General features: G+C 45.2%; 2 protein-coding genes across 5 annotated transcripts; one reads left to right on the top strand and one right to left on the bottom strand.

Annotated features, from left to right (window-relative positions):
* Positions 1-40555: 40555 nt before the first annotated feature.
* LOC308596840 (TGF-beta-activated kinase 1 and MAP3K7-binding protein 1) lies at positions 40556-90328 on the bottom strand. 4 transcript variants are annotated; one of them, XM_081212146.1, is made up of 13 exons: positions 89845-90322; positions 71747-71984; positions 66037-66182; positions 51151-51287; positions 50702-50855; positions 50409-50495; positions 46952-47090; positions 46507-46620; positions 44391-44502; positions 44134-44278; positions 42684-42906; positions 42122-42278; positions 40556-41195 (listed from the first exon to the last, which is right to left on the bottom strand). In XM_081212146.1, exons 1-13 carry the CDS (start codon positions 89941-89943, stop codon positions 40988-40990), a joined length of 1959 nt encoding a protein of 652 aa, XP_081068272.1. In that variant the 5' UTR covers positions 89944-90322; the 3' UTR covers positions 40556-40987. The 4 variants fall into 4 exon arrangements, with proteins under 4 accessions (XP_081068272.1, XP_081068273.1, XP_081068274.1 ...); XM_081212147.1 differs by lacking the exons at positions 66037-66182; positions 71747-71984; positions 89845-90322 and adding an exon at positions 54185-54318; XM_081212148.1 differs by lacking the exons at positions 40556-41195; positions 42122-42278; positions 42684-42906; ... (5 more) ...; positions 50702-50855; positions 51151-51287 and adding an exon at positions 56963-63764 and having other exon boundaries at positions 89845-90328.
* Positions 90329-97018: 6690 nt separating this feature from the next.
* Positions 97019-104786, top strand: RPL3 (ribosomal protein L3). The gene is made up of 10 exons (XM_081210840.1): positions 97019-97164; positions 98213-98405; positions 99160-99328; positions 100174-100309; positions 101066-101252; positions 101651-101811; positions 102788-102889; positions 103258-103353; positions 103964-104083; positions 104688-104786. Exons 1-10 carry the CDS (start codon positions 97162-97164, stop codon positions 104730-104732), a joined length of 1212 nt encoding a protein of 403 aa, XP_081066966.1. The 5' UTR covers positions 97019-97161; the 3' UTR covers positions 104733-104786.
* The last annotated feature ends 29232 nt before the right edge of the window (positions 104787-134018 follow it).

Genomic DNA, 134018 nt, shown 5'->3' with positions numbered 1-134018 from the left:
ACGCTAGTAGGACTACAAGAGGTTTTGTAAGGAGAACTATATGAACTAGGAACAGCTTGTTCAGAAAGTTCCCTATAGTTGACATAACACGTCTTCCCACTTCTTCAGTCCAGGGTTTCTGCTGTGCTTATTACAGGCCATTGCTCAAGTGACAAGGAGACAAAGAATTTATAGTGAAGAAAGAGGGAAATGGATGAACCAAACATGTCTGCTGTGTGGCTGTGCATGAGAAGCAGCCCTGCAAGGGCTGACCAACAGCATCCTTTGTTAATTCTGTGGGTCAATCTTCTTAAGAAAAATATGGGCCAGACCAAAGGGCTATCTGGTCCAACATGCTGTTTCCCACAGTGACCAATCAGATCCCTCTGGGAAGTCTTCAAGCAGGGCAAGACTGAAGGCAAGACTAGCCCAAGGCATTTTGCTGCCTGAAGTGAAAGGGAAAATGCTACCTCCACCCCATTCCATGTATAGAAACCCACTGGACTGGCAGTTGAGTCTTATTTCAATATAAATGAGGTGATAGCATCTCTATAGCATAGCAGGCTAGTCTAGACGTTTAGGCAGAACAGGCAGTGTAACATGCACAGCTCTGTTCTCCAACAGGGGGAATGGTTGGGTGGCTTAGGAGAACCAGCCCCTCCAGCATCAGCCGCCTGAGGCAATTGCTTCACTTTGTCTAATGGTAGGGATCTCTGTCTGGAGCAGCAGCATAAAGCTATCATGCTTGGCCTGATGTTGCACCTCTTAGGCTTTTAAGGCTTGCATCTGAACTTGTTCAAAGAACAGCAGGATCAAAGCATAATAAATCAATAGGAAGGATCTGGGTGAGAAATACCGTGTGTTTGTAAGTGGGTGGGTGCACATAAGTTCCCAAGGGCAGCCATATGACACAAACAACACAGAGATTTCGTGGCACTGCATTGTGGCCTAAGTTTTCTCACTGTTACAGTTTATTTGCGAGTCTTTAAGGTGCCACAAGGCTCGGCTGCTTTCATATACATGTGAGCGCATGTATGTGGGGTGGTTAATGGAATTGTGGTGAGAGAGGAGGTTGCATTTCTAGAGATCCCCTCACCTCACCCCGACTCCTATCACTCAGTTCTCTAACCTCTTTCTCCAGCTCACCTCCTGTTGCTTAAAGATAAGGGCAGTGGGCATGCCAGCACCAACAGCTTGAATCTTTGTGCAAACAGCAACTTGCACAACGGGCTGCATGTTTTGTAGTTCAGTTTGGAGAAGGAAGAAGCCGAAGGAGTGGCAAAGGGCAAGCAGCCAAAGAACTCCCCACCCTCAAAGGGAAGAACCTACTTGCACTGCTTCTGGCACACAATTGTGCACATTCACTCCCATGCAAACTGCATGCCATAAATGGCACCACATTTGCAGGCGGAGGGGGAAATGCAGCTGAAGAATGCTTTGAGGGATCACATGGGAAGGCTTGCTGATAAAGATGAGAGAGCATGCTTTAGGTTAAAATGTTTAGGAAGCTGTAAAATAAGAAGAAAAGCATAAAATCCTTTCACCGTAGCACATCCCATGGGTTTGAAATAAGCTCACACAGTTTGCTTTCCCACTGAACTGAATGGGAGTGAAAAGTACGGTAGTTAACTTTCACTGGCTCATGCTTAATAGTAATAGTAATCTTGTAATGGGATGGGACAGGTGATAATGTCCAGGCCTACCATTACGAGTGAATTGTCTGTGCGGAAGTAGGATTGGGTCCCATTGATAGCCATGGAAGCTTCCAAGCACATTTTAGTCTTCATAGGATAGCCCTGCAAGCCTCAGTCCAGTGCCAGTTAGCACTGTATTTTATTTAACAAATTTATAAGCTGCTTCATAGCATGAAGCCACAGAAGTATCATATAAGATGAAAATAGAACAAAGCACAAAAAATGAAAGCTCTAAGAACAAAACCATATTAGTAAATCTGTCCCCCTTCACCCTTAATTGGGTTGTAGACCTGGTTGTTGTTGTTTTTAATAGGCTGGACACTTTCTGCTGAGTGGCAAACTCTACTGAGCCACCTTCAGAAGCATGTGAGAATAAGGGTTGTAGGAGAGCAGGCTTTCCCTTGTCCCCACTGGCTCCAGCCCTGACTTTCTCAAGTTGACAAAGTCTGGAAAGAACTTCTTTGCATATTCAGCTGAACAGGCTTAGAATCCTTTCTGTGACTGGGAACTTAATCCCACACAATTGCTTCCTCATCTGGGTGCGTTGCCAGTGTTGGTGTCGCCAATGTGGAAACACAATCAAAATGTGTTTTGATTGATTCATGGGCTTATATAATGTCAGAAGACACACACCCTGCCACTACAATAAAAGGGTTGCCTCTGACTACCTTTCATCTTCATTTTTTGTTCTTCAGTCTTGCACACTTGTTGGACTTCAGCAGCAGCATAGAGAGTCTCACTTTTACTTTCTGTCTGGGTGAAGGAAAGTCTCCTTGAACAATTAATAACTTCCTTTATCCTGGAAATGCAGCTGTCCATGTTCTTTTCTACAGCCTTTAACCCCTAAGCTAGAGCAATGTGCTAGATATTATGTTTTTGTGGTTGTGTTCTGATATGCCAGTATTTCAATCCTTTTCTGTTTTTCCGAAATAGCTGTGTGAAAACTCGGGGTTTGTCTTTATTCATAACCTGTAGATGAAAATTGTTGTTCTAGCACAAGAACAAAGCACTTAGAGAAGGGGTGGTGGATTCCTACCCTCCATCCCAAGGGCCGCATAACCTCATGGGCAACTTCCCAAGGTCCTCATGCCACTGGTGGGAGTGGCCAGAGGCAAAAGTGGGTGGAGCAACAGGTATGGCTTCTACCTTTGTTGGGCTGCCTGTGTTCCAGCTATGCAAAAGCCCACGGTTTCTACATAAACCTGTCTCTCTGCATCCAGGCAAGCAAGAGGCCTGTTTACATATCCCAACCAGGCAAAAGCACTTGCAAAGAGCACAGAGTAAGGCTGGAGAGAGGTGTGGCCTAGGAAGGGCCAGAAAAAGAGACCAGCCCCCGCCTGAGGTTCCCAACCCTTGATTTAGAGCATAACTTTTGGAAAGCACATTATGTTCAAGCGTTGTGTTGCCTAAGTGCTCTTATTGCCCATTGCAATAAGACTGTGCTGACCCAGACATTGTTTGCATGCCCCAACTGGGAAGGGCTTGTACTTCCCAGTCTTAAAAAAAACAATGGGATGGATTGCCTGCAGTATCAGGGCTGGGTTGGGGGAGGATGACTGGGAAATGACTTTAGCAGAATTCTGGACACTAGAGACAAGGTGGCCATCTGCCCTACTTTATAGAGAGTGTTCTCTGTTTAAAGGTGTCCTTTGTTTGTCTGGTTCATGTCTCCGTTAATGAGAAAGAGCCAGAAGTAAAGAGAGTGCAGATCTACAGTTTGCACCTGAGCAGGTACATAGGCTGCCTTGTCTCAGTCTTCCCCGTTATGTGGAGGTCTACAGTGGTACCTCGGGTTACAGACGCTTCAGGTTACATACGCTTGAGGTTACAGACTCCGCTAACCCAGAAATAGTACCTCGGGTTAAGAACTTTGCTTCAGGATGAGAACAGAAATCGTGCTACGGCGGCAGTGGGAGGCCCCATTAGCTAAAGTGGTGCTTCAGGTTAAGAACAGTTTCAGGTTAAGAACGGACCTCCGGAACGAATTAAGTGCTTAACCCGAGGTACCACTGTATTTATTTCTCTTTAAATTATAGTGGGAGGGGGTATAATTTTTGTTTTAAATATTTTAACTTTTAACCCTAGCTAATATTTTTTACATTTGTATCTATTATTATTATTATTATTATTATTATTATTATTATTATTATTATTATTTTGTCACTTGCTACATTTCATTGTTTCAAAATGGTTTCCATTTTTTAAAAAAGAAAAGCCCACAATACCAAATGAAACTAAAATCTTTGTTAGCTAAAAAGGACACATCCCACATACCTCACCCAGCTAAAAGAGGGACACCCAGTAGGAGGAAGATCCCTGGGTAAGTGAGAATCAGGTGTATACTCATGGGGGTGGCAGGTGGTAGATGGAGAACACAGGGTGAGAGACAGGGAAATGTCGGTCTTCCAGGGTGAGAGACTGGGAGGAGAAAGGAAAGATCCCAGGTGAGAGCTGGGAGGAGCTACTATCTTCTGTGGGTGCTATGGGCCAAGAATTAATTTTAAGAGGGGACTCCATATTCTACTTTTTCTATTTGTACTTTTTGAAGCAGCTGTTTTATTGTATTATGAAAAACTTTAACAAAAAACTCATAATAGGTAAATAAGAATCAGGTCTGGCCCAATACATTTTGCCGCCTGAGGCAAACCACAAAATGGAGCCTCCTGATCCCCACCAGGGAAGAAGGGCGGAGTGAACATCTTCATCAGGAACAAGGCAGGAAATAAAAATCTACTGTCTCTGTGGATCCTGCCACCTAAGGCAGTTGCCTCACCTTGTCTCATGGGTGAGCCAGCCCTGATAAGAATATTTTCACCTGGTGCCTAAAGATTGATAGTGATGGTACTAGGCCCATCTCTCTGGGAAAAGCATTTTAACTGTACATTTAAATTAGGACATGCAATTTTTCTGCAAATCAGTACTTTCTTTCATCCTCTTTTTTTGGTGATGCATAAATGATCGCTGTGATGCAGCACACAAAATGAGAAGAACAACAGGGAAGACATTTGCATCTTTAATGTTAAGGGGAAAGAAAGATAAATTTTTGCAGGTTGGTATGTGGTTAAAGCTTGGGTATTTGCATGGGAAGTGCTGTAGATCAGCCTAGTGCCTTCCAACTGTTTTGGACTCCAACTTCTCATACAACCACCTCATTGAAATTTAAGATGGACCACCACTTACTGAATGGGACTTTCTTCTGAGTGGACATGCATGTGATTGCATTGTTAATCAGCTAAAAATGTGCCTCTGTTAACTGAGCAGCAAATTTGAATGTATATTACTTTTAAAAGAGAAAGCTAGTGCCATATTCAAAGAGATGTTCTCCTTTCTCTCTCACACACAGGAGAATTCCCTCTTCCAAGGGTAGGGAACATGTGGCCTTTCATATGCTGTTGGACCCTTCCAAGCACTGTTCAAGGATGATGGGACTTGTAGTCCAACAATATTTGGAGTGCCAACATTCCCCCATCCCACTTCTTTATACTCATCAAGGCCAATAGCCGTTGGGAGCAGAGCTCAATGTAGGACAACCTTTCACATCATGGTGCCCTCCAGCTATTTTGGACTGCAACTGGGGCTGGTGGGATTTGCAGTCCACGACAGCTGTTGTCAACCGTGAGGCTGGCCATGGTGCTGAAGGTTCATCCCCTCCTTCTCTTCTTTGACTGCTGGAGGGACCAAGGGCATTTTCTTTTCTTTTTTCCTTTTCTTTTCTTCCCTCCCCCACCCATGCTAAAAGCAATGCTTGTAAGCAGCTGTCTCTTCCAAGATGCTATTAAATGTTTGCTTGTGCACTTCACAGAGAGCTTCCCACTGGAGTTTATGTATGGATGTCACTTGTGCCTTCTGTGTTCTGTTATTGTTGGCGCTGTGTGAATCTGGGTACACAGCCTGAAAGCGATAATTGACCAATCAATACAAATAAGCACTTAATGGATTCACTGCACATTCCAAACATAGCTTTAACCAGAATCTACAAAGTGGGATCTCTCAATAGAACACATATGAAATGCAGTTGGTTCAGGAATGAAACGGGAATAGTACTAGTACTGTACTACTACTACTACTACTAGTAGTAGTAGTAACAGCTGCAACCCAATGAAATGAAATTTAGTCTATTCCTATGAGTTATAGTCAATCTGTTGGTCACATTTGCATACGGGTGAAACAATTTTTCTGAAACAAGAAGCATACTTTGCTTTTTAAATGGTGCACACCTGTGTCATAGCACACGTCATTTTAGATGACAGGTAGGGAAACCTGTGGCTGTCTAGATGTTCCTGGTTTACCATCCTCATCATCCATGGTTCCTGGAACTGATGGAAGTTGGGAGTCCAACAACATTCGGAAGGTCACAGGTTCCCTTGTCACAGAACAAAGATTCCTCCTGTGTGTGAGAGAAGAGAGAATGCCTCTTTGGTATGCAACAACAGCAGCAAGAATACTCATGGCGAAGTACTGGAAGACACAAGATTTACCCACCCGGGAAGAATGGCAGATGAAGTTGATGGACTATATGGAAATGGCGGAAATGACTGGCAGAATCCGAGACCAGGGAGAAGAATCGGTGGAAGAAGACTGGAAAAAGTTCAAAGACTATTTACAGAAATACTGTAAAATTAATGAATGTTAGAAAAATGTTGGAATGAAGTTATATGGCTTTAGTAGACATGTTATAAGGAATTATGTATAAATAGATTAATAGAGTATTAAAGGGAAAAATAAGGTTAGAATGTGTTAAGATAATTATAGGATAGAAAACAGAGGAAGATGGAAAGGAATTGCTGAAACAATTAACAGAAGTGGAATACAAAAAGGGAGGTGTGAGGAGGTCGAGGAAATAAGTGAATGAAAGATAAGATATTGAAATTGTTTGATGTGTTTTAAATGGTTTTTGTTTTGTTTTGTTAGTTTTATGTGTTAGTGTTCTGTAGTGTTTTTGTATTATATTGTATTTTTCCCCCTTTTTTGTTTTTTTTTTGTAGTGTTGTGTTTAAATTGTTGGAAAATTAATAAATATTATTTATTAAAAAAAGAGAATGCCTCTTTGAAGATGGTGCTTGTGAGCATTTTTCTGAAGCATTTTTTATTTTTTTTAAATACAGACATTCAAATTTGCTGCCCACTTAACAGGAACACTGATTTAGCTGATTAAGAATGCAATCACATAAATGCCTACTAAGAAAAAAGTTCCATTCAGTTCAATGGAGCTTCCTCTTAGGACACTTGGGCCTTAGTGACAAAGAGGTGTAATAATATGAATATTAAAATAAAAATGCAGCAAAATATTATCCCTATAACTTTGAAGGAAAGTTTCTTCAAACATAGATAGATAGCTAGATAGATAGATGATAGACAGATAGTATATTGCATCAAACCATTTAATGAAAATGTATAATTCACAAGGAGACAACTATTGAAAACAGAGAAACTGTTGTAAGATTATATTCTTTTTGGCAAGAGTTGATGAGGATTATAACTGAAATTCTTGGTAGCAGCATAATCTGAACACCAAAATATACCTTACTGGGATTTCTGAAAGGCATAGTAAAAGAGGAAAATATGGAACTCGCAACAGCTATTATCATTGCAGTCAGAATAGTCACAGCATGAAATTGGAAATCAGATAAACTGGTTGACATGCAATGGCATAAAAATGTATGGGATATAGCACTGTTGGCAAAACCTGTATATTATAAAAGAGACATTGAAGGAAGTGCACCAAATAAATTAATGAAAAATAGAGTTTGTTGGTTAAAGAATGTAAAATTCCAAGGCAATGCCTTATATATCATTTTCATGCATATAATTTTATGTTCTCCTTAAAATACAGCAGTAGCCAAGGGCACCTAATAAGTGCTTATAATGCTCTTTAAACCGTAATTGACTTTTTGTACATGAAAAAATTATAATATAAAATAATATGTATGTTTTGTGTTCATGTATCTCATTAACATACTTGACTTTTTTGTAGTGATTTGAATTATATATATTTTGCAATATAACTGAAAACATAGAAAAAAATGGAACGAAAGTTACCACCCATCTTCCTACATTAGCAAATCATTTCTTATTCCTGCCCTATTATAGAAGAGAAGTTGAGGCCACAGATGAACAGCTGCAAGACAAAAGTACAAAACTGAACCACAAGAAAATCCAGGCCTTAAATACAAACAGATTCCTTCAGTTTTGAGTTTCATATTAATATGGGATAAGCCTCTGCATAAAGGAACAGAAAATGGGAAGGATGAGATCTTGCGAGTTGCAAGAGCATCATCAAACAGAGGTTCAGCAAGGCACAGAAGAGGTCATGGGAGAAAGGCAGCATCAGTTCCTTCCTTTATGGTTTTCTATTACTGTCGATACGCTGGAAACTTCAGAGGCCAGGAAGGGAGAATGTGCCAGCTGATGATACAATGTCAGTGATCTTCTATTATCCTGTAAGGTGTTGGATTTGCACAGCTCTGTGGCTGGAAGCTGAAGAGAGGAATAGGCTCAGGCAAACAATCTTGCATGTAAAGATCTCTTTATGAAAGGCAACATCTCTAATGGTACATATGGAGCTGCCTGAAATGAATGGCTCATCTTGGCCTCTCTTGTCTGTAGCACAGAATTGCCTTGGTTAAATGCCAGACATAAGGTCTAAAACAGTGAGACTTTTTGTTAATGCTTGTCTGTGCATAATATAATGGAAAATAGAGTACAAAGTGGGCCATTCTTTCAATGAAAACCAGAGTCCTTGAGGGTTGTAGCCGAAAGGGCCAATAAGATTATAAATTTCTCCTTGGGACAGGCTTCAACTTTTTCTCTGTGGACACTCAACAAACAAACTCAACATCTTCCCCTCAAAATCTGGCCACCCTACTTCACTAACTCATTCTGCATTCTTGCAGATGTATACTTAGCATTGCCTGCCCCAGTTTCCAATTTTTAAATATTTCATCCCCTGCCTCGGCACAAAACCGTAAAAGGTCTATCATGTTACCTGTTGTGCTGGTCTTACCATGAACAGCAAGGTCATGTGAAACCTGCAAGCAGGACCCGGGCACAAGACCATTCTCCTCTTCTGTGGTTTCCAACTACTGGTATTCAGAAGCCTTGCAGCCTCCATCAATAACCCTCTCCATGAATTTGTCTAATCCTCTTTTAAAGCCATCAATAGCCCTCTCATCTCTAGGAAGGCTCTGTTCCAGAAAAATCAGACAGTCTGAGTCTGGCAACCACTCCCCCCCCCCCCATTTATTTATTTATACATACAACAAGAAAAACACACACACAAAAAACACAAATACCAAATTACACACAAATTACAAAAATAACCATAGACACATAATTTTCTTGGCAAACAATAAAACATCTATTGGTCTTAACACTAAAGACCCAACTTCCCGTCTATTCCATATTTCAAATTCATATTACATATTGCCAATACACATTCTTTTTCTCATAATTAAACTTATTCTCAATAAATCTAATTTCTTCTATCTACCTAGCAACTATCACTGAAGTTCCTCAAATGCTGCAACAGAATTTAAACTACTATATTTATTTTTCAGATATTCTTTGAAAACCTCCCATTTAGAAACAAATTCCTGTTTTGATTTATTCTTTATTTTTTCTGATAAACCATCTAATTCGGCATATTCTGTCAGCTTTTAGATCCAATCTTGTATAGAGGGGATTTCATTACTCTTCCATTTTGCTGCGATCAAAACTCTTGCTACCGCCGTCGTATATAAAAAGATACCCTCCCTCTTTTGTGGAATATCCAGATCTGTTATTCCCAGGAGGTAGACCTCTGTTTTTTTATTGAAAGAGATCTTTAGCATTTTTTGCAGTTCTGCATGTATACTCTCCCAGAATACCTGTATTTTCCTACATATCCACCACATATGGTAGAATGTTCCTGAGTCTCCACATCTCCAACAATTACTTGACACATTTTTATACATTTTTGAAAGTTTCCATGGTGTTAGATACCATCGATGTTGCATTTTTTGAAAGTTCTCTCTAATTGTGTAACAGTTTGTGAATTTCCAATTGATCTTCCATAAATTTTCCCATTGGGCCATGGTTATTGGATGGCCAAAATCCTGGGACCACCTCACCATTGCCACTGTTACCTCCTCCTCCTTGACTGTCTCCTTCTATGTCTCAACCATTTTATCTTCCATTCTATCTCTTCATTTATTATCATGGAGAATTGCGTCTGTAAAATTTTTATACTTTGCTTAATTAGTTCATCGTCTGGTTTTTGGAAAAGGATCCTTTCCTTTTTTCTAATTTCCTTCCAGATCTCCATTTTCTTCTTCTCCTTTATTTTCCTTTGGAATGCATTTTGTTGTATAAAGAAGCCTCTTATGACGGCTTTACCCGCGTCCCAAACCGTCTCTAGATCTACTCCTTGATTTAAATTAAACTTAAAATATTCTTTTAAGATTTGCTTGGCCTTCTGTACAATTTTTTCATCATTTAGCATACTCTCATTAAGTTGCCACCTTGAACCTTTTCTGAGTCTGGCAACCACTCTCATTGGGAGTGGTCTCAGAGATCAACCCAAATCTCTTGTTGACTAGTTGCATGCGTGTGCTTCTTTGTACATCAAAATAATGAAATACATTTAGGATTTTGGGGAGGAGGGGTTGTTCCCTCACCCCCAATACCCATAAACCAGGCATGTCCAAAATCCGGCCCAGCAGCCACTTGCGGCCACTTGCGGCCCCTGGGCTGGTTTCAAATGGCCCTCTGGGCAATTTTGAAAAAGCAATGTCTTACGCCCCCCAAGCACCTGCCCACCAAAGCCATTTCCTTTTTGCAGGCTCGTCATGAGCTCTCCCCTCTGCATGGGGGCGTGGCTAGCCCCTGCGCCATTAGGGAGTCCCTGGCTATGTCATTCCTTGGGTCGACCAATCTGGTCGGCCGGGGGGGGGGGATGTGACTAAATAAATAAATACTACAGTACACGTTCAGAACATTGATGCTGCAGTGATGGCGGTGGCAGAAGGGTGGCTGCTGTCTTGACCCGGTGCCGAATTTATGTACAGTGGTACCTTGGGTTAAGTACTTAATTCATTCCGGAGGTCCGTACTTAACCTGAAACTGTTCTTAACCTGAAGCACCACTTTAGCTAATGGGGCCTCCTGCTGCTGCTGCTGCTGCCGCCGGAGCACAATTTCTGTTATTAACCTGACACAAACCAGCATGAAATAATTTCAGTTATTAACCTGAAGCAATATTTCTGGGTTAACGGAGTCTGTAACCTGAAGCGTATGTAAGCTGAAGCGTATGTAACCCGAGGTACCACTGTATAGGCTAAGTAGGCTGAAGCCTAGGGCCTCTAAATCTAGGGGGCCTTGCCAGCCAGCTCGCTCCCCAGTGGGCAGTCTCCCCTCTCCCAAAATTGCAAACCCAAGACTTCATGCAAGGGCAGGGCAAGTCAGGCCCAGCAACTATGAGACTCAGGGCTAGCCAGTGGGGCCCAATTTGAAACAGTGGGGTGCAACTTGAATTATTTTTTTGGTGGGGTAGGGCCCCAGTTCACAGTCAAAGTCTGCAAAATCTTAAAGATATAAATAAAATCCATCTAGATTACCCTGGTGCAGGGGCCCCCTTGTGAGCAGCACACGGGGCCCAATTTGGCCCAATTGCTCCAATTGCCTTAAGGTCAGCCCTGATGAGATTGTGCAGGGGTTGGACTGACAAGCCCTGCACCTTCTAGGTCCCTAGTGTCACTATTCAGAATAGAGACTCAAGGACTTGTTATGGAAATAAAGGGGGGGCACTTATTGGAAATCAGTTTTGTCACCTCTTCCCCCCGCAAACCACGAGACAATGAGCCCAGCCACCTATTATTCACAGTCGCATAAGACTACACTACAGCATGGCCATAAACCTGTACGTTCATCCGCTGAAATATACACCCAATATGTAGCAATGCCTCCCTTCCCATTGGAGCAGCCCCAATCCTATTCCTACTTGCGTGTAAGCAGGAGGGGGCGGGGATCCCTCAGCTGGGAAGGGAGGCTTTGCACTGCCTATGGAGCAACTCCGATCCCAACTCTTCCTTGCGTGCAAGCAGGAGGGGGTGGGGATCCCTCAGCTGCAGTCCAGAAGATCTCAGTTTCACCCTTCGTATTAGTGTAGGCATGTTTTGGTTTTTTTCAATTGAGATGAATACATTGTAAAATCTCAGTTAATGTCAGTTGGTCTAAATCAGGTATAAATATATTTGGACACAAGAAGTATACCTGGTGTTATGTTCCTATTCATATGTTCCTATTCATATGTTGTAAAAGTTGACAGACAACCTTTATTACTGTGTAATGTACTTTACAATGTTCCTGACATATATTTCAGCTTTCTGGATTTATTTTTCATCTGGCATTCAGATATGAAAGGCAGAGTGATTTAACACCTGCATAGGTTTGTCATCCATGTGACGTCATGAAAAGTACGCCATTTGCAATAAAATTTGCATAAAATCGTTGCATAAAATTTGCATTTAATTTTAATGATTCTAAGAATGTCAGGCAAAATGGTCAGGCCTTGCGCATGTTCCCTTCATCAAATCATGCCTCAGCTCTCATGCTATCTGTTGCTGTTGCTGCTGCATGTTGTTGTCTCCATCATCTGGGGCAAGAGGTTGACAAAGGCTGCTGTAGAGTCTCAGGAGTTAAAGCAGCCCAGGAAAGGAGATGCCAATAATAATGGAGAGCTTGTTGTTTGACCACAGTCACTGTTCTCTTCTGTCTCCTTAACACCTAAGTGTAAATTAAACCCAACAATTTCTGTGGGTCAATTCTAAACAAAGCTCAACAACTCGGGGGCAAAATCCTAAAAAAAAACAACCCTCAATAACTTCAATCCTAAAAAAACTCAACAATTTTGGCCGCCCTCACGCATGTTTACTTCATCAAATCTGGCCCTCTTTGAAAAAGGTTTGGACACCACTGCCATAGACCTAATGTCTGATTCAGTATTCCTAGTTAATGTTATACAGAATGTTTATGCCTTTAAAAATGCACTCATCTTTGAGCTAATGTTCTTCGTTTTACATACTGAACGTAAGAGCAAATTACCATAAGATCAAATTAAGCAGTTCACACTTCGGATGCACTGACATTTTAAAAATAGGTTATATTTTGTAGAGAGCTAAACAATGTTTAGATTTTTATTTTCTGCTGCTGGTTATGTTTGTATTATTAAGCATGTAATAAAAAAACCTTAAACAACAATTGAGCACACAGCCTTCAAAGGATAAAGGAAAGCAAAACCAAAACATCAAAGAAAAGAAATCTCCACATTTCATGCTCATTCTGGGAAAATAATAGTTTGTTTTCAGATTTAGAATAGTTTCCTACATGGCTAGACACAAATGGTGTGGAGATGGGAGCGGGGAACCAACCCTATTCAGGGGAACCCCCTACCTCAAAAGGTATGGTTGTCTCCCTCCTTGTTTGTATTCAGCCATTCCTTTCTAACCAAGCTTTGACCCTGTTGCTGCATCAGGTATTGTCCATGGCTGAAACTCTTTCCATTCTTGTGTTTTTGCTGCTCTTTCCAGTGGAACAATTTGTGTCTTCACAATTGCATCACCGTAGGCTTTATATTTGTAAACCACTTGGAACAACTGTTTTGGAGGAAAGTGATGCACAGAGGCTTGGAGCCAGTGTTAGTCCTGCTCAGAGTAAGCCCATTGACATTAGGCTGTACTCTGAGTAGAGCAATTGAACTGACATCAATATAAGAAAACAGAACCATACTAACTAGAGGTAGGAGGATCTGGAGCTACTTCCTAGCAGATACTGTGGGGTTTACCATAGATCAGCAATGAAGTCTTTACTCCAGCAATAGCAGCAACAACAATCTGTGTGAGTGATCCCACTTTCAATATTGTTTCAGGGTGATCACACTGCTTCATCTCCAACCAGTGCATGCCCCGTAACTTCCTCCTGCAATCCTGCAACTTGTTATACTGCACATTTTGGTATATTTTTCTCTTGCTCTTGTTGTGCTAGGGCCCCTCCAGATAGCAGTAATGTGGTAGCACTGGAGCATCATTACAGAACAACTAATAAAGTGGGATAAATCCACCATTAATGGATTCTGTTGCAGAATACACCTGCAACAAAACACCATTCTGGAAGGGAACCTGAGTTATGAAAATAGCTGTTTCTCCTGAGCTGCTGCTGTGATTGCCAGAACTCAACCCAGCAAATGATTCTGACCCTTTAACATTTTTTTCTACTCATTAAATGGGAGATGGAGCTGTACCGGTTCTCCAGTCCTGCTATGTGACAAACCTGGAGGCCCGCTTGATTTAAAATTGATGAGTGTTTCAGATAGGGGAGATTTTTCAGCTGTGGCCCTGGTGCTCTGGAACTTATCCTTCATAGAAGAGGACTTTTCCTCCCTCCTTCACCTGTCAACTGACAGCAGCCATTCCATCAGAAGTGGTGGGAGAGGAAGGTAAGCAGGACCACTCCATCAATGCCATTGGGAGACCAGCAACTTCTGGCTAATGCCTGAGTTTGCTTTTCTCCTACCTACCTTCCTTCCTTCCAAACTCTCTTCCTTTTGTGGTGTGTCTTTGAGATTTGAAGCCTTGTTATTGATCTTCATAAGCCACTCTGAGAACCCTTCTTGGAATGGAGGCAAGTGAGATAAAAATGCTTTGAATTAAATAAGTAATTAGAAAACTGAAGCTCAGTCCGCCCCTGCAGAATGTTAGAAAGAGATACAGTACAAAACTTTTTAATAAAAACCAGAAGAAACACACCTAAGTTATTTGTTAGGCATATGATTCTAGTTTCACTGAACTTCCCCCCATTTCTATAGTGATTTGGGTTTTGTTTTCTTGAAGCACTTTCTAATATATTGCTTTTTTTTGCTCTGTGTATTTGCATGTCTGTGTAGAGTTCCTTTTGACAGATTGGCAGGAAATGTGTTGCCAGGTTGTGGTGACCTGCCACTTCTAGCTGTGTGACTCAACCCATGATGGGTAGGTGCACAGCCTACATGAATCTGTCCAAAGATGTAGGGCTCCAGTTATTAGCTCATGCCCTCCAACATATCACAGACGAAACTAAAGGGATGTTGATTCCCATTCCAAGGATCACATCGAGAGCCCCTCCCTCCCTTGGTTGTTGGTCACACACATTCCTGACAGCCCTCCTTCACTTGCTGAGTGCTAAATTCACTAGCTCTGCAAAAGCCTTTCCTTCACAGATTTAAAAGCCAAAAATGCCAATTGCAATTTTGGTAAATATTAGAGCAGAGCTGAAATCAAGTATTTGACTGCCCAGAGCTAGCTTGCAGGAATTATTTGGGCCACATGACTTGAGTGAACATAAAGCAAGTCCCTCTGGGAGTGGCAGGACTTGATGATTTTCCGTCACTCCAAGGGGGAATTGTATGGAGGAAATGTGGCTGCCCCAGTGAATTCCCTCCAGGAGCAATGGATTGGTCTTAGGGGGCTTGCTGTATGTTCATGCAGGGTATGTGCTCATTCAAGAAAGCCTGTGATCTAGCTGTTCAGGCTGTGGGCTGCTGGATACATGGTTTTAGAAGGTTTAAAGGGGAAACCACTGGGTGAGACTGGAAACAGGGGCATTGCAGAACCCTTGGACCAGCTTGTAATCAAATCCACTGGATGGCAGATTCTGAAGTAGACCATTGATACAATCTGGCCTAGGTCAAGATTTCTCCTGAATGGATCAAGTTAAGTCCACTTTAGAATTCAAGAAGGGCAATTTCCTCCCTAGATACCTCACCCTTGAAAACCTGTTAGAAAATTTCTCTTCCCCCTGGAGAAATTAAAGTGAAAAATTGTACTTACCCACCTATTTCTGTGCCCATTTCCCTGGAGAATATGTTTCAAGAGACCATGTAGGCACAGCTCAAGTAGATGCATGCCAGTAGAATATCAAACTCACCTACAATAAGTTATCAGCTGTTCCAAATATACCAGCTTCAAAGTGTGAAAGGGCAAGCTGTGCACTGCACATGGTGCTTTAGCATTCATGTTAATGGTTTTACCTACATGTACACTACAGTCAAGGTGCACTCAGAGATTTAACCTCTAAAGCACACATGGGAACATGTGGCTCTTTAGATACCATTGGACTCCAATTCTCATCAGTCCCTGCCAGTGTGGACAATGGAAAGGGATGATGGGTGCTGAAGTCCAATGCCATCTGGAAGACCACAGGTTCCCAGCCCTTGATCTAAAGACCCTGAATTAGGAGCTGAACCCTGAGGGATGATAATGCTAGCAACTCATCTTCACAAAACTTAAAGCAGTGTAGTGGGTTGAGTGTTGGACTAGAATTGGCTTCAAATTCCTCTTTAGGCATGAAATTACTTGGTGACCCTCAGCCAGTCACTATGTCCTGGTCTACCCTTCCTCATGTGATGTGCAAACTACATATGTACCCTGAGCTTCTTGAAAAAGGATGGAACAAAAATAATAATCAAACTGATCTTCAAAAGACAAAAAAATTGGACTGTGATTTACCAGGGATGACCAGATCCCACAAGCTGGAAAAAGCTACAGAGTCTTGTGATAGTTTAAAGACTGGGGCTGCCCTAGCCCTCCTTACCTGGGAGTAAGCATCATTGAGTTCAGTGGGATTCAGAGCAGTCACATTAGCGCGGTACCTCAGGTTACATACGCTTCAGGTTACAGACTCTGCTAACCCAGAAATAGTACCTCAGGTTAAGAACTTTGCTTCAGGATGAGAACAGAAATCATGCTCCAGCGGCACAGCGGCAGCGGGAGGCCCCATTAGCTAAAGTGGTGCTTCAGGTTAAGAACAGTTTTAGGTTAGGAACGGACCTCCGGAATGAATTAAGTACTTAACGCAAGGTACCACTGTACATTAATTACAGCATAAGCTTTTGCGGACTACAGCCTACTGTATCTGTTGCAGGAAGTGTAGCCCCAGATTGACTGGCACCTATGTACTTGGTTGTGCAGGGGGGTGGGGAAGTAGGGGAAAGTGGTCAGAGTAGGGTTGTTGCCACCCATCCCTAGAAAGGACATGATCGTCCGTTTTTGGATGGGGGAGTCCTGTTTGGACTTCAAATGGCATGTGGGCAGAGGGTGGGACCTGGAGGAGGAGTTTGAGAGAGTGTGTTTGAGAGAGTGGGATGGGGGCAGAGGTGGGTCGCGGAGAGCAAGAGTGGATTTGCACTTTGCACAGACCTGGCCCATCTAGTCCAGTGGAGAGTCTGCATGGGCAGAGAGAAGGAAGGGTGGCCAGCCGAAGAGCAAGATCAGAAGATAAAGAAATCACTGAGCAGAGTGTAGCAGTTAAAAGGTGAGGGCACTTGCCCACCCCCCAAAACTTGCAAAGGTGGTGGTGAGTTGGCTCAAATTCTTGCTTTCCAGTTGGGGTGAACACCATGCAACTGTGATGTTTCGTGCTGGTTTGTGTCAAACGAATTGGCATTACAAAGGCCAGCTATGCATGTAATATGCAATATTCTTCTTACAGTTGTAAATAATAGCGCTTTTGTTTCTTTCATTGAATGAAGCACCGTAAACCAGGTGTGTCATTGTAATGGATTGTTTTGAAGTCATTTCTGCATCAGGTAAAGTAATTTTTAGGGTGGAGGGGCCGACCTCTCCTGTATTCTGCCCAACCTGTTCTTTATTTTGCCCAACCAAAGGTGGAAGCCCGAGAGAGAGAGAGAGAGAGAGAGAGAGAGAGAGAGAGAGAGAGAGAGAGATGAAATGCAAAAGGAACAGACAGTGATGACTACTTAAAAGCAAAACAGTTGAAGGGACCAATTCATTGCTAGGCCCAAACTAACACAATTTTTCATAAAATCTGCAGGTGTAATTTATATGCATAGATACCTCTGGGCAAGCTAAGGTGGTGGGCGGACAAGAGATCTCTGGCGCAAAGTACCCTGGGGCTCAGGACCACTCAGCTATCCTTTAATAATGCCCATTGGACAGACACCAGAAAATAGAAATGGCCCCAGGATAAAGGAAGGGTGTGTTAGGACCTCACGGCCTGCATATTCCCTGCATAGCCCAACAAAGGGTGAACTCTTCAGGCTTGGTTCAGTGGGGATCACCCACAGAAAAACAAAGGGGCAACTTTAGTCATCGTGGTCTTTCTTTCCTGTTTCATCCTTGAGTGCTCTTCTGAGACTGCTGGCAAGTGGGATCAATTAGGCCTAATTGTGTTGGTAGTTTGTGTTATGCAAACATGAATCCCATTAGGCAATGAGCAAAGTCCACTAATTCATTTCACACAGGCCAGTGAACAGCTATCAGATGACAAGAGCCATGAATAGCTGGTGGACCGTCGGAAAAAAACAAAACACAAGGTCACTGACAGGTAGTGCTGCCACCTTTATTGTTGATAGAGGCTCTTGGGCTGCACATAATGGGCATGAATCAAGTGAAGCTTCTCCTGGCTGAGAGATGCACGGATGGGCAAAAGCTTTGCTGGTTGGGTCTCTACAAGTGTTGCAACCTCAGTCGCCCTGGAGACCTTTCTATCCCATTAGGCAATGAGCAAAGTCCACTAATTCATTTCACACAGGCCAGTGAACAGCTATCAGATGACAAGAGCCATGAATAGCTGGTGGACCGTCGGAAAAAAACAAAACACAAGGTCACTGACAGGTAGTGCTGCCACCTTTATTGTTGATAGAGGCTCTTGGGCTGCACATAATGGGCATGAATCAAGTGAAGCTTCTCCTGGCTGAGAGATGCACGGATGGGCAAAAGCTTTGCTGGTTGGGTCTCTACAAGTGTTGCAACCTCAGTCGCCCTGGAGACCTTTCTATCTGGCCAGTCCGCTCCCAGGCACACCCTTCACTTGTTGTGCTCTCTGTACTTCTCTAGTGATTTTCTCTGGCTGGAATATGTCATTGAATGTTGATAAATGCCACTAGCTTGCTTGCTTGGATGAAAGGCGAAGAGTGGTGTGTGTCTGGCCAGACCTACTTTGCCCACAACCCCTAGAAGGTTTCCCACAATGCATTGTGGCCCCTGGGTTCTCCACCACCATGTTAAAGGCATAAAAGGGACGTTAGCTGAAGCATCAGGTGTTTGTAGTAAGTGTGAGCTCATTTACATCAGATAAGTGAAGCCATCGAAACTTCGCTATTGGCACAGTTGACTGTCTGGACAATACAATCATGGCCAGAGACATCTATACTCTTGCAAGATGTGGTCCTCTTGAGCTACTATACAAGGGGCAGGTTTACAGATCAATCTGAGAGATCAACTTGCAGGTGTCGCCCTGGGTATCACTCCTCAAAGGGAAATGGGCCATTGCAGTGAACCCATACGATAGAAACTTTAAAATTAAATATCTAGTACTTTGCACAGCGGGGGGACATCGTTAGCAGGATGGAAACAGGAAAGTAATGAGCAGGATGGGAGGAGCAATAGAGAAAAGGGAAGAACATGGCTGGAAACTGACGTATGTCTTGGTCTATGCATCCATGGACTTCTCCTAAAAAGCCTAGACCTCTTAGACTTTCCACAGTCTGAAAATCTCTCTTTTGATCCAGTGTGTCTTCAGTATACATCTGGGAGCTGGGACACAGTCATGTCCTACGTGATGCTATGAAGTGATGGGTTTAGGACAGAGCTTATGACATTGAGTATAACCTTGGGAACAGTTGACCTGACAGCAGTCAAGTCCAGTTCAAAGACTCGTATCGCGCAAACCTTTTGAGAATATTTATTTTGAAATATATTCATGCCACCCATCATCAAAATTGTTTCCAGGGTGGTTTGCAAGAACATAAAAGATGAGCCCACAGATAAAACAGCAGTCAAGAATATTTAAAATGCTTTTAGCATTCCTTTTTTAAAAGACTGAGCAAAGAAAAACATTTTTGTCTGGTACATAGAAAAAGAAACACTGGTATCAGGCAAGCCTCCCAGGGGAGAGCATTCCACTGTCTCTACACAGAGTTAGTGGCAGTTCAGTATTTTAATGGCCCCTACAGACTAGTGTCTCTTTCTGGCGTATTCTGCAACATATGATTGATGTTTTCAAAAGTGGCTTAAGTCTCATCTCTATAAACACAAATCAAGAGGGCTAGACAATCTTAATTGCCAAGGTTTTCCTACCAGGCCCCCTCCAGACTGGTTTGTGGTGGTTGTGGTGCTTTTCTGCAAGTGATTCTGCAACATGTCATGAACACAAGAATAGTGCATTAGCGGTGGATTGAAGCTTGACGATCTACACGTCATTCTGCCTTATTAGTTGTGCTGTGATGCTTTCCTGCTCCTAAAACATTACTGCCATCTGGAGGGTCACTCTTCCATTATAGTGCAACAAAAGGAGGCCACAAAAAATAAACTGAAACATTGGTAGGATTTCAGTAGGAGGTTATAGGACATACACTGGAAGTGAAGCAGTATGTCTGCACTGAAACCTTTGCAGGTGCAGTTTTGAAAGTGGGATTGTGTATAACCACACTGATATTATTATGAGCACAAATCATCCTGAATGCCCTACTTTTGGAGCACTACAGAATCCTGCAAAACCTAATTTCCAGAGGTGATAGTAGGGTGAGCAGTCATACTTTTATGGAAATATCAAGTGTCTTGTCTCCAGCCAAAGAAAACATGTATGAATCACAACATAAAATCTCCTAGAGTACAAAAGATGCCAGGAAAGTTATTTCAGAAATTAGACTGGGCAGACTTGAAGTCACAGGTGAACTCACATTGCGGACACAGATTAAAATTGTCTGCCACCTGTTGGCATTTTTCATGGTGAGGCTATTGTTTTTTTCAAATCACTTGGTTCTCAAGTTAAAAGAAAAGCTCGGTTGTAGAACATGAGACTCTTAATCTCAGGCTTGTGGGTTTGAGCCTCACGTTGGGCAAAAGATTTCTGCATTGCAGAGGGTTGGACTAGATGACCCTTCCTTCCAACTCTACAATTCTTTGGTTTTTTCCTTCAATATCTGCCACAACCTGATAATGTGCAGGGTGTGATGTGAGACATACTTGGGAGTAAGTTTGTGCACATGCATGTGTGTTAAGGCCAGGTATTTCTGGATCACTGTGACTGTTCCTGCTACTGCGTTGGCAAGTTTTGAACGTCTTGTAAAATGTCCATTATCAACAGTGCAAGTCTCCTGTGGCCTAACTTTGCAATTATCCTATCAGTACTGTATATTTCTCTCCCTTTGTAAGTAGCTCATTATCAGCAAGGCACATATTTTTCAACCACCTGAAATACTGATCCCTTTCAATTTTACTCAAATGGAGAGTTCTGTGAAACTTGAAAACTTGCACATAATTTTTCTATACAGCATTCTAAACTGGTCCACAAAAATATGTCATTTAACTTACTTTGATTTCCCCTTTTTTTGGGGGGGGGGGACCAGTACATCAATTATTCTTTACTGATTAGCTGAGAACTGCCCATTGATAATCAACGCATCATGGCTTGAGTTATGATATGAAAAAGATGGGGAGGGGGAGGCTACATTTCACCTCTATTATAGTCTAGCGACTTGATAAACATTAATGACACTCACTCAAAAATGCTGGTACCTTTACAGAATTATTTTTGTACAGGTTCTTGGCAATGTGTATAGCAGGGAAAGGAAGAAAGTAGATTTGAATCTACTGGCAGATGACTGGATACTCTGCAGTAGACAGAGGCTCTTGACTCTCAGCAATTTAACTATCAATACCAATAACACCATAGGGACGTGGGTGGCACTGTGGGTTAAACCACAGAGCCTAGGACTTACCGATCAGAAGGTTGGCGGTTCGAATCCCCGCGACGGGGTGAGCTCCCATTGCTCGGTCCCTGCTCCTGCCAACCTAACAGTTCGAAAGCACCTCAAAGTGCAATTAGATAAATAGGTACCGCTCTGGCGGGAAGGTCAACGGCGTTTCCGTGTGCTGCTCTGGTTCGCCAGAAGCGGCTTAGTCATGCTGGCCACATGACCCAGAAGCTGTACGCCGGCTCCCTCGGCCATTAATGGTCAGGGGTCCCTTTACCCTTTACCTTTACCTTTACCAATAACACCATAGGCTTCTTCCCTCCCAGCCTTAAATTTCCCTGCTCTTTACACTTGGGTTAGGTTAGATTCAGTTAGGGAGGTTAGGTTTGTTAAATTTATACACCCCCAAAAATGTGATTTACAACCAGAATAAAAACATAATAATAAAAGGCATAAGCATGTTAAAAGCAAGCATGCCAGAATACAAATATCCAATCACTGGTGATACCCAGGAAAATGAAATCACATTTTCCTGCTACCAAAATTATGACAATGTTGGCAACAGAGGAGAGCATTCCATGGATGGGGATCTTCTAGAGAAAAGGCCTGTCCTCTTGTCATTTCCTTTTGGACCTCCCTCAGATGTGGCATGCAGAGAAGGAGCTCAGATGGTCCAGGCAGGTTCATATGGGGGTGGAATGTGTACCTTTAGGTACAGTAACTCAGATGTAAATTTAGCCTAGTAGGTGCAGGTCATCCAATTGATGTATTCTGCTTGGGGTGGAAAAGCAAATTGGCTGTACCCCCGAGCCATCATTTTATATCTGGCTCCAGTTTGTGGGACTTGACTGTTCTAGGGGAAAACAATGGAGTTTCCAGTAACCTGAAATCTGCCCACCCCTGATGTATAACATGCCAGTCATGTTTTCAGCCTTCTTATTCTGCTACCCGAATACAGCCATCTGGCCACTGATTTATATTCCTCCTACATGAATATATTTGGGTGCTGCTATCTGTTCTACCAGCTAAAATATGTCAGTGTAGCAAGTTTAGGTGGGTTGGCCCTGCCATTAGCCGGAATGAGGCAGCCTCCTCAGGCAGCTCGTTTTAGGTGACATGAAAGGGTAGCATAATTGTTAGCTATTTAATTTATGGTTATTATATTTGTTACTGCCAGAGTGGGTGGGTGTGCTTGTGGGATTTTCTGCCTTGGGGTGCCAAAAATAACATGGCTAGCCTTGGGTGCTGGGTTTCATCCCCTGACACCGTCCCCACCCCTAGTCTTGGTGCAGTTTACTGTCCAGCTCCAAGCAGCAAAATGTTGAATCGTGTGAACAAATCTCCATCTCTCCCCATTGACTATGCGAACAGCCAGGGCAACAGGGAAGTGGATTCTCTCTGTGTATGTAGACAGTAGTGGCTGGATGTAGACATCTAGCAGTTTTTATTTCTTTAACGAAATGTATATTCTGCTTGCTGAAACAGAAAAAGACCTCTAAGCGGTTTACAAAAGCCAATTTGAAATAGGCATTAAAATTCATTCTGAAATCCAGATGCTCAAAAGGGAGCGATCGCCAAGTACATAGGCTGAAATACACCCTCCTTTTTGGAGCCAGGGTTTTGCTCTAGTCTAGGGGGAAAGGGATGGAAAAGGGAGAGAGTGTCTGCAACTTCAGCCTAAAGTTATTCCATTGTACAGATTTAAACATTTGCCGATCTCCTCCTACAACAACAGAACCTTGTGGCATCCCTAACAAATTTATTATGGAATAAACTATAGTTTTCATCATTAGGACCATCTTCATCCTCAACTGCAGGGGAGGCAGAGGACTCCATGGGGCTAGATCAAGGATGGGGATTTCAACAGTTGTGGGGAAGAAATACACTGACAAGGTAATGTTAGAATTGGTTTTGACTAACACAATTCGTTTCTGCTTTACCGCAAAATTAAAATCTGGAAAATGTGACGGATTCTTAAACATCCTTGAGGTCTTGATACTCTTCCCCAAGCTTAACTTTTGACCACTAACCTGTTTCTACAATTTCACTAAAAAGAATTTATCTCATGGGATTTCAGACATTCAAGAATCCTTTTGAGCTAGAATCTTTGAAACAAGCCTTCTTTTGAGTTCCTGTCTAGAAATATGATATACTAATTCAGTAGAAACGGCTGGTGACATGGGGGGGGGGACCAAATAGAGTAGAATTATTGTCTGCCCTCCCTGTGTCGTCGTCTTCTTCTTTTTAAAAATCACTTGGTTGACTTCTTTAAAACTGATGTTTGTTTGGCAACATGCTATTAGAATCTGATTTAGAAGAAGAGTTTGGATTTTATATCCCGCTTTATCACTACCCGAAGGAGTCTCAAAGTGGCTAACATTCTCCTTTCCCTTCCTCCCCCACAACAAACACTCTGTGAGGTGAGTGAGGCTGAGAGACTTCAGAGAAGTGTGACTAGCCCAAGGTCACCCAGCAGCTGCATGTGGAGGAGCGGGGAAGCGAACCCGGTTCACCAGATTATGAGTCCACCACTCTTAACCACTACACCATGCTTAGTCATTTTAAAACCACAACAATGGTAAATAAGCAAATAGCTTGTCCCTCTGAGAAAGACAGGAACATAGCCATCATGGGTAGTAGCTAGTCATGCATAGCCTCCATGAATTTGTATACAGTGGTGCCTCGGGTTAAGTACTTAATTCGTTCCGGAGGTCCGTTCTTAACCTGAAACTGTTCTTAACCTGAAGCACCACTTTAGCTAATGGGGCCTCCTGCTGCCGCCGCGCCACCGGACCACGATTTCTGTTCTCATCAAGGAGGAAGCAAAGTTCTTAACCAGAGGTACTATTTCTGGGTTAGCGGAGTCTGTAACCTGAAGCGTATGTAACCTGAGGTACCACTGTAATCCTCTTTTAAAGTCATCCAAGTTGGTGCCCATCCCTACCTCTTGTGACCACTGCTGCCTTCCTCCAAATCTAGACACCTGGTCCAAAACCTCTCAGGAGCCAATGCACACTTCAGTCATCTACCTCTGCAACCCTTGCATTCTTGTAACGTGCAACAGTGACTTCTTGTATCGGTCCGTCTCATCCTGTGGTGACACAAAGGAGTGACAGCAGGCACAGAAAGTTTTCAGATCAGCATCTGAGCAGATGTGGCAGTCAGTATCTCTTCCGGATGCAGCCCAGAGTAACTTTACCTCAGGGCCATTCTGGCTTGTCTTTGTTTTCTGCATGTTGTGAATAGAAAATTAGCTGGTGCTCAATAGGCTCTAAACCGGTCCCCAAACTGTCTGATTCAAGCTGGGATTTGTTCCATATCTTGTCTTTCATGTGTTCCCTTCCACATTTTAATAGAAGAGTTTGCTTTCAGCAATGGTAACACTTCTATATATATTTTTTGAAGCTTCTTAACACTCCTAAGACAGAAAATCCTGTCTGCTGTGTGTTGATGAGAAGGGGAGCACGACCTAGAGCATTTCCATAGACGGAGGCTGTAGGTAGTAGACGCTTCAAAATCTTCCCGAAAAGGTAATGGGAACCAGAGTGTTTCTGCAGCAACTTTTGGATGCCAACAGGTAGACCTTAGGGCTGGATGAATCTGTCAGTGTCAGATTCTCTCCATTAATTACTTTTTCCAATCTTAAATTCAGTCCCCCACATTTCTGCAGCATGCTATAGTGGCTGGAGTGTTGAACAAAGACCTGAGAGACTAGGGTTCAAATCAATTATTAAACAAATAAACAAACATATAAAATAGCTGACAAGAGGCCATACACTGACATTTGTTTTTATTTGTTATTATTTTACGAAAACACAATCCACTGAGTAAAAAAGGCTAGTTCTGGCTGCTCGCTGGAAAGCTAACTTTTTGGGGAAGCCACTCCATGTATTTAAATCATGTGACTTCCCCCAGAGAATCCTGGGAACTACAGTTCACCATTAACAGGGGCAGACTTGGGGTTCTCAAATTTCAGCAGACCCTGTGTGACATTAAAATTCAGCACACCCACCCACCCTTGCCTCTTGCACTCCATTCTACATCATTGTTGCAGCTCCCAGTGTGGCCGAACTGGTTATGCTACCCTAAAACTGCCTCTGCCATCAACAAGCTGAAGTTCACACAACTCTTTGGGGGAAGCAATGTGCTTTAAATGCGTGGCATGGATGTGATGCTGCAGCAGCTGAAAAGACCCTTCCTTGGGTCCTCACCTGTCTTGAACTGGCAGGACAACAAGGAGGCAGAGGCAGAGGATCCTGGCAAGGGGTGTAGCTGGGAGTGGGACACACTGGAGCAAGCTGGGGATGCAGAAGGAGAGGTTGGTGTAGGAAGTACTCACGGGGTGATGGAGGATGATGAGGAAATGGAGGTCACTGCACAGGAACCAGAGCAGCAGGACCCATCACCAGAGTCAGAGAGGCCCTTCTTTTCATGAACACAGAGGGCTCTGAGGCATAGGGAGCAGTGGGAGGGGCGCTCCAAGGGGCCGAGACACGCAAGGACCCACAGCCCAGCTCCTGAGCTGACCAGGTGGGTCTTGCTAGCTCTGGGAAGAGGTGTGTGATTCCTCAGCTGGAGGAGGCTTGGAGCAGGTGAGGGTCACCTGCCTCGTCAGCAGGCAAAGTACAAAAGGGCAGCAGAACTGAAGGGCTGTGTTTGCTGAACTCCTCATGCTGGTGGACCTTGACTTGGATGCTCTTGGACCTCTGTGAGATGGTACTTTGTTTTGGACTTTGGACAAGTGGATTGACCCCCGACTGGCTACTTGACATACTGACTTGCTGCCAGGTAGGCCTGGGGTTCAGGACACTATCTGCCATATATTAGGTGATGGTGGGAAATCAACAGGGCTTCATTTGTTGAACAAAGTATATGAGCAAGTCTGTATGAATGATGAGGTTTCCTAAGGAATTCTAGTCCAAGACCTTAAAGGTTATGGTTAGGATTTTTAATTGAGCCTGAAAAATCATTGTCAGCCCATGCAGCTGAAATAGCATTGGAAAATGTGATCAGAATGTTTATACCAAATGGTAGGTTGATCGCTTTATTATTATTGGTAATAGTAGTTGTTTTGTTTTAAAATAAATGGCTGCTATGTACATAAAAACAATCAAATAATATGTAATTAATAATCAAAATGCTACATGTTTCTGAATAGTAAGGAAATAAGGAAAATAAGAAAAAAATTAGTAAAATACCTACTATTGATTCATTTTAAATTAAATTGAACAAAACATACTGTTGAATGTTACCTTGAAATCTAAGATTCCAATAATTTTAAAAATGGACTCTTATCTGCCAATAATTTTGTTACCAGCTCAATCTTCTTTACGCTTTGAATATCTTGTTAACCTTGTAAAAAGAAAAGCTATATTCCAGACTTTTGTGTACCACTGTGTTATATCTGGTGTCTCTGGAGCTAGCAGCCTGGCTGTTGCACACTATTCTGAGCCACTTAGGAGTTCAGCTTTTATCGTTGATGTTCTCAACTGCCTTAGCAGCCCACAGTACAAATCAATGGTTCATAGTACAAATCGATTCACAGCCACCCCAATCCCATCTCTCTTGTTGAAACACTTTCTCTCTACAAGCTTTCCCACCCTTTCTCTTTTAAATTGGTGTGGGAGGGCTCCACCAGATGTAATTTTTATTGAACGTTCCTGATGGTTTGTGTTTATGGTGGTATTGGAGCTGTTATGGCACAATCCCATTTTAATAATGTTCCTCGATTTGGTCCCTATTCAGTGGGAGAAAAATGCTATGTCTTTCTGATGCTCTGTTGGGAAAGGACATTAAACCCAACTATTTCAACTTGGGAGGTCCCAACAGTGGTGGCTGGTGATTGTTGAGGCTGGCGGGGCAGAAAGCAGGGAGACGAACAACAGGCAAAGTCCAAGCCAATGATAGGCAGAGGCACCACCTGACTGTGAGAAGGCAGGCAGGTGGGGGCAGGCTGGGCTTGGTGGGGCAATGTCCCATTTGCCCTAATGGTTTAGATTCCAATGCAAAGCAAGCTACATTTGCCTTCTGTGCTGTAGGCAGGGACGAAACTAGGCTCATTTTAACCCTGATCCTAATCCTCACTGGAGACTTGAGAGGGTTACAGCGGTCAAGGCAGGCATTCAAAGACTGTGCGTTGGTGTTGGAGCTGAAGACATTTAGAGATAGGAAATAGCATGGTTCTGTCCCAGTGCCCCTCCTTGCTCAAGAAGGCATTCACCTGGGTGTGGAGCAACATCATGTAGGGCTTGTTTTCTCCCATGGAAGTAACTAGTCCGAACTGGTTTTGCAAAGCAGCTTGATACATGGGGCCACTGCTTTGCCACCAGATGTTTTGAAGTCTTAAGTTTCACTCCCCATGAAAGATCAGATTCAGATTTTGGGGGCGCAATTTTGCCCAGCACTTCATTTTGTGGCAGAGGTTGCTCCGGTGTCTAGGTGCATCTTTCTCCATCTTTAAATACTACACTACCATTGGGTGGCAGGTGGAGGGAATCCTGGCTCAGACATAATCTACTCAAATGGAAGATCTCTGCATGTATTTGTTGGTGCACACTTAGAGCCTCTTCTCTGGCACACTGAAAGTGTCAGATGATAGTGAATGGTTGCTTGGTGTGGCAGGTTTTTAAGGCTACCCCAGCAGCAGTCCCCATATATACACTCCTTGGGGAATCTTGCAATATATAGGCTCCCCAACAAGCTGCCTGTCAAAATGATGGACGGGCATTTCACTAGTGAAGATGTATGGAAGAAAAAAGACATTATTCCACAAAACTAAATGTTTAAGCACTTACAAGTCTTAAAGCATGGTCTTCTCTCTATGGATGCATTGGAAATGTCTCTGAGGGTTGTTAATTTATTTATTTTGAAGTGGGAGATTGTAAATTGGCATTTTCTCATGTGGGGCTGCCTCTGTTGCCCCATGCACGATTTCAACCCCATCAGAAGCTTTGGGCCGATTGACAGCTGTTGGCAGACAACCTGAGTAACATTCCTGTTCTGTGTTTAAATAAATAACTGACTCCGACTGCTTGGCTGCTGACAATGGCTTTTGATTCGAGCATTCAGGCATCAAATACCTCTGAGATTCTTTGGATCCTAGTCTGTGCCAGTAATTTCTTTTCCCTTTCAGCTTTTCTCTCTCTCTCTCTCTCTCTCTCTCTCCCTCTTCTCCCTCCCACCTTGATGTAGTGAAACAGTCTCTTTCAGGTGCAGTGATGTGAATTTGAATGAGCTGCATTTTTCAGGGGCAGTGGTGCTTTCTTCCCTTTTTAAAGATAGATAAATAGATAGATTAGATGTAGTCTTCTATTTAAGTTAAGCACACTCGGGCTGTAGTTTAGCTGCAGAACAACTGCTTTGCACGCAAAAGTTCCTGGGTTCAAATGCCCCCTCTGTCCCCAGAACCTCCATGTAGGATGGAGAGACTTCTGCCCCAAACCCTGGAGAGCTACTGCCAATCCATGTTGCCACTACTGAGCTAGATGAAACGATGCTCTGGCTCAGTATAAGGCAGCTTCCTATGTTCCTAACCTGGCTGCCCGCTTTTGGAGACAGAAGGCTAGAGCAAAGGGACCTTAAGTCTGAGCCAGCACTGCAATACATGTGTTTTGCTTGGGCTGCTGGCTGCTGGAGGCCTTACATTGCAAATAGGTCACAAAAACCCAGTTTTCCTTTGTGTATTTGATACATTAGCAATGGGGTCTGTATCTACACCTGCCCAAAGACACTGTGGCTGGAAATACACAAAGACCGCCATCACTATTCCCCACTTCATTCACTTGGGGCATGTTCTGGGAGGAAAGGGCAAGGAGAGCCTAAATGAGGGGAGGGTTTTCAAATGTGTTCAGGTAACCTACCCTTGTGGGTTGCAAGACCTGGGATCAATCTAGATTGAAAGCAGCAGGGCGAGGATGAAGGGCATGGAACTTAGAAAAGCTACATTATTTTACTCCAAATGGGTTAGAGTGCCATAGTCCAGGAGCATTGAAAGCACCAGGTTGAAATAGACAGCCCTGGAGAAGCACACACCACCTTTGAATGACCCAAGACAGCAAGGATGAGCAGCTGAAATCCCCAAGAAATCCTTGTTTGCGCAAATGAGTGTTGTTATTTCAGCCTAATTCAGTCCTGAGCCTTGGTTGTATAAGCAAGTCTTTACTGTGACTGGGATTCATGGGACGGATCTCCATTTCTGTTGTTTTCCTGCTATATTTCTGAACTTACATCATCGTTCTTGGTTTCTGTTCTTTGCATCAAGGGAGGCAGGTGTTATTTCCATAGAACCCCATGGCAAAATTCCTGTGGTTTGCAGCGGGAGTAAAACCAAGCCTTCCTTTGGCTGAAAAATAAACACACACACACACACACACACACACACACACACACACACCACAGCGCTCAGATTAGCAGCTAAACAGTTCTTAGGAACAAGTGAGAGCGCTTGAGGCTTTCAAAAATACCTCTCTCCTCCAACGCGGAAGGCACATAATTGTAAGCAGTTGATTCCCTTGAGGAAGCATGGAAGGCGAGAAAACATAGGGCGTATCTGTCTATCCTAACTTGAATTGGTTTAGTAGTCAAGTCATTCCCTAGCCTGAGGGAACGGTAGTTCTGCCAGGAGTGGGTGGAGGAGTGAGGGCTAACATTCTGCACCAGAATTTTGGGCATCTCCCCTGCGCCCCACAGACTGCAGGCTGCATACAATCCCATGAATATAAAGCACATTTAAAGTGCATTTCTTGCCCTCGGCCCCTAGAATCCTGGGAACTGTAGTCTGCTAAGAGTGCTTGGAATTGTAGCTCTGTGAGGGGGAAACTATAGTTCCCGGGATTCTTAGTGGTGGTGGGGATGTTATTTAAATGCATGGCGTCTATGCAGCTATAGTCTCGGGATTCTTTCTGGAAAATCATGACAATTAATTAAACAGGTGTAAACTGTAGCTTGGCTTGCAAGTCTGGTTACAGTGGCCTTTCTGTGGTTTAACATTATATTGCCTGGTAAGTTGTTGTTGTTACTCAGTTTATTACTCACCCTTCACACTTTTGCTCCAGGGCGGGTTGCAACAATCAAAACACAACATTAATACTAAAACACAATATTGAAAACAATTGAAAACAACTTAAAATTACAAAAATAAGGTGGGTCTTAAAAATATGCATCTCAGGTTTCAAAAGTAGGGTGAACAGGTGTGTGTCCAGCATTTGTGAAAATCTGTCTAAGGAAGGTGCAAGAGGCACCTCTGTAGGAAACCAGTTCCACAACTTAGGGGCTGCTTGATTATTTTCGGTTCTGTTTTGCTTCAGGTTTGTATTTCTTATTCTGTTACATGCATTTTATTGATTTGTGTACAGATACCTTTGGTTAAAGGTGGGGAACAAATGATGGTGATAGTCATTTTGATAAAACTACTTTTCAATGTGTTTCTTGTTAAATAAGGTCCTCTACCAAGTCTTTGATCCCAAGTTGACTCTGTATTAATCTGTAAAGTTATGAGGTGCCGCTATGCGTTTGACCTGCCCTGACAACACACTCCATCCCCATCATGAACACATTTTTGTGGCTTGGGATCTTGCCAAAATATTTGCTATTGTTGGCAGCAAAGAAAGAATTGGAATGAGTAACCCAGGCAAAGCAAAGTGTGAAAAGGGTAGCAAACAAAATGAAAACTGTAAAATACTTTCTTGGAAAAGGGTGGGATCCAGAAGGCTTAGTCATAATTAGAGCAGATGGCTTGAAATCAATGGTCATCATCACTAATTGAAGTTCCATTAATTTCAACAAGTATCCTCTAAGCATGACTAGGTATGGATCCAACCCAAAGATGGCGACATAAATAATTATATAATAAACCTTTTAGTGGACCAGGGGCAATATGTCCTGTTTCGTCACCCGAGGCAAAATGGGAAGCTGCTGTCCTGCTACCATCAAATGCCTCCCTTGCCTGGGTTGTGTGGTGATGCATGTGACGTGATAGCAGTGAGTTCTGGCGAGATCTCACAAGATCTTGCAGACATCTCACAAGCTCTCACAGAGCCCAAAGCTCTTGTGAGATTTGGGCAAGATCTTGCCAGAACTCACTGTTGTCACCTCTTCTCTGTCAGCAGTGGGGTGTGCAGTGTGTCCACCACCTCAGCCCACCTCCTGGGCCCTGTAGCAGACCCACTTTTGTGTTGAGTGTGTATTGAGCCTAAAATCCAGCATCTGTTTAATAGCTCCATGTTAGATGATATTCTAGCAACTTTTGAGTTATCAGTGATGGGATTTCCAGGATCTATGCAGTGCCATCAGCACCAGCTAACTTCTCTCAAAGGGGCTTGCATCCCCTTCCACATACAACTGATTATGAGTTTGTAATTGCTTTTCACATTTGCCCAATTACGTTGCTGTTGCAAGATTACTGAGGACATACGGTACATATGTGTGTTTAAGCTTTTCTTTCTTTGTTCTGTGCCTGGGAGACCGTCTGATGTATCACAGACTGTTTTTGATGCTATCCTAATTTTTGAAGCTGCAGTGCTGGGGAGCAGGGGGAAGAGCCCCAGAGCCCTGCCACTTGGGAAGACAGTCAAACTAATGCCACCACACTATTCCAAACTTAAAAATGGAAAGCGTAATGCTGGTGGCCAACAAAAGAGGTTTAAAGACTCTCTCAAGGCAAATCTAGAAAAATGTAGTATAAACACTGACAACTGGGAAACACTGGCCTGCAAATATGCCAGTTGGAGAACAGCCTTTACCAAAAGTGTCATGGACTTTGAATATGCTCAAATTCAAGATGAAAGGGAGAAACAAGCTAAGAGGAAGGCACGTTTGGCAAACCCTCACCATGATCAACTCCCACCCAGAAACCTATGTCCCCACCGTGGAAGAATGTGTGGATCCAGAATTGGCCTCCACAGTCACTTACAGACTCACTGTTAAGACTGTGTTCATGGAAGACAATCTCACTCGGCTATGAGTGATCGCCAAAGAAGAATGTGCACAGAGTGTGGTTGTGTTCTTGTGACCTTCCCCTGTGCAAGTAATAATAAGCAAGCAATCTAATTTGGGTCTGGAGAAGTTACTTCTTCCAGCACAGCAAAAAAAAGGTGAAAAATAAATAACATTAAAAAGAAAAGTACCCTCCACCACATCACAGTGGGCTTAAACAATGAAATAGATAGGGGCCAGATTAAATACCTGGCTTCCAGAACAAGTGAACTATTGAACTTCAGTCTCTTTGGAAAGAGATGTGCCATTTCTGAAAGGCGAGTAGACACATTTTGTTTTGTTTATATATTGATTTTGGACCTGAGACTGCTGGGTGGGAGCACTCAGATGAAACCACTTGCATCGTCTCGCTCTGTTTGTGTTGGATCCCATCTTCGTTGGGATTAGGCCCCTGCTGTTTTTGTCAGCCTTTGGCTCACCCACATGTGGTTGCGTTCCTCTTCTGGGGGATGGCGAGAAGTCTCCTACAGGCTACTCTGCTGTGCCTCCTGCAACCCAGAGAGCATATTTGAGGTTAAAGAAACACTTCTTGTATGTCATACATCTGGGCAGGGAAGCACAAAACCGTTCCTTGTGATAAAAATGGGGGGCAGGGTCGAAAAGTTGTCAAATTGTTACAACTGGCAAGGAAGTGTGTGCCAATATTTGATACACAGCAGCAAGCAGTACCCATATTGAGGAAAGAGATGCTATATGTGAGAGTAGGGGATGTTCCAAACAACCTTTATGTTGAACACTCCTCCTGGTTTTCTTGCACAAAGCTTATACAGAGATGAGAGTCTAGGTGGCGACCATCTGCATGCGTCCAATTGATACAGGTCCTTTTGGTCCAGGAAGAGGGCAGAATTGGGGCAGGGTGGAATGGAACGAGGGTGGGCTTCTCCATGCTTCTGACACACATGGGGGCCAGGAACAGAACCCCCATGCAAAATGGTTGCCACCCGTATGGCCCACCTGCACTCGACATTTAAAGCAGTACCATGCCCATTTAAACAGTCAAGGCCTCCCCCGCCCCCCAAATCCTGGAAAGTGTCTTTTTTTTAAAGGGTGCTGAGAGTTGTTCAGAGACCCCTGTTCCTCTCACAGAGCTCTAATTCTCAGAGTGGTTTAACTGTTGCTCCTTCTTCCACAGGGGACTCTGGGAACTGTAGCTCTCCTGAGGTGAACAGGGGCCCTTAAAAAAAACTACACTTCAAATGACTGGATGTAGACAAAACTGCACTAGATGGACCAGTGTTGAGGCAAGTTCCTAACAAAAACAGACATGCAGTGTGATTAAGGGAGTACACTGAAAAGCCAGGATCAAATCGTTTGTCAGGCGTGAAGCTCTCATGGTGGACCTTCGGTGCAGGATTGTACTGAGGTGAAGATGCTGCTCACCTCTGAAGGAAGGGCAAGTTTTTTTAAAAAAGGTAACGAGAGAAAAGAGAAGCAACACGACTCCCACCCCACAATGAATTCACTCTCTCGTTACCTGAGCTCAGCAAATCCATACCTTGAAGTGATGGGGCTGACATTTGCTCAAAGGTCAACGGGGAAAGGAAGCCGCTTGTTGGCAAGTCCCTGCTTGATTTGGGACCCAGCTTGATCTGCAGCTGGGGACTCCAGAGATGAGCTCACCAGGCTGAGAGGGAGACTGGGGCGAACAGGCCCTTCCCCCTTCCAGGATCTAAAAGTGGGTCCCAGCCACTTTCATAATCCATCTTCAGATATCTACATTCCCACAACATGGTTATTGCTTTGGGCACATTATTCTTTTAGCCTCACGCTCCACACCCACCCACCCAGGGGTGTATGTGTGTGTCTGGGAGCAATCACTTTTCTTGATTTATGCCTACCCCCCAGCCCCTCAAGGTGTTCTGAGATTGCATATATCTTTGTGCTGAGGTCCCCCTCCAGAAGCATCTGCTTTAAATTACAGGCATTTAGTGCCTCCATCTCCAGGCCTTATATCAATTTGCACACACACCCCTCGCCTTTTCCACTCCAGGCCTTATTCCGAAGAGCAGAAGAACTGCATTCGACCTCACTCCTGCTCTTGCTCCCCACACCACCCTGAGGTTACTGACTGGGCTGTTTTGACATTGCTCGATGAAGCTAGTTGGCGATGGAAAGTCCTGCCCGTTTCCTCATCTTCCTGCACCTGCGCTGGCCTGCGTGCTCCCCATTTCGCCGGCGCATTCTCGACAGTCTTTGCAAAGCTGTCCCCAACCTCCCAGCTGAGCCTTTTCTCCCCCCACTCTCCAGAGCAGGACATTTGTCTTTCCTCGGGGTTGGGTTTCATCACGTTGCATTTTGAGGCCTTGTTCTGGACTCCCCGGGATGGCATTGTCGTTTCGGGTCCGCCCGCCTACGTCCGCAATACATATCCGATACGTCTGGAATGGCGTTGGGAAATCTGATCGTTCCTTTTGTCTGTCTCTCCTTGTACCTCTCTAATGAAAGATATTAAAACATGGACCTCTAGACTTATGGTATCCTGTTTTCCACACCTCACCCACACCCTCCCTGTGGGCCCATTATTTCAATTTGTAAACCCTTCTGTAGCATTTAAAGAAAGGGATCTTTCTCCTTCTCATGGCACTGCATGAATACATCAGCGCAGGCCCCCATGCTGGTATTACAGCTACGTTAATGCCTATATTTACTAAAGCAGGCAATAACGCCAAAGCGGTGAGTGCGGCCTGATCTCCCTCCCTTCTGTGTTTTAACAGTTCTTGCACCTTGTCAGGAACTGCTAATCACCGGCTGCCTTATTTCAATGGGAACTGGCCTAAAGTAAAAATAAAGACACATTAATTAGACATGAGCAACACACCTAATGAGCGGCTGGTACAGGAGGTACTTTTCCGTATGAAAGGTATCCAAATTCTATGAAAAGGAAATTGCCAATCTGCACTCAAGAGAAATTATGTCATTAAATACATCTTAATTTGCACACATTGCTCTGAATCAGGGCGGCCATTTGTCCTACTTTGCAGGCGACTGTCTTCTGTAGGAGGCATCCTCTGTTTGAACAGCTGGCTGGGCCAAATTAGATTGAAATATAAAAAACCCTCAAAAGTTTGCCATCAATGGTTAGCATCTAGAGAGCAAACTGTGCAGGCACACAGCTCACCTGCTCAGTTTTCTATGATGGGAGGAATTATATTTTTACTTAAATAATAACGAAGTTTCTAAATTTGCATCTATAAATATACATTGCTGTTGTTGTTGTTGTTTAGTCGTTTAGCTGTGTCTGACTCTTCATGACCCCATGGACCAGAGCACGCCAGGCACTCCTGTCTTCCACTGCCTCCCGCAGTTTGGTCAAACTCTTGCTGGTAGCTTCAAGAACACTGTCCAGCCATCTCATCCTCTGTCGTCCCCTTCTCCTTCTGCCCTCCATCTTTCCCAACATCAGGGTCTTTCACAGGGAGTCTTCTCTTCTCATGAGGTGGCCAAAGTATTGGAGCCTCAGCATCACAATCTGTCCTTCCAGTGAGCACTCAGAGCTGATTTCCTTAAGAATGGAGAGGTTTGATCTTCTTGCCGTCCATGGGACTCTCAGGAGTTTCCTCCAGCACCATAATTCAAAAGCATCAATTCTTCAGTGATCCGCCTTCTTTATGGTCCAGCTCTCACTTCCATACATTACTACTGGGAAAACCATAGCTTTAACTATATGGACCTTTGTTGGCAAGGTGATGTCTCTGCTTTAAATTATAAATTATAAATTAGCTGATGTAAATTGTATTCAGATCTGCAGCTCTTTTGTTCCCTTTTTGGGTGGTGCGTAAGTAGACACCATACCGTGATAGCAATGTTTGAGGTTTCAAAGATTCCACAGTATTTTTGGCAAGGACAAAGGTAGACAGGACATGGGCCAGGGAAAGGTAACAGGGATGTTGGTGAGTTCTGGTATAAAGTAAGGAATTAAAATGGTTTATCTAAATCATACTGGCATCTGTATGGCTTCCATCAGATTCTGGCTGATCCCCTCTGCACTGCTATCTGACAATAAGCAGAGTTCATGCATTTGTTGTTCCTCCACAATTGTGGTGTATTATGGGTTTTCTACTATACCAAAGTTGCTTTTTCTGCAATTAGGCTGGTTTCATGTTTGCTAATTTTATATGTTCAGTAACAAACTGCATCAGTTGCAGTCTACAAAGCCTGCACTGTAGTGTGATTGATCATTGTTGGTGAAGCATGCATGTGTGAAAACATCTGGAGCCTGTATAATACCAATTTTAGGAAGTTTGGCAGCAAAAGAAAACAAGCCAGAATTCAATGAAAGCCACATGCATACTCGTATCTCTCCATATTGGAAAGCTATTCCCCACTGGTGCAGCTGATAGAATTCAACTTCAAATTTATTCTTTTACAGAAATCTGTAGCCCATCATCAGTGTAAGCAGAAATTGTGGTAGAAAACTATGGAGATGGAGACTAGGCAAAATGCTAATTTGGTAAAACATATTCCTCTGTACCGAGAGGCAGGTGGGAGGGACTTGTCCAGCTGGGCAAAGAGGTGATTGGTCACAGCACACAAGACAGAAATGTCTCCAGGATTCTCTGTGAGTCACTTGGGTCATTCCTGCAGAACTGTGCTTTTATTTTATTCTTTTATGTCTGTACATCATCCTAGGAACAATTTTTATGGGGCATCTGCTAAACAGAGCGAGTAAGCAAAGAAGTAAATAAATATGCAAGTCCGGAAAAGCGACCTAGAAGTTTGAGGAAGTAGAATATTTAAATTGCTAAACACAGATAATCTGTCATGTTCGTTAACCATTTCTGTCCCAGTTTTTTTTTATGCTTTGCAGTCGTTGTATAGTTTACCTTTAAGGCAATTGAGTGACTCATCTGTGCGGTCGCTATACCTTCTTATTGATGTAGAACCATAAATAAGATGGCTCAGGGAAGGCCACCCAGCAAATTCATATCCAAACTGAAATTAAGCCTTAAACTTGACATTTGTCATAGTCTACCCTTGCAGTTGCTTTATTTTAAAAACAAATTGCCTGCGTGGGAAGGGGCCAAATCAAATCTGGACCATGGCAGGAAGGGAGGGGAGCTATAATAATTGTACCCATGGGAGTCTCGATTGAAATCTCCCCTTCCATGCCTGCTGTTTGCAATGGGTGGAACACCCCCAGTGGTGTCTGTGGGAGCTTTCCACCACTGCCTCCTGATCTAAAGGGCCACACAGTGGCAGCTGGTGGATCCCAGCAGCAAATTCTCTACCTGGGAATTCCTGTAATGTACCATATCCTGCTAGGGTGGCGCTGTGGGTTAAACCACAGAGCTTAGGACGTGCCGATCAGAAGGTCGGCGGTTCGAAGAATAAATCAAAACAGGACTTTGTTTCTAAATGGGAGGTTTTTAAAGAATATCTGTAAAATAAATATAGTAGTTTAAATTCTGTTGCAGCATTCGAGGAACTTCAGTAATAGTTGTAAGGTCGATACAAGAAATTAGATTTAATGAGAATAAGTTTAATTATGAAAAAAATGTATTGGCAATAAGTAATATGAATTTGAAGTATGGAATAGACGGGAGGTTGGGTCTTTAGTGTTAAGACCAATAGATGTTTTATTGTTTGCTAAGAATATTATGTATCTATGGTTATTTTTGTAATTTGTGTATAATTTGGTATTTGTGTTTTTTGTTTGTTTGTTTTTCTTGTTGTATAAATAAAAAACTTTAAATAATAATAATAATAATAATAAAAAGAAGGTCGGCGGTTCGAATCCCCGCGACGGGGTGAGCTCCCGTTGCTCGGACCCTGCTCCTGCCAACCTAGCAGTTTGAAAGCACGTCCAAGTGCAAGTAGATAAATAGGTACTGCTCTGACGTTTTTGTGTGCTGCTCTGGTTCGCCAGAAGCGGCTTAGTCATGCTGGCCACATGACCCGGAAGCTGTACGCCGGCTCCCTCGGCCAATAAAGCGAGATGAGCGTCACAACCCCAGAGTCGGCCACGACTGGACCTAAAGGTCAGGGGTCCCTTTACCTTTACCACATCCTGCTAAGGAACACAGCAGGCTGAATGCAACATGCCCTACTTGTGGGTTCCATCTAGGCCTCTGGTTGCCCATTGTGAGAACAAGACACTGAAGTAGATAGGCCTTTGGCCTGATTCAACAGGGACTCTCTTTACATTCTTCTGTTTCAGCTTCTATCCGTCTGTCCAATCCACCAACAAAGGTGGTTCATAATCTGGAACTTTTGGGCTTAGCATAGCATTGTAGGGCCTTCAGTGACATTAGATAGCTAGAAAGCTTTCCTGAGGTGGGGCGGCTTGATTGTCACAAGATTCATGGGCTGAAACGGACACTACAGCCTGTGCATCCATGAACAAGCACTTGCTCTGCTGTCCTTCAAGAGCTGCACCCCAAATTTTCAGTTAATGCAATGACCATTTCTGGTCTCTGAGAGTGGAGAGAATGCCCAGGCAGCACCAAGGAAATGCAACAGGTTAAGCAGTTTAGCCTTGGGTTACGGCTTAGCTCTTTAATTATAGCAAACCCCAAGTTGCACAACCCTCCTCCTCAACAATTCACCTTTTCATTTGACCCTGAGGGTCACACACCAAGATAGCTCAATCGGACGGTGGGTCAATCCATGGGCTCAGCCCTCGCTGCCTTGCTGTTTGGAACCCTGCTTGCTTCAGCACATTGCTCAAGCCCACTTCCCCCCTTGGGTTCCAAAGAATTCGCAAAGGGATGCTTGGCTCCACCCAGCTGTCCCTGTACCATTCAGGAGAGGCAGTGGAGCGGATTTCTCACCAGGACTGAGTCAGCGAAAGCAGTCAGAACCCGTGAGCCAAAGCCTTGGGGCTAGTCCAAGTTTAGTAAGGTGCGGCCAACGGCGTCCGCATTTGCCACTCGCAGGAACTGCCACCCACGCAGGCACTGAGGGCATGTTGCTCTTGCACATTGCCACAATGTGGGAGTCCAGCCCACTCGTGTGATCCTGATCCTGCGGCACGTGCTGCTTATCAGAATATTCCTGATCCCAGTCCAAAAACACCCACTCTCCCCAGTGTTCCAGGCAGGTGTTGCTAAAGCAACCTCCAGCCTTCCTGTAAACTGCATCAAATCCAGCTTCAGCATATTTTTCTAGTGCCACCTCCTGGCTCTTTCTCCTTCTGGCCTCACCTTTCTGCGGGATTCACAAAGTTGGTTTGGTTTTTGTTGCAGTTAAATTTAGCTTTTTTCCCCCCGCGACACTTCCACATCATCCAGTAACAAAAGTTCTCTGGGCAGTTACAGTAACGGAGGTGCAGGAAACCTGCATCTCTCCAGATGTTGCTGGACTACAATTCCCATCATCCCTAACCCTTGGTCATGCTGGCTGTGGCTCTTGGGGTCAATTGATGGCATCTGAATGGGTGCAGGCTAGGCACCTCTGCAGTAAAGGTAACAACCGTAAAACACAAAGAATAATGAAAATCTAAGATTCTTTAAAAAAAACCAAACACCTTGTAAAACAAACCAGAATAGAACCAGCAAAGAAAATTAACAGCAGTTTAGAAACTCTAAGAAAAAAATTAAAACTGTTTTATTTATAATGAAATTTATATCCTGCTCTTCCGTCCAGAGGAGCCCAGGGCACTTGGTGCCATGAAGTCTACAACAGCAGCCCTCTGTTGCCGTTTTTCCTGTTAGCATGCATGCATGGTGGGTCTGCTAAGCTGCTTTCCCAGAAGGAATTTTTACGTGATGACTGTCTGAGAGCAACAAAGCATTTCCAAAACCTGTTTATCATGATGGGAAAAAACATGCCACTTCCTCAAAGGAAGTCAGGAGAATCTTCTGGACACCCAGATAGGAGGCAGAGAGGTTAGATCTGGCTCCAAATCTTTCTAATGTTGCCTGTTTCACCCGACTGTGATCTTGGATACAAAAGGAAGCATTTAACAGTGGCTGTGGCATCTTGGGTACCAAAGCAGAAGACAAAACCCCCACCTTCCATGTTTGTTTCTAACAACTGGAAATGACATTTGGATCACCTGTAGATGATGCATTAGAGGAGCTGACTGTGTTTTTTTGACTGTGCATGTTTGTGTCTGTCTGCCTGCCCTGTTCCATCTAGGTCTTGGGCCCCAAAGGCAACTAAAAACTTAGGTAGCTGAGGTTAATACCATTTCTTAAACTCACATCACATAAAAGGCCAGAGCGTTTGCTATAAGTTACCATTTATTCTGCAGAACAGAGGTATCTTTCATCGACTTAACACATCAGTATCATGAGGCACACCTAAATCTCCAGCAGCAGCTTATATGCACACAAAGTACCTCTCCTGCCAGACATCTGAGTTGTCATCTTCTCCGCAACAGAGCAACTGACTGTAATACTGGAGGTGCAGGAGAGGTTGGTCACAACCCTCTCTAATGCCCACAAGGTTTCACAGTGGAAGGGACCTTTAGAAAAGGGACGTGTTAACATGCCCTGACAAGTTGAAAAGAAACAAATGCTATGAGCAACCAGCCCCAGCATTAACCTCATCCTTTAATGGCAGAAGGTCGGCTGTCGGGCGGTGAACTGTTCCTGCCTTGCCAGGCTCCATTTCCCCCCACCTGAAAGGGGTTTGGAGGGATTGGTCTCTGCGCATTATTGCACGGTGAGTGCTCCCTGCTCACTGTGGTCCATGTTCCAGAGGCGGTAGAATTCTGCAAAGTCCACGTAGGGCTCCACACGCCCATCTTCATCCGGTTGGAGGGAGTGGGAAGGGCGAGAACGGAAGAGGCCCCCATCTGAGCTGGAGCTACTACTCTGGGTGTGAGTGTTGGTAGACTGGAGGGTCACTGTTGGGCTTTGACTGCAGGGAGGGAAAGAGAAGCAACCTTCAGTCAGCACAAATGACACAGCAAATGCAACCTGAGGCCTCTCCCCTCAACTCTGGGGAATCTGCAGCCCTCCAGATGTTGTTGGACTACAACTCCCATCATCCCTGATCTTTAGCCATGCTGGCTGGAGCTGACGGGAGTTGCAGTCCAACATCATGGGGAGGGCCCAGGTAGACGAAGGCTGTCACAAAGCATCACAGACAATCCCTGTTGCCTGATGTGAGCACCTGTATCAGTACACAAACCTGCAAAATGCAGGCTTGAGGCACCCACTGAGAACATCTTTCAGTGTGAAGAGGGCATTAAAAATGTAAACGCATATACAGTCTACCAATAAAAGCCTCTCATCTTGCACCTGTGTGTAACACAGAGAAGTTTCTCCTTTCTTATCCAAGCCACTTCTGCTTTTTTATAATGATGAAGAGGAACTTTCAGCAAATACTGCTAATAGATTTGATTTTTCATTCTACAACTATACTGGGTGGGTACTTCTTTTTTTTGCATGCTCATATTTTTGTCCCTATCCCTGAACAGCCAAAGGAGGTAGCACTTAAAATCAGCCAAGAGCAGTACCATTGCTCTATTTTTCTGGGCAACCCACTCTTTCTCTGGGGAGCAGCTAAAAGGCTTGTTCTTAGCTGAGCTTTGTCCGATATGAATGACCTGGTTATGTTTTCAAGGGGGAGGGACAGAACACTCCTGCTCATCATCTAAAGAGGGTTTCTGAGATTAGGCCATTGGACCACAGACTGCCTGCCCCTACCATACGGGTTTAAAAGTGAAACGGCTAGTAGGCCTCCACTGCTAGGCCTAAGAAGCAGCTAACAGGGGAAGCGGAATGTTGCCTCCAGCAAAAAGGAGGGCAAAAGGACACCTGGTCTGAGCAAGGGGCACTTACTTTGTGAGGGTGGGCGTGGCTTCATCCAACGTGGAGCTACTGTGGGTGCCGTTGACCATCTGACCTTGGGATGGCATGACAAGGGATAGTGTAACGCTGGTCTTGCTTGTGTTCTGGGCACTGGAGTACGGCACCGACACAGGATAAACTCGACCTCCTGAACATGCAGAATAAAACATTGTAAGCACTAGGAAGGCCAAGATTCTCAGAAAACTCCATACCTCTGTCACTCTACAAGTGGGAAGAATTTCCTGGAGCATCAAGGACAAAGATCACTCTCCAAGACAAGGATGGTGAATCTTTTCTGACTCATTAATGCTCAGTCATCCCCGAGGGCCACATGCAAATAAAGAGCATGGCCAATATACCCAAGCATCCATCCATACACACATACAGAGAGAGAGAGAGAGAGAGAGAGAGACTACAAATTCAGCACCCACAAGCTCACCATAAATGCAGGCACACCTGTCTGCCTACCTATCTGTCACACACACAGTTGGACGGAACGGTTTTGATCTGCCTTGCGCCCTCTCCCATACAAGCACACTGACCTCCCCCATACCTTGCGTCGGAGTCAGTGTGGGCTGGCTCATCTCACCCAGCGGGTACCCGAAATTCCTCACCAGCAGCGACATGTCCTCATGCCGAGCACAGAACTTGGACCGTTCCCCACCACTGGCGTATGTGTCACAGTGAATGCGCTTCACTCGATCCACAACTGCTTGAGCCACGGAATCCAGTGAGCTTTGTTTGGCAAACTCTGTGGCAATCATGGCTGCAATCTCCTAGAAAGAGAAAGAGTTGTCAGGGGTGGGGAAACTGGAGCTGCTGCTTCAGATGTTCTCCCAGCCATGTACAGAAGCAGGCCCTGCGCAGCTGGGCTAATGTTTAAAGGACCCAACTGCCCGGTTGACTGGGGCAGGTGTCAGCCATGGAAGTGGCATCCTACCAGGTGGAACAAGTCTGTGCTGACTGATTCCATGCAATGTGGCCCTGACCATGTGCATGGGCCCTTCAAATATTCTCACAGAAGCTGCTTGGAAGCTTCTGATGGATAAGCATCTCCCAAACAGCTGGGAGAACATCTGAAGGGCACCCAAGTGGAAAGGCTGCAACACGTCACCCTCTAGGGTGCCTTTGTTCGGCTACTTGAAAGATGCATTGTGTTTAAATGGTGAAGGCACTCATTGCATTCCTACAGGAGGCTTTCACGTCCACCCTTGTGGGTTGCAACTTTTACATTTGCTTTTGGGGGGGGAGGTTAAAGCAGCATTAAATAAATACTACGGAGGACGTTCCCTGTCCTGCAACTGGAAGTGAAGAAAAGGAGAAGCCTGCAGTTTTTTATGGTGGACTTGAATGTAAGGATAAGAACGGAAGATCAGGAGTTGGATCATGCCAAAAGCCCAGCATTCTCAAGGTGGCCAATCAGATGCCTATGGGAAGTCCAAAACGTTCTCCCCACCTGTGATTTCCGGCAATTGGCATCCCGAGGCATCCAGCCTCCAACTGTGGGGGCAGAACACAGACTTATCTTCCTCCATAAATTTGTCTAAAACTCTTTTGAAGCCTTCCAAGTTGGTGTCTGTCACTGACTCCTATAGAAGGGAATCCCATATTTCAGCTATTAGATCAATGTTCAATAGATGCAGCAGGCAGACCAGAACCTAGTGGCAGAGCCATTGACTGGGGCAGCGGAAATGGAAAGTAGAGGGAACATTTTCTGCAGGAACATGATTTCACTTCCCTGAAAAAAGTTGTCCCTAGGAATCCTCTTCGCCTCTCCGGCCTTCTCCTGCACAACGGATTTTATGTACTTATAACTATTAGCCTTGCTCATCTCTGTAGCCTAGGGCTACCCAGAGGGGCCTATGAGCACAGAGAGCTCAAACACTCTGCGGTAAATTTCAAATCTAATGATGGGTGCATCTCAGTACGCTGTTTAGACAGAGTCAACCTGAAGACCTGCACAGGATTCCAAGGCCAATTTAAAGCTGCTCTGGCACTCTTACCTGATTGGCTTGCCCAGGCCCATGAGCTGCTTCCAGAGCTTTGTAGAGCCCTTCTGACATCAGAACCAGAAAGCCCGTGACTCCATCGAGTGGGTGCCCTCCGTGGATTTCAGGCTCTGCTATGATTGGCTTAGATTTCGCAGCACTGCAAAGGGAGAAGAACTAAGTTAGTACTGGACAGAGCGACAGAGACAGCTATGTCTTCAAAAGCAAAGACAGGAAAGGAAAGTAAGACCAATTATTGGGTCTTGCCTCACCTCAGCAGTTCAATATCACTATAGCCATATTTGACTTTATAATCCCCGATGCGCCGGGTGCTCTCCTGCCCGCATATGGTTCCTACTTGTTTTATTTTTGCTGCATCCAAACCTGCAGATAAAGAATCAGCTCACTGACTTCAGGGCAGATGCTAAATGTGTCCTATAGTTGCATTCCAAGGCAAGAAGAGGAAGCCCACCCCACCCTCAGCTAAACAGGCATTTTGACTGAAACAAAAAGGGGATGAATGAGGGAAGACAGAATAAACTCAACTAAGGAATGGAGGACAGTGAGGAGCTTTTCATCTGTAATATATTCACACAAGAAAGGAAGTCTGCACACACATTCAGAAGTGGCCAGGGTGCACTGATGCAGCCTGAGATCTTTTACACTTGGCAAAAACAGAATTAGACAGCCAGCCAGATGAATCCCCACTGCACTCAACTCTACTGTGTCACAGCACTTCCTTAGAAGAAAGAATCTCAATTTCTTTAATAGGCACTGGACTCATAACTGAACTTGCTATGAGAACGATTCAGTATCAACCGCCATCTTGGCATAAGCTTTCTTTGGGAATACAGTGTAGGATAAGTTACCCTCAGTCAACAGGTAGATTTCATGTAATAATAATAATTTTATTTTCCTACACCCATGTCAACAGAGGATTACATGTCCTGCATCTGACAAAGTGGAATCTAGTTCATGAAAGCTTATGCTATTAAAAACTCATTAGTTTTTAAGGTGCTAGAAGAGTCTGCTGCAGTGCTGGCTCTAGGTTTGGGAGGGAACATGGGCAAGACACTCTTTACAGCCCCCCTGTTACAGTGAGTTTTCCAAATCACCACCAGTTATCACCAGCTGCTGCTGCAGAAAGCCAATAAGCAAGCAAGCAAGCAAGCAAGCAGTAGCATTCACAGCTCCACTACAGTGTGATGCAGGTGTGCTAGTTGGCTGCAATGGTGAAGAGAAGAAAGTTTGGAGAGCTCTCCTTGGTGAGCCCCCTATTGCATTATGGGCCTCAACAGGATTTCAGTTCGGACAAGGATTCCAACAGAACTAGTCTCATTACCGTTTGGTGAAAAAACTGATGCAGATAGCCAAGTATTTTGAAGAGTAAAAAACTTGATTAGGGCAGCGAGTAATTAGGGCACTGTCCTATTTTGAAGCATGCACCAATTATTAGCAGCTCGCCCTCTAGGGGGCAGTTAATGCGCAACAACCCATGACTGTTGCTACAGTGGATAAGGCATGGGAGGGGTTTTTTTGCAATCAATGCTTGTGGGCAACAATACATACCACTCAGCTCAGCATGAAAGCCAGGGTGGTTTGGAGAGCCTGCACTAAAGAGGTTAAGTTACTCAAAAGCCACAGTTTGGGGCCCTCTTTGTGTCAGAGGCAGAGCTGGAGTCAGTGGGCTGTTGCAAGTAAAAAATGGGGTGGGAACTGTTGGTAAAAGCATTGGCTGTTTAATTTGTACAGATTTTTTGTTTGTTTTTACCTAGAAAGTTAGTTAAATTGGAAATATTAATGTTTGTTGCTGTAGTTTTGCTTGTTTACCTTACAACAGAATTGTTTAGTCGCTGATTACATCTATTTATATAATTTTGAAATTTTTGTATATTGTTTGTCAGTTTTTATTTTTATTATTTGTTCTCTGACTCAATTCCCCACCCAGATTCAGTATGAGGGAAAAATAAGAAAGCTACCTCATCCCTCAGTTATTGATCATTTCTGATATCCAGCATGTATTCCCTGTTATGGGGAAGAGGAGACATTAACACTGTAACTTGGTCATTTAAACACTCCTGTGTTTGGTAAACACAAAAGCCACCAATGATAGTGATGTGCTACAGAGGTGGGGAATTCACCACAAAAGTCTCCTCTCTGGCAGCCTTTTCTCTATTGCACGGTTGAGGAACCCATGGGCCTCCATACATTAAGGAACTGCACCACCCATCTTCCTTGACCCTTGACCACACTGGCTGCGAATGATGAAAGTTCTGGCCCCCTAACATCTGGAGGGCCACAGCTAAAGCCCCCCCTGCTCTGTTGGCTCACCAAGGCCCATCCTCTCGCAGACTTACTTCTCTGCTGCTCCAGGAAGGCAACACTCACCCAGCTGCGAAAAGCGGAAGAGCTCATCGTCATTCTCTGTGGTGTGGTCCATGTTGAGCTGTGTCACTTGCAACCCGTCTACTGTAGATTTGCACAAGAGTGCCCTGTTTGTTCCTGTGGAGGAGGAGTGCATTTTGTAAAGGTGGAAAGGGGGACAAGTGAGGCACCTGAGGAAATACATACACTTATTAAGTGCAACCCAGTACTACCCCTCTCCAGGAAAACCTAGAAGCAGTGCTTGTCAATGCCAGCGTCTCATCTCTCCCGCTTTCCCTGTTGTATTTACCCAGGCAACTAGGTTTAGCGGCTCTGTAAGGATGTCAGTGAAGCATTACTCTTGTACAAAGCGGCTAAAGTAATCCAGATGCAACTGCTCTAACTCTTCATCCTTAAGTGCTGTGACCAGGAGTGCCCAAATCAAAAACAGCATTGAAGAGGAACACACCTACATTGGCGATGTAGAGCTTGTTGTTGAGGATGACTGCCACAATAGCCGTGGCCCCTCCAGAGATCTCCTTTTCTACAGCCTTCAGCCGTTCCATGATTTTCTGGTACTGGGAAGGCAACTGGTGATGGGGCACCCCCTAGAATACAGGGTTGTGGAAGCCTGTGTAAAAATTTATCAGTGCAGCATTTCTGAAGCCTTCTCTAGACATACCAAAAACATTTGATCCCACTTTTTGCACATCTCCACCCAGGTGTATAGATACCTGCCAGCTTCAGGCATCTGGTGAACTGGGCACTAGTCTACGAAAGCTGGTCTCATAACAAATGTAGTAGCCTTTAAGGTACTGCAGGAGTCTGTCATTTCCACATTAAAACAGCTGTACAGCATCATGACAAGCTCTAGGCAGATGACTCTTAAACAGGCATAGGCAAACTGCGCCCCTCCAGATGTTTGGGACTACAATTCCCATCATCCCTGACCACTGGTCCTGTTAGTTAGGGATGATGGGAATTGTAGTCCCAAACATCTTGAGGGCCGCAGTTTGCCTATGCCTGCTCTTAAATAATACAGAACGTAATTCATTGAACATAGATCAGCCACTACTTAAAATACTTTCATCAGGGTTGTGAAAGGATTTTTTTTCTCGCCATACAGGCACGCTTTATAGGTGAAGTGGGGACTGAAATTCACTTTAGTGATTTTGAAACCAGGAAACCAAAGGAGTGGTATCCCTTCTGTATTATTCAGCGAGCAGTACAAGGATGCAGTTTAGTGCCTATAGTGCAAAATGAACAGATGAGGTGCACTGCACTGTTTCTCACCCCAGACTGCAGTAGCCACATCAACTCTGGCAGGTCCCAATTTTAACCTCTCTGCCATTAAGTGTTTCCGAGACCACCACCAATTCTTCAAAAAGCACCAATGAAGGTGGGCGTTTGAAACATGAAATGCTGCAAACGGGACTAAGCCTGTTCTGCTGCCACCTGCCTCCCAACACACACTTTCAAATTCGTTCAGCAGGCTCCAAGGTCCTTCCAAGAAGAAAATGCACTGTTACCGCTTCCTGAATTTAATGACGTTTCAATAATAATAATAATAATAATAATAATAATAATAATAATAATAATAATTTATTATTTATACCCCGCCCATCTGGCTGAATTTCCCCAGCCACTCTGGGCGGCTCCCAATCAGTGTTAAAAACAGTACAGCGTTACATATTAAAAACTTCCCTGAACAGGGCTGCCTTACGATGTCTTCTGAATGTCAGGTAATTATTTATCTCTTTGACATCTGATGGTAGGGCGTTCCACAGGGCGGGCGCCACTACCGAGAAGGCCCTCTGTCTGGTTCCCTGTAGCCTCACTTCTCGCAATGGGGGAACTGCCAGAAGGCCCTCGGCGCTGGATCTCAGTGTCCGGGCTGAACGATGGGGGTGGAGACGCTCCTTCAGGTATACAGGACCGAGGCCGTTTAGGGCTTTAAAGCTCAGCACCAACACTTTGAATCATGCTCGGAAACGTACTGGGAGCCAATGCAGATCTCTCAGAACCGGTGTTATGTGGTCCCGGCGGCCACTCCCAGTCACCAGTCTAGCTGCCGCATTCTGGATTAATTGCAGTTTCCGGGTCACCTTCAAAGGTAGCCCCACGTAGAGTGCGTTGCAGTAGTCCAAGCGTGAGATAACTAGAGCATGCACTACTCTGGCGAGACAGTTCACGGGCAGGTAGGGTCTTAGCCTGCATACCAGGTGGAGCTGGTAGACAGCTGCCCTGGACACAGAGTTAACCTGCGCCTCCATGGACAGCTGTGAGTCCAAAATGACTCCCAGGCTGCGCACCTGGTCCTTCAGGGGCACAGTTACCCCATTAAAGACCAGGGAATCCCCCACACCAACCCGCTCCCTGTCCCCCCAAAACAGTACTTCTGTCTTGTCAGGATTCAACCTCAATCTGTTAGCCGCCATCCATCCTCCAACCGCCTCCAGGCACTCACACAGGACCTTCACCGCCTTCACTGGTTCTGATTTAAAGGAGAGGTAGAGCTGGGTGTCATCTGCATACTGATGAACACCCAGTCTAAACCCCCTGATGATCTCTCCCAGCGGCTTCATATAGATATTAAAAAGCATGGGGGAGAGGACAGAACCCTGAGGCACCCCACCAGTGAGAGCCCAGGGGTCTGAACACTCATCCCCCACCACCACTTTCTGGACACGGCCCAGGAGGAAGGAGCGGAACCACTCTATGACAGTGCCCCCAGCTCCCAGCCCCTCTAGACGGTCCAGAAGGATGTTATGGTCGATGGTGTCAAAGGCCGCTGAGAGATCCAGAAGAACTAGGAAACAGCTCTCACCTTTGTCCCTAGCCCGCCGGAGATCATCAACCAGCGCGACCAAGGCAGTTTCAGTCCCATGGTGAGGCCTGAATCCCGATTGGAAGGGATCCAAATGGTCTGCATCCTCCAGGCGTGCCTGCCTGGAGTTGTTCCGCAACCACGCGCTCAATCACCTTGCCCAAGAATGGCAGATTTGAGACTGGGCGATAGTTGGCCAAATTGGCCGGGTCTAAAGATGTTTTTTTAAGAAGCGGTTTAATGACCGCCTCTTTCAGCGGGTCTGGGAAGGCTCCCTCACAGAGGGAAGCATTCACCACCCCGCAGAGCCCATCGCCCAGCCCTTCCCGGCTTGCTTTTATCAGCCAGGATGGGCAAGGATCAAGGAGACAGGTGGTCGGTTTCACTTGTCCAAGCAGCCTGTCCACATCCTTGGAGGTAACAGATTGGAATTGATCCCATGTAACAGGACCAGACAGAACTCTAGCACTCTCCCGCCCTGGCCCTGCTCCCACAGTGGAGTCTACCTCCTTCTGAATCTGAGCGATTTTATCTGCAAAAAACTTTGCAAAAGCATTGCAGGAGATCTTGGGGTCCCTACCAGGCCCCGGTGGTACAGGTGGTTCCGATAGATTGCGAACCACCTGAAAAAGTCTCCTGCTGCTGTTTTCTGCAGATGCAATGGAGGTGGCGAAGAAGGCCCTCTTCGCCGTCGCCATTGCCACTTGGTAGGCTCGACGTTGAGCTCTAGCCCGTGTCCGGTCTGATTCAGAATGAGTTTTCCGCCACCGGCGCTCTAGCCGTCTCAACGATTGTTTTATCACCCTCAGCTCCGGGGAAAACCACGGGGCTGTCTGGCTCCATGCAATTGGAGAGGGCGCTTCGGAGCCAGACAGTCAATAGCCCTGGTTAACTCCGCATTCCAGCGTGCCACCAGGGAATCAGCTGAAAGGCCATCAACTTGGGATAAAGCATCCCCTACCACTCTCTGGAAGCCAATTGGATCCATTAAGTGGTGGGGGCGGACCATCCGAATCGGTCCCACCTCCCTGCAGAGGGGAAGGGTTGCGGAGAAGTCCAGTTGCACCAGGAAGTGATCTGACCATGGAAGAGAAGTTACCTCTGGCAGCTGGGACTGGAGGCTGGCCTTCTCTGCTAGTGCATCATCAATGGACTCCAGGAAACTCCTTTCCACCACATCAAAAGCCTGAGGAGGCCCAGAAGGTAGGCAACACAAAAGTATGTATTAGAACAGAAGCTTTGAACTGCTAACTACACAGACTCTCCCAAACTTATTTCTCCCTGCATAAAACATCAAAACTTCGCATGTCTTACAAACCACTCAGGAGCTTTTAATTACAACAACAAGTACCAATTTATGACTGATTTTTTCCAAAGAAAAAACTCCATTACCTGCAGCAGTATTCTGCGCACATCAGCATCATCATGGTCTGCATTCAGCTGGCCCAACAGGAGCTCTGCGGAGAGTCTTTCCCCCACAAAATTGGTGATCCGGTTGCCATCATAACCATTGAAGACCCCATAGAGGTAGCAGTCATTTTCACTCCTGCCAAAGAGGGTCAGGATGGGAAGGGACAATTAAAGGCATGGCATTCAGCCTGTGGTCTGGGAGTAAAAACCTGGTCCACAGGTCATTCAATAAATTAGCAGTTTCTAATGTGATGCCCTGCAGATGTTGCAGAAATACACCTCTCATCATCATTGACAAATTGGTCATACTAACTGGGGCTGATGGGAGTTTGGCCTCCCCTACAAAAAATATTGCTGGGTTAAAGTGGGCTTGTTGAATGAATGCCATTATTTCTGTTGCCCTGCTCCACCCAAATCTACAGGCTGCTTACCTGAATTTCAGCCAGTTATCCTCTAAGGGGTGAATTTCTGTCCCCTTTCCATCTGTGGTATAGGAACGGTTAGGAGCTGAACCCACACCGGAGAGCTGGCAGAGAGGCAAGTCATCTGTCCAACTTGGTTGCTGCTCCTGGATAACAGAGTAAGAAAGAAGCCCCAATGAACTTCTTCCAGCAAAAGCCACAAGGATAATGACTATACATCAGCTGAAGAGTTAGCCTCCCAATTAGGGTGCTACTTTAAGATAGCTGACAATCTCTTATTGAGTCCCCTTTCCCACTTGCAGCTGATCCCTTTGTTGCCGTTCTTTTTTATTCAGTTATATACTTTATTTTACCTGCCCACACTTCTCCTCCTGCTACTTCTTTGCTAACTCAGCTTCCTTGTCTTCCTTCACTCATACCTCTCCCCACAAATTAAGCACACACAAAATTCATCTAGCATTAGGTTCCAAAAGATACGTGAAACATATTTCAGATACATAGCTGGTTCTGCAGAGCAAAGCCAGATACGTTTGATGCATTTTAATGACTGTAACTAGAGAAGTAAAGCTTTCTTGCCACATAAATGCTTCTCTGTGCATAATTCGGATTATTTTGGTACATATTTCTGAACACTTTCCTTGTGCCTTCTAAACAGCTGCCTTTCAGGACGCCACAACTCTTGTTTACAGAGCAGCAGGGGATGTAAACCAGCTCTCTCTGCAAGGGGAAAGGGTAACATTCCTTTCCCAGTACAGCAGGGGTGGGGAACCTTTGGCCCTCCAGATATTGCTGAACGACATCTCCCTTCAACCCTGACTAGCACAGCCAATAGTCAAGGCTTATGGGAGCTGTAGTTCAGCAACATCTGGAGGGCCAAAGGTCCCCCACCCCCGCAGTAGGGAGCTTGTACTATCCCTCTGTACTTATACATGGTCTGTGGAAGAAGTGACATCACTCTGTCCTTCTACAGAACTATGGGACTACAAGGTGTCATCCAGATATCAGTTTCCCCAGAAGCATCATAGGAAGAATTTTGTACAAGAGGTACCTGTTTTGCATGGGTTTGGAGCTACTGTCACTGATTTTGCACAACCGTTACTCTCTCTACATACTAATCTTTTTAGTACCTTTGGACCAGCAGTGATTGGGATGCAGAGTGGCCCAATTTCCTGCTCGCATGTGGATATTTGGCATGTCATTATGCTGGTCATCCATGGAAAGACTATGATTTGCTGAGGAAAGCCAACATCTGAAAAAGGTCTGCACACCCCACTAAATGAACACATCCCACCTTGTACTGTGGCTCACCAGGGATTTAAGAAACACTGTTTTCCAAGGCCCACTAAATCCAAAAGATCTAGCCATAAGACTCAAAAACTGCTTGCCAAGGTACATGTCAGTCTTCTATCTAGCAAGCCAATGAATGTGTCCCCGCTTTCCTCCCTACATCTATTGGGAAGGGGGAAATCTCCTTAGTTCATTGGCTCTCCAAAGTCCAACTAAACCCTGTAAGGATGGCAGTGAACATAAATTTGGGCTCCCTGATCTAGGTTCTGACAGACTGCCATACATAGCTGAGGAATGCATTCAGTCTGGTGGGCCACACTGGGTTGGGTTGGAAACACCTGCACAATTATCTCTGTACATTCAGGAGACACAGAGTCACACATACATTTGCTTTAGGATCAATATTTTAGCATTAATCCACAAATTTGAAAGAGGGGCTCTGAAAAGCTGGTACAAAGTTGGACAGGCACCAGTGCACAGATATGCTGGGGTACCCCATGCAGTCCTCAGGAACCCTACTGTGATCCTTTTCTGGAGTGTAGACAGATGAGAGGTCACAGGCAAGGGGACTTGAGCAAAGCATATGGGAATGGTGAGGACCAGGAGTACTAAATAAGCACATCTTGTGGGCATCACACTTTGATTTCAATTCTTCTATTATGCCCTCCTTTCCCTACCACAAAAAAAATGAGGAAAGGAAGAGCGTATTCCCCTCAAGGAGACACCTTCTGCTGATCAAAACATCAGAAATTGTGGAAACCACCTCTCTCTGCTCCTCTCAGATACATAATGACAAATAATCCAACCACAAACTTCCTATCTGGGGACCATTAACTTCTGACATACAACGGTGTCCCCCCCCCCCCCCCGACACAAATCTTGAGTTGCCAGTCTCAAACCCCAGGCTGAGAAAATTTTCCCAGGGGCAGCTTTTCCCCACCACGGTATGGCAACTGGAAAAGCAGCAGCCTCTGAAGAAATTACTTCTTCTATGCAACTCAACAAGCCCTTTAGGAGTTTGGCACTGGCATCCTTACACCCATCCTACACTCTCTGCAGCTAGTGGTGCTAATGATGATGGTAGAGGGAACAGGAGAGGGACGGAGAACCTGTCCCCCTGCCTTGCCCATTTTGTGGGGACCACAGCTCCCATCATGGGCCATGCTGGCACTGGGGATGGAGGGGGTGATGGGAGTCCAACAACTTCTGGAGGGTCATAGGTCTCCCATCCCTGGAGCCGGTTAACCAGAAGCAGAGGAGAGCAGAACTTATATCACCGTGTTGCAGAGAGTGTCCGACAAGTGCAGCTTTTTTTCAATGCTCCCGTTGTGAGCTGCACCTGTCCCAAATACCTTCCCTTGATCTCATTCTTAAAGGCACAAGGCGCCCTGTTTTCCTTTGGCTCTGGATCCCATCACGCCAGGCAACACGCCTCTTTCTTGGCACCTGGCCCTCCACAGGCTGGTGGAGTACAGCTCCCACCATACCTCTCCATGTGGCATTTTGGCTGGGTCTGATGGGAGCTGGAGTCCCAAAACACCTGGAGGGCCACAGGCTCCCCATGCCTGCTTTGCACAGATACACGAACCCACCTCTCGCACCCTCCCTCTCTCGCTCGCAGGCTACCACCCTCGCCTTGTGCTCCCAAGACGGGAGCCGCCTCCTCGAGAGGGGAGCCCAGGGGCCCCGAGCCCTCCCCTTGGCCCCGGAGAGCTCCCGCCCATAGCGCCCCCCTAGAACAGGCTCGGCTGCTCACGCTCTGCAGGAGACTCCTCCTCGCCGCCGCCATCTTTACGCAGAAGCAACATCAACCTCCGCCCTTCCCCTGGCAAGGGAGAGGAGGAGCAGGCGAGAGGAAGGGGCGAGAGCGTCCGTCGGGTGGACAGGAAGCGTAGCGTCGCGCCAAAAAGAAAACACAAAAAACTCGGTCACAGCGCCCCCAGGAGGACGGAGGGAGGCATCGCAGGCGACTGACTCTCCCATCTTCTTCCCCGCTTGATGGAAGTCGTTCTGTGTCAGGTCAAAAAATGAAATTGCAGGCGTTCCAGGGGACTCGGCGGGTGGGTTGTACGCGTATTCCGGGGAGAACATAAGAGGAGCCCTGCTGGATCGGACCAAAGGGCCCCCTAGCTGAGCATCCTATTTCCCACCCTGGCCAAACAGGCGCCTCTTGGGAAGCCAGGACGTGAGCTCCATATCCGCATCCTGCTGCTAGTCCCCAGCGGCTAGTATTCCAAAGGGAGGCCTCTGTGATCCTGGAGGTGGCAGAAGGACTGCCGTTGAATAGCAACAACCACTTCTCCAAGCCGTTCTTGGAAGGGGGTGGGCTATGGGGCAGAGAGGCTCTCGATGGTGATGAAAGGGTGCGGTGGGCAGCAATGTGCCAGTCGCCTTTGGCATCTTAATTACACACACACACCCGAAAACAAAGAAAGTTGCCTTATAACGAATCAGACCACTGGCTCAGTGTGCAGTGACTGGTTGTGACCCTGAACGTAGCAAAAGCATAATCTTGAATCTTTTGCATGCACTGAGCTGTTGTAGCTGTACAAGTCTGTCCCATATTTGTGGTGGACGTCATCAGTGGTGAAGTGACTGGCTGCGCTGTAGCTCCGCCTATGCACCATCAATATGTGTGGCACTACTTCAGAGTGTCCCTGCCCTGAGGAGCTTACAGTTTTAACATTTGATACAGGAGGAAGATGGAAGCAGAGGAAGAATATAAGCTTATTTCGATGATGGATAATTAGACTTGACAACAGAATCCGTAGGGCATGGGAGCTCTCTCTCTCTCTCTCTCTCTCTCTCTCTGTGTGTGTATGTCCCCTGGTCTTCATGGAAAAAGGTAGGTTTAAGGAGCAGACAGTGGTGGCACAGGCAGGTGATCTAAGAGGCAGTTCCAGCCATACATAATGAACTCAGAAGCATCCAGTACAATGAAGCCTGGAATTGAGAATTTGTTCTTGTGCAAACTCATGGTTCATATAAAGTTTATTGCACTCAGCTACTTCACTTGGGTTATATAAGTGTCACCTACTGGGAGATCAAAAAGTTTTAAGCTGGCGAAGCCTACGCTACTCTGAAGCTACCATGGTTACCTGTGTCCTATGCAGCATGACCCTAAGCTGGTGTACTCAGAACCAAGCCCTACTGATGTAAATAGGGCTTACTGCTAAGCAACTGTAGAGAGGGAGATTATATAAAATAAATACCTAAATAAATAAACTTATTGCCTGCCCTTCAATATTAAAAACAGTTAGAACAAATTAGTCACAGGAATAAGGTGGATTCAGAAAACACACATCAAAGGCCAGGGTAAAGACATGTTACCTCAGCATTCCCTGAAAGCTGTGCAGTGAAGGCACCAGAAGCACCTCTGTGGGGAGCAAACAGGGGTTGCCACAGAGAATGATGCCCTTTCCTGGGCCACCACTTTCTGAACTTCTGGGGGTAGTGGATCTACCAAGTGGGCCCCTTCCGCTGATTTTAAAGCCTGAAGGCAATGCAGGGAAGGAGGCCGTCTCTCAGATATTTGGGGCCTGAATCATTTAGCATGAGCACCATGAATTATGCCTGGAAACAGCCAGCCAACAGCCAGAAACAAACGGGAAGAAGTGTGGCCTGATCTTTTGCATGCTTATTCAAACTCCCACCGAGTTCAATGCAGCTAATTCCCAAAATAGGTATGTACAGGACATCTTAATGTCACTGCTAGCAGCATTAATCAGCAGCAACCATGGACTATATGGGAAGACTACTCATTACATAGCCTTAACTCATGGCTAATTTTTAGAAAGGGGTAGGTGGCACTCAAATCTGTTTATACCAGCCGAGTATGGGTTGTTGGGCAGATCGACACTCTATATTTAAAGCATATTCAACACACATTTAAAGCTTGTGACTTCCGAAGAATTCTGGGAACTGAAGTTCCCCCTCACAGAGCTACCATTTCCAGCACCCTTAACAAACTAGGGTCCAGGATTCTTGGGAGGAAATCATGTGCTTTAAATGTATAGTGTGGATCTGCTCCAGAGTTAAGAGAAATCCACTTTGCACATACTCAGAGGGTCACTTTTCAATACTTCCTCCTGTTCCAGTCAAGGGAGCCCACATGGTGCTGCCCAGATGTTATTGGATTCAACTCCCACCAGCCCCTTTCTGCATGACCAATGGTTAGGGATGATGGGGGTTGGAGTCCAATGTCATCTGGAGGAAACCATATTGACTAACCCAATGCTGTCTACTTATGCTAAGAATGGCTCTCTGAGAGCAAGTTCTTCACTGGACAAGCTCTTTCAATGGGAAATCCAGCTGTGAGAATTAAGAAACTCTCAGCCCCCTTAACAAACTATAGTTTCCAAGAATGTGGGGGTGGGCAGTGGAAACACAACCATTACAAGTGGTGAACCAGTGCTTTAATTATACGGTGCAGATGTGTGGAAAAACACACTGTACAAGGTTTTCAAATGCAGATATAAATGATCAATGTAACGTTTAAACCCAGGGGGGAGAAATCATACCACCACCATTACAATTGTTTTTGAATGTAATAACTTTATTGATAAGACACACCAGTAGTTACCACCTTCACTTTTTTTAACCACAAATATACAGGACGTCGTAAACACAGGTGCCAGGGTTTATGTTAGTTGAGGGAGACATACTGGAGGAGAAAATGGGCCAGTTGGGGTAGGGCTTGTAGTTCACTGGACGTTTTGTAGATCCTGTATGGAGCAGGCCACCCTTTCATTGTCACATATGTATGCATATACATATGCATAGTTTTATATTATACATATATAATATATATACTATACAGAGGCAGTAATGCTGTAGATGAGGGCTGTAGAGACCCCACGATGTTATCAACGCCCCAGGAGCAACGAGAATGTCAGAACAAGTCTTTGTGTGCGTCGCATGAGGCAAAATGAACTGAAGTCTATGATTTCGTATTTTCAAATATGTTCCAGTTTAGATTCCTAAGACCAGACTGCCTGTCTAGGCACACGAGGTTCTGCCCACGTGTATGTGAAGCTATGGGGGACTGGCAGCATCAAATAGTGAGTCTCTCTTCCATTATTCCCAAGATGTGCGAGAAGTGAATGAAGTAAGTTCATATGCCTAACTGGAGCTAAAAGGAGACCTTATTTTTGCTGCAATGGCTAAGGAACTGGAATGACACCGAGCTGGTTTGCACTCTTGGATATTGGTGCATCTAGAGATGGGTGTGTGGGGCACTTAAAAGACTACAGTAGACACACAGAACTTCCAACTCATCAACCAGTAAACACAGATCTCAAGCCAGTAGGGTTCAATAAACACTCTTGGTTTTGATGCCCGCTTGGGACCCAAAACACCTGAAAGGCGCACTACCGGGCTGGTGGTGGGCCACATTTGGATTGGTGGGTCAGAAGTTGGACGGCCCTGGTTGACAGTACTGTTTTGACAGGGAGATGTCTCATGTGCTTAACAATATTTCTCTCTGTGTGCATGGCTTACCTTCCATGAGTCTGAGTAACTCAAAGCTGTAGGGTGCATTCACACTACAGAAGCATCATGCAGTATCCAAGCGCAATGAGAATGGGTTTTTAATAGCAACAATTTAGAACTGCTTCACATTTGACTCAGCAGATTATGTCAAGAGTTTCCCATGGGAAACACAAAGTGTGAAAGGCAGGTATGTGTTGGTAACACACATACATGGGTATGTATCAGGAAGCCACACTTGATCCCAGCTCTCTGCATGTCCACTATGTGCAAGTGATGCTCAGTGGTCCTTCACACTTGACATGTTGACTGAGGGAAAAACTGGTATAATTCAGTTGCTCTATAAACTATGAAATGGTTTGCAGTAATCATACATGGCAAATATTTATGTGCAACACAGTGCTAGACTGTAGCTTCACAGGATACAACGGTATTCCAGCAGCATAATCAAACACCAATCACTGGAGTGCAATTTCTGGGTATCCAGAATTATCTCCTCAGATGCATGGAATGCCTGGCCCACTGAAGGATGCCCAGACGGGCTTGCACAGCATGATAACCAGCATCATCACACACATTTTCTGGCTATATGGACACTCTTCGTGCAGTCAAAACTGCTGTGAACGCACCCAAAACGATTGTTCTTGCACCAAACAGTTAAAACAGAAAATATACCAACAAATACTAACTGGGAATCATCAAAGAGCAAGAAGAAAAGGCCAAGATGGGCCACTGGCCAGGACAGGAGTAGAACCTAGTTTTCTTTCCAGGTGAAAGTTTTATCACACATGGTAACAATTCTACAGGTGTCCCAGCACTAACTGCAATCCACGGCCTTACATGCTTTCTTCTTGGACTGGGACCCCCTGAACTTGACATATTCCACCAGAGTTATGTGCAGGGTATTCTCGTAGTTTTGTGAGTGTTTTGTGCATAACCAGGAAAAGCATTTCTGTTTGGTCTTAGGAATCTATCCATATGTGACAGGGAAGGATCTCCCCATTGCACAAGTTAGGATTCAGTTTTTACGTACTGTATGTAGTTTAACACAGTCTTGGCCTATTCCCCAAGGCAAAACCCATTTATAAATCTGCTAATGGAACAGATGTTGAGAAATGGACCATCTCCCTTTCCACTCCCACGTGAAAAGCATGCAATGGACTCCCATAAAACTTTGCTGCAACACTGGGTTCTTCCTCCCTCTCTCCCCTCCAATCCCATGTTTCTCTCTTTCCCTCCGGGGGGAGAGATGAAGAAAAGACCTCTCCTTGACCACAGTTATAAAGAAACCCACTCAGTAAAATACCCACCCACCCGCAAGCCTAAATATTAGGCCATCCCAATAGAAGAGGAACTCTGGGATGGAGAACATTTTCCCCTCCCTCAAGCCCTGTACAATATTGCTTTCTCTTGGGACCATAAAGCGAGAGACTTTGTTCCTCTTTGTGCTTTATGAGTAACAGGCTAGTATACCCCTTGTCTCACTCCCTGCCGGCTTCTAGCCACACACAGTATTTAGTGGATCTCTAGAAAGGAGGTACCAACAGAGGGGATCTAGAGGCAATTCCACACACCCACACTCACACCAACATGCAAACCACACACCAGAGGAAGACCCATTGCCACTACACTGGCTCCTTCCCATTGCATCCCTTGAGAGACGCCCCATGTCTTCTCAATTTAAATAACAACATGCTATTTAAAGGAAGGCTTCTCTCTTGATGCCACGGCTGTGTCTTTTTCAGTTATCTTTCTCCTAGCTGGGTCCTGGCAAAGTGAAACAGTGGCCAAATGACATCTGCTTCAAACACTGTTCTTTGCTTACGTTTTTAAAAAATGTATGGCAGCCTTTTCCAACTTGGTGTCCTCCGGGTATTTTGGATTACAACTCCCATCAGCCGCAGCCAGCACTGCGTCGAAAACACCTGGAGGGCATCAGCTTAGAGACTTGGCTACAAATTGGTTAAACCAACCTATTTCTGTCATGTTGGCAAGGCCAACTACACATACGTTAAAGACCCAGATTGTGGGAGCTTCATAAAATACAGGTGACTGCATCTGATGCTTTCAGCAATACGAAGACCCAAAGCAGGCTTCTCTTTACATAGGAGAAGGAACATGTAGTATTGGAACTAGTGTGGCATATTCAGGTGAGCACTGATTCTTCATTCTGGGCTAAGAGCTATGCACTCCCTGCATTCCTGACAGGTAGTGCTCTGTTCCCAATCTCTACATTGTAATGCTACAATCAAAATGTTCTTCAGGCCTGTTGTGTGCCTTCCTCTAGGATATATTTCTTACCAGTCAACTGCAAGACATCCTAAAAACTGTTTTCTTTAGACTGGCTCTGGGAAAATGCTTGTCACTGGGGAATGATGATGCAACGAGAAGCAGGCAAGCATTTCTACAAATGGATGATTAATAAGTGAGGAACTAGTTGGTGTTTGCTAATTATGTTCCACAGATGATTTTATGCAGCCACTGTGGCTCTGAGCACATATAAAACATTCTTTTAACAAGATTGCCTACTTCTTGTTGCATTACGATACTCCACTGGCAAGCAATCACCCAGAGCAGACTAAAACATTTACAGGGCCCGTGTAGTGCCTTGGTTTGTTATGTTCTGGTGTAGAAATCCATAGATCTCATCCTAACTATATAGTCCTTAGCTTGCTAAGTCTTACAGCTGACCAGCAAGGAAATTATCTCCCAGGATGCTGAAAGCATGAAACTCTTAAGGTAACATGCCTGAGCTGCAGAGCCACATGAACCGAGTGCCAGCTATCAGGAACCAAGAGATTAAGATTCAGAAGGCAGCAGAGAGTCTAGGGCAAACAAATGGTGCCACCCTACTGTACTCACTTTGGGTCACTTTCCACATTGTATTTCCCTATTTGTGTGAAAACACAAATGGCCAACACGGCTTTTTTCATTTTATTTTTTGATAATGCTGAAAGTATCAGATACATATAAAGAGCTATGGGAGGTTTTTCTACCAAATGTTTTAATGCATAACTATCTACAGACTGAATGATTATTCATCTGATCAGGAATAACAACTACAAGAAGCGAACGGGAGAGCTTGTAACTATTTCAAATAAATTAATTTGAAATAAGAGAGTGCTGTGATGTCAATGTGCTTCCACAGATGCTTTTAGAAGCAAGGGGTGTGTTCTCTTTGTAGCTCTCTCAACCATTTATTGAATGCTTAGCTCAGGCAGGGTTAAGGAAGATGAGCATTACACATTGCAGGCACTTTCACTTATCCCACCCAATCTAGAATATTCAGGCTCTAGTTTACTAACACAACCAACTGTCTTTTCTCCCAGCGTGGCAATGTGTTCACCAAATGGAAACTCTGGTTTCATTCTTCTTGAGCACAAAGATAGCAGGGGTGACAGATGGTCTGCTCAGCCCTGGAGCTAAATTGGCTTCCCTCTTAATTCCAGGAAAGCTAGGGAATTTGTCCAGTGGAAGAGATGGTCTCTTTATCCCACTTGGCAAAGGCTGCCATGGTTGTAAGCTTGAATAGCCCAGTGTCCATGCGAGCCAGTCCCATTAATTCTTTCTCTTCCATGATGTTGTTCATCTCAAGGATTGCAGTCACAGAGGGTACTTCCATGTGACAAGTTAACATTTAGTAAAGTAGCCTTCCCCAGACTAGAGTCCTCTGCATGTTTTGGAATATCCATCATTGCTGATCTTTGGCTATGTCGGATGGAGATGTTGGGAGGTGTAGCTCGTAACATCTGGAAGGCTCCAGGCTGGGGAAGACCCTGCAGTAAATAACTTCTGCTTAGCTACACTGCACACCAAGTAAATTATAGAATCATAGAGTTGGAAGGGACCCTGAGGGTCATGTGGTCAATGCAGCTGACCCTGACATCTTAACATGGCCCTGTGTTAACTGATGCTTTGCATGTGGCCTGCAATGAGGTTCTGGTACACCTCTTTTTAGAAGTTCATTATATGTGTATGTGCAAAAACACCTTTAGGATGTAATCCAATAGACACATTTTTTCAAAAGTAAGCCTCCCTGAATCGACTGAGGCTTATTTCCAAGTAAACGTGTATTGGATCAAGCTGTAGGTGTGGCTTATTCTCCCTGATACTTTGTACAGAAGGACAAACTCCATATAAACCGAGAGCAAAAATCAACTTTGGAAGCAGGGAGCTTTCTAATGAGCTACAACAAAGCTACAGTAATTTTGCTCAACTGAAGCTTGATTTACAACATGGTGAAGATGGGTTAATATTTTATGGGAATTTTGGCACATTGAACCATTTCTGCCAGTGCTCTGATGTGTCCAGATTACAAATAATCTAAGCCTTTATGCCAAGATCTTCCAAACCATTGTAGGTAGCTATTTTCCCAATTGAACTTTGCTCTGCACTATGTAAGCCTATGGCAATCTCTCCCATGTAATCGCCTCTGCCCTGGATTTGGGATCCCATTTCAGTCTAGTCCAACCCTGTGTTGAGTCATAAATGAGACACAGCTGGAGTAACATTTAAAACTACATGTTCCTTTAAAACTACATGTTCCTATGGATTTTGGTTGTGCTGGAAAAGTTTCCTTGCAGACTTCCTCGCAGGCTCTCAACACTTTTCCTCCATTAAAAAACAAAAACAAAAAGCAAATTATCTCAGTTCATCAGACCACGTGTTAGCTTGACATGGAATGGGTAGGGAATTATATTCCTCTCTCGGGAAGAAAGAGCTGCCTCATACCCAAAACAAATGCTCACAGCCACTTGGTACTTTTTCAACTGGGATTAACTTTGACCTGCACTTTGCTCTTAGCGATGCAGTCGCATGATACCTCTGCCACAGGCTCAGACTGCAGTTGGGTGCTCCCAATGGCTTCTCCAAAAATGCAAGCTGAGCGAGCACCCAAGCACAATACGTGCTTATTATAAAAGCCTTACATACCCAGTTAGAGAAAACAAGCACTCTTATCGGGGTCAAAATGTTTGTGAAATTTAGCGAAGCAAGTATCCTTTTGTAGCTCAATACTGTCAACTCTGGCAAAGAATGGATGTGAATCTTTGTAATTTCAGCTAAAGGGCAAATCACAGTCCTATTTGATATCACTGATACCACACAAAGCTTACACATCACTCGCCCTTGCATGCCTGCATGCTCACTCACTCTCCCAGGTCTGCCTACCCGTCTAAGCCCTGTTCTCTCTTCTCACTACTCACACACAGACATGTCAACCTCGGATACTACCTCAGCCAGTCATTCCCCCCCCCCCCATTTGCCCTGCAGCCGTGCTTCCCCCACCCCCACCCCTACAGAAAAGAGTGAATTCCTGCCCTCGGCAGCTTCTCCTACAAAGAGAGGGCGACATTGCGCTGCAGAATGGACCGTAAAACACTTTGCAATCAACAATTTGGTTTGGGTGGCGAATTCAGAAGTGGGGAAGAGGTGTCAGGGCTGTTGCTTCTCCCCACCCACCCTGTTTTTTTAAAAAAACAAGAAATAAAAACAGAGCCCCTAGAAGGCTGGAGAGCGGCCAAGAGCCCCCTCTGACTCTGATGCACCTGTGTCTTGTTTTGCACCTTGGCTTGTTGGTGGCAGAGGGGAGCGGGCAGAGGGGGAGGGAGGGGGGAGGGCTCCACCGGCTCTCAGTAGTCCTGGGCTTGGTACCCCTGTGCCTCAGCATCAAATGCATCTGCCGAAGGGGCCTGTTGGTACGTCCCCAGGCTATCTATAGTGTCATCCTCGTTTGTGTAGGGAGCGTAAGGCATGCCAGCCTCCTGGCTCGGGTCCGTGTAGTCCTGGGAGAAGAGGGCTGAGTCGGCGCCAAGCTGGTATCGCTGGAATGCCAGGAACGACTGGCCCACCTTTAAGGGAGGATGCGGCAGTGCGGGAGAGGTTTCCGGAAGGGAAAGAGCATTTGGGGAGGGCAGGGGGGCGGGGAGAGAAAGGGAAGCATACCGAGGAGAAACAAACAGAAGTCGGGTTAGTAGTGGTTAGTGCACAAGACATTAACTTAGCGCATGAGACATACTGTAAAGTTAAAACGCAAATACATCCTAAAGCAAGAAGAAGATTTGGCACACTCTAGAGAGAGTACAAGTTCAGGAAAGAAGCCACAGAGAGAGAGCAACTGGGAAGAGGAACTCATTTCAGTGGGAGATGATTTGGCAGAAGGCTTGCTTCCACAACCTGTTGTATGTATCTCGCTGTTGTCATGAAAAAGTCTGGCAGAAGCAAGGCAGCACTAATGTGGGTGCTCCAATTCATTACACGGAAGGCGGCACCTCTTTCTGGGATTGGATGTGCTTGTTTAGTGCACACAAGGCCTCTACGAAGCCTAGGTTTGTTGAGGGCTTCAGCCCAGGCCAATTTCCTGCTCATTAAAGGGGGTGGCAGAATCAGTGCAGGGCTGGGTAGCCAGTTTGGCAGCATCAGCATGGGAACGGCAGCAGTGGCTTGGGGGAAAAGATATCTGATTTTTCCAAGGACTTGCCCTGGGTGACTACGGGTTAGGGATCGGAGGAAGACTGACATCTTACACACGCACACACAACCGCACGGCCATTCAAGGCAGCTGTGAAGAGGCCCGGCTCCATCACTAAACCTTCATTTGTGCAATGCTGTTTGGCAAAACAAAGAGTATGGGAGGTGCAGGGATTGTGGCTCTTCAGCTGCCCTCGGACACAGGTCACATCTGCACCGTAGGTTTAAAGCACGCTTGCTCCACTTTAACAGCCATGGAGAATCCTGGGAACTGTTGTCTGCTAAGGATGCTAGAAATTGTAGGTCTGTGAGGTCAGAGCCCTTGGTAAACCACTACTCCCAGGATCCTTTGGGGGAAGCCATGACAGCTAAGGTGGTATAGGAGTGCTTTAAATGCCTGGTGTGGATGTGATAGTCAGCTTGGAGATTGTGCCCGCAGAAGAGTGAGCCAAGAGGACATGAGGAGAAACAGAAGTTTGATTTCAGCGGTGACCCATCGTGGTTAAACATATTAAGACAGGACTGAGGCAGAGAGAAAGGCACATGGTTGTTATTTGGCATTAGTTATTTGGGGAGAAGGCACAGCAGAGAAGGCACAAAAGAGAGAACCCTGAACAGTACGCAGGTGTACTTTGAACTATTTAAGAGGTAGGGGATAGGTGAAGCCCTCCACAATTCCAAGGGGTGCTGGTGGTCTCTCTCTCTCCCTCTCTCTCTCTCCCCTCACCCCATCAGCTGCACAAATTGTGTATCTTTTATTCCTCTTTCTCTCTTATCTTCCTTCCTGCCCCTGAGATCAAAAGTCAGAAATAATTTCACTTCAAAATTTCCTCCCCGATATGCCCATTTTTTAATGGGGACTGGGATTAGGGGAGCACTGGCGGGGAGCTAGGGAACAGTGTGTTGTATTCTTCCTGAAAAGTAATTTCTCCAAGTCTCCGAAAGGCCAGAAAGGTCAGGATGCCCTGTAGGGAGAGAACAGGAAGGAAGAGGTGGGTGGGCGTGAGAGAAGAGAGCTGGTGAAGGAACATAACCAAGGCCCTGGAACTGAAATAAAGACTCCCATGGAACCAAAGGGGAAGGGTGTCTAAGGTCTCTTTGGCAGAGGGGAAGGGCTGGGATGCCGCTGGAGGGCCTCCTTTGGCTCTTGGCATTATCATCTCAAGGCTGAAAAAAACCATATAGTTGTCAAGGGCAACCAACCCCCTCCCTTCACCCAGCGGCAGCTCACCTGGTAGGGAGCAGTCACTCTGCTAGTTTCCTGTCAGGTGGGCTGCTGACTGGAGGTCTGCATGGTGCAAATCCAGTAGGCTCATCTCATGCTCTGATGGCCTCCCTGCCATAGTTACTTGAGGCACTTGGGGTGCAGTTTCTGGCTATATCTTTTCTTTGGGTTTCCTATGTGGTTGTGGACTGTTAGGTTTCAAAGAGATGTGGGCAACTAAATGTATGGCCGGTGAAACTGTCCAACGTTTGTTTGTTTTTCCGGCCAATGATTATTTTGGCTCGTAAGGTGACTTCCTAGTTGGTGGAGCTGGAGCCTGAAATGAGGGAACTGCATTGCATCTAGTAAGACTGGAGGTAGAGACAACAGGAATGGTCTGCGAATGGCATCCATAGCTTGCTAGCCAGGTCTGGACCTGTATTACTCACCCAGGTGAAGACGGAAAAGAGAGAGAACGTAATGGCTGCTCGGGCGGCATCTGCTCCTTCGTTGAAGGGGTTGTTTTCTTTCTTTGAAACACGCCATTGGTCGGCCAGGAAGCAAAAACTGACGAACCAGAGGAAGGCCCACAAGCCTGTGAAAAACCACCATCAAAAGAAGAAGGAGGACAAGGTTTAAGTGAGTTTGAAGCTGTTGCATTCCCCCAGCCAACAAATACCCTACAGCAGGCTTTGCCAACCAGGTGCCCTCCAGAAGGCTTGGACTACCACTCCCATCAGCTCAATGGGAGTTGTAGTCAACTGATGGGAGTTGTAGTCCAAAGAATCTGGGGGGTATCTTGTTGAGGAAGGCTGCCCTACAAATCCATTTTGCATACTTGGACAAAGTCCAATTGAGTAGCCTGCTGCAAGGGCATTTGATATGGAACTGCAGGTTAAAAGGCAAAATTATCACCTCCTCATAGTTCCCTTATAACATTTAGGCCCCAACTTCCCTATACATCTAAAGCAGCATCGTATCACTTTAAGCAGACGTGGCACCCCTTGCCCCAAAGAATCCTGGGAAGTGTACGGTAGTTTGTTAAGGGAACTGAGAGTTGTGAGGAAACTCCCCAGTCCCCTCATAGAGGTACAATTCCCAGAGTTCCCTGGGAAGAGGGAGTGATTGTTAAACCACCACAGAGTCGAGGCGGGGTATAAATGTAATAATAAATGAAAGAAGTGAGGAAGTGACATCCTCTGGAGCAGGGGTCAGCAAACTTTTTCAGCTGTGGGCCAGTCCACTTTCCCTCAGACCTTGTGGGGGGCTAGATTATTTTTTTGGGGGATGGGATGAACGAATTCCTATGCCTCACAAATAACCCAGAGGTGCATTTTAAATAAAAGCACACATTCTACTCATGCAAAAACACACTGACCCCCAGACTGTCCGCGGGCCAGATTTAGAAGGTGACTGGGCCGGATCCGGCCATCGGGCCTTACTTTGCCTACCCATGCTCTGGAGTGATGAGGGAAGGCAGTTTCGGCAGCAGTGAACTCCCTGCAGAGTGGATATATCCAAAGGAATTGCCTGGCATTTTGTCCACTTCTCTCAGCTCCCTTTGCTTCCAGAGAAGAGAGCCTTATGCCAAAGGAGACATCTGTCCATTTACTCCTGAGGATCCCTTGCCTGTAGCTGAGCACTTCTCCAGGAGAGCCAGGGTTTCATCTGGCATTTGAGGCGCCACCTTTTCCTCAGGTTTGGGACCTGTTCAGCCTCAAAGTAGGAGGCTGATCTCACCCTTGTGTATGGATGGCCCTTCCTTGGCCTATTTGTAGGATCCTGGCTCTTCATCACCAGATGACCCAGGGTTTGCTGGAAGGCTGGGTCCTTCTGGTCCTCCTCTAGCTGTGAGATATGTCACCCATTCCCCTTCTCTTTTTTTTAAAAAATCCCCTTTGCTTGCAGTACTGCTGAGCAAACTGCAAAGCACAGTGCAGGTGACACCCCAGGCACTTGCCATCTTTATTTGCTTAAAAATTAACATGTGCATTATTTATTTATTGCAAATCTGGGTCAAGGGTCCAATGCACCATCCCCAGTCTTTAAGTACCTAGTAAGGCCAATGGGTCTGTCCACTTAATTCATCGGGCATCAAAAAAAGAAGCGTCAATTGCTCATTTATTCTTGAAATGCAGCATCTCTGCAGAACTGAGCCATACAATTAAACATTGTATTTGGAAGCTGAAGGATGAAATCAGCTCCAAAATCAACTGCAGCAGAACTCCAGACTGCACACATAGCTACTGGACTCTTGCCAAAAGCCCAGGACTTGCTTGTTTGTTTTAAAGGAGAAAATGTGTCATTGGATCTTTTCATACTTTTGAATGGTCCCTGGTATGACCTGGTTGCTGGGCTTTATACCCAGAAGAGTTGTACATGCACTAGAAATGCATAGAAAAGCAACACCAGGAAGCAGTAAGAAAGAAAGAAAACCACTCTAGAAATATAGAAACAGAGCCTTGTGTATGATGAGACAGACAATGGGCTGGACTTGCTAGCCTGCTTGATTTCAGTGGATCTACTCTACGTATTACTAAGTCTAGCTCCAAACCAATGTCTTTTTCAAAGCACTGAAGGCAGTTTAGAAGAGCGGCGGCTGCCTCACTCCCACGTCCTCCACTGGTAAACAGGTTTTGCAGGTTTTAGTATTTCAAAAGAAACATATAGGTACACCTTAAGACAAAAGAAACGTATAGGTACACCATTATAAGTGGAATCTCTGAAACCACTTTCAGTTTCCTTCCAAGCTATCTCTGTCTCCAGTCTTAAAGTAGAGACTACATAATAATAATAATAAAGCTCAGCATGCATATTGTTCTTGAGAAAATATGAAGTACTGCAAGGGGTATCCAGCCAACTCACTCAGATTAAGACCAGTGAAATCAATATGGACTTGTTTAAAGTTCATAGCAGAGGCCTGATTTTAACTGGGAACTTCTTAATTCAGCCTCTTATTAGCTCACAAGCAAGTGTACTTACTTACTTACTTCCAAGTAATGATGGCTAGGAGGATTGAGCTATTAAGTTTAAAATTTGCTTCCGTTTATTACCCTTCACTGTGTCCGAGTGCGCCGTACTAATATAGTCTCTTCCTGGCTGTATGCTGCCTAGCTGCACTTAGGAACTTGCTAAAGGGAAAGAAAACTGTCCCTGGATAAGCTTGCAAACTTAATTACCAGCAGAAAAATGAACCAGCACTGAGCCAATGTCCCTTTCACGCTGACGTCATTAACTGCAGGAGAGCTAGAATCCAGTTTATTGAATGAAGAGGATGTTTTAAGAAGGAGCGGACAATTTACTTAAAGGACAATAAGTGAAACAGTTTGTAACATTAATGAAATAATGTGTGTTGCCTGCTGGCACTTTTGATTTATTTCTCAAAAGGCACCATCCTATGTTGGAACCCAAGTGCTTTTTATAAATCAGTTCTCTGTATTATTATCATACCTAAGAAAGACATGGGCATTGCCAAGCTCCTTCTGGTTTCTTGGAAAACCCATAAGGCCCCCAGGCAGATTACAAGAATATATTAATACAGCATTAAAAACAGTTAAAACAATTTACATCAGGAGAATAGGGTGGGCCAATGTATATCTGTCAAAGGCCAGGATAAACTGAAAGGGGTGTGTGTGTGTGTGTGTGTTCATGTATAGTCCATATATATATATATATATATATATATATATATATATATATATGCTCCCTTCTTTTTATATAGACATTTATTTATTTAAAACCATGTTTTCTTTGGGATTCACCTCTTGCAATGAGAGTGTTTATCTCATTTTGTTTAATGCCCTAGAGAGCTTTATATTCATAGCTGGAAGTTGTGTGATGGAAGGCCTAAGAGGCGGAGAAGTGCTTTTTGCAGTTTCCAAATGGCATTCCAGGGAACCTTGAGGATTCCTGGATCTTTCTCAGCTCTTCACTGAGAAGATCAGTAATGGCAGGCTGGTTTCTCTGAAAGGTAACTTGCTCACCACTACCAATTTCCCCCTACAATGCACAGCCGGAAAGGAGCTCTAGGGTCCAACCCAGTCCAAGGGGAATTTTTACCATGTTGTCAGAATCACCTGCCTATTTGTATGACTGATGCTCACAGAGACAAAGGATGGATGAATCATAGCAAGAACTCACGCACGAATTAGAACTAGGCTTGAGAGAGAGAGAGAGTGGAGCAAGGAGAGGCATACAACAGGCTAGAAATAATAATGAAATCACAGATGAAGAGAGAACTGGAGGAAAACATCAAAACAAGAAGCTCTGCATTAATTATGGAGGGGATGGGAGAGAAAGAGCGAAAGCCAGAGAAGCCAGGCATACAAAAGATGATGTGGTTATGAGCGCAAGGATTTTCCTCCTGGCTCTACAACCCTCCGGCTGAAAATATTAGGTGCGCATAAGCTGCTCCAGCTCTAAAACCTTGCAGCGGTTTTCTGTTCCACTTCAAGGATCCTGGTGGCTGCACTGGCAGACTATTCCCTGTGCTGAGAGAGAACTGCCATCGCAGCCCTAGGCTGACTCTTGCCTCTCTGCTCCCCCATTGCACTTGCATTTCAGTTTGGTTCTTATGGTTCACAGGAAGCAGAAAATAACTTGGGCCTTGCTATGAGAGTCAGGAGTTTGACAGTCCTTCAGAGCCCCCAGAAAGTGCATGGCACACTGGTTTCAATGGTGCTTTAATTTGGTGTATTCGAAAGTGACTTTGGATTCATATCCGTTTTGATTAGAAAAAGCTCATCAGCAATTAGGAGGTAATTCTGCAACCCAACGTACCACCACCCTGCACTTAAAATATCTGGAAAACTGCCATTCTCATTTCTGATTTTGTCCAAGAGCTCTCACACAAAATATGAAAATGCTAACTGGGGCGGGGGATGAAATAGGGAGAGGGAGTGATTGCAAAACCTCTCGAACTACTTTTATTCATTACAGAAACAAGCCCAAAACTAACATGTAACTCCCCTGTAGGTCATTTTGCCTTTCTCTGCAGGAATTATTTGTGTACTCTTGCTTACATGAACATGACCAATCAATGATCATTTTGTGGGTTAATCTTGGCTCACTGGTGACCTTACTAGTGACAGGTGCAAACTACTGAGCCTAAGACAGTCTTGCCAACTAGTGTAGTGCAGCGTGAACTAACATTTTGCAGTTACAGATAGGTAGCCGTGTTGGTCTGCCATAGTCAAAATTAAAAAAAAAAATCCTTCCTGTAGCACCTTAAAGACCAACTAAGTTAGTTCTTGGTATGAGCTTTCGTGTGCATGCACACTTCTTCAGATACAACATTTTGCAGTTATTCTGCAGGGACAGATCCTGATCTACGTGGGCGTCATTTAAATCAATGTGTTCTGTACAGATATCGATCCTTGTCCTTGAGCAGGGAAGAAGTTAACACTGCAGGTCAAGTGGCTTATCTGAAGACAGGCCAGCCAGGACATGAACCAATTTGCCCTTCGTTGGACAAAGAACATATACAGAACTGGTCAGATAAATGATAAAATAGGAAACAATTACATAAATAGGAATGTATGGAGCAGTTTTACACTTGAGACCCCCTTGGACTGACAGCAGCCATCTCAGATGTTTGGGACTGAACCTAGGACCTTCTTCATGCCAAAGCTGTGTCCTATCATGGACAATTTTGCCATCAGGAAAGGGCTTTGGGGCAGAGATCTAGGGCCTCATTCAACAGAATGAGCAGCTGATCCCTTCCCAAATGCAGCAGTGCTGGCTTACCCTATTTTGAACCATTAGCATCTAAATGGGAGGAAAGGACAGGACCATAAAACCAGTTAAATCAAATCTATAAATTACCTAACTGCCCCATTCACCACTGAACTAGGGGTCTTCCCCAACCCGATTGGGTGAAACAGGAAGAAAAACCAATAATAAAAACTGGAAGGGGAAATGAAGATGATGGAAAAGAGGTAGAGGCATTTCCAACTGTGGTGGCTTATCAGCAAGTTTATGAAATAAGACAGGCCTCTGTGCAGCCCAATCCTAGGCATCATTACTAAGCCCCTCTGTGGACAATGAAACATACACTCAGCAAGCGTGCACAGGACTGCAGCCTTCTTCACAAAGAAGCAAGGTATAAACACAACCATCCGTATGGAAACCCCTGCGGTATTGATCTGCTGGAGAGCTCACCAGAAACACCAATATCAGAGAGCACAGCTTTCTTGCGGTCCTTGACGCTGCTGATCTGTGGAAAGTAGACATCGAGCGCCAGGTAAAGAAGGCAGCTGAGGAAGGCAAGGACTCCCACGGTGATGCCATAGTTGCAGGCGTTCTGGTTGCGATTGAAGATGCAGTACTCTTCCTTTTCATCCGGCCGGTTGACGTAGCCTTCGTTCACAATGCCGCCAAACACAACGATGGAGAAGAGCTGGGTGTGGGGAGGCGAGAGAGGGGTTTAGAAGATTTCACTCTACGTGCTGGGGATACAAACCAGCCAGGCAGAAGCACTTGTAAAACCCAACTCATTTCAATGGAAGATTTATTCAAAATCATTTCTAAAGCCTTTAGTATTTTTCCCCAGTCCCTACACCAGGCATAGGCAAACTCAACCCTCCAGATGCTTTGGGACTACAATTCCCATCATCCCTGACCACTGGACCTGTTAGCTAGGGATGATGGGAGTCGTAGTCCCAAAACATCTGCAGGGTCGAATTTGCCTTTGCCTGCTCTACACAGTACACAGTATTAAAAGACAGCTAAGACAAAAATGCAACCTAAAATGAACAAAACAGCCTGTAGGACAGGAATTTGGAAGTTTCAAACACATAAGACAGGGTCTGATCTTATGGTGGAGGGAAAGCTTGGGCAAAGTTAAGCCAAGCGAAGACTTAACTATGCTGCAGTGTGTGGCTGGATTGTACCCCAGGTGTTTTAATGCACTATTTTAGAAGCTCCCTAGATCTGAACAGCCCCTCCTTGCTTTCAGCCATTGCTGGTAGCTAATCCAGCTGGAAGATGCCTGAGAACGGAAGCAGTGTTATTTCTAAGTCACCCAGAACTAGTAATTCGCCACCACCATTCAAGCACCCACTCAGTCTTCCACCTGCCATCTCTGCAATCTATTTTCCCATCTGTTAGCTCAGTATTCCTGCCACCGCCTACTTTCCTTTGCTTAGCCGAATATTACGACTACTACTGCTACAGTTCTCCACTTCCCATTCATTTATTTAATGCTAAAACACACGGCAACTATTGCTGTGTGGTTTTTTGTTTTTTAAGTCTGCCTAGCACTGGAAAGGCATCAGCCTCAGCACCGGAAGTCTCTGTGGGGACAGTTACTAAGTCAGGGCAGTGCCATTGAAAAAGCTTCCACACAGGCCTCCAATGGCCTGACATTTGACGGGGTGGGGGAAGAGGACCCATCTGAGGAATGTCTTAATAACAGGACAGGCTTGTTTGGGAGGCAGTGGTAACTTAAGGTAATCTCCCAAGCTATTTAAGGCTTTTTATAAAGATTAAGACCCAGAGTAGTAATTGTAAAACTGGGGAGGTGTTCTACCTCCCTATCTGCAGTCACTCAGCAATCCCAGTATACAGACAACCTGACTGTACCTCTGGAAAACGTTCAGATATAGTTTTGCAAGCATCGTAATCATGGAGCTGTCAACAAGGTCATCTATGGGCAAACATTTTCCTCTGAAACATTGGCTCCCTAAAATCATACACCAATTCCCCCCATCCCTTGGACCACTTGAAAATTGCTGATTGTTTTGGTAGACTGCTTAATGTGTTTTTTTTCTTCTGCCTTCCAATGTGCTGTGCTAGATGCTGTAACTGTATTGTTATTGCTTGCTTTATTTCTTATATCGTATATTTTTGAAATACAATTAGAACTCCATAGAATTCCGTATCAATCCGCTGTCCTTTAAGAACAGTGGAGGGGAAACGTTTGGTGTTCCATTGATGATCTAGAGCAAGGGGTTCTGCAATTGCAACTTCTCAGTGGCATCTCTGAAACTCTAGAATAAGTTCCCTCTGAAACTCTAGAATAAGTGAACCTTGCTGCATCGCTGCTTTCATTTAGGAAACAGGTAAACACACACTTCTTCCACCAGGCCTTTGTTGGAGAGGAAATGTGAGGAAGAATATCAGAATTGCAAAATTAGGTGATTGCTGAAACAGTTCTTGTTTTAATAAAAAAAATTAAAAATTGTCCAGTAGTACCTTAAAGGTAAAGGGATCCCTGACCGTTAGGTCCAGTTGCAGACAACTCTGGGGTTGCGGCGCTCATCTCGCTTTATTGGCCGAGGGAGCTGGCATACAGCTTTATACAGCTTCCGGGTCATGTGGCCAGCATGACTATGCCGCCTCTGATGAACCAGAACAGCACACGGAAACGCCGTTTACCTTCCCGCCGGAGCGGTACCTATTTATCTACTTGCACTTTGACGTGCTTTCGAACTGCTAGGTTGGCAGGAGCAGGGACCAAGCAACGGGAGCTCACCCCGCCGTGGGGATTCGAACTGCCAACCTTCTGATCAGCAAGTCTTAGGCTCTGTGGTTTAACCCACAGCGCCACCCGCGTCCCTTAGACGCGGTCCCTTAGTAGCACCTTAGAGACCAACTAAATTTGTTCTGGGTATAAGCTTTCATGTGCATGCACACTTCTTCAGATCCCATCTGAGGTGCTGCTGGGCAATTTTTTTCTTTTTATATTTCGACTGTGTCAGACCAACACGGCTACCTACCTGAATCTAGTTCTTATTTTAGTTTGTCATTTTGATATTTTATATTATGTATTTTGCTTTGAATTTGCAAACTGCCCTGTCAACTGTTTTTTTAAAAGTTGGTATAGAACTCCTTAAATAAATATGCCCAAAAGTACTTTAAGTGCAGAAAGGAACAATCCGAGGTATTCCTTGATATGGAAAGAGTCTATTTCCAGAACCCAGACCAGGCTTCTCAGAGCTTACAGAATCCAACACTACTGATAATGGTTCATCCACACCTGAACTAAGAAGTCAGAATTGCTCCACTCAATTCTGGACTGCGGTTTTCTTTCCTTTTCTATTCATAGAGAGAAGGGAGAAAAATTGTGCTCCCCTTGAAGCTGCCTGCCTGAAGCAACCGTTTTCTAAACCCTGTTTCTAGCAATGAAAAATGATCTGGCCACATCATAATAATAAAAAAGAAAACTTCTAGCTATTGATTGGGAGCAGAATGAATTGGCTGTCTGCCTCCTGACCCGATCAATGCACATGGGAAAGAAGAAAAACCCTTCTCACAACACGCACCGGATCAGGAACCTGGTGAAAGTGAATACTGTACATTGTGAAGACTTTAAATTCAGAAGAGGTCTGGGGAAGAATGCCAGTGTCCAGAAGATGCCATTTTAAGCATCCTTTACCATTTTAACTGCCCCCCATAGCTTCCTTACTCTGCTTGCCAACTCTTTTGGAAAATACTTTGCATATCCATTTCCCTAAAGCAAACTGTTATGGTGAGGTACAGTGGTACCTCTGGTTATGAACTTAATTCGTTCCGGAGGTTCGTTCTTAACCTGAAACTGTTCTTAACTAGAGGCGTGCTTTCGCTAATGGGGCCTCTTGCTGCTGCTGGCACACGATTTCCGTTCTCATCCTGGGGCAAAGTTCTCAACTCGAGGTAACTCTTCCAGGTTAGCGGAGTTTGTAACCTGAAGCATTTGTAACCTGAGGTGTTTGTAACTCGAGGTACCACTGTATTCTCCTTGCATTGCCACCTCCAGAAATCAAGGCCTGCAAATGTGCGATTTCCCCCCTTCTGGCCCCAGTACTGCACAGTAAACTGAGCAGTTAGTGTAGATGAACCTTCTGAGTGCCATGTGATGCCTGCAGCATGATACCCGTTTGGAGCAGGCTATTAAGCCCTCCTGAGTATCATGTGATGCCTCTGCAACTCAGCCCATTAATGTTCCTTGAGCACCATGGGAGGAACTCTTGTCATTCTCCCTCGCCATCCTACTATGCCCATCTTGTTTTTCAGTTAGGCTCTGCATGCCTCTTTGCTCCCAGCCCTTAACTCACCATGATTCCCCGTCAGTCACGAGGCTGCTACAATATCTCCCTTGCTGAAATTTTATAAATTGAGTTATGAAAAGGAAATTGTTCTGTTACATAATATTCCTCGCTGGATTTATAATCAAATCTACCCCGGATGGAACAAAGCAAAAGCTTTTCTTGCATTTGCAAGACCACTTGCCAAATATAGAGAGAGTTCCAAGTTCACAGCAAGAAAAACGAGGAAGCTGCTGGCTACAGATTATCCAACTCCCATTTCATTTCTATTCAGCCATTCACAGCTGCAAGCTTTGGGTACCTCCAGAGAGCCAGGAACGAGATTATTTCTTCCTTTGCGTATTCTTATTTCTTACTTCATTTATAAAAGTAACATTATTTCTAGCCTAATCCCTCAGGCTGGGATAACAGCCATTTTATCAATATAAAGTAATATACTCAATCATACATATAGATTTAACATTTAATGGTTAACACATCCTTTATAGCGTTTCCCCACCACTGAAAACAAAATGTTTAAAAAGCTATAAATCCCTTCTGGGTGATACCCATTGCTCAGAATTTAGCAGATCTCTTGGAAAACAAGTTTCAGACTCAAAGAGCGGCTATTAAGCAAGTAATGTTTTAAGGGTGATGAAAGTGTTTGGTAGCAGTTCAACAAACACACTTTTATTAGGAGCAAGGGTATTGTTGGGTACTTAGAAGCACTTTGGGCAAAGGCCTTGAATTTCCATAACATTTCCATAAGCCAATTTAGATGTATAGACGCCTCTGGGAAATTAAGATGGTGGGCAGTTTAGGGTCTCATTAGCATGGTGTCCAGTCACCCTACAAGCAAAGTAAAAATTATTTTTATAAAGGAGAGGGGAGAGGAAGGGATAGGAAATATGGGGCCCACCACAGAAGATCTGGGATCTGGGCCACTCTCTAACAACATTTACAGTCGTGCCTTGGTTTTTGAACAGCTTAGTTCCCTAACGTTTTGGCTGCTGAACGTTGCAAACATGGAAGTGACTGTTCCGGTTTGCAAACTATTTTTGGAAGCCGAACATCCAACAGGGAGATTCCTGCAGTCAATCAGAATCCATGCTTTGGTTTTTGAACGTTTTGGAAGTCAAATGGACTTCTGGAACGGATTCCGTTTGACTTCCAAGGTACGACTGTAGTATCAAAAAGACCTCAAAGGCATATACACCAAAAATATGCTAAAAAAAGAAGCTTTTATTGTTATCATAAAAATGCTGCTGGATTAACTGTTTTAAGAAATGATGTTATCCATTATGCACACAGAATCAGTCGGAGTGCCCCAGCAAAGCTTCACACACGCTTCCCTGATAATACGTCTGAGCCATCACCTGGAATAACCTGTGAGAGAGAGGAAGCGAGGTCAGATTCCAGCCGCAATCCTGCTTTTCAGATTTCTTAAGTTACTCCATGCTGTTAGGTACACATTTTTTAGAATAGAAAGAGAGCAGAACCAACCCAAGCTATGCTTTTCAGAAACGTCTATGCTGCATCCATCCAAAATTGTGCCATATGGACTTTGAAGATAAGAGGATTCCGTATTACACCCCCAGAGACATGCTTGGTGGCAGAACTGAGGACGAGTGCCAAGAAACTCAAACAGCAGGAGCACGCTGGCCAGTTCACCACACATTACAGTCACTACTGGAAATACTGAGGTAACTTGTGAGTGGCATACACTGGAGTACGTGCATTGGGGCAGCTTTGATCCAGACACACGCACAACAGCCTTCCGAGTTATGCAACTGCTGCAACAAATGCCAGCGTGGAGCCAATGGTGCCATAAGGGCAAGACTTCAGGGCAAAAGTCTGGGGTTCCACGCAGCAGAATGTGCAGAAGGAGCCCCAAAGACAGCTGGGCTGCCTTGCAACGTTTGGAAGGAAATGAAGTAACACACATTGGCACTGACTGAAAACTGTCCCCTCCGCTGGCGAGACCATGAAGTCCAGAGTCAAAAATTACTTGGCTTGCACCACTATGTGGAACCACCATAGTTCACAAGTGGGGCTGCCAGGAGAAGGCAGGGTTAACGCAAGTTCCATTTCTCAATCTGAACCATTGCTCTTCAAAGCAATCAGTTGTTTCAGATATATTTAAATACCTCCTTAGTATGCCCCTCAAACAGGCAAACAGTAAAAACATTTCATCGCCCGCAGAGAGCAAGCGACTGAACTGCAGCAAACTGATAAGGATGTGAACTGCGGCCTACTCTCCTTCCACTGTTTGTTCCTTGCCTTTGAATGGTATTTACAAGCTGCTGCATCTGGCCCCTATCCCCTGCCCACTCCCCCAGCTTAACTGCTGATCCCACAGCATTAGCTGGTTTACCACCCGCTGGAAGAGATCAGCACCAATGAAGGAAGCACACAGAGCCATTTCTGTTCCCTTCATAGGCGCCGACTCCATGGGGCTTGAGGGGGCTCGAGCCCCCTCAAAAAAATTATTGGGGGGGCTCCCCCCAATAATCTCGGGCGGGCGCCCTTTCAGCAGAGCGCCGCCGCCGTCCCCTGCCTCCTCCTCACCTGCTCCTTCGCCAGCCAGCCAGCCGCGCGCCCTAATCGGAGAGCCCCGGCCGGAAATCCCGCGAGAACAGGGGAATCCCGACTGGCCACACCTCCCAGCCAGCCAATCGGCTGGCTGGGGGGGCGTGGCTTGTCCTATTTAGGGCCGGAGCCACTTTATTTGCATATTCATGAGCTTATTTATTATTCATGAGCTTTCCCGGGCCCCCCCAATATTTTTTCTAAGTCCGCGTCCCTGGTTCCCTTGGAGACTCATTTGGAACCAGGACTGGATCCCACTGCGGCCTAGTCTAAGGCTACGTTAACAAAAGCAGCTGCTTTACTCTGACCCACCCCTTGCCAACCTGAGACCTTCCAGATATTTTGGGCAACTCCCAACAGCTCTAGCTGGGACAGGTGTGCCGGCAGGGGCTGATGGGTTTTGCAGCCCAAAACATCTGCAGAGCACCAGGCTGGGAAAGGCTGCGTTTAAGCAATCTTTACCACACCTAGCCAGAGAGAAGAAGAAAAAACAAGGAGGGAGCATGTAAGGCGGTCCGATCCCAAGTCTGCTCTTGTACCTTTAAGAGTTGCTCAGAAGAATAATTTCTACCAGGCAGGACTTCTCCTATCATTGCAGCTCTAAGATGGAAAAAAGCACAGCGGGGGAACTGTTCTTTCCATGCAAATCTGGAAGAGACAAGAGCCCTGTGGACCTGTCAGCCTTGGGGAACAATAATAATATCCCTCTCCGCAGAAGAGATCTCAATTGTGAGTTGCAGGGAGGGAGCAGGGCGCAGTGGCAGAACACATGATTTGCACGCAGAAGGTCCCAGGATCAACTCCTAGCTTCTCTGGTTTGAACGACCAGGAATCAGGCAACTGAGAAGACCTCTGTCTGAGTCTCCAGAGACTGGCTGCCTGGCTTCCTTCCTTCAGCACAGCTAACATCCTGACAGACTGATATGTACAGCCCAACCCAGTGGGCTAGATCACATGTGAGGAACCTTTGGCCCTCCACCTGTTGCTGAACTACAACTCCCATGGTCACTGGCCATGCTTGCTGGGGCTGATGGGAGTTGTGGTTCAAGATTTGGAAGGCCAAATGTTCCCCACCCCTTGTCCAGATGTACAACAGACTGGCCCAGTGTAAGGGAGATGTTAATGTCCCACAATTCTCATCATCCCTGACCACTGGCCACACTGGTTGGCATTGATGGGAGCTTTAGACCAACACATCTGGAGGGGTTTGCTCTGATGGCTCTACTGCTGCTGTTCATAAAACCTCAGGGAAGCTTCACAGAAGTTGCCTCTATTCCCCAGGATAGCTCCAGCTGGTGGGATGCAGGAAAGGCATATATTTCTCAAAAGCACTGCAATGTTTTTGTCAATTGGCTGACTTTTGTGAATGGACAACAGCACAAGACATATAGCTGGCAGAACACTTTGCAGGAAAAATAAGACTGCAGGTACGTTCCACTGTTGCTATGGATGCTAATGACCCATACACCTGCCTTGGGCAGTCCTCAAGGATAGTCATTACCTGGAGACCTGTCTGCCTGATTTGACTAAAGCAAGAGTCTCTCTCAATTCCCCTTCTTTTGTGTTGATAATTCCAAAGTCAACGTTACTCATGGAACAGAGTTTGCTTTGCTGCTCTCTTTTTTTTAAATCAGAGACTCATCAGCTATTATTGCATCTGATGGCAGTCTGGAAGCTGATCTGTATTTCTGATACAATGCTAAATGGTGTACAAGGTTCAGACACTAAGAGAGCTCTTGGACCTTAAAAGTTTCATTTGGGGTAGGTGTGGGATCTCAGCAGGCGTGGTTTCTCCTGTCTCTGCAGCATTGCAAAAAGCAGAGCCTAATGAACTCCAACAATGTACCTGCAACTCAGGATAACACTTACTGAATCTGATGGAAATATACTTTAAATCCATGAATCCTTACGCCTTGACAAATCTGTTGGCCTTTAAGGTATCACAAGACAACTTGTCATTTCTGCCTTGTGTGTAACCAAAGCCCTGGAGGAATCCTGAGCTCTGGACCCAATAACCGTATGCTGGAGAGATTTTGATGCCATTACGAGAGAACAATGACTTCTCTGCTATTTATTTTTTCAGACAAAGTAAGAACTATCCTAGTGGGTATATGAAGTGGTATTTGTCAAATACAATGATCCTGAGTTTTGAATGTTCAAGCTTTCACTGGGGAATATTTTAGAACTCTCAATTTGGTGTTTTTATTCCACCTTTCCTGCAAGAAATTCAGGATGGCAAAAACAGTTTGATTCCCTTCTCATTTTATCCTGACGTTATCCCCCATGAGGTTGGTTGAGATAAAACCTGGTCCAAAGCTTTCTGGCAGAGCAGGGACTCTGAATCTGGGTCTTCCACTCCTCCTCTTGGACTCTAACCATTGCACCACAGTGGCTCCCTTGCTCCAAAAGGGTGCTCCACTGCCACCCACGCCCCAGTGCTCTGAAAACAATTCAGTGAAGCAGCCTTCCCCAATGTGGTGCCCTCAAGATGTTTTCAGACTACAAGTCCCATCATCCTTGACCACTGGCAATGCTGACTAGGGGTGAGGGAAGATGTAGTCCAACAACATATGGTGGACAGCAGGTTGGAGAAGATGCCCTGGATTGTTGCCTAAAACTCACTGGGATCATTGCATTGCTTAACAATGCTTGCTGAACCCATCAGAGTCACTGGGTTGTACACAAAGCTCTACAACCCTCCAGAGCAGATTTGGGTGGGTGGGAGCTACAGAGAGGAAAGTCCTGTTCCACCAACAGAAGTACCTTGCACTAGCAGAAGAGACTATTGCCCACCACTTATTCTCTTTACTTTTGGACTCATGGTGCCTCCCTCTTCCATGTGACATCATTCGAAGACATACTTTGAATCTTTGAATTTTCCTTCACATAAAGGGGAAGTTCATGAGGACGGTATGAAGGCTTATGTTGCTTGGAATGTCCGACAATGTTTCTGTTACTAACAGGGCAATCTTTTCCATGTCTACTCAAAGTAAATCCTATCAAGTGCAATTTGACTTAGATAAAGGTTTCTTGCATGCCACCCCAACCTCTGAGTGGCGCAAGATGCCGGGGGTTCCAGGCGCTTACTCAGGGATTGTGTTTCCTTTTGGAATGAGGCACAGCGGAGACTGCAGTGTCAATAGGTTATATGGTTCATTTGCACAACCTGAGCCTACGATGGAAGGCTTCATACCATTAACACCCCAAGAGGGTCATGCTTTCGCATAGTCACAGCCTTGGATTCAAACAGAAATCAGGCATGGCTCTCTCTTTCTCTGCTCTTCCAGCTTCTAGCTCCCATAACTCAACTCTCCACTCTGGCCTTTTATCTTTCTAACTAACTGACACTTGTAGAAGGGAGAGGCCGACCCATTTGTTCTCTAGCACAGAGCCACTCCCTTTGTTTCCTTAATGGCCCATACTTAGTGGGCCACCACTATGCTGGCTTGGCTATTCCAGCAATTGTGCTGGATCCAAAAAGTAGGCATACTGCCTACCCCCCCCCAAAAAAAAACCCCTCATAACAGGTGCATAGGATTGCAACCAAGAGGTTCGGTTTGAATGCAACAATCTCACAACGTTAACAAACATTCTGTGTTTCTGCATATGTTGCTTGAAATAACGAGGAGTACCTTTTCTGCCACAACTTGCTGCAAGCTCACATTTAATTCACAGTACAGCTGCCACCTCCAATCTTTCTCAGCATTTAAGCTTCATGCATGAGCCCTTCTCATTTCGGAGCACTTTCTCTGCCATTTCCCGAAAACAAATACAGCATATCCCCATTTGCCCGACGATTCGTCCCTCCGTGCTATTTCCCTCTGCGCTGCAATGAAAGTTCAGCTCTGCTCTATTTTATAGACAGCTTGCAAAGGTCTTTTTACATTTAAATACTTCCAAGTGAAAAAGGTGGGCTTTAAACATGGCTTGGATTCTATTTTTTGAAAAGCCCTATTCTGCAAGCAGATTAAAAAAAAAAAACCTTAAACAGGCAGCAGCTTGTTAACAATCATTACCATACAATTATTATGATTTTCCAGACAGCCATTTTCCTACTCACATGATGCAGTCCCTGTCAAAGAACTTTTAAATGAATGCCCAGAATAAGATCTCCTGAAACAGCACATAATGCTATAATAAAATGTGGATGTGTAACCTATAAAGCTACAGCTTGCTCAGTGCCAGATATATTGATGTACCCAGAGACAAATTGCAAAATGGAGGGGATGGGAATGATTGCTGTAGATCATGTGACAAATAAGGCTGCCAAATCTTTTCTCCACCAGAGCTCCCATGCCTTTTTTAACACGTGCAAGGCAGGTGGAGGAACATTTTCCTGATAGTAATGGGGAAAGCACTATGGGGGAAAGCTTATCAACTCTGCCCTTTGCATCACAATTCCAGGCTTCATAATTACCGGTAAGTTGCACAGTGTGGGGCTTATTCTCAGGTAAGGCTCCATTAACACAAAAAGACAAAAACCCTCTTATGAAGATTAGGGGCCATGTTGTGTTTTAATAGAGGTTGGCAACATGACAGCCACAGGTACAAAGGGGCCCAACGAGGCCTTCCCTTGCTCCCAGAGGGTTCCCACCCCTGTTGAAATTAGGCATGAAGGATATATCCTGTTGTAGCCAGTGGAATAAGTGGCAGTTTCTGGGGTGCCCATGAGAGTTTCTCTGGTTTGCAAATATGCACCAAAAGGTTGCCAACTCCCGCATGATTTGAAGCATAGCTTCCCCTGTTACACGGAGTTGTCTTATGTGCTAGCTTCCTTGAACATATGCCACTTCAAAAGGCACTGCATTCAGAAAACAAAGCTGTTCAATTATTATTAAAAGGAAGAATTGAACAAAGCTGTTCAATTATTATTAAAAGGAAGAGTGCAGCTGTTGGTGAACAAAGAGCTCCCCAGGCAAACTGGAAAACCTGAACCACACGCAACAGGCACACCTCACTACAAGGATCTTGCTAGCCACTTTTTGACTTCCACATTCAACACTGCAGAAAGGAGGTTTGGAAGGCAGGCCTGTTTCTACCTATGACTTCAGCCAATATTATTCTGCTTGTGTATAGCCTTGCATGCAAAAAACGATTCGGAAAGATAAACAATGAAAACTTGCCCTCCCAGATAGCTTCAAAGCAAGAGTTGTTTGCTTGTGTGTGTGTGTGTGTAGCCTTAACAGGAAGGCTACTGGGAGCAGTGGTCTACCACTGGCCATGAGTATTCGCATTTATAAAAGTTAGTGCCGTAAATAGCGGCTGATCTATTTGAGGCTTAGACACAGTCGCTTGCCTGCTTGATCACCTTCAGCAAGGTAAGAATTACCTCCAGGTGACGAAGCAGAGAAGCATTTGCAAATGTGAAAATGTATTGGTTATTTTACTCTTGTTTGCTGAGGCCATGAATGTTCTACAAGTGACTTATGAAGTAAGTGGGAATGAGCAGGGTAGCAGCTTTTGCAGGCTTATCTGGAAGGCAGTTCCAATTGGTTGTACATAAGGTGCTAATTCACTAAAAAGAACCACCCTCAGTTTATTAGGCAGCACTTCGTTATTTAAAAAAAAGTTATTTTAAATATATATTTACTCCTACGCAGTAAGGCATGTCTCTACTAAGGTAATTCCTGCTATGGCATAAATGTACATCATCAAAAAATGGGAGGGTTTTTGTTTTGTTTTCAGAACTATTTTTGGTCATAAGTGGACTTGTGCAGATCTAATTCCCTATTAAACCAGTGTTTCCCAACCAGGAGCCATATGGCCCCCTGTGGGGCCCCAGGATATTCCAAGGGGGGCACAGGTGAAAATCACATAAATGGGGGGGGGGGGGCCACAGCACAAGGCTAGGTGACCACAGAGGGAAGTGAGAAGTGAAGGGGGGAAACCACATTTTTTAAATAAAAAAATCCTGATTGACTGACTATTTGCTTGGCCAATCACAAGCGGGTAAGGGGATAGCCCACCAGGGCCTAACACTCCTTTTTGCCATGTGCATTTCTTGGATCGGTGCCTTTAGATGTTGCCAATGGGTGCTGGGCCCGTTGGCAGTGCCAGCCCAGTTCTGCAAGGCGCAGGATGAAATCCACCACAGTGCCTAGCTGAGCGGGGTCGTCTGGTGCAGCTGACTTGCATCTAGTAAATAACTAGGTGTCTACTCAGAAGAAAGCTGCACTGAGTTCAGTGGGCCTTACTCCCAGGTAAGGGTGTGTGGGACTGTAGTGTTTTATCTAGTTAGCCAGGGCTCCTCCAGATGACAATATCTTTTTGCACCAGGTCAGTGAGGATCACCTGCTTTTCAAAATTGTCCCATATATACAGAACTCCCCATGTGCCTTTTGGACTGTATCTGTAGGTTTCACCCTCTGCGTCAAATAACTGAGGCCAAATAAGTGTTGTTTACTTTTTATAATACATGGAAGATGGATCTCCCTTGGGAGGCTGTGGACTCTCCTTCCTTGGAGATTTCTAAGCAGAGGCTGGATGACCATCTATCATGGATGCTTTAGCTGAGTTTTCTACCTTGGAGTCCCTGCCAGCTCTATGAGCTATGTTTTTCTGCTTCAACAATATTTCATTATGTTCCTTTTTTATGTACTGTACCCGTAATTGTATTTTGTATAAATTATAAAAAATATAAATAAAACAAGTTCTGTTTACAAATAAAACATTTAAATAGCTACCTTATTTACCTGATAGGCATAGTCAATGTTGGGGGGGGCAGAACCATTGATTTGTATTGATTTTTACTTATTGGGGGAGCAGCTGCCCCCTGTATTCCCCCTGGCTACACATGGGGGGGGGAGCACAGGAAGGAAACAAGGTCAGAAGGGGTACATGGTCAAGAAAAGGTTGAGAAACACTGGATTAAACTAAAACCTATACAGTTAATTAAAGGTATCTTTCACGGCCAAATATAATCTCACCTCGCATTCAGGATGCGCAGGTGTAACAGAAGACAGGTTTCATTTCTTCTAAAAACCATTTAGGATATTGAGCCCTACTTTCTGTGGCATCTTATCACTCCAACAGTGTTAGTACCATCAGCATGGTAATATGTCAAGGCCTGATCATTTAAAGATGCCGCCTGAAACATATTTATACTTGGAAGTTAAGTCCCATTGAATTCAATAGGGATTCCAAACACAGTTCAAATTGGACTGCTGCCACCAATGACACCTCACAGAAGAGTGGGGTTATTTTTGTATTCCTGGTCATGGGCTTCTAAAAGCTGCACTGCATCTGACCGGTGTAGCATTAGGGTTGCCAAATGACCATGAAAATCAATTTGGTCTGCTCCTGTGCAGCTTGAGGTGCAGAATAAATCCCAGCATTTGCATGTTTTCACATGATGGAGAGAAAACGCTAACACTTTTTAAATACCTGCACACCAAGCTACTGCTAAAGGCACAGCTGCAGTGGCTGGTTGAGAAACTGGCAACTCTGCAGAGCAGCTGTGAAGTCACTATTAGCTCAAAATGCCTTTAAATCAGTGTGCAGTCTTTTTTTGCAGACCTTTGCCCAGTTACTTAGTCCTAAGCCTCACTGAGCCCAGTGGTGCTTAATTCCAAGTAAGCATACATATGGCTGGTCTGTTACTGTTATTTTCTGTCCCGCAATCTTTGCCCTCCAGATTCTTGTGGAGATTTGAGCTCTACAATGGCATTCTAGAAAAGTGCCAGGAATTTCAGAAACTCTTTCCTGTCTTCTTTTAGTCACTACCGTTCCCAGCTGGAGATTCCCTAACTGTGGATAGAATGGGCCTACAAATCTCCCAACTTCTGCATCCATATGAGTTTCCATATAAACAAACAAGGCTTGAAACATCAGAAATCTGCAAATCGGATGCGTCTGCACATCTAACCATTGAGGTATCTCATTATTTTCCTTTGAGGACTAGGGTTAGGGCCACACTGGGAATCTGTATGGGTTGGCTTGTTTTGCTTGTCATGAAGCTCATCTCGATGGTGGAATGCTGCAGGTACAACCACAACTGATCAATATATTGTACCTACACGGCAATGTATTGTTCCAGAAGCACTCCCTTGCAGTTCATGAAGTACATCTGGAGGTTCTGGGACTTGAAAAAAACTGAACTTAGTTCTTACCTTCCTATTTCTGAGCCATTAACACAGCCCTCCGGGTGTTTTGGACTACAACTCCCATCAGCCCCAGCCAGCAAGACGGTGTTTAACTGGCAGGCACCAAGTTAGAGACGGCTCCATTAGCAGGCATTGCCACTGCATTTTCAGCCTTGCCATTATTACCATGAGGATTAGAATATGGCTTTTAAAAAACAAGCACCTTAAAGTTCTAAAATGTTGCTGCAGTAATTGGGGGGAGGGGGGAAAAATAATTAAGTTAAGAGTCTGAAAGTTTTGGAGACAGCATGGAGGATACAAATTCTATTCTGGCCACCACTGCAATATACTTGAGACAAAAAAGGGAAAAATAGGTTAATTGTGTGCCTCATCTGTTAAGCACTTCAGATTTGATGGAGAAAAGGGGGGATTTCTTTTACCATGCAAAGTTAATGTTCCGAGCGCATCTCTAATGATATGATGGGGTTCAAACATGTACAGCTATACATTGCCTAGAAGCAAGCCCCACTGAACTCAGTGGAACTTACTCCCAAGTAAGCATGCTTAAGCTTGCATTTAAAGTGAAATTGTAACCTACAGTATAGGAGTGAAAAACGAGTGAGAGGCACATAGACTGAACTTTTACCATATGGGAGAGAAGAACATTCAAATGTAGGAGGAATGAGGCTCTAAGTTTCTCCATCTCTTGACTTGCTCAGCTAAGCCAGTACTCCAATTCCTGAGATTTTCATGCGCAATGAAGTAAGCCCCTTTAATTCAATGGGACCTACTCCTAGGCAAACATGCACAGGAATGGTCTTTAAGAGTTTCCGCTATTCTGCAACTCACGTGTTTTTACAAAGCAAAGTAACACACTATCACAAGAAATAGAAGGGTATCAAAGTCACTTCCAAGGTCAAGGTGCAGGAGACAGTTGGTGGCTTTGGGGAAACAGGAGGACATCCAAGAAAAATTTGGATGCTGGGTTTCTTTCTGCAGCTGGGAAGTCATCTGATTTCGTGAAGAGAGCCAATAAGGTGATATTCTGAAGCAGAAAGAAGCAGACTGCAGAAACCCTCTCTCTTCTCCTGTACTTGGAAAGCCCTGCAGTAACAGAATGAAGTCACAGCTTTAAAGGGGAGAACATTCTGTCCCAGATTATCAAGGACAGAAGTGTCCCATCTAACGTCATGTCAATCATAATTGGGCCAGCGCTGTCACCTGTGCTCTTTGCTGCTTTGCCTCATTCAAGTGTTTGCGCAACAGCAAAAAAGGTTCTTCCACCACATCATGTTGAATTTCACTGGCGGATGTGAAAGCCAGGAGATTATTGCTAGAATGTCTTCCGCCCTCTGGTTCGAGCACTAGCATACAGCACTGCAAAATGAGCCCAGGCAAACACACCAGCCAACCATATTAATCCCTTCTTCAGGGCACTGCTAGCAATTCCGCAGAGCTCCTTCCTCCTCCTCTCATCTCCAAACATTTCCCCCAAGTCACATGCAGTCAGGCAGCACAGGAAGGGAAGGGGCACCAGCAGTCGACAGAAAAACAGGTGGCAAGCACACTGGTTGTGCTTGGGGAGGCTGCTAACTCTCTTTTTGCACAAAAGCAACAACTATTTGGAATATGGGGAGGGGGAGAATCTTGAGAAAGGTGGGATATAAACGTCAAAGATAAATGCTGTGCTTGCAAAAGGTAAACAAATAATGGGTGAGATGAACAAAACACTTCAAGGCAACTTCCTGGGCTAACCTTAATGCAGGGGTCAGCAACCTAAGGCCCGTGGGCCGTAAGTGGCCTGCAGAGGTCGTTTGACCGGCCTGTGAGCCGCCCCCAAACTGAGTTACCTGCTTGCGCGCTGTGCTAAACTGGCACAGCGCAGTGCGGGTACTCGCTTCCGCGGCGCCGAAAATCGCGTCTGCGCAGACGCAGAAAACCATGTCTGCGCAAGCGCAGGTGCTGAAAATCACAGGTGCCCATGGAGGGATCTCCATGGCAAGATAAACCTTGCTGACCCCTGCCTTAATGGCTGCAATAGGAGAGCTAAACTCTTCCTACACCATCATCCCTCACAACAAGAGGTACCCTGTCCCTATCCAACATTTACTCTCCCCCTCTCTCTCTTTCTTGGCCTACTGGGGGAGGGTGAGAAGAAGGCATCTCACCTCCAAGATCTGCTTTACCTCGCTGTGTCCTCCTTCCCTCTCTCCCTACAGACTCCCACAAGAGACAAATCTCTCTCCCCCGCCCTCCAGCTTCTTGTTTGCAGCCTGCTCCCTTAATCCCAGTGACCTTCTTGCAAATGCTCCAGGCACACACGGGCGGCCATGGCGAAAGTGTCACAAGATAAGTGACCTCCCCCCACCCCGAGGGAGCCGCACAGTCGAGAGAGCAGCCTTCCTTCCCTCCTCTTGCTGACGGATCCCATCAACTCGCTTCCTCCATCACACATGCACGGCGTTACATAAAATTTGCTACACGGTAAAATTGAAGGTGGAGCGGGGGGGGGGATTTGGAAGAGGAGGAGGACACCACGCATTTGCACCCTCTCTCTCGCCCCCCATAAATGAAATAAGAAGGAACCAACTGAAATAAATTAAGGGAAGGGTTAGGAAAAGAGCAGCTAAAATTCAGAATCACTTTTGCAGTTCTCTCGTCCAACTGCCTCACCATTAACAGCTCATCGCGCAGGTTAAGGGAAACTCTCCCATTTTCTGCATGTTTTGATGAACATTTAATAATAGCAGCGTCAGGCTTACGAGGCTGGAGGACCGGCTTAACCATTTCCATCAAAGGAAGCCGGCAGTAGTTTTGGAGGAGGAAAGGGAGGAGGAGAGAGGGAGGCTCCAATACAGAAGGGGGCTGGGAGGGCACGTTTCCTAGTTTTCCAAACGCTTCACCCGGAGAGATCTGGGCAATGGAGAGGGGCGGGGGAAGGGCGCTTACAATGCCATTTTGCACCGTGCTTGCCGGGCTAGCTGTGTGCTCCACAGTCTCCACAACACAAACACACACAGAGCACCAGTTTGCAAACACTGCCGCCCCGCACGCTGACTAGAAGCGGCGCTGCACAAGAGACGGAAAACGGAGATGGAAGAAGCAAGCCGAGCTGGGGGCTCCATGACAGCGAAGACACTGCCTCGCTCCCATCTTAGAGGTCACTTTGGGCAGGCAGCGATGCAGGATTCCCCCCCCCCCCAGTTGCCCGGCACCTCCACCCCGCGATCTCCTTCGCCCCACGGGGGCAGGGGAAGCCGAGAAGTCGGTCCCCCAAATCCAAGCACCCGGCGCAGGGCTTTCCTAATCTTCCTTTCCACGATCTCGCGCGCGCGCGCGCGCGCACTGGGAAGGACATTCCTCCTCCTCCTTAAAGCCCCGCTGAGTGTCATCTAAAGCTTGCCCTGGGTGCTCAGTCAGCAGGATAGGGATCAACCCCACGGCCAAGCCAAGCCCGCCCAGGGCTCTCTGCAGATCTCTCCCTCCTCGCCAAAAGGGCTTCCAGACGTGCCGATTGCTTTGCACGTGTTTTTGTTATTTCCCACGCCAATGGCCTTCCCTCCCGAGTCCTCCGAGTCCTTACCCAAGAAACCATCCGGAGGATCGTGTGAGGTTGCCGGATGAAGGTCTGAGGGTCAAAGGCGCCCCCGGCTTTGCCCGCTCCGTACGCGCCCTGTTCCATCCTGGGAGCGACCCCGGGGCAAGACCCGCCGCTCTGCTGGTCGCTCTGTTGGCAGCGAAAAGTTTATTGCACTGGCGGGCCGGGATGCTTAGAAGAAGGGGAAGCGAGCCAGCCCGTGCTGCCCGGCAAGGAGGCGCGCCGTGCAGGGGCAGCCTTAGCGGAGGCAGTGCCGCAAGGGTGGTGTGCGAGGCAAGGGAAAGGCTAGCTGGGCATGGCAGCCCGCGCTCCGGCTCGCCTCTCGCTCACCGCCACGCCTGCTCGCCTGCCTGCCTGCCTGGCTGGCGATGGAGGAGAGAGCAACACGCTCGCAGCCAGGGCACCAGTGGCAGGCTTGGGCTCAGCGGCAAGCCAGGCGCGCTCCCGTTTTCGCGGCAGTCATGGGGCTGGCGCGAGCTTCGGGAGAAGAGAGCGCGCGCGCCTTCCTGCCCGCGTAGCCCCGGCAACATGGAGGGCGGGGCGAAGGGAGCGGGGAGGGATGGGCCTTTGCAGGCCTCTGGGGGCTTTTGCGCCTCAGAGACTCCGTGGCGGCGGGCATATATACTTATACAGTACATGCTTCGCCAGACCTACAGCCAGCGTCATGCCAAAAGGTGCATTGATTGAGCTTTAAAGCTTTTGCACACTTACATAGACGTAAACCCCCCTGAACCCAGTGGGAGACACCATTTGATTTTCTTTCATGCAGCTGCTTTTTGTAGTGCAGTGTGTGCTGATAATATTTGATTATTAATACATTTTTAACCCAATGTTAAAAGATGGCATATTACTTCCCCTTCTCCATTTTATACTCACAACAACCCTGTGAGGTAGTTTAGGCTGAGAGATACTGACAGGCCCAAGGTCACCCAAAGGGCTTCATGACTAAATACTTCTGAACACTACCCCACACTGGCTAAATTCATAAAACTAACCCCATATTGAAGAAAAACACCAGTTCATATGTTGAAATTGTGTGAATAATATTTCTAATGGCTTGAAAGCTAAACAAGGAACAGCTATCTAGGGTAATTTCGTCTGGGACAGGAAGAAATCCCCTTATCTGCCTGGGGTCTCTCCACCTAACAACCTGATCCCTTGCATTTTTACTCCAAAAGTAAGTTCACCATAATTCAATGGGACTTGCTCTCAAGTAAATGAACAGGATATTATTAGTCCTATTATAGTGCTGTCTGTAAACTAGAGCTTCTTTGGAAAAGGAGGGTTACAGAGCAATCCTGTTTAGTAAGTTAAATATTCACTTTTCATCAAAGATTTAAAAAACCCACTTGTTAAACTACTGTATTCTATTTAAAAAAAGTACGGTACTTGGCATTGCATGCTTGTGTGTTGCTTTTCTCCTGTGCTGATGTCACAGACTCTGTCCTGTACATCTTTGCCTATGACAGCAGCATGATGTCTGTATGTAGCAGGGCAGATTAGCTTTGGCTCAGCAATGCTGCTTAAACTTCTGATGACTTTTTTTCATGTTTCAGCAGGTACTTGCTGAGACACTTGGAAAAAAACAGTTTGCCAATTCTGGTCATGCAGCATTAAAAATAAATACATCTATCTTTTACATCTAGAGGACAAGAGCACTTTTACATCCTCCAGCTTAGCACCAGCTCTTTGAAAGGCCGCTGAAATAAAAGACCCAACAAGTGCTGCAAGTCTTCAGTACATGAAAATTCAATGGCTCTGGAGCTGCCAATAAAAATACGGTACTTTTCTGCATGCCTTCACGTTATGAAATGGGTCACCCACTGGTACACTCAGGAGACAATTTCTACCTGATGTTAGAGACTGTATTAATAGGAAAGACATATTTTGTTTGACTTGTAAGCAACGCACGTAATGGAAACTCTGTAAAGCGAAAAGGATATTGCAGGAAAGAGTCAGTCTTTCAATCTTGTTACATTCAGAAAAGAATAATGAATTTCAGAAAGGCAGCTTTGGCAAGTTATACATACAATGTGCAACATGATTGGGGTTACATGGGCATAGCCGGGGGGGGGGGCAGCTGCCCCTACTAAACAATACAAATCAATACAAATCTGAGGTTCTGCACCCCCAACAAAAGCCCCCCCCCCAACAAAAATCCTGGCTACACCCATGTGTGGTTAAAAATTGTATTAAGACCTTAATTTGTTGTATTGCAAACTTATGTGGCCCTTGCATAGATTTGCCAGTTTTTACTGGCTCAGATCCTCTGCTTTTAATAGCATAATGACACACATAAATCCACCCCCCCCCTTCCATTTATCACTAACAGGGGGGAACTTGGCCTGTTAAATGTCTGCATGTCAGGCCACTGTTGATACACAGCAGCAGGGCCTATAGTACAAGCCGGCAGTCCTATCCTTGCCATGTGATATGATTTAAGGTTGATCAGTACAGTAGTTTGAAACATTCTTCTGCTCAGCTACTAGAGGCTCTGACTAAAGTCCAGCTAATGATAACTTAATTCAGATATTTTTCAGAGCCAACCAATTTGCACAGTCTTTGAATTTAGTTAGCGACTATGATTCATATTGTGCAAGCATGCTGAAGTGCGTGCTTATTTGCTCAGCTCTTGGGCAATTTGCTTTAGACTTAGAGGACAACAGCATTCTTTTAGGGAGCCATCTCACAGAAGAAACCGACCAGAAGACAGGGAAAGACTGAAGATCAATTTTTTAATTTAATTAGAAGATAGTTTCCCCAAAAAGATGAAAAACAATAATCTCCTTTTCTGAAATGGGAGAAATTAGTTTTAAAACCAGGTGTTGACCAGCCAAAACAAAAGAGTTGGCAGGTCTGTTTTTGTGATTAGTAAAATATATGCTTTATTGTTCTGGTTAAAGGCTAAGCTATGCTACTTAGAATACTCCCTTTCTAGGACCAATGGTCAGGGATGATGGGAATTGTAGTCCCAAAACATCTGGTGGGCCGAGTTTGGGGATGCCTGGTTTAAAGAAAAACCTTAATCTTTGCCATCCATGACAACTGATAACAAAATGGTTCAAAATATAAGATATAAATCTGTATGTGTGCTAAGAGTAGGATGATTGAATTAAAAGTTTGGTTAGAAAAGTGGTTTCAAAGTGGTCAATCTGCACAGGCTTAAGAGAGCACACCTTGCATTCAACATTACCTTGCATTCGTGAAAAGAAGAGTTAATAATGCATCACTCATCCTCTTGTTCTCAATTTAATGCCTGTTCAGGTTGCAGTTCTCATCTCCTTAGCCAGCATTATACATAGCACCTTATCCCTCCAAAAAATCTGGTTTAAATTAGTCAACACAATTACCTCCAACAACAGACAGCGATATTGCTGATTTCTATCACATCTGTTTTTGTTCACTACCAAACAGGATGAGGAAGATAATGTTACACTGTTGTGTATATTTTATGTGTAAAGATGATAACCCTGTTGTCTTGACTCCTGCAGCCTTGTTTCTCTCCATGCTTTTTTTCATTTCCTCTTTTGCTCTCTCCACCTCCAGTTGATAATATTTACAGAAGCACATGACAGCAACGTGCCTAGGATGGAGTCAGATTTGGCATCACATTGTGCAAAGCCTCTTACAGAATGTTAGTTCATACTCAGGAGAGAAAAATGAAATATTTATAATAATGAAGTCATACTGTCAGTGCCTGAAAAACTTGGATAGGGATCCAGGTTTTGCCATCCCCACCTGAACCCACTCCAACTCCCTCAGAGAACTGGACCAAATTATACCAGAACTTATTTTTCTCTCCCCCTCAAACATCTGGCTAGCCTACCCCAACTCTTCTCTCTTCAGGTAGCCATGACTATTGTGGAGGAAGCACCCACTGTGGTCGTCTAACATTCAATATAGGCAGTGTGGTGTAAATATGAAGAGTGTTGGGCCCAATTTAAATCCCCACTCATCTATGAGTGGGTGACCTTGAGCCAGTCACTCTAACCTCCATCATAGGGTTCTTGTGAAGATAAAGAGGGATGGGGGACACCATGTATGTCAGTCACCCTGAGCTCCTTGAAGGAAGGGCAGCATAGAAATATAGTAATATTCTCCCTAGCTGCATACAAATGAATAGGAAATGTTACTGCTTGGTCACAGCATTTGTGAAAACTTTGTTCAGCAGCCTCATTTAGCATGGGAAAGGGGCTTCTGGAGGGTCAATATTGTCAAACCATTGGGAGTCAGAAACCCTTGACGATCTACTAGTGATTAACCTTCTGCCCTCCTCTTAAGCCCAGCAAAGAGTGTTTTGGAGTGGTTTCAAACATTACAGACCCTGAGACATCTGGGTGATTCAGACTATTTCTTTATTTAACTCCACTTATGAGTCACTTCCCATAAAATATATTGAAGTGATTTCAGTCCTAGGCTGAATTCCTGGCATTTCTGGGTGTTTGTTTAAGAAAGCAAAAAATTGGGTAGCAGGGTGATGTGAAAAACCTTTGTCCCAGACCCTGGAGAATCACTTCCAGGCAGAGTAAGCAACACCAGGCCAGATCATGGACAAAAAGTTTGATATGATGAAAGGTAGTCTTGCATATTTTTGTGTATTTTGACAGTGCAATCCTCTGACTCCCAAGCTTAAGACTGTCACCTGAGTTCTCCCTGCTTTCAATAACGTTTGTGCTGTCATAATAATTGTTGCTTCAGAGTATGCAACTTCTCGAAAGAGTACTACCTTCTTAGACCCATCTAATTTCCCAGACTGCATTTCACATTTCCAAGACCAGAAAATGTGTGCAAATTGCCATAACGATTCACCATTAAGCATTTAGCCACACTTTTATTACCACCATTATCATAATTTGTCATCAGAGTCAGGATATGAACTACAACTCTCAAGAGGCTTGACTTTCAGAAGCACATTTTCTTCTTGGGATTCCTGGGCACTTACTAGTTCACATTTCCTTATTTGGTACAGAGCTGCATGAGCAACATAAATATGGAATTGAAGTTTATATGCCCCTGTATCCCAAAATTAGCTTTGGATTATTGCATATCATCACAGTGACCAGGATAAAATCCGAGTGCAGTTGCTACAGAAAGGACATTTCACCATTTAAAACAACTGTACATAAAAGAGGTTGTCTAATCTATCCATTTATATGGTGGCCTTAACAACACCGTAGAACACGGAAAGATAGATTGCAATGAAGAGCACACAGGCTACCTTCACCTGCTTCAAAGTTGCACTTGTTTCTTGCATAGCAAAAGCTTTCCTCATTCTGATGTTGGTCTGGAATCTCACATGCAGAGGAATATTGGTGCCATCTAAACCATACTTGCCTGGCCCACTGGTTATGTGTTCAGTGGCCACAACAAACTTTAGTGCAGCAAAAGTCTGTGGTATGTCCTTTAAGATGGAAAACGAAGGGCCCCCAAAACGGGAGCACAAAGACATGCAGGGATGTGGGAGTGTACTGGTGATGTGATCTAAGATCTTCGCTTTGCAGGCTGAACTCAGTGTGGGTCTGACCAAGTTAAAAAGCAGGGTCAGTGCACATTTTGTTACTTTTGCTGTCAGCTGTAAAGCTTCCTGAACTCCATCAAGCAATCCCAGGAAGAGCGAGAAAATAATTTGCTTCATGACTGGTCGCAACACTGTCTGGTAGGTTTCATAGTTTTCTTGGAGGAAGGGGCTCAGGGAGTGGTGCAGCCTTGTAGATGAAATAGCTGGTAGACTTCTTTGTTTTAGGAACCCTAGCAATTCCAGAGCCCATTTGGCAGCACACCATTGCAAGACACCAGCCAAATAAAAACACAAGTACCTTGCAGCTGCCCGAGAATGCCATAGGATTTTAAGTGCTGGGACTAGCACTTCCTTCCAGAGCTTCCTGATGAGAATTAAATGCATGGCACGTAACATCTTTAGGCTGCAGTGCCACAAGATGAAGATCCCAGTCACTTGCACAGTGACCCAACAGAAGACTAGCTTGACTATGGTGGCCAAGGGGCGCAATAGTGGCATGTAGACTTTCACCAATAGGTAATGCATAAAGTAGAAGAGTAGCATGAGCTGGGTTTGGGGCAGCAGCCTCAAAGTCAGCTGCGCCATGTACATCACAGTTTGCTTCCCAATTGGCTGGTAAATGGAAAGCCGCTTCTCACCTGCCATTTTGTTAATGTTGACCCCTTAGAAGCAAGGCCATGCTCATCCCAGCACAAATGTCTTGCCTTGCTTTGCCTTGCCTCTTCTGACTTGAGCCATCTGTTTTTGGACTCCCCTTATGTAACTGGGTGATGATGACACCACAGTAGATTGCATCAGAAAGAGGGCTAAGTGTGGTTATGGTGGGGTGGGATTGCTACCTTGAGCTCCAGCCTTTCCAAACCATGAGCTTTAAAAACCCCCTCTAATGGGCAGGATTCAGACTACAACCCCATAGTGGGGGGAAGTTCACAGATAAGAAGCTGGAGTGTGCTTGGGTGTTGGGGATGCTGGAAAGAGATGGGCCATACTCAGTACAATTTCTGTGGGTCAGTAAAAGCACAGAGCATCAGCGACAGCAGTGCAGGGAAGCAGAAGGGATTTTCTGTAAGGAATACTGTAATTTTCTTCCTCAGTCTCCTCCTTCGTCTTTATTATACCTAATAAAATGTGTATATCACATGTCTGTAAATAAACAAACAAAACCACAAAGCGGTTCTGAGAAAAAACTTCTTCCGACTTGGAAGAGGGGCTGCTGAAGAGATCTATGGAACCCAAAAGCTTGCATATTCAGCCATTACAAACTTTAACAGACGCCTCCAAACTAACACCATCTTCTCTGCTTTGTACATCCTACTGCTGTTGGGGGGGCGGAATATAGGTTTATGCTGGACTCCCGCGTCGTTGATAATCCTGTCCTTTCATAGACAAATTTAGGGCCCAATTTTCCGGCCTCCAGTATTATGACTAGATAGAGACACCCCTCCCTGATCCCCCATTGAAAGGATGGCATTTGCTTCCTCGTACGCATGCACGAGTTTAATGAGGGACCTCTCGAAAAGCAGTCCTTCACGCGAAATCGCATCTTCGGAGGAATGCAGAACCCTCCCGGCATCCGTAGCCTTTACTTAAAAAAAGAAGAAGTTATCGTTTCCTTTTGTCTCCTCGCGATATTTCGCATAGATGATTACAGTGCACGTGGGACCGATTTGGAAACGCATGCGCACGCGTATCGACTGGATGCGTCTGCGAACGCCTAGGAAGGGAAGGGATAAATAGCGCACGCGCGCCTTTCTACTTCCCTTCTACATCGGCTCGGAGACAAAATGGTAGGTGGTAGTTGGGCTTTGCGGGAAACATGCAATCCGCTGCCATCGGGTCAGTGGTGATTCCGGCCGCGCTCAATCCCGGTCTATCTCGTTTTAGGGTCTTTGTTGAAGGCATACCTAGAATTATTTGGGTGCTACATACGCCTCACTCCTTAACGGGGTCCTGGGCCTATTCTCATTCCCGATAGCTGCTGAGTTGGCCTAACGTGAGGTTGCCTGCCGTCATCTCTTACCTCATCTAAAGAAAGGGTGTCTTGAAATTGCTGAAACTTGTTATAGCTACGTAGGCAGCAATTCCATACTTAGGCGGAAGGCCCCATTGGGACTTACTTCTGAGTAGACGTACATAAGATTCGTATTGTTATTCCGGAGTGCATTGGTAGCATCGCCCTTGCTAAAACGCCTTGAACATATTAATCACAGATAATTGTGTCAGGTCATTGCATGTGGTTGACTAGAACAGTTCCACCAAGGAGCGTGGTCTGTCATGGCTCTTAAGGCAGGAATGGGAGGGCGTGTGGCTGTCCGGATGTTGCTGGCTCCAGCTGCTTTTATCCCTGATCTTTGGCTGGGGCTGAGGGGTGATAATTTCTTTTTATAGTATAATCTTTTATTTTATTTGAGGGACAAGTTGTACTGTACTTAGTAAATGCTTTATGCTCTTGTCTTAAAAACAAAAAGCCTCCATTACCTCCGGTTATGGTTGAAGATTTAACTATAAAAGGGCCATCCTGACTGTATTTTTATAGAAATCTCTCATAGGGTGGGTTGGTTATTTAATGCAATATTGTGATCCTTGTGTACCTGTGTGAGATGTTGTATTGCCAACCTTGCAAGGAAAACAGGCTAGGCACGTTGCTTGGCATGCACTGCATTACTGTACACAACAGAAGCACACTTTAGTGTTGCTTCCAAGGGATTTATTATGGGCAAGGGAAGTTTCTCTCCCAGGGTGTTTAGAGCATTTCCTTGCCTTCCTAAGAACCCTGAGGTTGAGGACTTGCAAAGCTGTCTCCTACTAAGCAAAATGTCTTTGCCTCCCTTCTAGTCCCACCGCAAGTTTTCAGCTCCCAGGCATGGGTCTTTGGGCTTTCTGCCTCGCAAGCGTAGCCGTCGGCACAGAGGCAAGGTGAAGAGCTTTCCTAAAGATGACCCCAGCAAGCCCATCCACCTCACTGCATTTCTTGGATACAAAGCTGGCATGACCCACATTGTCCGTGAAGTTGACAGACCTGGCTCCAGTATGTATTTCTTCTCTTGGGAGGGAAGTTAAATTGATACTTGGCATTGATATACAGTGGTACCTCGGGTTACATACGCTTCAGGTTACATACACTTCAGGTTACAGACTCCGCTAACCCAGAAATAATGCTTCAGGTTAAGAACTTTGCTTCAGGATAAGAACAGAAATCGGGCTGTGGTGGCAGCAGGAGGCCCCATTAGCTAAAGTGGTGCTTCAGGTTAAGAACAGTTTCAGGTTAAGAACGAACCTCCAGAATGAATTAAGTACTTAACCCGAGGTACCACTGTACTTTAGGACACTTCACATAATAATTTTCAATACTACTACAATGTGACATTACTAGCTTTGTTATTTTAGATGAAGGTGTGAGGCTGGAAGGCAGCAGCTTGCCTGAGTTTACTTGCTTCATAGCCAAGATGGAGTATGTATGAGCCGGGACTTGCTGTTCTACACTACCAGTCCATGTGCTCTATCATTCCTAGTAGGCAGAAGAAAGAAGTCGATTGTTCTGATCACCAGGGTTGTTGTTTATTTGTGTTTGAAAAGACCAGGCAAAAGAATTGTTGCTGCAGCTATTCCTCACCTTATGCACTCCTTTAGCTTTTCAGGACAGCACATATGCCCCGTTAGCCTTTAACCTGACAACAGAAGGATTAGGTTGCTTTTGGATGATGTTTTAATTTCCCTCAGTTATATAAACTAGGCTCATTGCTATCTTTTAGTGCTCATCTGTTCTGTTATCTGTTTCATAGAGGTCAACAAGAAAGAAGTTGTTGAGGCAGTTACTGTGGTGGAAACCCCTCCCATGGTGATTGTGGGGATTGTCGGCTATGTTGAAACTCCCCGTGGCCTTCGCACCTTCAAGACCATCTTTGCCGAGCATATCAGCGATGAGTGCAAGCGTCGGTTCTACAAGAACTGGTAATTATGGCTGAGATTCTAAAGTTCCCTGAGTTAGGAAGATGCAGGAATAGTTAGCCCCAATTATATTGCTCTCTTGTAGAACTATGTAGAACTGAGTTGGCAGCAACTCAGATTATATTGCACTAAGGGGGTACAGTTTTATGATACCCTCTTGGGTATGTGAACACTACAGATGATGATCTCTCGACGGGCGGACATTAAAAAATCACCTTTGGTGCTTGTTGCTGATTGTCGAGCACTGACTGTAGTTTGCTATCTTAGGAGAGTGTAGTATGACTTCTTTCCTGGTGGCAACAAATTTCTAGTTGAGTTGCCTCCTGGTATAATCTTAACATGGATCTTTGGAAGGATTTCTCCCCCTTACAGTGTGGCATGTTCATGTTAATCAGGGTACTATAACCGGTAACCTTCCTGAATATCTGAACTTGAGGTATGCAAATGTAAAAGTTGCCCTTTAAGATTTGTGGTTGTTTATATTAGGAAGGTAACAGTGGCATTATGGTGTTAAAAGGCAAGATTGGAAAGCTATAAGCGAGTAAAGTGAAGTTAACCCTATGAAGTAGAAATGGAGCTTCTAAGGCAGAATACATTTTCTTAATTACTGTTCTGTGCAGTGCATATTAATGTTCTTTGTATGAAATTATGGCAGCTCCGCTCAGCTCTGGCAGTCTTGCCCTTGCTTGATGAGCTCCAGGCTCCGCTTGCTGGTGGAAAAGGCTCCTTAGAAGCCAGCAATGAGCCAAAACTGATTCCTGTGGCAGCTTCTTCCACTCAACCACCTCTCTGGGTGGGCTGATGAAGGTCTCTGCCAATCCCCATCTCTGCTCTGCTCCTCCTTGAAGGCATAAGTCCAAGAAGAAGGCCTTCACCAAGTACTGCAAGAAGTGGCAGGATGAAGAAGGCAAGAAACAACTGGAGAAGGACTTCAACAGCATGAAGAAGTACTGCCAGGTTATCAGGGTCATAGCTCACACTCAGGTGAGCTCTTGCCTTGCCTATTTCCTGAAGCACATATGAATTCACAGATAGTTTAATGTCAATGGCCAAAGATCTGCTAATAGCAGATTAAACAGTTGGCTGGTAGTGCTTTTAAAGTCTTGTGAAGTAAATGGGGCCTCATTGCATTTGGTATTTGATGTAATATTTACCTAGAAGCTATTGTGCATTGATGCACTTCCTATCTTTCAACCCTTTGACTTAGCCCTTTTTAAATACAGCTTTGAGACTGTAAAATTGGACGATGCTTTATAAGACTTTCAGAATCCTTTTAATGGAATATTGAAAACCAGAAAGTGGCAAGTACTGGAAGGATACAGGATTTTGGCAGTTCAGTCAAACCTTGCTGCCCCACAATATAGTTTATTTCTTCAAAGGTTTTATAATTTGGCTATTTCACAATAATTTGTCTAAAGGCTCTTGTTTAACTTGTGAAGGGTCTTGATTCTAATATATGCAATGAGCTGTTGATGAATGCATCAGAAAAGAAATGTGGGGTCCTTTGATACAGCCTTTAAAATGCATCGTTTGGCTCAGAAGGCCCTCAAGGAGAATGATGGCATTGGATGAAATTTATGTCATTGGTTAATGTTGCAAACAAAATTTTTTGTAAAAGCATTAAATTATCCTTCACTTTGGATTGATTGAGCTAGAAATAATAATTGATACTAAAAAAATGCAAACATGATTAGGCATTTTGCCACAACCAATGCATTAACTCTTTATTTGGTATCTCAGATGCGAATGCTTCCGCTTCGGCAAAAGAAGTCTCACTTGATGGAAATCCAGGTGAATGGTGGCACTGTAGCTGAGAAGGTGGATTGGGCTCGAGTGAAGCTGGAGCAGCAAGTGCCCGTGTCGACTGTCTTTGGCCAGGATGAAATGATTGATGTCATTGGCGTCACAAAGGGCAAGGGGTACAAAGGTAATTTATTTCCCAGTCAACAATATGTCAAAGATTAAACTACTAAGGGAGTGTCCTTAACATCCTATGGAGTTTATTTGGCTTTGGTGTAAAGAGGGTTGGCAAAATATTCTTGGTTTGCAAGAGGCTGTTCAGTGATGAGATCGTGGAATATGCACTGGGCGCAGTGCCCGATACCCATGAGGAGTCATTCCATGCTGCCTTCCTTCTGAGACCAGCTTTGCAAGAAATGGGAGAGGGTTTGGTCACTTCAGGGTGGTCATTTGTAAGATCCCTTTATTTTAGTATAGTAATCTCACGTGTCTGGAAGACATTTCAGTGATTTCCCACACAGTTGAGGCTCCAATTAGATGTTGGAGCTAAGTAGTTCTAACAAATTCCATGTCTCTTCCTCTTAGGTGTTACCAGCCGGTGGCACACCAAAAAACTGCCCCGTAAGACTCACAGGGGTCTGCGTAAAGTGGCTTGTATTGGTGCTTGGCATCCTGCTCGTGTGGCCTTTTCTGTGGCTCGAGCTGGTCAGAAGGGGTACCATCACCGCACAGAAATCAATAAGAAGGTATGGATGTGCTTTGAATAATAATAATAATAATAATAATAATAATAATAATAATAATAATAATGGTTCCATTCCAGTTGGAGCCTGAAGCGTGTTCTGTGTTCATAAAATGTTACTGCAGAATGGCAGGTGGGTAGAAAGAGATTGTGTTGTTAATTGGAGTTTGATTTACTTAGCTGGATTTGAGCCCATGACTGAAAAAGTTCTGTGCTAGGCTCTTCTACAACAGTGTCCGCTTCACTTACCACTTGCCCTACAGCACTGCAGGTTGTATAAGAATGCAGCATTTCACTAAAGAGCAACCCATTCTGCTAAAATTCTATATGGAAATCTTGTCCTAGTTGAGCAGTTGGGACAATATAGTTCCATACCAGTAATGTCACTTGCTGGCCAATCGCTACCTCCCCCTCAACTGTAAATATGTGAGTGCATTCTTAAAATGGTTATGAGTCATTGCAAGTTCTAAAGATAGTGACTGCAGTTGATTACAAGCATTGTAATGGTACAACTTGCTTATAAATATAACTTTCCAAAGTGAAACATTCCTAAGCTTAACGTGTAGGAGATACCAGTGTACCAGCTAATACAAAGATTGCAACTTCCTTGGAAATTAAAGGTTTTTTAAAGATGTATGTCCTGATTGGTGGGCCACAAATCTTTGTGTGGCTTTAGAGCCAGGATTTTTTTTTTTTGATTTTTTTTTTTTTGGTGGTCACCACCAATCACTCTTGACATGCTTGAGTGACAAGGTCTTTTTACATTTGTTTAGGGTTAATTAAGGCAAGAAACATTGGAAACCTACAGCTGTTCAGAATCTTGCCTTCTCAAAACCTATAATGGGAAATTAGACCTCTGTAGTAGGGATCTGTGAGTTGCCAGGTGTCACCAGATTCATAAACTCTGGTGTTATTTTTTGTGTGTGTTTCATTGTTGAAAAGTATTCATTTCTTTCTCCCCTTTTTTGTTTTTCACATAGATCTACAAGATTGGCCAAGGATACACAATCAAGGATGGCAAGCTGATCAAAAACAATGCTTCAACAGAGTATGATCAGTCTGACAAGAGTATTAATCCTCTGGTGAGTGGCTTTCAAATTTAAATGTGGGGGTCTGGGTAGAACATCATTGGGTGGAAGCCTGTGTGTCCCTCAAAGATTTGCCACTGCTGCATTTTGGAGGCATAGAGTAACCTTCAGTGCTTTTAGTTTTAAGTTGTCCTCTTAACCATTCCTAAAGGTGCCATTCACTTCAACATAAACCATCTCCCCCACCTTTTACCCCTTCAGTGATTGTCTGCCATGCGTTCTGCCTTCGGCTTTGGCTGGACATTAAAATCTCTGGCCTCTGAATCCCATTGGGGGTTGAGGGGAAACTGCAGAATTCAGAATATCGGTGGTATGTAGTACTAAATAATTGCCATACACATTTATTTGCTCTTCTCACACAGGGCGGATTTGTCCATTATGGTGAAGTGACCAATGATTTTATCATGTTGAAAGGCTGTGTTGTTGGGACCAAGAAGAGAGTTCTCACTCTGCGCAAGGTGAGCAGTGGAAGGGTGGTGACTGATCTCTTTGAAGTTTCCTTTGCTGGATGAGGTGGTATAGCTGTCTGTTTGGATATTGTAAGCTCTCCAATAATGTCAGGATGCTAGAAGGCTAGCATTTTCTGTACCAGATTGTGACACTAAAAACAGCAAATGGGGGCATGCACACTGCTTCCAATAGATCAGCTTCTCCAAGAAGTGTGAGAGGGCTTTTATTGCTCATTGGCCTCTTTACATTCTTAGAACAGTATACAGCAACCAGGCTTTCCAGCAGGGACAATCCTCAGGTTGTTGGCTGCTGACCTCTGTTTATATAGTTAGGCCATAATCATGTATTGGCAAATCAGGCCTAAATTCTTCATAAATGGCACATTATGCACAGTGGTTGAATGCAGGCCTGAGATCTAAAGTTAATATTGTTCTTCAAGCCACATACCAGGCCGGGGGGGGGGGGGGCGTTAGAATTTGCAGTACAATGTAGTAGTGAAGCTTGAAGAGCTGTAGAAAAATGTTTCTGAATTACTGGCTTTCCATCGCTTAACCTTTTCCATTTGAGATTTTGCAGTTGCCTGCCAGTCGGCCTTACTCTATGTCCTTTCCCCCCTAGTCCTTGCTTGTGCAGACCAAGCGTCGGGCCCTGGAGAAGATTGACTTGAAATTTATTGACACCACTTCCAAATTTGGTCATGGCCGCTTCCAGACAGCTGAGGAGAAGAAGGTTTTCATGGTAAGAGCACTTCCTTTCTAGTGTCCAGTATATAAGCTACTTGCTGCATCTGCTTTTAAGAAAATGGTGTTTTGAATTGATCTTTTAATACCTATGTAATTGAACAATGGGCAACACAGAAATTTGTTTGAAGGTGTGTGAAAAGACTTACTAATGGTTCAGGATTAGGAACAGCTCTTGCATGTGTAAATAGATTAAATGGTATTGGCATAGTCTCAATTCAGCCCTAGTACATTCAAATTCAATTGGGGGACCTTTGTGTGCATTTACCTACTCCAAATTTGCAGTTAAGGCACAACAGTAGTTGCTCACATAAGAATCTTGCTGACCACACTTTGTCTAGCATTTTTGGGAATCTCCAGAACCAGCAAGCATTAAGTGGTCCCTCAGGAATGTAACCAGTAGTCCACTAGTGAACTGCTATATGCTGTGGCCAGTTGGTGGCAGCAGACTTTTAACAATTGTGTTGTGTTCCATAGTCTATTGGCTTCTGTCTCTTTTTTAAAAAAATCCACCTGTTAATTAATGTTAAATGGTTTGGGATGTGTCTTGAGATTATGGATCTCCTGTTGTTTAGACTGACACATTTCTATTTTCTTTGCAGGGACCACTCAAGAAAGATCGCATTGCCAAAGAAGAGACCGCTTAATTTCTGGAATGCCTTTCTGGCTTGTAGTCTTATAATAAAGCTACAAATATCAAATACACTGTCTGCTTCATGTTTTATGAATGATAGAAATGTAATTGGTCTTTAGGTGGGCTGTGATAATTGCTTGGATTTTAAAATGTTATATAGCATTTCTCTTCTGCAAGACAGGATGCTATGTGGCGGATTCACCCTCATTTCAGTAGGCTTGCTGATGTATGGGCAGCAAACTTTACACAGAATCAAGTGTGAAAGCATCTCTTAGAAACAGTTGGTTTCAAATAATGAATTTAAATGAAAATTTAGTTTGAAATAAGGTAGGAACATAAGAAGCTACATTTAGACCAAGTCAGACCTTTGTCTTAAGGCAGTATTGCCTGCATGGACAAGCAAGGTTTCACAAGGCTTTCTGCATTCTACCTGGAAATACCCTTGGTTGAACCTGGCACCTTTTATATGCAAACCCCACCCCCACTTTTCTCATAATACAATGTTCCGCTTTACAGCAACCACAAATCTTTCTTGTCAGGACTGGTACATTCCTTTAGTAATGCCACACACTAGGACTGCTCCAAACGAGGCAAGGTAGATTGTCCAGTACACTCTGTTCCAAGGTTGCTTGGAAGGAAATTTCGGTTGAACAGGTATACAACATAAAGGAATCTGGTTTAAACCAAAATGCTTTGTCTGCATGATGGTGCACTAATTTTGGGAACATCACTGCTGTGAAGTATTAGGTGACATTTTCCTTATGCAATGTTGGTGGCCCCACCTACATCACCTAACATGCAGTAGGGAGGGGTCTCCTTCACCAGCAAAGCAGCACCCAGCAGGATTGAATCTTCCCATTTCCAGGTGATGAGCGGAGAGTGCAATGCTACCAGCTGCATAGGGTTGCTTTGCCAGCACTTATTGACAGGATTCAGTACCCACCCTCCTTGGCCCTATGGATGATCCCCTGGATAAGACTGACCTGTATGCCCAATGTTCCCCACACCTGTGCTAAGCAACTCTAGCTCCTTAATACACAGGACTCTTGAAGGAGAACCTACCTGCATTTCTAACCCAGATGTACAGGGAGGGTCACAAACAGAAATAGCCTGGTTTATGTTTCTTTGCTGCTTTGAATACATAAAAGCCTTGCACTGTACCATTCCTTGTTCCCTAGTCTGTGTTTCCAGAGTCTGCACTTCACTTGAACCACAGGATTTGAGTGAGATTATAATTGAAGATGAGGCTTGGTGCAGGAGGTGTGAGGTGATGGACAAGCTCAGATTCCAGTATATCTCAATTTCTCTCCAGGTTTGGTCTGCGCTGCCACCTGAATAGCATCCAAGAGACATTTAGAAATCCACCTGACAAAACCTCTGACTGCAGCCTTCAAAGAAAGCCAAGACAAAATGCTATTGAATTCAATAATAATATAATAGTGGAACCTGCATTTTTAGGAAAGTATTACTATTTTTATTTATATTTATATCCCCACCTTTCCTCCAAGCACCTCAAGGTGGCATACTTGTTTCTCTTCATCCCCACTTTATCCTCACAACCGTGTGAGGAGGTAGCCAAGTATTAGTTCCTGTAATGCATGGCTTATGGGCATTCTCCCAGGAATGTGTAAGAACATAAAGGATGTTTTTCATTTGAGTCCTAAACTGGATCTCATTTGAATCAGGTTTGCTATAGACCAGTGTTGCCCAAAGGTATGGTCTGTGGACCACCAGTGGTCCCAAATATTCAGGTGGGGCATGGCAGAAAGTTTTAATTAAAAATGAACGACTTTAGCATCTAGTACAGCGCATTACAGTGGCAAAACAGCAGCAAGAAAAATCATTAAGGGGTATGTATGCCAATGCCCTCATCAATGCATCTCCTGTTTTCCACAGTGACCAAGCTTCAATAGCTCAGGGAACTCAAATGTGACTGCCTTGCATATAGGAAACGTCCTTGAAAGCAGCCACTCAAGTGATAATTGAATGGGCCAGTAGGTGGTGGTCTCGGCTCTTGCTGAACTGCCTGCGTTCTCCGCCAACCAGCTTTTCAGTTTCTGCCTTCCATGTTTAGGACACAGTCGCCACAGCAACAGGTAACAATCAAGTGAGGTCACAGACCAGGACTTTGCTGTGGGCAAGAGGTTTCGTTCTCAAGCCGAGAGATTTGGGAACAAGGACAAAGAGCAAATAGTTGTGCACTTAAATACACCTTTGGTAACTTGGTTTCTCATGTGATTTATTTTGTTATGGATGCAGTAGTGCAGTTAGGTAACTTCAATGGTTTCCATTCTAGCTGGATGGTATGAGAACTTAGAAACAAAAAACTGGCCCCTGAGGGTTTTTTTGCTTTTCCCCCCTTCTCCCAACCAATCCCTGTTGTGTTCTGCCTTTTAGATTGTAAGCCGTCTTTGTAAGCTGCTCTCCTGACATGTGTGGAGGGAGCTAAGAGCTTAAGGAGTCAGAAGTGAGACTTCAGGATGGCGTGTTTAGAACCCCAGCACTTTTAATCTTTGAAAATAAGCACTGATTGGCTGTTACTCTGGCTCAGGGGCAGGGAGTGTCTGGCCTGTGGCCCCAATGTGTGCTGGCAAAGGGTCCTGATCTGGCCCACGAGGCTGTTTTCCTCACACCATGCCCATCTGCCTCACACCTCTCTGTAAGATTCTGTGTGGCTGGGTAGGGCTTGACTTTCCAAAGCTTAATTAAGAAACAAAAACAGTTTTCCTCTGAGGAGGATGGTTCCCTCACATTATTTTTTAGAACCCCAAGATGTATCCATTTTTGTCCCCACCCCACCCTGTTTGTCAATTTTCATGGACTGCTCTGGAACTATAAATAGTATTGGGATTTTTGTTCACGGGCAACCAGGCACCTGCGGCTTTATTAGCTATATAAGACATAATCCCCACACGCGCAACTTTTCCCTCCACTACAAGTTTCTGACCTGAGAAGCTCTCCTTGCCATTTTCTATTTGGCTCATCCATGAAGGATCTCAGACACGGGTTCACCACTGAACCTGGTAACACTAGATCCAGGTGGCTATTTTGCAAATAGCCTCTCTCTCAAAAAAAACCCCATAGTTTCCCAGCCTGCTTCAGGAATGAGATCTTGTGGGCCGGTTCTGTCATTAGGTAGTGAGAGGCAGGCACCTCCAGGCAGTTGACTTGGGTGTCAGGAAGGGAAACCAAATTGCTCTTTATTCATTTATTTTGTGGCAGCTGTCTTTTTACACAGAGCTGTCCAGAAACATTTTACTACCTATGGTGAATGACAAGTGAACCGCCCTGAAGCCTTCTGATGAAGGGCGGTATATAAATTTAAATAACAAAGGACAAAAAAAATGGTTTCCAGGTGGAAAAATCAAAGTTAGAAACAGAATTGTTAGAACCCAATGTCAAGACACTTTCAAGAATGTATAATCTGCTGTTGAAATGGAATACTGAGGAGGAAACGGTAAAATCGGCAATGATAAAATGGGCACAAGATATAGGTCATAACATCATGTTTGCTGACTGGGAGAAGTTGTGGACCACCGGGATTAAATTTACGGCATGCAATGCCTTAAGAGAGAATATTATGAAAATGATGTATAGGTGGTATATGACCCCAGTCAAGCTAGCAAAGATATACCATTTGACGGATAATAAATGTTGGAAGTGTAAAGAAATTGAAGGTACATTCTTTCACCTTTGGTGGACGTGCCCAAAGATCAAGGCCTTCTGGGAAATGATATATAATGAATTGAAAAAGGTATTTAAATATACCCGAAGAAACCAGAGGCCTTCCTCCTGGGCATAGTCGACCAATCAGTGTTAAAGAAGGATAGAATTTTTTTTATGTATGCTACAGCAGCAGCAAGAATTCTTATCGCAAAACATTGGAAGACACAAGATCTACCCACCTTGGAAGACTGGCAGATGCAACTAATAGACTATATGGTGATGGCGGAAATGACTGGCAGAATCCGAGACCAGGGAGAGGAGACGGTGGAGGAAGATTGGAAGAAATTTAAAATTTATTTGCAGAAACACTGTAAAATTTATGAATGTTAAGGACATTGAAATGAATAGCAGGGGCTTTAGCAACAAGATAAAATCTAAGATCAAACCAACAATAGATAAACTAATGGGCTATGAATTTGCTGAACCAACTTTTAAAAGGGATACAAGAACGGGGGACGTGAGGAAGTCAGGAAAATATGTGAATTTAAGATGTAAAATTAAGAAAGATGGAATTTTTGTGTTTTTCTTATATGTGCTTTTCTTTTTTATTATTAGTTTTTAATGTATGTATTTTTGTATTTTGTATTTTTGTGCTTAATGTTTGTACTGTTGTATTTTGTAGTATGTATCTTGTGTCTTTATATTCTTTTTGTCTTTGTTTTTGTGTTTTCTTCTATACTTTGTATTGTTAAAACTTAATAAAAAAAAATTAAAAATAAATAAATAAAATAAGTGGCTGCCCACTCCCTGTTCCATTGTGGAGCAGCAGACTGAGTTGGCTGCTGAATTTTACTTCACTGCTGATGACAGGATAGTATCCTTTACCACACCTGAAACAGCAGTCAGATTAGAGGACCCAGGACAGGTGATGTGACAGCAGAGCAAGATGGCTGGGAGCTCATTAACAAAGGGGGGGGGGCTGCTGCTGTCCCTCAACATCTGCTGCCTGAGGTGGTCACTTCACTTTGCCTAATGGTAGAACCAGCCCTGTTTATACCGCTTGTGGGATTTTCCGCCTCAGGTACCAAACTAACGTGGCTGGTCTTCAAAGCTAGGCACCTTGATTTGAGTCCTGTGTCCGTGGGCAGGATGGTTGAGTGCGAGTCTTCACTCTGCCTCTGTTCCCAGTCTCCTCTCCCACTTTGGAGTTGCAGTGAAAAGCAGCTGCAACTTGCTAGTGAAGACGTTACCTGGTGTTCCAAGGCTGCCTCAGGCACACAAGGAGGTGGGGAGCTTTGGGTTTTGCATTCTCTGTTCCCACAATTAGCTTCACAACTGGCCCATCTGACACTCTTGCATTGAAGCCGACCTCCAGCTTTGATCAGAACGACAGGTGGAGCACACTAAGTATGCTTAACATGGCAGAGGAGCTTATTAATGCGCCCAAGGGGTATGAAGCAAGGCTCATTCAACAGCTTGTGGCTCTTTGCTGGTGCCTTGGCTCACTGCCCCCACCCCCCGCCAGACCCCTTGAACGACGTATTATTAACCCCCCCCCCCATCCTGCGCTGTGCTGTTTCGATGCTACAGATCTAACTTGAAAGTGTGTATTTCATTCTAGGGTGTTTTTTTTAAAGTTTTAGTAACTTCGTTTGACATGCAATCAGGCAAGTTTAAAACTGCTGCCTCGCTGTCTCCTTAATTATTATTTATTGCTCTATGACAGAAGCACCTTGAGGCCTCAACCAAGTTGATGTAAAAACTGTGTAATATTGAGATATTCCTTACCCTGAACAGTAAACTGACAAGCTGGAGTTACGATCCTCCTTTTATATGGCAAAGTGCTTGAATAATTTTGCTCGAGGCTGTGTGTGTGTGTGTGTGTAGTTTCAAACTATGTAGCTCTTTGTGGGCAAGCTAGGAAATGCAGTGCCTATCCTCCTTAGTCCTAACCTGGTTGCCAAGACACAGGGCATGTCTATATTATGTTGGTCCAACCTGCATCTTGCATTTAAAGCTACACTCGAACTCAGGACGCAAGGGAGAAACGTGCTAAGAGGAAGGCACGCTTGGCAAATCCACACCGTGATCAACTCCCACCCAGAAACCAATGTCCCCACTGTGGAAGGACATGCAGTTCCAGAATTGGCCTCCACAGTCACTTATGGACTCATTGTTAAAACCGTGTTTCTGGAAGACAATCTTACTCGGCTACAAGTGATCACCAAAGAAGAAGAAGAAAATAGTTATGGTTACCCCAGAGAATTCTGGGAACTGTAGTTTGTTAATGGTCCTCAGAGTAGTTAGGAGACCTTTATTCCCCTCGCAGAGGTACAATTCTCAGAGTAGTATAACCATCAATCCTTCGTCCCATAGCATTCTGGGAATTGTAGTTTTGTGAGGGGAATTTCATCACCCTTTACAAACTACAGTTCCCAGGATTCTTTGGGGACTGTCATGACTCTTAAAGTGGTATAGCTGCTTTAAATGTATGCCTCCTTCCTTCCTTGAGTTCTTTGCCATTTCTCTGCGTCCCCATTTTAAAAAGCCACCCTTACTAGGCTTCTTTCCAGACATTGGGGGGGAAGGAAGTGTCAAGATGTGTTGCGGGGGACGGGGAGTCTCTGGGGAAATGTCTGCTCCTTTGTGGGTGCAGGATGATGCCTCCTCATTGTTTTTTGTTTTTGAAACGACACACACACACACAAATATTGTTTGTAAGAAAATGGAGCTCCTACTAGAATCATTTCATGGTAAGAGCAGCCAATTCTGCATTGAATAGTCTTATCTTTTCTGTGCATGAGTAGGATGTGAAGATGTCTGGTGCATTTGGAACTGTTTCTATCCAAACCCAGCTTCCACAAAGGGGTTTTAATCTGGATTAACAACTGCCATTTGTATTCACCATAATTCAGAATATTTTCCTATATATAGCAAGAAGTGCTTTAACAGGGGTTAGGCTACCAACAGTTCTCAACCTGTGGATCCCCAGATGTTGTTGAACTACAACTCCCATCATCCTGAGCTCTGGGCTTGCTAGATAGGGGTGATGGGAGTTGTAGTTCAACAACATCTGGGGACCCACAGGTTGAGAAAGGCTGGTTAGACTATGTTTTATTTTATTTATTTATTGCATGTATATCCCACCATTTTCTCCATGAAACAAAAGTGGTATATATGGGTTTCCCTTCCTCATATGATCCCCACAACAACCCTGTGAGCATAGCTGTCAACGTTTCCCTTTTTAAAGCGAAATTCCCTTATTCCGAATAGGATTCCTCGCAAGAAAAGGGAAAAGTTGGCAGCTATGCCTGTGAGACAGGTTAGGCTGAGAGGTGGCGACCGGCCCACGATCACCCACTGAGCTGCATGACCGAGTGGGGAGTTGGCATAGCTAGATCCCTAGTACCCTTTTGACCGAAACTATGTACTTCCCCTGCGAACATAATAAATGCAATACTGTACTTTGAGTCATTGCCATGCTAAGGAGAACAGAGAGAAAACAGTATTGCCACCTCCCTTGTCATTTTCTTCAGGCTTGGTCTGAATCTAATTACCAAATGGCACCCTGGATAAAGCTCTTTTTTCCTTTCAGTGTTTTGAAGTTAGGAGAAATTCCACAGATGCAAAATCTCATGTCATCCTGCTCTGATGGTGGGAGAAGCTACACCTGCCAAACCAGCTCCATTCCACCACAAAGCCATTTAAAGGCACTGATCTCCAGGCTAGTGCATGGCAATAGATAGGAACTGCTTGCTTGGAATAAGAGAGCCGTAGACCTGTTGGAATTCATAGACCTAACTTGATCACCGAAAAATTGATGCCTTTGAATTATGGTGCTGGAGGAGACTCTTGAGAGTCCCATGGACTGCAAGAAGATCAAACCTCTTCATTCTGAAGGAAATCAGCCCCGAGTGCTCACTGGAAGGATGGATCCTGAAGTTGAGGATCCAATACTTTGGCCACCTCATGAGAAGAGAAGAGTCCCTGGAAAAGACCCTGATGTTGGGAAACATGGAGGGCACAAGGAGAAGGGGACGACAGAGGATGAGATGGTGGGACAGTGTTCTTGAAGCTACCAGCATGAGTTTGACCAAACTGCAGGAGGCAGTGGAAGACAGGAGTGCCTGGCGTGCTCTGGTCCATGGGGTCACGAAGAGTCGGACACGACTAAACAACAACAACAACTTAGTGATGCTCATTAATTTCAATGGGTCTACTCTGACTAGGACATAGCTGCATACTACCCAGAGTGTCATCTGCCTTTTTTGGTGACTTCTGCTGATTCCCTCCCCCCTCCTTGCTGTAGTAACATTAACTGATCCATATGCGATCAGCCGCATCCATAGCAACAAGCAGCCAACATGACAGCAGTCAGCTCTGTCAAGGCCAGCAGCTAAGCTGTGATCCTTCTTCTCTCTCTACTGAAATGAAGTGTGTGTGTGTGTGTGTGTGTGTGTGTGTGTGTGTGTGTGTGTATCTAAACTGAATTCTTCCATTGCTACCTTTTTGCAAAGGACAAGATGGCCTGGTGCACTGTTTTTCAACCTTGATTCCTTGCCATCTTTGGATTCCAACTCCCATCATGTCCTGCCACTTTAGACATAGATCCAGGATGATGGGCATTTTAGGTCAGCAACATCTGTGGACTCAAGGCTGAAGAACGATGGCCTACAGCTCTGTCCCAACTTAGGTGACTCTGAGGGAAAGGCCAGGGGGCTGCTGCTACTGAGCCCGGCTTCGGCTGGGGAGGGCGGGATATAAATAAAATTATTATTATTATTATTATTATTATTATTATTATTATTATTATCATCATCATCATCATCATCATCATCATCATCATCTCCCTGCCAGTCCCCATCATCTGCTGCCAGCGGCGGAGCATTTCTTGCTGACGCCTGGGCTAGGCATGCGCATGCCGTGGGGGCAGGGTGCGCTGTGGGTGGGTGTGGAATGAGCCCAACCCACTGGAGCCCAGTAGGGCTGTGCTATGCCCTCTAGGGCCCAGTCGCATAGTGGGAAGCCTGGCTGGTTGGCTGTCGCAGCCACCCTGCAGCCTTGCAAATCAGGCTGTGGCGTGAGTGTGCCTTCACATCAGTCCAATCAGAAATGCTTTGAAGGGCGCACTCACGGCTCCCTGCAAGCCCAGCGCCACTTTGTGAGACTTGCAAAAGCGGCACAGGACTGGCAGGGCGAATGCCCTGCTGCGTCCTTCTCATGCCGTCCTCCAGGTGGAGGGTAGCATGAGAAGGATGCAGTAGCTTGCGACGTGGGCATCATGAGGAATGTGCCCCCCAAAGAACTGCACCTGGGGTGATGGCTCCTCCCGCCCTGCTCACACTACGCCTCTGTCTGCTGCCTGCCTCACTCTGTCTAATGGTAGGACTGGCTCTGAAGCCCCAAATGCTCAAATACCTCCCCTTGAACTCAGAGGAAAGTATCAACAGCTTTTCATTTCTGATTTCCTTGGAAATGTTTTTTGCTTCCTAGAAAAGGCTGCTCGTGTGATATTTATGCGGAAGCTGTTCTTGTTCCCCCTCTTCTAGGGGAGTCATGAGTTTCATTGCTGTCATTGACAAATTTCAGGGAGCACTAAATATAGCGTCTCTCTCTCTCTCTCTTTCTCTTTTGTTGGTTGGACTTTCCCAAAAATGGTACCGTGATTTTGTTGCCTGCTGAAAAAGTTTCTTTCTGCCAATAATTTGTAGAGAATTCATGTGATTGAGGCTGCAAGCACACCATGCATTTAAAGCACACACAATCCACAGCATGAAAGAATCCTGGGAACTGTAGTTTGTTAAGGGTACTGGGAGTTGTAGCTCTGTGAGGGTAAACTAAGTTCCCAGGATTCGGGCGAATGGAATGTGCTTTAATGTACACAGCTTCAGTGTTGGTAATTTGTCTTGTATCTGATGATTTTATAATCCTTGTGATAATTTAATGATTTTATTGTACACTGCCATGATACTTTTCTTATGAGTTGGCAGTTTTCTTATGAGTTGGCATTTTAAGGTTTTGAGAAGAGGAAGGAGTTGCCCCTGGTTCCCGCCCAAAATGGGAATTTCCCAAACTTGGCGATTGCTGTCACTTTCTTCTTGCTGGATTTTTTTTTTGTAACATGGGTGGGTAATTCCTATTTTCCATTCCATTGAGGGAGGTTGCATGTGGGTGGCTAGAGACCACGAGGGAAAGCTGAAATGGATGCCTTCCTCCTTCAAAGGGATAAAGATAGAAGACAAAATATAAACTCATCAGCAACAGCAGAATGCTCTTTTCCGAAGAATTCTTATTAACCCATTCTGTACAGATGGCTGGTGCAAGATAATGAAACAAAGTTTTATTGACAACATTTTAATGACAACATTTTGGAGGTCCCAGGTCACAAGGTGGTTAGATTAGTCTCAACTAGGGCCAGGGCCTTTTCAGTACTGGCACCGACTTGGTGGAACGCTCTGTCACAAGAGACTAGGGCCCTGCGGGACTTGACATCTTTCCAAAGGGCCTGCAAGACAGAGCTGTTCCGTCTGGCGTTTGTTTTGGACTCAGTCTGACCCTTATGTTTCCTTCCCCTTATGGTTTTGATCTATGGGCTACTTTTAAAATGAGGCTGCATTTTAAATTGCATTTTAACCTGTATTTTAATTCCCCCCCTTTTCCTATTACGTTTTTACTGTAATTTTACTGGTTTTAGCCGCCCTGAGCCTGGCTCTGGCCGGGGGAGGGCGGGGTATAAATAAAATTTATTATTATTATTAATACATTTTAAAGTAATCAGAATGTGGCTGAGGGGGATCTGTTTGCACTCAGGTCCAGCTTTCCCACTCTGAAACTATCGTAAGCATTTTGATCTTCCTGTTAATGACGCTTTTGACACCATCCACCATTGTCTCCTCCTAGACTGACTCTACAAGGTGGGTGTTGGTGACATTTTGCTATGGAAATTCAATTCCACCCGTAGGGTCGTTTCCAGAAAGTAGCAGGGTGTGGGTAGGTCCATGGGTGTGCATGTGTGCGCACTTCAGCCTCCTGGTGTTTATGCTATGGGGTGCCACAGCGCACTATCCTGTCCCCACTGTTATTCAACAACTATATGAAACTGTTTGGAGTGGTCATGAGGCATTTTGGAGCAAAGCATCAGCAGTATGCTGACGATGCCTAGCTCTATTTCTCTCAAGAGAGGCTGCACAAGCCCTGGACTGATGCCTGGATGCAGTGATGGACTGGAGGAGGAAGGCTGAAAAACTTAGCTGGAATCCTTGTGGGTGGGTGGTTCCCATGTCCAGGACACAGGTCCATCACCTGTTCTGGATGGACTTGCATTAGAAGCCAAAGAGCCCTTTTGGAGTGCTTTTGACTAGCTCCAGCTGACATCCCTGCTAAGACCATTTCTGGACCATGCTAGCCTGACCACAATGTTCCATGCATTGGCAACCTCAAGACCTGACTGCTGCAATGCGCTTAATGTGAAGCTACCTTTGTATCTGGCTCAGAAGCTGCAGTTAGCAGAGCAGCCAAACAGCTTGCAGGATAGGTTACTGGCAACATGTTATCCCACTGCTGAGAGAGATGTGCTGGTTGCCATTCTGCTTCAAGGTTAGGTTCAGGGCCACTGTATTAATCCACAAGGCCCTAAACAGCTAAGTAATTTAGGGACTAACTGATCCCTTATGCTCCACCCCAATCACTGAGATTCTCTGATGGGGCACTCCTTGTGGTTTCCCATGTCTTTGAGATTCGGTTGGAAGTTACTAGGGACTGAGCCTTTAGTGTGGCAGGATGTGCCCTATGGAACTCCCTGCCACTAGAGGTTTGGCAGGTATCATCCCCTCCCTTCTTTTCCTAGAAATGGTGTTATTTAGACAGGCCTTTGAAATGCAAATTTTATTTCTATTCACCTGTTTTTATGGATGTTTTATTGTTGCTGTCATTGTTGCACAACTGCCTTGTAATTTTACAAAAGCACAGATCCTGAATAGGTGTGACTATTCAGAGCAGACCACTAAGCACGCTGCTCTGGATCACTGCACCTGTGTAAAGGAGGTTGGGGGATGGCGTAAAATTATTACTGCCCTTTAGTGAAGCATGCAAGCATCCTGCAAAGAGCTGGACTGAGTGCCTTTGAGATTCCTTCCTGGCCCAGAGTTATGTAATTTCTGACATCTATCAGCTGGCACATATTCAGGGCCTGGTCATAAATAAATCCTTGCACAAATCCAAATGGCTGGTGTCATCCTTTCACACCTGTCTCACACTCCGGATGCACAGCAGGAAGCATCCTGGCCAGAGTCTTCTTTCCTCAATTCTTCTCTGCCTTTCCATCTCAGCTTCTGCCCTCATTAACAAAACAGATCCCATGGCGCTTCTTCCCCCCATCTCACCCTTTAACCTCATTCACCGAGAGGAGGGAGACTAATGTGCGCACGCATGCCGAAGCAGCCAGGTGGCTGGGTGCTCCCTCTTCAGATGGCGAGTCCCTCTCCAGTCGGTCCCGTTTGGCTCCGGTCCCGTTTCTGCCTCTTGGAAGTGGAATTCAGAGCAGCCCTGGCGTGTGTTGACTGCTGCTGTTGCCTGAACAGGCTTCTCTCCTCTGAAGTGGGGCCAGAAATTCTTCACACCCATTCCCAACAGGCCCCAAAGGACAGGGGAACGAAGAACGGGGGTGGGGGAGAAGCTTTGACCTGGGACAAAGGAACAGAGGTACTTTGAGAGCCACAGAAAAAGGACGTCTTACATCAGCCTTTACCAACCCACCTGGTGCCCTCTAGATCTTTTGGACTGTAATTCCCATAAGCCCCAGCCGCTGGAGGGTATCAGCGTTGCCACATCCTAAATCCAGGAGGGCAGTAAGGAATTCATAGCATTGCAGAGAGAAGAAAATGAATTAATTTAAATGTTTTAAAGCATCCCTTTATTCTTATGGATATCAGAAGGATGGAGGGCATGAATATTTCATAATCTCAAGAGAAAATACAACAAAACAGATTTTGAAGCAATCAACATTGTAGAGCAGAAAAAACAGCATAACCAGACTTAAAAGGCCCAGACTAAAAAGGCCTTTCTGCCCCAACAGTAGGTTGGCCAATTATTCATTGCTGAAAAACCCATGAATTATTGCTAGTATAGCATAATGGTTAGAGTGGTTAGGACCTGGGAGACCAAGACTCGAATCCCCACTCAGCCGTGATGCTCACTGGGTGACCTTGGGCCAGTCAACATCTCTTAGCCTAGCCTGCCTCGCAGGGTGGTTGTGATGATGAACCGTGGAGAAGAACCACGCACACCACACTGAGCTGCTTGGAAGAAAAAGGTGGTATATAATTGTAATAAATAAAATAAAAAGGAGGATATGCATCACCAAAAATGGAGGGCAAAAGAGGGCAGCGTTTGCATAAAATTTGCTTGCAGGTACAGTGGTACCTCGGGTTACAGATGCTTCAGGTTATAGGCACTTCAGGTTACAGACTCTGCAACCCAGAAATGGTACCTCGGATTAAGAACTTTGCTTCAGGATGAGAACAGAAATCGTGTGGCGGCACCGGGAGGCCCCATTAGCTAAAGTGGTACTCAGGTTAAGAACAGTTTCAGGTTAAGAACGGACCTCCAGAACAAATTGAGTTCTTAACCCGAGGTACCACTGTAGTTCTTCTGAGCAGCCAACCCCAGGAGTCACATATAGGGCACAACACCTTATGGAAGCTAGAGTATTAAGCAATCCAGGTGACCATATCAGGGAGATGGGAGCTGTCAGAGTACTAACCACAGCTGGAGTGATCCAGGTTCACTAGACAGCAATCTGCATCCTATGTACTCAGGCTGGCAGAGGAGGGATGTGTCCTCACTACTTCTGTATGATGGAGGACCAGAGAAACTGGATAATCTTAAAGGAAGAAGCTTGGGCAGGACAGAAAAGCAGCTTACTTAAAATAAGACCTTGAGCACAATTTTTAAAACAATTATAAAACACAATATGAACCCCAGCCAACTAAAAGCACCCTCCCTAAGTGATGCTCCTGGTGCCGACTGCCATTTGGGCACTGAACCACCCTCACTGCTGAATAATAAAAACTGCAGAGGAATTTAAAACAAAAACCAAAAACCATAGGCTTTGGGATCAGGGCTATAATGTCAAATGGGCTTCTTTCTCTGTTTTTGGTGTCTTCCCACAACTGAGAAAGCTTTTTGTCCACTTCAGTTTCAAGAGATCTGCAGATATAAGGAAGCAAGAGTCAAGAAATATGAACAGGAGTTAATTTTCTCTGGGGGAATGTGGAGAACAGCAAGGTGAAGGAACAAACACCTTTGAGATTTTGAATGGCTGAGAGCAACCTTTACTTAATCTCAGAAAGCCCCCAGGGGCATGAGGATGAAGCAACTGTCCCAAGAAGGAGGAAGGAGAGAGGAGATATGCCCAGGAGGAGAGCGAGTTCACATTCCCAGACGTCCCCGTACATTTTTCCAGATGAATGACATGAGGTATAATATGCAATGGAAAGGAAATACCCTTCTTCCAAGGGCTGGCTGGCTGGCTCACCCCTTTTCAAACAGCTCCCATTGTAGTCTGAATTAAAATTTGCACCATGCTTTCCTTCCATGCTGATTGATGCTGATTCATGATTTCAGAATATCTAAAATGCACCCCCTGCACACTATACACTGTGCACACACAATGGCCAGCTGAGGCTGCTGTGACTCAGCTTATATTAATGTCTGCTTCTGCCCTCCTTCAGAAAGGCAGGGAAGTCAGAATGGTTGGGCTTACTCAATAAGCAAGTACTGGGCACAAACATTTCCTAATACATACCTCCATAGTTACAATTCCAAACCTCTTCCTATTTTCTCTGCTTAACCAAGGGGGACCACTATGACTCCTCAAGCTTGTGGCCCTTAATGCATTCTCAGTATGCTCTTCCCAGAAAGAACTGCTTAGAAGCATTTCTCCAAAACCTCTTACCAGCTGAGGAAATGAGGGCAATGTAACAACTGAAAAGGGGATGTTATAAGAACTTTGTGCATCTATTTCTTGGCACTCTCTATAAGAGACACCTTCGCTTCCAATCTCCCACTGAAGTGGCTGCAGCACATAGAATCATAGCATTGTGGAATTGGAAGGGGACTCATCTAGTCCAGTTCCCTGCAATGCAGGAATCTTGTACCCAACGTGGGGCTCGAACCCACAGCCCTGGCATTAAGAGTCTCACACTCTGCCAACCGAGCTATCCATGCTCATCTGGCTCCCCAAGAGCTTGAAATTCATTAGCTTCCTGATTTCACATCATAGGAAGTTGCCTAACAGAGAGTCAGTCCATTGGTCTGTCTAGCTCAGCAAATGTCTGCCACACCAATGGGCAGCAGCTCTCTGGGGTTTCCGACGGGAGATATTCCTAGCCCTAGTCCTGTTAGAAACTCAGGGCAGTTGTTGCCAGTCAGTGTAGACACTGATGAGCTAGATGGACCAGTGGTCTTTTCTCTGTATAAAGGAGCCCCTCTGTTTCTATTTTCAACAAAGGCGTGGATGTTCTGAATGCGATAATTCCTGGGGAATGTTCTCCTTGCCTGTGCTCTCTCTCCCACATAACATGACAACATGGGACTTGCCTAGGTGACATCATTGCTACGGTGCATCCTCTTCTACTGCCTGCAGCTGTTCCATGCTAGCACAGAGACACCAGGCAAGCCCGGGCCCGATCCCACTTCACTAAAAATACACTTGTGTCGCTCTCCACTCTTCCCTCCAGGGAAGAGAACAGCCTGGCTTTGGGCCTGCTCTGCTAAAATTATACACACATCAGCAGCAAGCTCCATCCCACGTGCATTAAAGTAAATAGTCCTGGAATTGGGCCAGGATTTGGAGCGTGGTGACACCCCCATTCTCTGCTTGGCGGAAAGTGATCTGGATCATCAGGTCTCAAGTTTCAACTGATTGACAGCAAATAAGGCCTTCACCATTTTGTTAGGGAGCAGGGAACTTTTTTCCCAGCCCAAAGAAAGGCCATGTTTCCTTCTGGGCTATTGGGCGGGGGGCAGCACATGCCCATGGTGGGTGGGGCCAGGTGCAAAAGTGGTCAGAGCAAAAAAAAAATCACATTTACAGAGTTAGGCTAATTTCTATCAACACTTCCACAACCCTCAAGGGCACATTCCAGCCAGGCAAAGACAGGCAAGGATGGCGTGTAGCACGGCCTTTGACAGGCACTGCAAGGGCAAAGGAGATCTGGCTGGGAAAGGTGCATGACATAGTGAGAATCCCAAAGGCATGAAAGGGAGACTTGGGTGGCTCTTTTAAGCCACTGGGCCTGAGGTTGCCCACCCCTGGTTAGGAGAATTCACAGCTGACTCAGAGAAAATAATATACTTTCTGTTTAAAGCCACTTCAGAGTTTTCCTAATAGGGGTCCAACCCAAACCTTAACTAAGCCACTGGTCTCAGCTGCTGGGTCAGGAACCTTTGCTGGTTTAAAGACTGGTCCAAGGTTGATCACAACCAGTGCTTTTTTTCAGGGGGCACTAAAGGGTACACAGGGACGCGGGTGGCGCTGTGGGTTAAACCACAGAGCCTAGGACTTGCCAATCAGAAGATCGGCGGTTTGAATCCCCGCGACGGGGTGAGCTCCCGTTGCTTTGCCCCAGCTCCTGCCAACCTAGCAGTTCGAAAGCACGTCGAAGTGCAAGTAGATAAATAGGTACCGCTCCGGCGGGAAGGTCAACGGCGTTTCCATGCGCTGCTCTAGTTCACCAGAAGCGGCTTAGTCATGCTGGCCACATGACCCAGAAGCTGTATGCCTGCTCCCTCGGCCAATAAAGTGAGATGAGCGCCACAACCCCAGAGTCGTCTGTGACTGGACCTAACAGTCAGGGGTCCCTTTACCTAAAGGGTACACAGTAGCAACGACTCTTTCTTTTGTTGTTAAAAAGTGTGGCACTTACTGTAGCAACTTCATGGTGAGTACCAGCATCTATTTTTCTCGAAAAAAAGCACTGGTCACAACAGCAGCACTACCACCATATGGATTTTTTTTAATTTAAGGCATGTTTGGGTTAAAGGTGGGTCCCAGGTCCAGAAATGTTGAAGGCTACTTAGGTTCTCAAACTGGAAGGGATTCCCACTCATCCCACTGATGAGTGATGAGGAGATTGCTGCTGGAAGCCAAGGAGTGCTTCCAGACAATGGGTATTTTGCAGCTCCTGGTCATTATATTATTTCACATGAAAATAATCCCAGTGACTTTCCATGCTTTGAGAAAGTGTCTATAGTTCAGTACGTTCTGCCTACAATTGCAGGGGTAACACAGTTGTGTGGGTGGGTGAAGCGGCAATGTATCTAAGCATCCCATTTGGGCAGCAATGGATTTTAAATTCATGCTAAGAATGCAATTTTGTTTCAGCACTTGGTTTTTTGTTTGGGGGGCGGGCGGGAAGTAGGCGATTCCAGCATACTCAGCTCATGCAGACGCTCTGAGGGAAGGGCTGCATCTCAGTAGCAGAACATCTGCTGTCCATGCAGAATCATGCCTCCAAATAGGGCTCTCCCAGAAAGTTATGTTTGGAAAAAGGAACCGAGTTTTAAAGATGAGAGAAATACTAAAATAAGACGAACACAGCGTCCTTTTAAAGCACTACCAAGCAATACCCCTTGATGGCTTACTCCTAAAATGGTCCCTCTAGTCTAGGAATTTCCAGGTGGTTGGGTGGGTAGGGGAGGAGGGACAAGTTTGGTCACTGCAAGAGGAAGCTGGGGAGACAATTCCAGGGCCTAAGGTGAAGAGGTGTCTGCAGGAGGCGGTCTTGCTCCCTGCTGTCCAGGTGTGAGTCAGGGAGGTAAGGGAGGAGTGACTCAGGCAAGGAAGAAAGTGCATCTTTCCACCAGACAGCTTGGGGAGGGGGTGTTCAACCACTTAGCAGTGGCTCCATCACAAGGCAGCCTTTGCTGGAGAAGACCTTGCAGTTTTTCCTTCATATGGCCTGCCAAGCTATAGTTTTCCTGCTACCTCCCACCTACAGTTATGGGTTGGGTTAGAAAGGAAGAGGTGTTATTGAGTGGGTGGGTGTGCCAGAAGAAAGGCGTGGAAAGGTGGCCTCTTTTGGTACAGCCCATCCACGTTTCTGAGCACAATTCAAAGTGTTGGTGCTGACCTTTAAAGCCCTAAACTGCCTGGGCTCAGTATACCTGAAGGAGTGTCTCCACCCCCATCATTCAGCCCAGACACTGAGGTCTATCTCCAAGGGTCTTCTGGCAGTTCCCTCACTGGAAGAAGTGAAGTTGCAGGGAACCAGGCAGAGGGCCTTCTCGGTAGTTGTGCCTGCTCTGTGGAACACCCTTCCACCAGATTTCAAGGAAATAAACAACTACAGTTGTATCTTGGATCCCGAACGCCTTGGTATTCGGACCTTTTGGCTCCTGAACACTGCAAACCCAGAAGTGAGTGTTCAGGTTTGCAAACTTTCTTTGGAACCGGAACGTCTGGCGGGGCTTCTGCGGCTTCTGATTGGCTGCAGGAGCTTCCTACAGCCAATCAGAAGCCACGCTTTGGTTTCCAAACATTTTGGAAGTTGAACGGACTTCCAGAACGGATTCCATTTGACTTCCAAGGTACAACTGTATCTGACTTTTAGAAGACACCTGTTTAGGGAAGTTTTTAATGTTTGATGTTTTGTTGCTTTTTTATTAGTAGCATTAATATCCTGTTGGGAGCTGACCAGAGTAGCTGGGGAAACCCAGCCAGATGGGTGGGGTATAAATAATAATAATTTTTATCATCATCATCATCATGCAGCTTCATTGTCAGATGCCTGTGGGGCAGTTCATTTCTTTTGACCCTGTCGGTGCCGGCAAATGAGGCTAATGTGTGCCATGTAATGTGCCGAGCAGGGATTGCACTATGAGACAAAAAATGTGTCTGTACTACTAAGTTTCCCACTTTCTCCTGCTTCCACTTTAGCACACTAGCTCCCAGTTCAAAACCTATGTAGCTGCCAGTATGTTTTGAATGCTCAAAAAGCAGGTTCACTCAGCTCTATCTCTCACCGTCTCACCTGTTGGTGACTGAACACCTGATGACGCACAATTGGGCATCTAAGCTGAAGTCATTGAAAAATATTGCCTTATTTTTGAGATATGAAAGTCCCATCCAATGTCTGGTACGTAATGACGAATTCAAGCTTGCAGTTCATCACTTGATGTTGCAGACATCAGATGCTGAGCACCACATGTGTGAACTCATGTGGACACTCTGCCCACAAAAAACAATAGTTTTGGGTGGGCGTATTACAGAGTAACACAATGTTGCATGTGTGACACCTGCTTTTGTAGGCAATAACCTTATTCAAAGCCAAAGAATGATCTAGCACACTGTTCTTCAGTTGATGGCTTTGGAACGACTCTGAGCAGATCATACTATACATTTAAAGTGCAGCCAATGCACACTGAAAGCACATGACTTCCACTGGGAACTGTAGTTTCTCCCTCAAACATGCCATTTGCAGCACCCTCAACAAACTACAGTTCCCAGGATTCTTTGGGGGAAGTCTTGTGCTTTAAATATGCTTCAAATGCATATTTCAGATATAGATCTGCCCTCCTTTTGGGGAATCACCATTCCAGGACTCGCGTGCTGCTCTATAAAGGTGGCTTCTCTGGGATTTTTTCCTGTTTCCCTTCTACTATGCACAGGGTTAAACTTCTTGTTGCATTCATCTGCATCGTGTTTTCCCCCCTCCCCCGAGATCCCCCAGGTTAATATTTAAACGAGGCTTCATTGCTAATTAAATATACCAATGACCTCAGGCAGGCCCTGTTATCTCTCACACACCTGACGCATGTGTCACCATTCTTTCTCCTCCTCTTGGCTGTGCAAATGGGCTCGTCTGGGGAGCGGGGCCTCTTCCCCAAAGGAAAAGAATGAGAAAATCCACAGGGGGAAAATAACAGCAGCGATTAGGCAACAAAGGGCCTTACGGGGTTGAAGTTTGAAGGTTCCTCAGTCCCAGATGCTCCCTGCAGGAGGCGCTGTAGGGAAGAAAGCCAGCAGCTTGTCCCAGCACCAGACTTCCTTCTAGCGTGCCATAATAATTTGCAATGTTCTAGGCAGTGTCGCTCTTAATTTGGCAATCTCAGAGGCTGCCTAACAGTGCTGGGCTCTTAACATGTACATCACACAGAATACGTTGCTGCCAGCCAGTGTTGACAGCACTGAGCTAGTTGGAGCAATGGTCTGACTTGCTAGAAGGCATCTTCCTGTGCCCCTGTGCGTGGCCTGCCATTCGCACCCTGTGGCTGCCGACGTATATTACGAACAGCTGATAAAAACATTGTCAGGCAACTACTGCAACTGTTTCTAGCCTGTCTACCCAAGTGCTAGAGTGTGGTGCTGATAATGCCAAGGTTGCAGGTTCAACCATATGGGACAGCTGCATATTGCTGTATTGCAGGGGGTTGGGCTGGATGATCCTCAGGGACCCTTCCAACTCTACGATTCCATGAATCTCTGAAGGGAGCCCTCGTCTTCTACGCTAGTGGAGGAGAGGTTTATTGCAGATGAATCAACACAGAGCAGGCAGCGCTAGGTGACGTCACTGAGGTGCAGTAGCAGAGAGGGTGGGGCTCACAAAGCCATCCTCATGCTTTACTGATTGCATGTCTATCCTGCCTTCCCTCCTTCCCTTCCCTGTAGTTATCTCCCGCTTGGACTACTGCAATGCGCTCTACGTGGGGCTATGTTTGAAGGTGACCCGGAAACTGCAATTAATCCAGAATGCGGCAGCTAGACTGGTGACTGGGAGTGGCCGCCGGGACCACATAACACCGGTCCTGAGAGATCTGCATTGGCTCCCAGTACGTTTCCAAGCGCAATTCAAAGTGTTGGCGCTGACCTTTAAAGCCCTAAATGGCCTCGGTCCTGTATACCTGAAGGAGCGTCTCCATCCCCATCGTTCAGCCCGGACACTGAGATCCAGCGCTGAGGGCCTTCTGGCGGTTCCTTCATTGTGAGAAGGGAGATTACAGGGAACCAGACAGAGGGCCTTCTTGGTAGTGGCGCCCGCTCTGTGGAATGCCCTCCCTTCAGATGTGAAGGAAATAAGCAGCTATCCTATCTTTAAAAGACATCTGAGGGCAGCCCTGTTCAGGGAACCTTTTAATATTTAATGCTGTACTGTTTTTAACATTTGATTGGGAGCTGCCCAGAGTGGCTGGGGAAACTCAGCCAGATGGGCGGGGTAAAAATAAATTATTATTATTATTATTATTATTATTATTATTATTATTATTATTATTATTATTATTAAAGAGCTCAGTGCAGCGAACGTGTTTCTATCCGCCACCCACTTTATCTTCACAACATCCCTGTGTGGCAGATTCATCTGGATGATAGTCCCACTGAGCTTTGTGGCCGAGTGGAGAGTTGAAGCTGAGTCTCGCCCCCTTCCTAGTTCAGTGCTTTAACCAAGCACTTTAGCCCTATTCCACCCCTGCATACCTGCCAATGTGGCAATGAAGCTTTTGCCTTCCGAATGCTTCTTCACAGGAGCTGAAGTGAGTGGTCCGCTGCTTCTTCCTGTCAAGCTCACATCTAAAGCTGTTCTCTCCTGAAGATTCCCCACCCACTCTTTCAACCACAGAAAAGCTTCATGCTACAGTTTGAACCCACACAGTTTTCCTCCTTAAGATTTATTTTCTTTTTCCCCAAAAAAATTATACACCACTTGCTCAGAGTGGTGGGGGGCTCAAAGTGTGTTATTTTAAATGAATGAATGGTTTTGTTAATGAAAAGCAGCATGAACCAAAATTAAACCAGGAACTCTCTAACTAACCACAGTTTCCCATTTCAACTCAACTGGGAAACTATCGCTGCCACGGTGGCAGCAGTGAGACATTCCTTGAAGGTAGGATCTGCTGCCCCTGTGGATCCTGCCACCTGAGACGGCCGTCTCACCTTGCCTCATGGGTGGGACGGCCCTGTTTATCAGCTTCAGAACAAGCGAAGACCCCAAACCACTTTCCAAGTGTGGTTTAAGTTCCTTGGCTTGTTCTAAAGCTGGTAATCCCAGTTTGCTGCTTCTTCCGACTTCCGACTCTTAAGCTGTGCTTAGAGACTTCCTGGTTTTACTACCGCTTGTGCAAAGGGAGCAACAAAGGCACTGCACACATGGGCAAAATATTTGTTTGTAACATGGCTTCTAGAGCTGACAGACAATCAGCCACAGAACCTCAAGGTAGGGTAACCCTATTGACTAAAGAGTAGGACTTTAATAGCAGCATAGCAGCAGGGTGACCAGGAGCAACAGAGAATAGGATTCCTGCATCTTCAATAGTTTCATGACAAGCTACCAGTGCTGAAATCCCTTCTTTAGCACAACTATTAAAGGCATAGGGGCCCTGTCTTTTTTCTTTTTCTTTCAAGCAGTCACCCTGCATGAAAAGGAGGGATGCAAGACATGCATTTTCTCCCAGTGGTGGAAGAAATAGCATCTATTGCAACTCACCTGCCTTTATGCTTATTAAAAACACTCAAAGCTTCTCCTGAATGTGGCAAGTTTCAGTTGCATGTGCACTGGGGGTGGGGGTGGGGAGAGTGCAAACCTGAGATATGTGCATTGTATATTGACTTTAAAGGAAAAGATAAATTAGCCTTGTTAGCACAAGCTCACTGCTCACAACAGCTGTGCCAATGCTGGAAGAACAGAAACTCCAGCGACCTGTAATCCTGGCAGCAGTCCTCATGCAGTCTCCATTTTCAGTGGCCCAGGTCTCAGTTTTTAAAGCATCAGTTTGGAGCTGGTCTCCCTATCAAGAGAAACGTGTTGCGATCACTTCTCACGAATGCAATCTGCCCACTAGGGCTTGCCAAATTCAAAACAGGATAGGATACTTGTGTACCTTTAACTGCTCAGCAGTTAAAGTACTTTACTGATAGGAAAAGCTGCAATTGCTGAAATTCTCATTGATGTCCAGCTTTAAAAAAACTTCAGAAGTTCAATCTACTACTGAATTTAGAAACACTTTAAGAAACATTTTTATTGAGCTTTATCAGATAAACATAACATAATAACAGTGCTAGGAAAACAAATGGTTTTCTCAAACACAGAGAGTTTGCAAAATATCAAATCTGTTGCTGTTCAAAGCAGTATTTATTGAGAATGTTCTGTTTGTTCAGGTGCAGTTTGGAAGCACTATTCTATATCTCCAGGGTTCAAGACACACTTTGATTTGCAACCCCCCCTGAAAACCCCACTCCTAGCAGTTAGAAAATAAAATCTCAGTGCTGACTAGGCAGTTAAATCAAATTTCATTAGTGGGAAATATTTTGGTTTTCCCCACTCCTGTTCTGCTCCATAATTGCTGGGTTTGGTTCTGGAGGGAAAAGGAAGATGTATTAGAAACCAGGGCTCCCCAGGCATGGTTCTTCCCATACTGAGGATAGGACATAGGCATTGTGCTGCTGAGCAAAGTAGTCTCCGGACGTTCTTGATACATGGACCACTTCTTCCTGCCCAAAAATTCTCAGCGAGTGCGTCAGCATCCTCACCCGTCTGGCTGGCCTCCTGCCATGAAGGTGGCTGTGTGATATCACAGACACTGGCGACCTTGAGGCTGTGGATTAGCAGCAGGAGGTTTCTCAAGAAACTCAGATCCTGTTTTTGTGCTACTGCCTGTGCTGGAAGAGATGGGGAAGAAGGGGAAACATAGGAAGCAGCAGGCGCTTCTCTGAGAAACAAAGAGATGCAGGAAGTCCAGGCTTACCCGATGGCCTTGAATCAGACCCATCACTTTGTGGAGATATTGATGGCTCCCCTTCCATTTTAGGGCATGTTTGTACAGCAGCTGCCTCCCCTTTCTAGGCAGATGCTCTCCAAGACATTTTCATGTGTGAAGCAACAGATCAACGTTGAATCCTCGCTTTTAAAAAATGACACAGCAAAAGAGGGTTGAAGGGAAGAAAGCACCATCTCCTCTGAAATCTGCTGCCTGAATCTGTTTCCTATTCTTTTGCTGTCCACTAGGAATGGCTCCATTTGTCAGTTTTGGTTTCTCTCAGTTCCTCATTCTTACAGTCTTGAATTCAGTTTTTGTTGTTGTTTAGTTGTTTAGTTGTGTCCGACTCTTTGTGACCCCATGGACCAGAGCACGCCAGGCACTTCTGTCTTCCACGGCCTCCCGCAGTTTGGTCAAACTCATGCTGGTAGCTTTGAGAACACTGTCCAGCCATCTCATCCTCTGTCGTCCCCTTCTCCTTGTGCCCTCAATCTTTCCCAACATCAGGGTCTTTTCCAGGGACTCTTCTCTTCTCATGAGGTGGCCAAAGTACTGGAGCCTCAGCTTCAGGATCTGTCCTTCTAGTGAGCACTCAGGGCTGATTTCCTTCAGAATGGATACGTTTTCCCCAAATCTCAGCCTCGCCATTCAACAGCCTTCTTCTGATCTATCTCTCTTTCCCCCCACCCTCAGTTTTCTCTTCTTATCCTTGATCATTCCCTGAATCTGTGTGATGAGGAAGAACCCAGGAGCAGGGACATCCATTAAAGAAGAGGGAGACAAAGATGAAGAACACAGACAAAAAGTGATGGCTGTGTAGCAGCTGCTGACGTGGTGCTAGATGACTTCTTAAGCCCCTTCTTGCCCTTTCTCCAACTCTTGGGAGAGAAAGTAATTGAGGCATTTCTGCAAAGGGATCAATTGCTGCCAGGAGGAATGGGAAAGGCTGCTCCAGGGGCTTCCCTCTAACCTGGACAGAACTGCTCTTAAAAAGCCTTGGCTGGCCTCTTGCACTTTTAGGTTTGGGATGGGAATACCATCCCCTCCTGCTGTTTTCAGGGTGTGGGCGTGTGGGTCTCTTGGCCATTTCCAAGGGTTCTGCTTTCCACTCCACAGTGCCAAGACAGCTGTCTTCCATGCAAGTCTCGCTCGCACAAGGAGCTCTGTGTCCAGCAAGCACAAAAGGAAACTTTGAGAGAGAAAGGCCACGGAGAAGGTCCAACTAACTTTCTCACAAGAAACGGAGAAGAAAACACCAGCGTGTCTGTCTCTCTGGCACTCACTCCCAGCTATCCGTTTTCAGGGCCAGTCTGAAGGGGCACAAACAGTTACGATGTCATGAAATCCCTTCCCAAACAGATAACACTTGTCCACGGTAGGCTCCTCCCCATTATGTATTGCTTCTGCCACTCGACAGGGTTTCCATAGGAACAGAGGAAGCTGCCTTATATGAAGTCAAACCATCGGTCCATCTTGCCCAGTTCCAGATTTATGTATAAGCTAAACAAGCTATAGTTTAGGGCCCCTCTTGCTTGGGGGGCCCCAAAAAATTTAAAGGGAAAAAAATCTGGATGGAAATTTCCAAAATATAAGTTAAAAAACAAATAAACTAAAACCTACATAGAGCAACAGTGTTTTATGTTGTCTAGGCTCCTGTGATGTAAGTAATGGGTCTCACCTGCTAGCCTGCTCCCTAAAGTATCACATATAAAGGGCCCCATTACTTTCAGTAGCTTAGGGCCTCACCAAACCTAAATCTGGCCCTGATCTTGCCGAGTATTGTCTACACTGACTGGCAATCCAGCTCTGCAGAATGTCAGGCAGGAGTCTCTCCCAGCCCTGCCTGAAGATACTGGGGATCAGAGGTGCCAACTAGCGCTGAAGATTGAGGGGGCCTGGCATTGCATCACACATGCGATGTCGCATCATCGGGTGAAGGAAGAGCGCAGTGTGACTTCAATGGCTGGCAGCTCCTCCTTCTCCTCTCTCTCTCTCTCTCTCTCTCTCTCTCTCTCTCTCTCTTGGGCCACATATGTGCTTCATAACTCTATCTATCCATATACATACAAGACAAACCTTTTATTGGTATGGAAATGCAGCAGTGGGAGAATTAGTGGGCATGTTGATTTCTGCCTGCATTTCACAACACAGGGGTAGGAGGCCAGGATGCAGGTGGCATGCCCCTTAACGGTCCTGATTTAAGCAGGACATCCCGGAATTATAGAAGCCATCTTGGCTTCTGACTGGATCCCAGGATGTGCCATTCTGGCTCCTGCGAGATTGCAGCCACGAAAGATGTGCGTCCCAATTTTCCTCTGCAGCTTGTTAGAGGGTATGAGATGGGTCTGCCTTAGTGCTGCATCCCTGCTCATCAACCATGTCAGCTGAATATAGATGAACCTATGAAGCTGGCTCCATCTAGCTCAGTACGGTGTACCTCAGCTTACATACGCTTCAGGTTACACACTCCGCTAACCCAGAAATATTACCTTGGGTTAAGAAATTTGCTTCAGGATAAGAACAGAAATCGTGCTCCGGCAGCGCGGCAGCAGCAGGAGGCCCCATTAGCTAAAGTGGTGCCTCAGGTTAAGAACAGTTTCAGGTTAAGAACGGACCTCCAGAACAAATTAAGTTCTTAACCCGAGGTACCACTGTATTTTCAACACTGACTGACAGTGGCTCTCCAGGGTTTCAGGAAGGGAACCTGCCCCAGCCCAACCTGGAGGTGCCAGGGATTCAATCTGGGACCTTCTGAATGCCACGCACACGCTGTGCCACTGAGCTACGCCCTCTCTTCTACGCCCCCACGGCAGCAGCTTCTCTAATGACTGCCTATTACATATGCCATTTCCAGGGTACAAAGTTAAGCCAATTTAGTGCAAGCTGGCTGAGGGTTCTTGCACCTTTAATAGTTGCTTGGAAGAGGCAAATGACAGGAAGCCGCTGGAGTAAGGTGCCTGCTGGCCAGGTGAAAAAGAGGACAGGGCTCCTGCACTTTTAAGACGTAATTCTTTAGCTCTGCTGGTTTAGTGTATGCTTTGCTGCCACAGGTTTTATTTGCTTAGCCTTGTTATGTGGTTTCATTCTGTTTGATATTCATGTGTTTTATCTTTTATTGTTAACCGCCTGGAGGATATTGCAAATTTAGAGATATGCAAATGATGTCAGTAGCTAAAATAAAGAAAGACAGTCCATGCCTTGAGTGCCATTTGTTTTAGAACCGGCCCTGGGCCACACAATACTCTGCCAAAATGACCACGTTCCCATCTTCAGCAAATCCACTCAGTCCATTGCTGACTCCTTCCAGCCACACCACTGAAGCAATTTGCCTCTGTCTTTAGCTCAACCCATCGGCAGCTTGCTTTAACGTCATAGCTCAGTGGCAGAGCAAATGCCTTGCAAGCAGAAGGTCCCACATTCATTTCCTGTCACTTTCAGGTAGGGTTGGGAGAGACTCGTGCCTGAAATCTTGGAGAGTTGCTGCCAGCCAATATTGAGTGAGACGGAATAATGGTGTGTCTCTGTATAAGGCTGCTTCATAGGTTCATATATGTACAGCAGACATGGTTGTTCCATTGGGGAGGCAAACCAGTGGTCACTCTCCTGCTAGGTACCATGGATAACCCAGGTAGAAGCTTTTGGCCCTTGGACTTCCCTATTTCCCAACAAAGAGCTGGTGGAAAGAGCATTAAAAATGGCCAAAAGAACTATTCCCTTTGGCAGTCTCAAGGAAGCCCCAGCCATTTCCATATGAGGATGTCCCTGGCCTCTGGAACAGTTCCAGCTGCTCTACTCTGACCTCACCTTGGCTGTGGCTTAATGAAACAGATCTCTGTTAGCTGGTGGGCTGTTCCTTCAAGAGAGCTCCTTCCGTTGCCCAGCCTCCTGCCTGGAACTAAGAGCAGCCGCAGCTGGTTTCCTTTAGCCCAAAGAGCAGCTTCCGGCTTTTCTGACCTCCTGCTGCTACCCTGAGAATCCACGTTCTCTCTCAGGCTTTATTCTGAGATGTTAGAGCACGTGTGCCACTAACATTTTGTCTCCATTGTTTTCACACTCATATATTCTTCACACATGCTTTGCGTCTTAGTCATATGAGTGAGAGCTGCATTAAAATGTTGCACTGTATAGGGTTCCAGTCAGTCATTTCTTCCATATTGCATTTCCAGCTGCAATTGCATCAGAGAGGAGGCAGGGATGTCTTCATCTGATGGGCATGAAGGTTTTTGTTCCTTCTGCACCTGAACTGCCCCCAACCCCTATTCATCTACACTTGTGCACTCATTTGTACAGGGGAGTGGGTGGCGCTGTGGTCTAAACCACTGAGCCTCTTGGGCTCACAGATCAGAAGGTTGAATCTGCACGACAGGGTGAGCTCCCATTGCATTGTCCCAGCTCCTGCTAATCTAGCAGTTCAAAAGCACCCCAGTGCAAGTAGATAAATAGGTACCACTGTGGTGGGAAGATAAACGGTGTTTCCATGTACTCTGGCACGCTTCATGGTCCTCCATGCACCAGAAGCCACATGACCCGGAAAGTTGTCTGTGGACAAATGCTGGCTCCCTTGGCCTGAAAGCAAGATGAGTGCTGCAACCCCATAGTCACCTTTACCGTTACCTTTACTCGTTTGAACATGCATGATGGCTATTAGGGCCTATTCACCTTACCATTTACTCTTCATCCAGTTTTGTAGTTGTATTGAAGCCAGTTTGAGAAATCAAACAGCAAAACAGGTTTGATATGGATCGTGGCTCATGTTCTGCGAATGTAGCTTCAAAAACTAGCCATGGGAGCACACTGGATGTGGAGTAAGCTGCAATGTGAATGCACCCTTAATTATTTGGATTAGCAAGTGGAGCGGCTATGTGCTCAAGATGTCCAGAGCCTGAACTCCACCTCTTTCCTCCGAAGACACTGAGCTGGAACAAAACCCCTTTGGCAGTCTCTGTGTGCCTCACTTTCTCTGCCTGAGATGACAGAGCAGTCTTCTGCTACCAAACACGGTGTCTGCCAAGTGTTATTTGCTTCTATTAGCATTATTAGAGAAGCAATTAGTGGGAAAAACAGTCTGCATATGCTACTGTCTCCCTCATGGCTGGAGCCTTGGGTGTGCAAAAAAGGCAGCCAGGATGCGACAGGAATGGCACTGGGAGGTACCCGTGGATTGGAGGTAATAAGACCCAAGAGACACATTGGAGAAATCAGCACTGGGGGGTGGCAGGCATCTACAGTGCAAAGTGTTATTGGTTGTATGTGGCAGTGCCCAGACTCCAACTCCCATCAGCCCCAGGAAGCAGGACCAATGGTCAGGGATGATGGGAGTTGGAATCCAATAGCCTCTAGAGAGACCATGTTGGCTATGCTTTGTATGGGGGAGGGGAGTGTCCTCTGTGAAGATCTGATGCACACTTAAATATGGAATGGGAATAAAGAAGAATACAGAGCAGAGAACTGGGGCTTGCATTGCAATGAGCTTATGTTGGATGTTGAACGGTAGGATGGGAGTTCAGATGGAGGTGCCCTGGCTGAGAGATGGAGTTAAGGTGGGTGAGAGGCATATTGGTGTGATCTGGGTCATCTCAGTAGCACCCAACGGCTTAGTTATGCTGGCCACATGACCCGGAAGCTGTACGCTGGCTTCCTCGGCCAATAAAGCGAGATGAGCACAGCAACCCCTGAGTCGTCCATGACTGGACCTAACGGTCAGGGGTCCCTTTACCTTTACCCTCTAATCAGGTTCTATATAAAAAATAGAGCTCAATCAGAATTCAAACAGGGGAAGCCACTGGGGATCCTTGAAGAGAATAACCCAAAGAAAAGGAAGGATTCTCTGATGTAATAGATTTATTTCTAGCCCAGGAAACAAGCCAATGGGATGGACCTGATT

This window comes from Podarcis bocagei (assembly GCF_964188305.1).
Source record: "Podarcis bocagei genome assembly, chromosome: 10".
In the NCBI taxonomy this organism is placed as follows: Eukaryota; Metazoa; Chordata; class Lepidosauria; order Squamata; family Lacertidae; genus Podarcis; species Podarcis bocagei.
This window is presented reverse-complemented; position numbering and strand designations above follow the sequence as displayed.

Excerpts from the sequence above, each read along its gene's own strand:
- LOC308596840 (XM_081212146.1), bottom strand. The coding sequence starts at position 89,943 with ATGGAACAGGGCGCGTACGGAGCGGGCAAAGCCGGGGGCGCCTTTGAC. Across the intron at positions 50,856-51,150 it reads GATAACTGGCTGAAATTCAG|GAGTGAAAATGACTGCTACC; the intron begins GTAAGCAGCCTG and ends CCTCTTTGGCAG. Across the intron at positions 42,279-42,683 it reads CACACTGACTCCGACGCAAG|GAGGTCGAGTTTATCCTGTG; the intron begins GTATGGGGGAGG and ends CTGCATGTTCAG.
- RPL3 (XM_081210840.1), top strand. Across the intron at positions 98,406-99,159 it reads AGTTGACAGACCTGGCTCCA|AGGTCAACAAGAAAGAAGTT; the intron begins GTATGTATTTCT and ends TCTGTTTCATAG. Across the intron at positions 103,354-103,963 it reads GAGTTCTCACTCTGCGCAAG|TCCTTGCTTGTGCAGACCAA; the intron begins GTGAGCAGTGGA and ends TTTCCCCCCTAG.